At 46.6% G+C, this 144,179-nt stretch overlaps 2 protein-coding genes, 1 long non-coding RNA gene and 1 other non-coding gene across 4 annotated transcripts; all 4 read right to left on the bottom strand.

Moving 5' to 3' along the window:
* Window positions 1–11,224: 11,224 nt before the first annotated feature.
* Window positions 11,225–11,297, bottom strand: Trnas-gcu (transfer RNA serine (anticodon GCU)). The gene has a single exon. It is a non-coding gene; the product is annotated as a tRNA-Ser (tRNA).
* A 19,784-nt stretch (window positions 11,298–31,081) lies between these two features.
* LOC125757341 (uncharacterized) lies at window positions 31,082–79,211 on the bottom strand. Its single transcript, XM_049412827.1, has 7 exons — window positions 78,874–79,211; window positions 78,164–78,842; window positions 77,581–77,680; window positions 76,766–76,950; window positions 75,896–76,135; window positions 31,656–31,919; window positions 31,082–31,171 (listed from the first exon to the last, which is right to left on the bottom strand). Exons 2-7 carry the CDS (start codon window positions 78,743–78,745, stop codon window positions 31,082–31,084), a joined length of 1,461 nt encoding a protein of 486 aa, XP_049268784.1. The 5' UTR covers window positions 78,746–78,842; window positions 78,874–79,211.
* Window positions 79,212–89,782: 10,571 nt separating this feature from the next.
* Window positions 89,783–124,034, bottom strand: LOC119382903 (uncharacterized). The gene is made up of 9 exons (XM_037650811.2): window positions 123,744–124,034; window positions 117,130–117,193; window positions 115,800–115,885; window positions 114,349–114,441; window positions 113,155–113,214; window positions 109,455–109,538; window positions 106,652–106,886; window positions 96,041–96,218; window positions 89,783–91,094 (listed from the first exon to the last, which is right to left on the bottom strand). Coding segments are annotated over exons 1-9 (876 nt in total). The 5' UTR covers window positions 123,819–124,034; the 3' UTR covers window positions 89,783–91,093.
* Window positions 124,035–142,024: 17,990 nt separating this feature from the next.
* LOC125757483 (uncharacterized) lies at window positions 142,025–143,873 on the bottom strand. The gene is made up of 3 exons (XR_007415258.1): window positions 143,705–143,873; window positions 142,425–142,608; window positions 142,025–142,131 (listed from the first exon to the last, which is right to left on the bottom strand). It is a non-coding gene; the product is annotated as an uncharacterized LOC125757483 (long non-coding RNA).
* Between the last annotated feature and the right edge of the window lie 306 nt (window positions 143,874–144,179).

The following is a 144,179-nucleotide window of genomic DNA, read 5'->3' as shown; positions in this document are numbered from 1 at the left end:
CAGCGCACACAGGCTGCCGCGAGCGGGTGTCGGCCCACCCTGACGACAGGCCTTTGTCGGAGCAGTCAGTACTAGAATGTCGCGCTCACAGTAAATTAGAAGACTGCGAACGCCTGACCTCCCCGGCTGTCTCACGTCTCTCTCGAGAGTGCTCGACAGCCGAAGCAAGGTTTGGATGACAGTCGGGTGCATCGACCTTCCCAAGCAGATCGGTGTCGCCACCTGTCAGCGACATCTGGACATTTAAACAGAGTGGTCTTTCGGGTCATCGACCGCCCACTTGCTGCTTGCAGCTGCCGTCGTTGCTCACGCGTAAAGTGACATCGTCGACAATGTTTCTTCGTTGAGAGGGAGAGAGAGAAGGAAAGAAAGGCTGCGTGTACGCATGTGGCTCTGAACAGATATTCTAACACGCGGTTTCCATCCTCCTTCACACTTTACGGTGTTCTTCTCAGAAACTTTTGAACGACCACTTAAAGGAAGGCTGCTTTTGTGAGATCTTAACAGAACTTATATTTGAAATTGGAGAATAGTTCCTGAAGTTAACAGCATTAGAAAGAGGGAGGGGAGAATACGAAACATGCGAGACGTCCACAAAGAAATCTATCGCGCAGCCCGGCTGCCTGTTATGCTTCACCGAGTGCGTAGCGCATTACGCGGAGGCTAATTAATGTCTCTGTCCACGACGCTAACTTCTCAGGACCGAGAGAGCGTCGGCCTTAATGATGGCCATTGGCAGCGTCACAGTTTTGTGTAAGAGCGCCATCAGAGGCAGAACAGGCCATGAACAAATATGCGTGTGACTACAACGTATACCAGCGGGAGGGAGTACTTTGACAGCGTGGCACAAGTCGTTTCTTGTATATTACATTCTGGTCCTTTTACTACACTCTTCCTAGCTCATCCAGGAATGCTTTCAACAAATAAGAGCACAGGCAAAGCGGGGTCATGCGGGCAAAGCGGGGTCATGTATGAATAAAGAATAAAGAATAAAGATGTTTAAGCATGTGCGTAACATTCCGCTGTTGTTCATCTAACGATGCAGAGGCGAAAGAAGCTGTCAAGACACAATGCTATGGTAGCCGTAACAGCAACAGATCACCATTAAGTATAAACACGGTTGTCATCAGCGTTCTAAAGGAAATCCTACACGGCCGTCTACCTTTGCAAATCCTTCATTATTCTGATCTCTTTAAATGCTTGATGCATACTTATTGCTCTCGAAGAAAAAGAAAACTCACAGGGTCCTTTATGCACTCGCCTAAGACAACTGGAACGCGAAAGCCATCTTCTTTTAGGGGCGAAGCTCCTTATGCCGTGGGTCGGTCCATCCTCCGTTAGTAGGTTTGTTTGTAGTAGCCGCCTCTAGTTCGTGAGAAGCGCGCGTTCTGGTATGCAGTAGAAGAAGAAAACGACGTTGACGAGTGAGACTCTCGTGCATGTTCGCCTGTGTGGCATTCTTTCTTCTTTACTGCGCGCGTTCTGGTATGCAATAGAAGAAGAAGACGACGTTGACGAGTGACACTCTCGTGCGTGATCGCCTGTGTGGTGTTCTTTCTTCTTTACTACGTCTCGCGTTTTCAACGACACCCGAAGACAACATTTCAGAAGTAACGCGCCATGATGCTCCCTCTTGGCACGCTTTCTCTTTAGCTCGGAGTCGCCAGATGGAAGACAAGGCTGCGGAACGGAGGGCACGGAAGGCGGCGGTAGCGCGCGCTCGCAGACAGAATCCTGAGGTGAGAGCGCGCTAGGCCGAAGCTGCACGTCGACGCCGCGAAGCAGATTCCGCCGTTCGAGCACGCGAAGCCGAAGCTGCTCGACAAGCTGCACGGCTGCGGCGAGAAGACCCCGCCGTTCGAGCCCGTGAGGCCGAAGCTGCTCGACAAGCTGCACGGCTCAAAGCCACAACGGTGAATATGCTGCCATCGGTTTTGATGGATGCGTCATCATGACCATGCACCTTGCACCCAATTTGTCGAGTGGGAATATGAAGACATTCATTGACACGGCATTGTGTAATTATGACAAGTACAAGAATAGACCATTTGTGTTAGTTGATGACCTTGTGAAGAGGTTTATTGGTCGTTGAAAGACGTAATGGTCGTCAGCGGCAAGCAAGCGAGAAGAAGCGTCCAGAGGCACAGCGGCGATCCGAAACACGAGCCGAGCGAGCCGAGCGTTGGCGATGCTGCTGGATGGAGGCGCATCTTCTTCTTCACAATCGCCCCCGCTGAAAAAGGAGCCATCCTGGCGACCTAAGAAGTTTCAGGTAGAGGCTCATGGTACGGCTTGAGGCGGGAAACATGGACGATGTCACGTCCACGCCGGCGCATGTCATCCGATCGAGAAACTGGCTCGATAAGAAAATTAACTGGAGAGGTTTTCTCCAAGATGGTGTAAGGGCCCTCGTACTTTGGAACGAGCTTCGAAGAGAGTCCCGGAGTCTGGTATGGGACAGAGAGCCATACGAGAGACCCTGGGGCATAGCTAGGGTCTGGAAGTGAAGTGCTGCGGTTTTCTTTCTGTCGCTGCTGCTCTTGCGAGGTAAACGTGCGGGCGAGCTGGCGGCACTCTTCGGCTTGTCGAGCAGCTTCGGAGACAGGTGGACACTCGGAAGCATCAGGACGGTAGGGAAGTAGGGTGTCAATAGTATGTGAAGGCTCGCGTCCGTAAAGGAGAAAGAAAGGCGAAAATCCGGTAGTTGTTTGTATCGCGGTGTTGTATGCGAATGTTACATAAGGGAGAACACGGTCCCAGTTGGTATGGTCAGATGCGACGTACATCGAGAGCATATCACCCAGGGTGCGGTTAAACCGTTCCGTGAGCCCGTTAGTCTGCGTGTGGTATGCTGTGGTTGTCCGATGAATGACGTGGCATTCCGAGAGCAGAGCTTCGACGACCTCGGAGAGAAAAGCGCGGCCTCTGTCACTAAGGAGCTCTCGAGGGGCGCCATGTCGAAGGATAAAGTGACGTAAAATGAAAGAGGCGACATCCCGAGCGGTAGCGCTAGGCAAAGCGGCAGTTTCGGCGTAGCGTGTCAGGTGGTCGACAGCCACGATAATCCACCGGTTGCCATCTGCGGTCATTGGAAGGGGACCGTAGAGGTCAACGCCGACGCGATCAAATGGCTTGGCAGGGCATGGAAGCGGCTGCAATGCGCCGGTCGCACGTAAAGGTGTCGATTTGCGTCGTTGGCAGTCAGGACAGCACTGCACGAATTTCCGCACAAAATTGTACATGCCGCGCCAGTAATAGCGATGGCGAAGGCGCTCGTATGTCTTGAACACCCCGGCATGGCCACATTGCGGATCGTCGTGAAGAGAGGCGCATACTTGTGATCGCAAGCTGCGTGGAATGACCAGTAGCCATCGGCGGCCATCGGCAGCGTAGTTGCGGCGATGAAGCAGTTGATCGCGGATGGTGAAATGGGAAGCTTGACGACGGAGGGATCGAGATACAGGAATGGTGGATGTTCCACATAGATAATCAAGAAGAGAAGCGATCCACGGGTCACGACGTTGTTCGGTGGCAATGGAGTCGAGATCGAGAGATGACAAGGGGTGGACGCATGTGGTTGCGCACGCTGGATCTGGCGGTAAAGGTGAGCGGGAGAGGGCGTCAGCGTCAGAGTGTTTGCGTCCGCAGCGGTATACGACGCGAATGTCGTACTCCTGGATGCGAAGTGCCCATCGCGCTAGGCGGCCAGAAGGGTCCTTCAACGTGGCGAGCCAGCAAAGCGCGTGGTGATCGGTTACTAGATCGAACGGGCGGCCGTATAAGTACGGCCGGAACTTTCCAAGCGCCCACAGCAGAGCCAAACACTCTTTTTCAGTCACGCTGTAATTCGTTTCGGCTTTCGTCAGCGTGCGACTAGCGTAGGCGACGACGTATTCGGAATAGCCGGGCTTTCGTTGAGCGAGGACAGCGCCAAGCCCGACTCCGCTGGCGTCTGTGTGTACTTCGGTAGGAGCCGTCGGATCGAAGTGACGAAGAATAGGTGGGGAAGTGAGCAGGCGGCGCAGTGTAGCGAAGGCTACGTCACATGCAGAGGACCAGGAGGAGAGGTTCACGTCGCCGCGAAGAAGCTGGGTTAACGGTGACATGATGGATGCAAAATTGCGAACAAAGCGCCGGAAATAGGAGCATAGACCTACAAAACTTCGAAGTTCCTTCATGGTCGTGGGCTTAGGGAATTCCGCGACTGCACGAAGTTTTGCAGGGTCAGGTAATACGCCCTGTTTGGACACGATGTGGCCTAAGATGACGAGCTCCCGGGCAGCGAAGCGGCATTTCTTGAGGTTAAGCTGAAGGCCAGCGTTGGTCAGACAAGTCAAAACGTGCCTGAGGCGACGGAGGTGTGTAGGGAAATCATGGGAGAAAACCACGACATCGTCGAGGTAACACATGCACATAGACCACTTTAGACCACGTAGTGTATTATCCATAAGTCGTTCAAACGTAGCAGGCGCGTTACAAAGTCCAAAGGGCATGGTGTGAGAGCGGGCTAGTTGGTATTCCATAATACTAAAACTTTAGCGCAAACCGAGCACGGCGGACAAAGAAACGCGCCTGTCTTCGTCGTTTCTTTGTCCGCCGTGCTCGGTTTGCGCTAAAGTTTTAGTATTACCAAAGGGCATGACGTTAAACTCGTATAGGCCATCAGGTGTAATAAACGCAGTCTTCTGGCGATCGGCTTCAACCATAGGAACTTGCCAATAGCCAGACCGCAAGTCCAGTGACGAGAAGAATTCTGCTCCGTGAAGGGTGTCAATGGCGTCGTCAATGCGCGGCAAAGGATAGACGTCCTTGCGGGTTATCTTATTCAAACGACGGTAGTCCACGCAAAACCGGATAGATCCATCTTTCTTACGCACCAGTACGACAGGAGACGCCCAGGGACTGTGCGATGGTCGAATAACGTCTCTACGAAGCATGTCTTCGACTTGGTTGTTAATGACGCGGCGCTCTTCAGCGGAGACGCGGTATGGTCTTTGACGCAGCGGCTGGTGTAAACCGGTGTCGACGTAATGTTGTACTTGCGACGTGCGGCCCAGTTGAGGTTGCGACACATCGAAAGAATTCTGGAACTCGTGCAGAAGAGCAAGTAGGTCAGCGTGTTCGGCAGGGGTGAGGGTATCGGCGATGGCACTGGAAAATATATCACTGGATGACTCCCCGAGTGCCGACAGGGCATTTGGTGGGTCGCAGCAGTCATCCGGGACGTCAACCAAAGACGAAGAGTCGAGATCTTCCACGCGGCCGAGACATTCGCCTGCAAGCAGCGTGACAGGTGCAGAGAGCGGATTCAAGACGAATATATTGCTGCTGCCGGCGGCGATGTCAATCGTTGCGAAAGGTAGCGGCAGAGCTCTACGACTCGTGAAGACATCGGACGGCGTGAAAAAGACTGTAGCGTCGGTGTGGGCGTTGCAGGAAACAGGGACCAGTGCGAAAGTGCCAGGCGGAATGTCGGTATCGTCACGAACGAGCAGCTTGGGCGGCTGATGAAGAGCCTCAAGTAATGGGGCGTCACACATTGGGGAAAACTCAACTTCGGCGCGTGCGCAGTCGATGACGGCATTATGGCGGGATAGGAAGTCCCACCCGAGGATGACGTCATGCGAACAGGCAGAAAGGACAATGAACTCAACGATGTACAGATTGCCTTCAATGACCACTCTTGCAGTGCAGGCTGCGAGAGGCGTCACTTGCTGCGCGCTTGCGGTGTGGAGCGACAATCCCGAAAGCGGCGTCGTTACCTTTCGTAATACACGGCAGAGATTAGCGGCTATGACAGAAACGGCGGCGCCGGTGTCCACAAGGGCAAAAGTACGAACACCTTCAACAGTTATGGCGACCACGTTAGTTGGGGAGGAGTGAGGGCTTGGACAGTTCGGAGATGGCGCAGTTCTTGCCTCTTGAACTGCGGCGTTTAGTTTTCCTGGTCGGAGGGTCCGGGCCGGCGACGCATGGGGGACGGCGATCGCCGCCGAGGAGATGGTGAGCGCTGCGGCTGGAAGTCAGGGCGGTGAGTAGGGGCATCGCGCGGTGATGGGCCAGGAACGTATTGGAGGAAGGACTGGCTTCCGGCTTGCGACGACCGGGCACGGTCGCCGAAAGTTTGGGGGCGACGGCGGCAATAGCGGGCGACGTGTCCAGGAGTGTAGCAGGCGTAGCAAATCGGTCGATTATCAGGTGTCCTCCATGGATTGGCGATTGTCGGTGCTGCCCAAGTGGAAGGATAGACAGGCGGTTGCGTGGGCTGCGAGTGCGTAGTGTAAGGTGGTTGCGGAAGCCTACGCAGAACGTCAGCATACGTGAGGGGCGCGGCTACAGGCTGCACGGCTTGCGCATAGGCGACAGGAGCGGCCACAGGCCCCGATGCACGCGCGTAGTGAACAGGGCTGGATGGAGGCGGCTCGCGGCGCGCAAGGGGAACAGCGTGGGCAACCTCCTCCGAAATAACAGTGCGGAGCGGGGTGGGCAGACGGGTGGTAGGCTCGTGAGTAAAAGGCATTAATGAAAGTTGGCGGGCAACTTCCTCGCGGACGAAGTCTCGAACCTGCTGAAGCAACGTCGAATGGTCAGGCATGGTGTCGAGACTGCACAGCGACTCGCCACCCCGTGGAGACTGCCGAGTCAGAGCGCGCTGCTTCTTCAACTCGTCGTAGCTCTGACACAAGCTGACGACTTCTGAAACTGTGCCCGGATTCCTAGCCAAGAGCATTTGGAATGCGCCATCGTCAATGCCCTTCAGGATTTGTTTGATCTTGTCAGCTTCGGGCATGGTGTCGTTGACACGTCGACAAAGGTCGACGACGTCCTCAGTATAGCTTGTGAAGCTTTCTCCAGTCTGCTGTGAGCGGACGCGCAAGCGTTGCTCTGCGCGCTGCTTGCGGACAGCTGGTCTACCGAATACTTCAGAGCAGGACGTCTTGAAGACGGTCCATGTGGGGATGTTCTGTTTGTGGTTGTTGTACCACAATTCGGCGACGCCAGTCAGATAAAATATGACGTAGCCTAGCTTGTCGGGGTCATCCCACTTATTATGCGCGCTCACCAGTTCGTAGTGGTCAAGCCAGTCTTCCACGTCGGTCTCATCTGCACCGCTGAAGACCTTTGGGTCCCGGAGCCGAGGAAGCCCGGTGCAGGTGACGGACAGGGACGAAGGCGCCGGTGGGTTTGCGTGGTCAGTCATGATCGGCGGTAGCGTCCGGCTACGCAGCTCCAGGGTGTAGCGACGGGGATGAACAGCACCCTCCACCAAATGTGAAGAGGTTTATTGGTCGTTGAAAGACGTAATGGTCGTCAGCGGCAAGCAAGCGAGAAGAAGCGTCCAGAGGCACAGCGGCGATCCGAAACACGAGCCGAGCGAGCCGAGCGTTGGCGATGCTGCTGGATGGAGGCGCATCTTCTTCTTCACAACCTGAATGTCGATATTACCGAAAAGAACAATGAGTGGTTCATACAACATATGGCAGCCAAATATGCTCTCACGTGCACGTCCTTTGATCATATGAAACCAACGACCATCCGAAGGACGTGTATAGACCTGGTATTTTCTAATTTCCAGTTGCAACCCATACAAGAACCGCTGTCCCTTCACTTCACGGACCATAAAGCCGTGACAATGAAGGGACAACGCAAGCCAAGCATAATCTAATTAAGAAAAATAAAAGTTTGATGTTTGTAATATACACACAGTGTTTCTCACTCTTCATATGACGATTGATGCGGCGTTACACAGAATATTCACGGTTTACCGATGATTCTCTCCGAAGCTTCGCCCCACTCATCATCATTCACCACGTGGATATGCTGTGATTTTTTTCTTCTCAATCGACGTATTAATCCTCATGCGCTATCCTCCGAAAGCTTTTGGCACCTAACGTGGTTTTCAGCTGCCTCCAGGATCGGAGGCACCTCATCTGGTTTCGCACTGCCTCCGTGATTGGCCCACCTTAAACCAAGCTACAATGTCATGTGGCGACGTCATCGTGTAAAGTTACGTCACGTGACATCACTGTGACGTCATGATGAAGTCATATGGTGACGTCATCAAGTGATCATGATTTTTTGCATCACTCGCGTTGACACCGACGGGTCGATCCCCGCCGCGGCAGTTGCATTTCGATCGAGACGAAATGCTAGAGGCCCGTGTGCTACGCGATGTCAGTGCACGTTAAAGAGCACCAGAGGACCAAAATTTCCGGAGCCCTCCGCTACGGCGTGCCTCGTAATCATATCGTGGTTTTGGCACGTAAAACCCCAGATATTAGTAGCTACCTGATAGTCAACTAAATACTAAAAGATGTTGCCTATATACGACTGGCCAACTTAAAAACTTTGCAACTTTCGAGCAAAGCAGCACCTAAACAACATGTATTCTGGCCCAGCATATAGCCGTTAAAACACATTTCGTAAGCAAACACTGCATCTGTTCTTTCTTTCAACTCACAACATCACGTTCAAAGTCTATTTGACGGGCGTCCGTATTCGAGATGCACCATTTACAGGCTTTATGCAAGCTGCAGTTTTGTACACGTATTTATAAAGTGGTGTAGTACTGTGCCTTAGGGCAGGCTTTAGAAAAAAAAGAGAAGGTAAGCTGCTGCAGAAGAGCTCGGCAGACTGGTACCTAGACAGACCCACTACTCTTGCCGAATGCCTCATCAGGGCTAATTTAGATTAGCGGAGGCGTGCTCAAGCGTAACGGCGACACTGGGACAATCAACAAAGAAGGAACTAAGCCGTCGCAGAGAGGCCGCGGTCAGAAACTGTGGTCCAGGAAATAAATTAGTCTGGGAACGGTCCCACATGCATCCGATCCTCATTACAGGTGCATATGCCAACTTTGTTAGGAGGCCGTTCAGTCTCGCCGTTCTATCTCGGGCCTTTTTACGATCGTGGTTGCAAAACGAAGTACGTTGTTTTTTTAACGAGTTTCCAATTCCAGTATACGTACATGGTTTTCGTTCCCGCTTTGCAGTGGTGATTTAAAGCCGGTATTAAATACTGTGACAAACGGAAGGATAAAAGGATAGAGAGGAGCGGCAAGAATTTCAACCGGTTTAGAATTACAGGTGTGATACCCTGCACAGGGGAAAGGGATTGGAGAGATTGAAAGAAGAGAAAAGAAAGAGAGAGGGGGGGGGGGGCACACAGAACGTCAGTCCGGCAGTCTTGTGCGGTATAAGGTATCGCTATCAGTCTACAGCCGCTCGTGCAAGTCCGTTGTCCTTAACAATTTTAACAATGCCTTCGTTGCCTTTATTCTCGATGTCTTTTAAGGATGACATTCGAGGACTGTTGCTAGCGGCATTAGTCTGGAGCTTAGGCGAGCGAGAGCATTGCCAGTGATCGTCTGTGCACAGCGTAGCGAGTCGCAGAAGATGTGTTGCAAGGTCTCCTCGACACCATAGACGCCACAAAGAGCGTCGTCGACCATTCCTATACGAAAGAAAATTACAAAAGAAGAAACAAAGAAACGAGTACTCTCTTTTAAATTGGGACTTATCGCAAACGCGGGCCGCGGTTACCGTATATATGCAAATCTAACGCACCTAGTGAAATTCATCTGAGCCAAAGCTTCAGTGAAGCGGTCAATAAATGTTTCACAAAAAGTGGTGATGCCTACAGTAGTGCTTACGTTCAACCTATTCAATGTGTAATCTCTTGAAACGTTTATCCGCTACGAAGGTCACGCCGTTGTTCTGATGAAATTTTCGTACCTAATCTATATACTACACCAATCACAAATTATGTTTTCATGAAAACACTAATATAGGTTTATGCACAGTTTGAGTTGTCTCGGCGGCAAATGCCTTGCATGGTGCTTGCCGAGTGGAGAATGATAAGCACATTTGTATTCACAAGAAAGCACGACACAGCATGTCTAGCTTTATTTGAGAATTCTATACTTCTTGTGTAACAGTGTCACATGTGCATTCAGCAGGAATGGCGTAGAATAGGCCCTTACCCAATGACACATACCAAATGGCGAATGAAATAAATTGAAGTAAATAAGTGAATTCCTAAATGGACGTACTATTGTTATAGCGAGTCGGTGTGCTTTAGCGATACATGTGAGCCATCGCTATCAGTTCAGTTTTGGAGTAGGGGTTTAATAATGCAAGTTATTTTGCGAGAACCCCCCCTCAAGATGTCTCGCCAGATCCCGATAAATTTCGCAAGGTCTGGCCTGTTTCTCGTTTCGCCTCTTAAAACCTGATTTCGTTGCGCAAAAATTTGTAACTCTAATTGAACGGTCTTGAACTGGACTACATAGCATCTGTCATAAGAAAAAAGTATTAGGGTATATGTAATAGTTTATCAATTCTAATAACAACTAAGCTACAGTTGACATATGTAGCCCCATCTGAGCTTCCTCTACATGAGTGCTGGCTGCTAGCTCTATTCTGCGCATAACAACGCAGTAAAACGACAAACCGTACCAGAAAAGCCTCACACCAACAAATATACGTGATTAATCGAACAACTCTTACTTATTTCATTAAAGCAAACCTCTATATGCCTGCTTTTCCAGGGCTTGTGGTTTCTGCTGTCTGCTTGATAGGTCCCTAACCAGCAGTGTGGAGTTCAGTATTCCGCTACTTCCAGAATCGAACCATTCTACACTCTTAATTGGGTCCCGCTTACAGTGCTAGCTATAGCCATGAAACTACACGAATAAGTCTAGTGTCCTGGCTATAAGTAGCACATTACGCAGGGCATGATTAAAGGGACCGGCAACCAATTTTTATGGTGCCTATTTTCTTTAGCGCAACGGAATGCTTACCGCTGAGAGTGTCTAATCACGGAATGGTAACGTTTAAAACGCCGCGAAACATTTGTAATAAGAATTTTTCGATCTGCGATGACTATGAAGTCGTACACACAAGGGACAATACATGCTGCAAACAGTGAGCGCGAGAGCGGTTCGTGTTCAAGTGCGGTGGTTTGCTGCGCATGCGTGCACTCCGCGCGCATGCGCTGCGGCTCGACATGTTCCACATGGCTACCGCCAAAGCAGCGCCGCTTCTCACCGTGCAACTACTGTTCTTTTTTTTTTCTGGGGTTTAACGTCCCAAAACCACGATATGATTATGAGAGACGCCGTAGTAGAGGGCTCCGGAAATTTCGACCACCTGGTGTTCTTTAACGCGCACGTAAATCTAAGTACACGGGCCTCAAACATTTTCGCCTCCATCGAAAATGCAGCTGCCGCGGCCGGGATTCGATCCCGCGACCTTCGGATCAGCAGTCGAGCGCCATAACCACTAGACCACCGTGGCGGGGTCTTCGTAACAGTAGTTACGAAGTAACTACTGTTACTTCGTAAGCAACACAAAATAGAGCCGGGATATATATAATAGTATACATACCCCAATTTTCAGGACTAATAATGGTGTGCACGACAGCATCAGACTGCGTGACTACGTACAGCAAAGTGATCGACTCCATAATCCAGCTTCAAGGCTCTTCCGCTAGGCTACGCGACATACCGGTTTTGTGTCACCCTTAAACATCATTTGAAAATATAAATCCTACTCATAACGCGAAAAGGATGCTGGAATCTGTATATTTCACAGCCTTTTCACTTCTACCAGGGTTTAAGCAGTGGTCGGTCCCTTTAAGACTTTAAGAGTGTAGTGGCCAGATCAAATAGCCGTTCCGCGACCCGGTAACCCGTTCTCCGGACATGCGACCAGACATTGCGTGACGGTATACACCAGGGCACGCCTGTCTCGCACCCAGGCTGCTGGCGAGCCGAGCGGATACTCTCGCACCCAGACGCCGGGCTGACCGGGGCTGCCAAGGCGCGCTCGGGCTGCACCAAGTAAACAGGGCAAGCTGCAGTTCTGAGGCTTTAAAGTGCGAAAAAGTACCCGTTCACGCCGCTTCAGCGTATAAGAGCTCGTCTGGGCACTACTGCGTCGTCTTTGGATGCCAAAACAAGCTGTGCAACAAGAGGATATTAGCGTTGTCAGCGACGATTACGACGGGCCACGGAAATAGTGCCGGTGCGGTGTTTTCAGCTTCGCCGCGAGTGGATAACTGTGATTCAAGCAAAAAAACTAGGAGCCGAGTGAAAATGCGCGAGTAAGTACACTAACAGCGTGTATTCTGCAGTGTGATGCCCACCTATTTCATTTTGCGAACCTAATTTGCGTGACACGCAGCTGGGTTGAAGGCAGACGTGATCTTTGTGTGGGGGTGCACTTCATACCTTTGAGCGTTTCCTTTGACGAAAATCTAGTGCAAAGTAGTACTTTCAAGCACAAGCAATCAGCATGCTTTGCCACTTTCAACGTAGTATTAAGCTTTACTGTTTTTGATGGCATCCACGCCTTCGAGAATTCGTCTTCAAAAGTTAATAAATGGCACGGTGCTCCTCAACAGCTGGCCAGAATTTCGTGCTTTCATTTCAGTGTTGGATGTCCCCAAATTTATTTGGACACGAGGCATCCAGCTGCATATAATACATATATTGGCACGTAAGTAAACAGTACTCGCGCCAGTGTCCTTTACGTCGCAGGCGTAGCTAACCGGCTTAACTAAGAGTAGCACAGTTTCGCTTGTAAAGCACCATCGTTACAAGAATAAAACAGCGCAGGTAGCTTCCAAAAAGGATCGCTGAACGATACTTCAGGTTATGCTCTCTGATGGCACGCTTTTGTGAGCAAGACGCATTATTGTAAGAGCGCCCGTGAAACAAAAATTACGTTCCGCGAAACTACCCGTAAAGCGTACTCTAATTATTACGCGATGCATGCTGAAATGATGAGCTTTCAGAAACCTTCGTGCACAACTTGTAATATGGGGCAACAAAACATCGTTTCACTCTTTCGCGAGCTGCACTACAATTACGATTCACGCGTACTACAGCGAGAATGGTTTTTTTACAAATGTAACAGAGTACGTATCTGACGAGGTTGCTTCCGCAGCCCACTCAGGACGTACTGTATACATTGTGGACTTGCATGAGGAAGATGTTCTTGATGTTCCAATAAGATCAGCGAAAATGTCCAGGCTAGAAGAGACGCGAAACACGCTCTCCGACTGGCTGAGTTTCGGAAGTTTCACGTTTGCTCTGTGTAGCGTCTGTTGGCGTGGCAGCCCGCGTGTATTGTTTCGTCGCTTGTGCGATAGATGGCGCGACGCGCGATGCAAATATGGCGATGCGCATGGAATTCGCTGTGTTCTGGTCTATAGACAATGGGTTTTCAAACTGGGTTCCGCGGAACCCACTCGTTCCGTGAAGGACATCTTAAGGCTCCGCGAGCGGCCAGAACGAATGCAACGCGCTCCAGTTCTGCCCCCATTAGCAACTAATTTATTTATTCAGACAAGCAAATTTGCATTGTATATAGCATTTAACGAAGCAATCGAACGCCGCATCCGCACATCGGGTGTCTGCGGGTAGCGAGAGACCCACGTGGTAGCAGCACTAAAGACGCGCGCCGCGAAACTTTCACGATTTGCGGACCCGTGGTGATAGAACGTGCGGAGCGCTCGTAATTCATGCTCGTGAGCGTTTAAACTAGTTCAAACGACTTTAACGGGCACCTCGGCGCTTTATTCGTGGCACAGTTCTCATACACGGTGATTTGCCACTGATCTATATGTCGGTTTTGTAATCAAAACGCGCAACGAGCGCTTTGATACGCGTAAGAGGCGGCGCTTCGTGTCGGCTGTGGGCTACACGAGCATTTAAGCTTAGCTTTACGAACGGTGTATCGGTCCAACGATCGTTTAGCTCTGCGACTGGCATGCCTCCTTTTTTTGCTTTGCAAAAATGAAAACAGGCGTCTGTACATCCGGCGCTTCGTTTGCGTCAACACATTGCTTACGCTGCGCGGTTCCTGAAGCATGCAGTGTGTGGTCGGCGGGCGTTTTATTGGACGCGAGGAGCGGCTCAGGGGGGAATCATCGCAAGTCAATGTATTATCGGGAGTTCTACATCAACCGCGATGGCCTTCGGTATTAAAGAAAAGGGAACAGGCCGACGCGGACAGTGTTGATACTGTGGTCCCCCCCCCCCCTCTTTGTTCTCGATTGTCGTCATGCTCAAGAAAAAGTTAGAGGTTCCGCGGCACTTTGGAAAAGCCGTTGGGGTTCCCCAAGGTAAGAAAGTTTGAAAACCCCTAGTATAGACGTTTCTCGCCGTCTACCATACAACGAATTCCGACCCGGGCGCATGGGTGTCATGAGTGGGCATATTCAAATGGACTTCGTTGAATAACCAAATCCCAAGTGAATTTGCGTCAAGAGAAGACGTCGCCAGACAGTGCAAATTCGAAGCCGCCCCCGTGAGCGGGCCCCCCGAATCTTACAGCAGAACGTGATGTTGCCCCCTGCGCGGGCCCCACGGTCCCGGCGCCGGGCAAAGTTCAGTGTAAACACCGTGCGCACCGGCGCGGCAGGAAGAAAGGCTCCTCTCCTACAATTGACCCCGAAGGCATCTCGGGAGAGGGCAGCAAGATTTCGAAGAAGACGACCCAGAGCTGGCGGCAGTCGAACCTTGGCTCGGGCGAAAGGAAGACGCACCGCGACTCCGTCTGGACAGAAGCCACATCGGCTACGCTCCGGTCCCTGGTGTCAAGTCGTTCACCCGGCTACGCTCCGAGTGCTCCTGCAAGTGTCAAGTGCAACCCCGGACGCCAACTGCCACCAACAAAAGTAAATTCGGACATTATTGTTCTTTACGTGCAGCGAAGTTAGTTTGTGATTTGGACTCTTAGTTAGTCATTCGAGATGTAATGTTGATGACAGTACCTTTGTTGTGTATATTCCTTTTCTTGATTGTTCAAAAAGTAAATAGTTGAACTGAAATGTGTGCGTGCGCATCCCTCTGGTTTCCTTCACTTTACTGATGGTGACAACAATTTGGACCATAATACATACACACGCATCGATGTCATCTGCAGCAAGGACTGGCGCAATGCGTTGCACCTATACATCTCACCACTACCGTTCAGCACTACCAAGGCTACGAGGTGTAAGCAAGCTACACGCTTGCACAGCAAAACCTAGTTCCAGATATAATTACCTTACAATTGGCAGAGTTGAGATATTTGCACTTCTTTGGCACGTGTTACGTCACATCGACGCGTGATATGTATATTCTTCTTCGCATTTATGCCGTGTGTCTTTAGTTGCTGTATCAGTAGCCGCTGCTAACTATGGTTACAAATCAACATAGCAGCGCTCATACAGACGCGACCGCCCGCTTGGATCCGAACTTGCGCTTGCTATTCGCCCACTTCGCTGGCAGCAACAAATAAATGGTGAAATGAGCTATCGCTTTGTGCCATCTGACACTGAAGACCAAACATCAGGTACATTTTGTCGTTATTTGCGAGATAACCTGTCAGTTTAGCCGCGCCTGCTAAGCCTAACGCGCCGAGAATTTGACAATGGTTCTTCGAATTAGCGTAATCACGGTTACATTGATGTCGAAACGTCAGCACAGTCACGGCGACAGTCAAGGCAGAGCGCGGACTCTGAGCGCGAGGAGCGTGTTGTCCGAGAAGAGCGGAAGAGGACGACCCGCTAGAAAGCGCACGAGAGGGCGGCCCATTACAGACTTCCAACGCTTCGATACAGTACCACCAATTCCTACCAACTAGCACAAACCAGTATACCCTTCAAAGTCATTGTATTTATTTTCTCAAAAATCAATTACGATTTTTTTAGCGGGCTCAGTGCTTTGTGGCAAGGGAGTGAGCACAATCACAGAAGCAGCACGTCATTGAGTGTACTCTCTGATGTGTGAGACCGCTGTTCTGATAAAAAAATTCGGCAGGCTTGCGCGGAACACGCAGCAGTCACAGCGAAAGCTGGAAGAGCGGCCTTTCTAGATCCCGTTGTAGACTCTCTTGGGGCAACTAATACAAGAACACATGCAGGGTACCCGCTACGCCATATATCATCGTAATTTTTCTGAAGTAGTGAAGCACCCACTATGCCATTTTTCGTCATTCTTCGGAGAGTCGTGGTACCCACTACACATCTGTAAGGCATTATGTGCACTTTGTGCTGTGGCTGATGACGATGAAGAATTATGGCTGAGCCCTATGTAACGGGTTGGAAGCATTCAGCGACCGACTCGTTGCTCAATTGGCATTGTGTGACGCCACGTTGTTATTTTACTCTTCTGCCACACTATATCACATATGTTAACACGATTCAATGCCCGACATGACGCCTGCATAGAGTATTTTTGCGAAGGAGTTACCAGGACCAGCGTGAAACTGTGGTGGAGTAATTTGTTTCTGATTTCATTTCTTTCCTATTTCACGCGACACCGGCGGCGGCAGGCAACTAAGGCGTCAAAATCGGCTGTTGTGATCTCATAACAGCTTTCGCTGTAACAACTTCCGCGCCGACAAGGCTCTCTCCACGCTGGCCTGCGTGACAGGCGCGAAAACGTTCACTTGCGTTAATAGAGTATTTTAGCAAGTTACGGAAGCATGGTACGCAAATACGGAAAGGCAGTACGGTAACGCTCCTTCTTTCCCGCTCGTTGTGTTTAACCCGCTCCCAGTTTCAGTGACAGTGCGCCCCCCGAACGACTGGCTCCTCGTTAATGCGTAGGCTGATGGGCAACAATCAGGCGTGACAATCGCACAGCAAATTTTGAAAAAGCTTTTGTGGTGTTGGGGTGCCTTCACCGGCAAAAGCACAACGAGCGGGAAAGGACGAGCGCTACCGTACGGCCTTACCGTATCAGTGTACCGAATTTCGGTAACTTGCTAAAAGACTCTAATATAAACATCTCTGGTGGCCACTGTTCTTGTTTTTCGCACAATTTCAATATATCTTTGCCTTAGAATTCCTGCCTGAGGTGCGCGCTAATACTGTACTCTGAGATGTGCATAATTGCTCACGTTGTATGACTTCAGTTGTTCCGGATTGCAAAGTTTTCTCGTGAACCATAAAACGATTTAAAAAATTTTGGTTTCCCTCCGGAACGAAATAATAGATAAAGTTTCGGTTACGTTCTCGGTCCGGTCAAAAATATCGTTTTTTTTTTTTCGTTTTTCGTTTTTGGTTTTCGTTCCGTTCCGAGACCCTGGTAAAGATAAGCTAGGTCAGTTGCGTGCCATCGAGACAATCAAACTCACGGTTAGTTACATTGATGGATGCCTAAATCACAAACACCGTGCATTTTTTTTTCAATATGAAATGTTTTACACACTTCATTATAGCGCTCATGTGCTGATAAGATCAGCCACATTGGTGAATCTGGTATTCGTGTGGCAGTGTCGCGAGACTTCAACAAAACGTTAAAAGTATTTTCTTAACGTCTCCATGTCTTTTTTTATCTGCATTATACATGCCCCATGTTGTCATTGAACATCTAACTGAAAAGTAACGCCAATGATGCTTTTTTTTTCGACTGTGTCTCTTTCGTACTAAAGTATATCACTCTGTTCCAGGACGCGCAGCACTGTCCAATTCTTGTCTTTAAAGCATTTTCTGAACTGGGCAGGTCTCTGTGTGTTTAAATCGTATGTCATATCAAGTTGCCTGTCGTACTTTAAAACTGTATTTAACTGATATTTACATTGTTCAACCAGAAAACTATCTGCGCCCGTGAGAGGCAAGCTCTGTCCTATAGAAAGTAATTTCAAAAATCTCGCATGTACTTTTGAAAAATTGTTCTTCGCAGTGGCCCGTCCCCAGGCGAAAGAGCAATCGCACAAGCGCATCGTCGAATACATAATTTGCTAGAACTTTCCGTTGAACGTGATTAGGAGGAATTCGCGTGCTAGCAGTGTTTAACTGAAGAAAACCTTCCATGCGAACGGGCGAGTGATTAGAATGTGCTGCTCTGCGTGCATAATAGCTTGTTTGAGAGCCATTTTGTGTGCTGAATTATATAAGCTTGTGGAAAATAATTTTCTGCATTTTGCGGTTTGAATTTTTCTTTCTGATAACTAGGTTTCAAATGCTGGCCATGCAAACATTTCTGGGGCATTCAGTCACGACTAAGGAAATCCCAAGGCAGTTTTAAATATTAGTTTTGTTTCATTCATTCAGTCATTCATTTTGTATTTAAACGTTTCTTTATCTTTAGAATATAGAAGCGGTGACTGTTGTTAAACTACTACCATGGAAGTTTCTTTAAAATATGGTCTGACAATATCCTTGTGATGTGACAGCCCTCATATACAATATCGTAGTGACATTTCACCACATTGGTGCATCAAAACACTGACAGATGTGAGCCTCGCTACTTACGCCTCGCTACACCAAGAAAACAGAACCATCGCTGTATCCTCTCCGATACTTCAATAGGAATTGCACCTTCGCCTCCATGTTCGCCTCCCGTAACTGTGCTCGGTAGTCCACTGCTTTCGTAAGTAAAATGAATCATTGTATCACCAGGGGTAATGTCACTAATTCTTTCTCTTTGTGCGCGTCGCTTCATTATTCTCATCTATATCAGCTTTCATTGCTTATAAATAAATACATAAGTCTATACAAGCCGAGAGGTTCATTACTCCAGGGCCTGTGACATCATGACAAAGGCGGCGGTGCCGACGGCATTTTTGCGCCTTCAACGTCCGTAGAACTGCTGAAAAAAAATGGCCGCGTATCTGCGTGCTTCGCTGCAAATGTCGTCTAAAGACGATAGAAGAGGCGCTGCGTGAGATATGGACGCCATCTGGCAATACGTCGGGAAACATGAGTGCTGTGTTGCGGGCTGGTAGTCCCGGCGCAGCGGCAGGCGAGGACCGGCGGTGACCAACGCGACCGGTGGGGACGCCGGCAGCCCGAACACGCTGTTTGGCGCGATGCGCCGAAGGAGAAGAAACGTCCGCACTCAACGAGTATTCTCCACAAACTCTCTTGTTTACACGTCGCCTGGGTAAAACAGGAATACAGGAATGCCAGAGCGGCGCCCCCTGTCATTCGTGCAATGCAATACTGAACTGAAACCGAAACACAACATAAGCTTGTGCAGGGGGCACGGAGGAAGACAAGTTTCAGCGCAGTCGCATTTTCAGCGCACCTTAAGAAACTAGGGTTGTAATATGGTAGGGCGACTAGGGCCAGAAGGACCGTCACGACGAAAACCTGCCTCCTCAGTCGTATTCGCCTGGAACGTTGGTGTGGCTTCGCGTTCCCTCCTCCGCTCCGGGCCTTTCCACAAAGCTACCGCCTAAGTACGAAGGCCCCTACCGCGTCCTACGTCAAGCATCCCCAGTTAACTATATTATTGAGCCTGTTCAATCATCTACGGACTGCCGTCGTCGCGGCCGCGAGACTGTTCACGTCGAACGACTGAAGCCGCATTATGACCCACCAGTTGTACCTGTTCCTTAGGTCGCCAGGATGGCTCCTTTTCCGCGGGGGAGTGATTTGTAACATGGTAGGGCGCAGACAAGAACGCCTGCGAAAGAAGAAGACAAAGACGGTTGTTGTTGGCGCTCGCGCTTGCTCGGCTTGGACCGCTGATCGCTTCAGCTGTGGCAATCTTTTAATAAACGCGTTACTGTCTCAACGTTAAACACATACCATCGAGGTCTTTAAAATTGCGTATCTATGTATTTTCTATTAAAGGAACACACCACCTAATACTTACCTAATGATGTTACGCCTCAGATATGCGTAATATTTACTTTTTGATCGACAACGTTCACAAGTATGAACAGCCGTACCAGTTCAAAATGGGTGGGCGGTAAGCAAGTGGTTCAACTTTGGCCGGTGTTCTGAATCGGGTGACGTGCCGACAAACAGAAAGACAGACAGACAGAAAGACAGAGCAAAATTTCTGCGTTTAAGTTCCCCAAGAAAGACTATCGTCTTTAAAAAGAAGTTTAACGCCGGCTGAGTCCTGCGGCCCGAGTCTTCGGGATCGCCATTTTCAAATAAAGCTTTGCGAACAATGAAGGAGCAAAGCATGATTCCTCGAGAGCCGCTCAAAGCAACAGAAGCTTAAAGGACTTTTGCAAGAAGGTTAACGTTCCTGCGAGACGGAAAACCAATTAATCAGTGAATGGCTTCAGGCATAGTGTTTTGCAATGCAAATAGATGTGCTTTCAGACGTGATGGAGGGATTCCTGTCTCTCACGTCTCTTTTATTAACATTCAGACAGCGCCGAGTGGAGCCGTACTGTGCATGAGAGTGCGTTTGCACAGCTGTTGTCGAAAACACTGAACGTGCAGTGAATTCATTCTGGGAAAGTTGCTTACATACTTCTCTATTCAGAAGTCTGCGAAGGCAGACGTTTGGACCACGAAACCATTTGCAGCTAAGAGGATCTAGAAGTCACTGCCTCATTCGCGCCCAAGTTATTTGGACGTAAAAGGCTATCCGCGACTGAATATTCGATAATGAAGTCTTACGAAACGCCAAATCTCTGCAAGTGTCACAGTCGTTCGGATGTTTACGTTTTCAGTCCGAGGTACAGAAAAGTCCGGCCAGTGCCCCAATTGCTGTGCCGGCCGGCTCTTCGAATCAGCTCTGTGCTAAGAGACGACAATCAAAATTTTGAGCCATCAACTAATTGTATAGTACGCACTTTGTTTGACCGTTTTCGCACTGAAGTTCTCTACAACTCTAAGTTGACAATGTGTTTCAGCTAATCTAATGTTTAGACACATTTTTCTCAAGGACGTGCGTAGCTGCGCGTTGTTTTAGGTAGTTGTGTGAGGACGCAATTCCGCAGAATGCTTTTCACGAAGTTGTTCAAAGCAACTGAAGATGTTGAAGGCAAGTACATTGGCACGTTGGGATAAAATTAAAAACCACGGAGTTAGCACTGACGCGTAAGAGTTAATTTGAGCAAGAAGTCCTTGGCGATAAAGTATTATAGACAAAGAATCGCGCTCGACGTACAAAGAAGACAGCACAGTTAATCAGTGAACAAACAGGGGTAGCCGATATCCTAATAGATATTAAGAGAATAAATTGGATCTGAGCAGGTGACGTCATGAGAAGGATGGCTAACAGATGGTCAGTTAGAAGATGGGAATGGATACCAAGAGATTGGAAGTGGGGCCACGGACGACAAAAGGTTAGATATAGTGACGAAATTCAGAAATTTGCAGGCATAAAATGGAATCACCTCGCGCAGGACAGGGTGGGTTGGAGATCGTTCGGAGAGGTCTTCGTCCTGAAGTGGACATAAGACCTGCTGCTGCTGCTGCTGCTGCTGCTGATGATGATGATGATGATTATTATTATGCTTATGATGATGATGATGATGATGGTGGTGGTGGTGTACTAGACCTCGTATCTTTTTGGAAACGCCACTTTAAAAATTTTTTTTGTCACGTGAACGCCGCAAAGACGAAGGGAACGCGCAGTCCGCACGCCTCGAGCCATGCCTGAAATTTCACGTGATATTTTTTGTACGGTTCTGTGCTCAAACAATGACTTCGTTCAAGACCGTCTTCGTATGATACATATAAGACTTTTGCTTTACTAAGCTCGTAAGTTACGCAGGGCCAGCCATGAGTATTAGGGAAGGCTGATAATATAGACCAAAGTAGAGAGCAGGGAGTACTGCTTCACGACAGAGACAACCTAATGAAAGCGACAATGAAGCTTGCTTGCTTCCTTCCTTCCTTCCTTCCTTGTACAGCGGACATTACTTGTATATTCGAACTGTAGTAGAGTAATGATTTAACTGTAGTGTAGTAACGAGTGGCGCTCGCTAACACTCCCAGGATTACGTAAACATAAATACCCAATAAACTGAATGGGAAAGCGACCGCCGCTATAACTCAATCGGTAGAGCATCGGACGCGATATCCGAAGGTTGTAGGTTCGGTACCTACCATCGGCAAGGTGATTTTTTTTACACTTTAATGCCGTCCCATTTACGTCATAGGTACTATACTACAGTTGTCCCGCCATGGTGGTCTATAGTGGTTATGGCGCTCGACTGCTGACCCGAAGTTTGCGGGATTGAATCCCGGCTGCGGCGGCTGCATTCTCGATGGAGGCGAAAATGTTTGAGGCCCGTGTACTTAGATTTAGGTGCACGTTAAAGAACCGCAGGTGGTCGAAATTTCTGGAGCCCTCCACTACGGCGTCTCTCATAATCATATCGTGGTTTTGGGACGTTAAACCCCAGATACTACTACTACTATACTACAGTTAAAACATACGAGTAATGTTCCCAATATCTCACTTAGCTTCATTGCCAATTGATGTCCTTAAGTTGTGTCTAACAAAAGAAACGAGCCCTTGATCAATCACCCATCATTCGTTTACTCCCCAACAGAGAATCTTCACAAAGCAATCTGCCATTTGGACACCCTGCGCAACGCATCTAGCGTCGATTCCTGTCTTTCCGGTGCGTACATTCTGCATTATCCTATTCCTCTGCGCATCATAAGCAGCCCTTTAGCTGTGCTGCTGTCATTCTTAGCTGAAGTGGACCAGACAGAGTGAGTCGGTCAGGAGCTCGGAGGTCGCGTACTCTGCACAACGTTTCTTCTAAGCTGTGCGCACGGGCACTTTGTTATCGTTAACTCCAGCCACTGGAGTAAACGCGTTAGCCACTTGACAGCTGTCTCGACTGCGAAGTCGGCCCTGGAATGAAACAGCGCAGTGCGGTTCTCTCGGTCCGCTACCATCCACTCAATGACACAATTCACAGGCAGTAACGACCGCCACACGTGCCACGCCGCTCCTATTGTAGGTTATAGCGCAACGCTCAAGTGTCCGCATATATGCGCTAAGCAAATGAAGCAAGGCGTCGTTGATTGTAACTATCATCGTTGCTATATAACATAACATAAAGTCGTGTTAGATCTCATTCGAGGATAAAAGGGGTAGATCTTCAAGGTACTTTCGCTTCTGGCACATGAGTGATGGAGGTGGCTCCATAGGCGTGCGCACAATGAAGCTTTAGCGCACAGGGGCGGGCAGGGTAGTGTGGCCGCCCCCTCAAGACATCTAAAGGGGGAGGGCGCCAATTCTGCTCCATACTTTTGCTCAGTCGGACCACGTCATTTTTTATGCGCGGGGTTATGGCTACTCATGTTTTCTGACAATAATGGTGACCGAGAACCCCTGATGTTGCATTCAAAGAACTGTCTACTTTCCACTTTGACCAAAGGCAGGCCTTTACGAGAAGCAGATCATCGCTTCATTTTCATTTTTGCATCCTTTGATGAGCTCGTTTTCTTTCGGGCTCCATCAAAGGGTGGGGGGGGGGGGAGTTGCAATCAAACTTGCCCCCCCCCCCCCTTAATGGAGAACCCTGCGCACGCCTATGGCTAGCGCCTTTGTCAGGATAATAACTCGAGTAACAATTACATTATACCCTTATAAGTTGGTTAAGCAGCAGCCAACAAAATTTCCTGCAGCTGCATGCGTGCGTAAGACAAACATAGACTATTCTGTTCCTTGACCCTTGGCGCTTAAAGCCCAGTTCCGCGTATATTATTCATGATATAGTCATGTACGAAGCTCTGTGTTTTTAACGCGATAGCGTTGGAGAGCTTGTTTCGCAGAAATTCTGGTGTCGGCGTCTTTGTTTGTGAGCGAAACATCATCACCTTGTCAGTGACCGAAAAATCGAGAAAGCTGCAAATGATAATAATATTGGTCCGGGTGAGAATCGAACCCAGGCCGTCTGCGTGGCAAGCATGTGTTCTACCACGCAGCCACACCTCTGCTTGGAATTGCACTGAAAGTAACTTTCATGCTTCATAAACATACGCGTCCTGTATACAGATGTCACAGTACGAGATGCAACATCGCAGTAATTATGCGTGGTACAAGCGTACATTGTCATCGGGCGTCACATCATGTAGCTATCATAACGACTTGGTAGTTTAAAGCCAGCCGCCCATTGCAGAAGGCACACACATTACTGAGCGTATTCCCTTAAACCACGTAGCGGGGGCATCGAAACATCGAAAACGTTTCTCGCGTATCATTGCTTTAAAGCATGCCAGCCATTACATAAGGCACACACCAGTGCGCGCATTGTGTTACACACACGTAGTAGTCGAAGTACGCACTAGGGGCAGGATATCGCTATCGCGGTCAACTCTTAAAGGGGTCATGAACCACTTTTCCAAGTAATGATCTAATGGCCTCAGTATCGGAGTGTACTGCCTCCCGAATCGATTGCCGCAAGAATTTCTCGAATCCGTCAAGAATCAGCGGAGTTACGGGGGTTTGGCGCACGCTCCCAGCGCTTTCTCTCTTTTCTCGTGCCGACGAGCGCACTGGAAGCTAGACAGGGAGGGATGGCATGGGGGAAAGAAGTTACGCCAGCGCGCGTCATGAAACGCGATCGCTCTCCCGCTGTGATTCGCTTGCGCGAGTGCGGCTACCGTGTACTGAGGAGTGCGGCGCCGGCAAGTGGCGGCACCCCGCGGCAAGAAGCGCATCTGATCGGAACGCCGCTCTCGATTTACGTCGGCTATCGGCCAATAAGCATGCTATGTCTCTTGCGACGTACAGCGGACAGACGCCCCGCCCACCGACGAGAGTGAGAACCGGCCTCTGTTTGAAAAGGGGGTGCCTGGGGAAACGGCAACTTCGCGCTCCGCTTGTGGCCATTACGCGGCGCGCACGACTGTAATATTTGGCAGAGCAGTTCATAGCCGTGTCAGCTTTCCGCAGGATGTGTTTTTTCAATCAGCCCGAGGGGTGCTTCATGACCCCTTTAAAGGCGAAGCTTAAGCGTCCCTCAATTTTGTGCTGTAACAACCTGTGAGGTTCACGTCTATTTTCGTAGCTTCAACAGTTGAGGAGGCACAGTCAAATGGAAGGCCTATACTGTCGCAAACAAACAATCAATAAACAAACAGACAAAGGAGCAAACGAACGATTAATTGATTAATTAACAAGATTATTGAAAAGCCTCGGATTAGTATTTTTGGAACATCAGTTACCACATAGCCTCGGAAAATTGCTTGAATTGAATGTTTCCATACGTAGTGGTGTTGTTATCTACACATTCGTTCACTAAATTAGAAGTGCCGTGAAATAACGAAGTACGAATTGAGATTTGTCGTGGATCTCTCATCGTGCGAAACACTGTAACCCAACTGCACGCAGCTGAGTTTCCCACATTTTAGGGTACCTCGTCACCATGGCGACAAGGGACCGGCACGAAGAGGTCCTTACTCGTTTTTCTTACGTAAAGCAGCCCGTTACGCGGACTGCAACCAGATTCTCAGCGAGATACTCGCGGAACAAGTCTGTCACGTTAAGAGATTCTGGCGAGTCTTTCAGTGTCGCAAACGCCAGGCCTTGTTGACAGTGTCCACGTGAAGTTGAACGAAAAACTAGAAAAAGAAGCGTTCTTGCGTTAGCGCGAAGAGAGTGTGTACTTCACGCAGACGTGTTATGAAAGTTCACAGGCACGAACGTGTGATCACTACGCGGTGAACGCAATTTTGTGAGCTGTGGAAAGGAATATTACTTGTGCTCTCTTATGAAAGTTGTCTTATAACTAACTGCATGCTAGAATATGTTACTTCCGTGACCCCCCGAAAAAAAAAGTAGCTTTACAAAAGTCACTTCCGGTCATGTCATTGACGAAAACCACCAGCGTTGCAGAAAACGAGTCTAATTTATGAAAGCGCTGGCTTGCTCGCGGGTCGTTTTTAAAGGAGTTCTATTGCTCCAATTAGGCACGCGCCTGTGGTGTAAAACAAAAAGAAAAAAATCTGCATGGGACGTAGTAATTGGAGCATCGGGTTTCAGTACTAGAGGGCACTTTAGATCCAGCTCGGTACCTTTTCTTTATGTTAATCCGGTACACATATGCGCAGCGATATCATCACTCGCGCTTGGACAGGCCGTTGAAACCTGTAATAACATCTGGAGGCCTAAATAATGGTATGCGCAATATGCGTTACGATGACGTCATTAGGGGTTAGGAAGGCCATTGAATCCACCTATGGTAGCTAAAGAGATCCTATACACATTTAAAATATACGTCAGAGCATTGCTCCGGGGTGATTCCACGAGAGATCGAACATGCCTGTCCGGTCGATATTTTTGTTTTGCCTGGGTGTTTTATGTGTTATGTAGGTCCATTCAAAGTGCACGAAACCGAAAATTTTATTTCCAAGAGACGCTCACAGCGCGCAAAAAAAATATTTCAAGGTGGTGTCGCGGGGCTCCTGTTTTTGCTCACTGCAATGTTTTCGGATTTCACGGCCGAATTTAACGCGAACTATAAATAATGCGTCGAAAAGCTTTTTTTTGCTAGTTTTAATAGGCATTACTGTGAATTACATCCATGCTTTTTTATGCCGGTCTCAAAAGCAAGAAAATGTGAAAAAATGACAAACACGGTGAAATCAAGAAAGTGTGCGAAGTTTGAGGCCCCTTGGCGCCTTTCCTATTTTAAACAGAAATTTCAAAACAGTGTCAAATATAGAAAAGAGGCTTTGCAACATTCACACGGAAGATAATTTTTTTACGGACAGCGCAAAAGAAGAAAAAAAAATAGTTAAAGAAGCCAGTTTTTTCAAAAAAGTTCATTTACAAAAAATAAAATAAAGAGGACTCCGGTATCAATTTTGACGCCAATGTTTAATCGAAGAGCGCTTATGTCAGTGAACACACGGTTGCAATATCATACGTCCTCATTTGCTTTGTTCACGAGCTATAACTGGACAAAATGACCCTTGCTGTGTATGCTTACTTCAGTGCGACTGATGGTTGTTATCAGCATGCACTGTGTATAAATCTACAGTTTTTATTTATTCTGCTGCAGCAAAACCTTGCTCTGGTGGCTTTTCGTCAAGAAAAATGTGTTCTCGGATTTTATTTGAGTCTAGCGTGTGCAAAAGTGGGCTGCCGCCGCCCTCTAAATGGCTAACGTGTAAACAGTTTGCAGCCTACAACCTCGCCTACAAGCATCGGAGGAAAGGTGGGCGCACCTGTTCAAGATATCAATCGCTTCTTTTTCCTGAAGAAATGCTTGGTCTACCTCATCGAGGTTAGATGTAGATAGGCTTTTCTTGAGGCGCGTAAAGCAATGCTAGCAAACGTCGCAGGTGTCGCGAAGATCCTCAGCCTATGTCAGTAGCTTCTGGAGGTAGGCAACAACAAAAAGAGCAAGGAAAAAAATTTGCTCAGCGAAAATGTTTTTCTCGGGAATCTTTTTCTGCACGCGTAAATAATCGGCACAGAATACTCGGACGTAGCCATGGGCCACGCGCATCGCGTGTAGGGAACAGCTAGACCAAGTCGAAACGTTTATACTGAACGGCGCCGCACACATTATCTCACTTCTGCACAGCTGTCATGAATGAGTTTCCAGAACTGCTCACGGTTTCACATTTTATGACCAAGAGTATCTAAGCGATTTAGGCTGTGCTAATTAATCAGTTGGCCACACTCTTTGTCAAAACTAAGGATGTCCGTCTGGGGCCATCAGTGACCTCTGCTGTTCTCGACCTGGGAAAGCACTTTAGCAAAGTGCCAACAAAACATCATCAATTGGGCAGCTTCGGACACTTATGGCTTAATCATGCCGCACAGCACGTTTTCTGGCTGCTGAAACGCTTAGGTAAAGGTCGAGACGATAGAGGAAGACGTTACCTGTGACGCCGAAAACGTGATAGCGGGAAGTGAAATAAACGGCTTCAAAATGATTGAGCTAGCTTTGTACAAATGTTGTTTAGGCACAGTGTGCGTCGAATGGGGAATATGGTTAGAGCGTACAATGCACGTAATGCAAGGAAAGTAAGCAGGCAGTGAGAGAACAACTGCATAACAGCGTGCCTGCTGATTGTGGCATTTAGTGACAGATTAAGCTGGCCTTCGCTGCATACGGATGCTTCATTTGGTGTGCAAGGAGAGTTTTGACAAAGTCACCTAAACCATGTGCTCGCGGTGTCTCGCGTGCTTCTGATGAGCGAATACTGGTGGGGTAAGTGGAGGTTGTCAACTGCCAACTGCGTACGCGTTAGCCCTTTAGAGATCGCCAGCTGCCCACTCACGCACGCGCTGGACAAAAATAAAGTTTGAGAATACATTTTTCTTGACGACAAGACACCAGAGCAAAGTATTACTGCAAGAAAATAATTAAAACTGCAGATTTACGTGCAATGCAAGCGGATGACAAGCATCAATCGCACTCAAGTGAGCACACACCGCAAGGGACATTTTGGCGCGTTAAATTTCGTGAACAAAGCAAATGAGGACATAAATATTAACACGGTGTTTTCACTGACGTAAGCGCTCGTCGATAAAAAATATCGTCAAAATTGAGATCGGACTTTATTATTTTATTTTTTTTAAATTAGCTTTTTTGAAAAATCTCGCTTCTTTTACTATTTTCTAGGAAAATTATCTACCGCATAAATGTTGCAAAGGCTCTTTGCTATACTTGACACTGTTTTGAAGTTACTGTGTGAAATAGGAAAGGTGCCGAGGCGCGTCAAACTTAGCAAACTTTGTTGATTTGGACCATGTTTGCCATTTTTTTCACATTTTTTTTCCTTTTGAGGACGACACAAAATGAGAATGGATGTAATTCATAGTAATGCCTATTAAAACCAGCAAAACATTTTTTCGACAGATAATTTATAGTTAGCGTTAAATTCGGCCGTGAAATCCGAACACGTTGTAGTGAGCAAAAAAAGGAGGCCTGCGCCGCCATCTTCAAATATTTTTTGGTGCGCTGGGAGAGTTTCCTAGAAATAATATTTTCGGTTCCGTGCACTTTTAATGTGCCCACATAATATATAAAAAACCCAGGCAAAACAAAAATATCGATCGGACAGGTATGTTCGATCTCTCGTGGAATCACCGTTCATCTTTTGCATAAGAAGCTGCCATATCGTGCGCATATGAGCTCTAATGAGAAATTAATGGCCCACGTGAACTTGTGCGCCAAGCTTATTGTGCAATATTATGCGCCGCTTTCGTGAAAAAAAATTGGCCGCGTATCTGCGTGCTTCGCTGCAAATGTCGTGTAAAGACGATAGAAGAGGCGCTGCGTGAGATATGAACGCCATCTGGCAATACGTCGAGAAACGTGAATGCTGTGTTGCGGGCTGGTAGTCCCGGCGCAGCAGCAGGCAAGACCGGCGGTGACCAACGCGACTGGCGGGGACGCCAGCCAGCCCGAACACGTGGTTTGGCGCGAAGCGCCGAAGCAGAAGAAACGCCCGCACTCAACGAGTACTCGCCACACACTCTTTTATATTCACGTCGCCTGGGTAAAGCAGGAATGCCAGAGCGGCGCCCCATGGCACTCGTACAGTGCAATACTGAACTGAAACCGAAACACAACAATGAGCTCGCGCAGAGGGCACGGAGGAAGCCAAGTTTCGGCGCAGTCGCATTTTCAGCGCAGCTTAAGAAACTAGGGTCTCTAGAATTATGTATCTATGTATTTTATATTAAAGGAACGCACCACCTAATACTTACCTAGTGATGTTGCGCCTCAGATATGCGTAATGTTTGCTTTTTGATCAACCATGTAGACAAGTATGAACCTAGTGAGCCGTTCACGATGGCTGGCCCTTGTGCAAGTGGTTCAACTTTGGCCGAGTGGCTGAATCGAGGGACGTGCCGACAAACAGAAAGACAGAAAGACAGACCAAAATTTCTGCGTTTAAGTTCCCCAAGAAAGACTATCGTCTTTAAAAAATGCCAGCAGTGCAAATGACCAGGACACAACAATGCGCACATGCAGCGACATTCGTCATCGCTTCTATCGGCGCGTTCCGCATTGTTAAGACATTGTGTTGACCCAGAGCAGGTACACAAATATAGTTAACAACATGTATTTATATGTTCGGAAAACGCCTTAACCAACAGCTTCCTTCAACAATGCCGCTGCTTGTAGGCATTGCCTTACACAGATTAACTACCGTACGCGTGCCTGTAAAGCGTGCACCGCCGCAAGCATCGTCACGTTGTGAGGAAGCCAGCTCAGCCGGACATGCCATAGATTTAGTTAAGGAAAAATATCCTGTTCGCTTGTTGTCGAGGTATTTACGCCTCACGAAATTGGTGGTTCCCTCTTAATTAAGGTACACATACAATTCACAGCACATATTAAATGCGGAGCATTCCTTAGAGAACCTTTGGCACTTTGAGCGTATCTATCTATCTATCTATCTATCTATCTATCTATCTATGGGATGCGGGTCGGTGAAGGACGGATCCCAACATAAAACAAAATGATGTTTATTAACGTAGTAGCAGCAGCAGGGCAAGCATGCCGATGCTGTGCTTCGAAAGGTTAGAGAAACAAACATGCAACCAAGCTTGGTAGCTTGGGTTATATAGCCGGTAGTGGTGACGTAAGCCTCCGACGAAACTGCGTGGCTGTGTTTTTATCGGAAGCGTGGTGTAGCATGCATCCGTGTCACGCCGGCCCAGACAGTGACGAGGCGGAGGCTGCGCCGGTTTGTGCGCACTGTGTCGCCACACCACCCCCCCGCGGAGTGCAGAGCCCTCAGGGTCTGTAGGAATCTAGGAGGCGTACCAGACGTCCAGAGCGTGTCGTGAAAGGAGCGGGCTGCGACGTCGGTGGCTGTGGACGTACGCCAGTTGAAAGAGTAGCGCTGCCAGGTTCGTTCGCCGCGATGTACGCGGGGGCTTGAGTCGGTCCTGTCCTGGTCGGTAACACGGAGTGGCGAACGGGTGCTCAATTTTTTCCTGGGGGTTGGGGCTGAGAGTGGCGTAGAGGACGGATCGAGAAACCGCGTGGATTCTGCGAGCCGTTCGGCTGACGGGCGGGGCTGCGGAGAGACGCTCCGGGAGGGCCGAGTGGGTCCGCGAGAGAGAGGTCGCACCGGGCGCGCTCGTCGACGAAGGCGGGACCGTCGTGGCCACCAGTACCGGGGAGGGTGCCGGCGCAGTCATGGATGACAGGGTGCTGCCGCGAGGGTGCAGTACGACGCTGCCATCGTGCGCCAGCAAAGCCTGTATGCGCTGCTGGGGAGTCACTGCCGGAGTCTGCGGAACCTTGCTCACCACGATCTGCACGCTCTCTGTGACTGGTGCGGGCGCGACGGGCACAGAGGACACCATACTGCCGCCCGTCGAGATGAGGGGCGCCGACAGGGTGCCATGATGATGGTGGTCCGTCCCTGCCACATGTGTAGCCGGTTGTTATCGGCTGGGGAACAGTTCCGACTGGCCATGGTGCGGGTTCGTCTGCTGCTGCGGGTTCGCCTGCTGCCGCGGGTGCCGCCGGCTCGTCTGCCGTCGCGGGCGGTGCCGGGGGCTCGTCCGCCGTCGCGGGCGGTGCCGGGGGCTCGTCCGCCGTCGCGGGCGGTGCCGGGGGCTCGTCCGCCGTCGCGGGCGGTGCCGGGGGCTCGTCCGCCGTCGCGGGCGGTGCCGGGGGCTCGTCCGCCGTCGCGGGCGGTGCCGGGGGCTCGTCCGCCGTCGCGGGCGGTGCCGGGGGCTCGTCCGCCGTCGCGGGCGGTGCCGGGGGCTCGTCTGCCGTCGCGGGCGGTGCCGGGGGCTCGTCTGCCGCGGCGGGTGCGGGAACGGCTGCTGCGGCGGGTGCGGGCACGGTTGCTGCGGCGGGTGCGGGCACGGCTGCTGCGGCGGGTGCGGGCACGGCTGCTGCGGCGGGTGCGGCCACGGCTGCTGCGGCGGGTGCGGGCACGGTTGCTACGGCGGGTGCGGACACGGCTGCTGCGGCGGGTGCGGGCACGGTTGCTGCGGCGGGTGCGGCCACGGCTGCTGCGGCGGGTGCGATGCCGTAAAACTCGAGCACGGCGTCCCGCAGGTCATCGTAAGGGCGAGGGCGCCACGCGAAGTAGGTGAGGCTGCGTTTGAGGTCACGCGGAAGGTGGTACTCTAGTACCTCAAACATGAATGCCTGCAGCCAGATGCCGTTAAGCTCCAACGCCACCGCGAACTCCTCAAACCAGGACTCGAGGTTGTATGTCCGGAACGGTGGCAGAGGCGGGTCGAACTGTGGCTGCCAGGCTTCAGCAGGCTGGAACATGGCCGCGGAGCTCGGTGGCAGTGGTGCAGCGCCGGTTGCGTGTTCGAAGGTCCGGGTCACCAGATGTGGTTGCGGAAGGTTGCGTGTTCAGAAGGTTGCGTGTTCGAATCACGTCCGGGTCACCAGATGTGGGATGCGGGTCGGTGAATGACGGATCCCAACATAAAACAAAATGATGTTTATTAACGTAGTAGCAGCAGCAGGGCAAGCATGCCGATGCTGCGCTTCGAAAGGTTAGAGAAACAAACATGCAACCAAGCTTGGTAGCTTGGGTTATATAGCCGGTAGTGGTGACGTAAGCCTCCGACGAAACTGCGTGGCTGTGTTTTGATCGGAAGCGTGGTGTAGCATGCATCCGTGTCACGCCGGCCCAGACAGTGACGAGGCGGAGGCTGCGCCGGTTTGTGCGCACTGTGTCGCCACATATCTATCTATCTATCTATCTATCTATCTATCTATCTATCTATCTATCTATCTATCTATCTATCTATCTATCTATCTATCTATCTATCTATCTATCTATCTATCTATCTATCTATCTATCTATCTATCTATCTATCTATCTATCTATCTATCTATCTATCTATCTATCTATCTATCTATCTATCTATCTATCTATCTATCTATCTATCTATCTATCTATCAGCCTACGTCTGGGTGCTCTCTGATCGCCTCCTTAAACCATATATGCCCAAACTCAGAAAAAAAATACAAAAAAAATATTTTTCTTCAAAAAAGTGTACTTCTACCCTCAAAAGAAAGCACAAGTTCTTTATGTACTGCCAGGTAAACGCAACACTGGTTTTCAAGCCGTCCTATACATATAGGACCCTGGGCATTAGGGATGCTATATGCGGGTGTGGAAGCCTTGAAACATTTCACGTGCACACCGACATTGCCCTTGTTCCTCGCCATGACATATTTCACACAAAGTACGCATTTGCCCGGAGAAAGCGGTCGGCACATGGCAGCATTAAAAGAAAGCAGTGTCTAGTCTTGCACACGGTGAGAACGAGGCCTGCTTGATGTGCTGTAGGTGGCGCTAGTCATCAGCGAAAGAAATGGCGATGTTAGAGTGCATCAAAGAAGCTTCCTTCGTCAAACCCTTTCCTCCACACACGTGTGGCACATACCCGCTTACCAAGGGCCGCGGTGTACGGGTATGCGCCACAGGTGATTGACAACTTATATGTAACCCAGGAACGGCGAGAATAGACATTGGTAATTTAAATGCGAGAGCGTTCGCAAAAACCGACACCGGCAGGATTGATCCAACGAAATCGAAGAATAAAAATTAAGATCCCAGCAGGAATCGAAACCAAGCATTCTGCGTGGCAGCCAGGTATTCTACCACAGAGCCACGCCAGGTCTATAAACTGGTTTGGAAAAATAGCCTATACAGGCGTAATATCGGTGCAACGCCAATCGTGGTGGTGGTGTTGGCTATCTAATTTTACAAGAAAGCAACGTACATTACATATGTACTCCTACTGTACAGGCGCCATATCAGATTGACGTCTGTGGTTCCAGTGATGGCTCCGATTTTATAATAGTCTAATAAACATTACATTTTTATTCCTATGATTCAACCAGCTATAATGAAGCTTAGAATGACAAAGAGCTGAGCTAGTTGGTAAGTATTCATTCTAAAATATTGAAGCATTGCTTGGCACCGGAGGAATACATTAACGAAAGTTACGATGATATCCCTATGATTGCACCATAAAGTGCACTTAGTTTCGATAATACTGACGCATGTACTCTAACGTGAGGCCTGATCGTTACGTCGCACCATAAGTTACCCTTAAACGCCAGTGTTGTCGATGTGCCTGGTAAGCCCACGATGTCCACACAGCTACTACACTTACAAAAACACGTCGATCCACCTCGTAACGCTTGGCTCAAAGCCTTAAAATACAGCATAGAAGTATTCGCTAACTGCTTCGCATGAAACGGATTCCCACAACGCGTGGGATTTGCCGAATTTTTTTCAGGCTACACTTCAGTGCCTCGTGTTTCTGACTCCTAAGTTTACCAACTCCGAAAGCGCATTATGAACTTGGTTCGTCACTCTATTAGAAATTGTATACCCACACTTTCAATTGACAAGCTTATAGTTGTCGCTTGCAGCCTATCGCATTATAAATGCGAGTCTTGCCTGATATGAAGGCGTGAGCGATACGCACTAGGCAGCACGTGAATAGAGGCAGGTAAAGATTTCCTGCAGCACCCATCCCGCGAAAATTTTGAATTCAATTAGCATTGAATCAATGCAGCGACACACCGTGTCGAATCCATCGAAGCGCGTCATAGTGTAGTATCTGAGGTGCGTCGTAAGGCAAGATGGCTCTCTCACGCTTCCCTCTGGGCCCGCTGTTTTATCCAGGTGCGCTAGCTCGAAGGCTGTACGCAGCGTGTGTCGGAATAGATATTGAGACAAGATTAACTTCCGATATATGACGTGTTTGATTGTAACTAGAGCTGGATAAATTCTGGAGGACGGTTTTCGGTCGTTCAAATGCGGCACCTAGCGGAACCAAGGATACTTGAATAATCATACCTGGAGTTTTACGGACGAAAACCACGATATGATTATGAGACGCGCTGTAGTGGAGGGCTCAGGAAATTTCCACCATGTGGTGTTCTTCAGCGTGCCCTGTCGTCTCACAGTACACGGACCTCTGGTATTTCGCCTCCGGCAAAATGCGTCCGCCGTGGCCGGGATCGAACCCGCGACTTTCTGGTCAGCAGCCGAGCACCGTAACCTCTGTAAAACCGAGGCAGGCTACATTGTTTGAATAGTGGGCCCAAACACAATGACATAAATTGGCACAATAGAGGTTCACTGAAGGGCAGCCCATATACCGCGTCACATTATTAGTGATTCGACTTGCAAAGACGGCTAGTTTTTGAATCCGCTTTCCTCAGCAAGCCAGTACAGTGCTCTGATATTAAGCCACAGGCTAACCACTGACCCAAACTCGCGTGGATCAGCGTAAACATTATAAAGTTTTTATATACGTGAAGGAAAGTTACCACAACGGAGAAAGTCTAGCCGTTTCTTGTATCTTTCTTTTTCTCTCCATTGCAAAGGGCATCATGTCTTGAAGATAATGAATTATAGAATAATGAGCGGTGATTAAACCACACAAGAAAGCCAGCCTACTGAACGAACAGGCATTTTAACAATTCTTTGAAACTTAGCCGTAGCCGTAGCCACCCTAAGGGGTGGCACTTCTCCGGATCTTTAAATAAAGTTCTTCGTACCGTACCGTAGCCGTAGACAGTTATTGTGTCGGGGTGCTTCGCATAGCATAGCGATACAAATGAACAAAATCAGGTTAAGATTGGGAAGCGCGAGTTTTCGTGCGAAAAATTGAAAGGAAATATAGAACAAAGGTGAAGGTTATTATGCTTGAGTAAACCAAGATAAACATCGTCTCAAAATTCGTTTTATAAAACCGGTGATCGCGCAGTTTACGTGCCCTGGCCTGTTCCTTGCCAACTATCCAACTCCAAGTTCAATTTATGTTATGTCTTTACTGTACCACAAAAAAAAAATTGCTGGAAGAAAAGTTTGCAGCGAACGCGCCTTACGCATCATGTGTTACAGCGGCAGCAGCTCTTGCGAATAACAATTTATGCGAAAACGATCGAGACGGACGAAGAATACAGCCGAGAAATTAGCACCAAGAGATTAATATTCCACGAAAAGTTAATTTTAAGGAACGTGCGAACATAACCGTCCAGCAAGGTAGAGCACAAAAAAAAGATTGAAGAAACAAACGTACAAACAGGCAAATATGTTAATGCCTGTATGAAGGGATGTTACCATTACCGTGAGCCCCCTAAATACCCCGACAAAACTAATTACTTTCCTGACAGGCAATAAACGAAAGCTGCTTACAAGACCGCTGCTGAGCTGAAGAAAAAAGAAAGGAAATAAAGGAAACGACATTCAGCAGCAGGAGGAATTGGGTGCGCAAACGTTTCTTGCTTGGACAGGGCACTTAGTGTAGCGGTGCCGTCATTACTGAGAATTGTCACACTATTCCCGTGCTTTTCTTCTAGTCGTATATTTACGGGAGAAGCGGCTTTGCTGGTTTCCATAAGTGCTGTCAGTCCCTTGACCTCGTGTCATTGCGTGGGCCGTCATTATGTTTGAGCCTTTTTTTGGTTTCGCGCACCGAACCTCATGCAAAAGGCTGCTGGCTGAACGCGCTTAAAAAGGCACATGCCATTGCGATGAACACGTCTTTGCCGACGTTCACATCACAGTGACCATTACCAGCTGCACATTGCTTCTGATGCACTGACTTTGTGCTTCTCGAGTTCATAATGCCTAAGAGAACGCTGAGCAACGTCTGCGATATAGAAGACAGCTGTCGCATTTTCGACAGTGCTCTCACGTAACTGAACGCGGCAGCTGTGTCCCCTGTGAAGGGCACGTCGTCTCTCGGCTGTGTTGTTATCTCTCGTGCTCAGACAAGGGCTCATAATTATGGCAAATGACATGTGCTTAATGTTTTTCTATTCCAGAGCGTCAGAGCGCTTTCTTCTTTCATTGGGTTGCTGTAACTCATGTTCGATGTCCCATGGAATGAAACGAAATGAAGCAATGAATATTTCGATGCTGTCGAATGATGTTTTCAGACATGCTGTTTATAGTATCTTGTGCGAGGGCCACGTCAGTTCTCCTCATGGGCGTCGAGGGTGCAAAGGATGCACTTCGGATCACCCCTCCAGGGCACATCAGCACGTTTTCTCAAGCCCCACCAGCACTCCTTTCTTCTCCCCTCCCCTCCCCTCCCCTAGCCGCGATGCAACTCGGGTTTGCAACCCCCAAGACAAAATCTTGTCGACGCCCATGGTTCTTCTTGACACTCAGAGTAAGATGATGTCAAAGGTAAAGTATTTTGCAGCGTGTTAAACAAGTCAATGTTTAAAATTATGCGCTTGCCCAGTTGCAAATCGTTACTTTTTGTGAGTTCCACAAATACTACTCGAATAGTTCAAGGAGGAGAGATATCTTGTTGGAATAGTATGGAAAGTTCGGCTAGTTTCCCCAAACATGATATTTTGCTGGCTTCATGCGTACCCAGCCGTGCAACGTATTGCAGACAGTTGCCTCGCTCGAGCGCTTGCTTACGTAATTGTTTTTAAATCTTGGATGTAGTTCGAAATTACAGTGCATACAGATGAACAAGACGACGCGCACAGCCCTGCAGAATAGTACAGAAGCACGTATCTTGTGAACAGCCAGCTTGTGCTGTGTGGTGTTACCTTCAAATTCTGAATGCGGTGCCACCTTCAATATGGTGGTGCCACATATAAAGATAATACTCTAGTTTACCGTTAAGTGATTCACATTCACCATCACCGCGATGGTTGAAAAAGCAGTTAACCAAAATAAGACAGCTAAAAACATGTGTGAAGGTTTGGCGAAGAGAAAAATAATAAATTTGGTGCTTACATTAATACTTATGCGACGTTCTTAGGCAGTTGCGGTCTTTCCGGCCTTTTATTTGCCTATTTACGGGCAACAATGCTTTATTAATCTTGGTAAGTGATGTCAGTGCCTTGACTCGCAGCGAATACTACAAACGCTCATAATTCATCGCGTTGCCTTGCGAGCTTGCACAACGCTGTCTCTTCCACGCACCTAACTAGAACACTTGCTATTGTGAGTGACAGCTCTACGCTGACGTGTCTACCCAACCGCGAGCTATCAGCGTACCTTCGCTGTCACGCCCTGTTTCTTCTAAGAGAAGCTTCTAGAAGCCATAGTTCAATAAGAAAGAGAGAATTAGAATGTTACTCAGGTTACCATGGTTAGCGTTACAGAAGAAGAGCGGCTGCAAAACTTGCCATGTGGGTTGAAGTAACCATAACGACGTTAATACTCGTCACGTCTTGTTATCCTACGCAAAGAGTGAGGCAATACGAGACATATTTATGACCTGTCCCGGTGGACCTGACGTCTTGCGTGGCACACGTAGGCGGCCCACGATGTTTGCTTTGCCTGCGTCTGTTCTGCGCCAAAAACGTTCCCGCTGTCGCTACAAGATCGCCCACCCACTGTCGATATGGCGTACGTTACTGATGTACGACAGCCCACATGTGAGGAATGTGATCATGTTGCCGTGCACCATTTGTCGTGCGCTGCATACGAGACAGGGCTCATCAAGTGCACTCCCTGCAAACCTCCTCATGACAGCTCATTATTCTTATAGTCATCTCCATCCTGATAACAGTATAACATATGGCAACTGTGCCCTCTGTCTTTCTCCTTACCTTGTTATCACGCTGTTTCCAATGACCCCCATTCCTCAGTGTACAGTTAAAAAGCTGCGTTTTTTTTTTCTCTAGCTAACCTGCCTGCTTCGCTTTATGCTCTCGTCTTTCCCTTTCTCTTTCTTTCTCTTTGTGATGATGATGATGAGGAGGATTTTGTAGGTTACCGGCGGATCTAGCCTTGCGATATTTGCCGGCAGTTACCCCGCCCGGTTTCCTCCTTTCACATTATGTTTAAATAATGTCCTTTTGTTTTTAAAGCTAAGCGCCGGCTGGCTTCCAAGAAGGCGTGCGCAGTGCGACGAAACAATGCACGTGCCGGTGACCTATGAGCTATCCCGCACACGGTGTTGTGCCGGGCCCCCATATAGACTGAACCTGCAACCTTCGAAGGTTGCAAGTTCGGTCCCTGCCGCCGGCACGGACCGAACCTTTACCATGGAGATAAACCAACTAGCGCAGTGTGGCACGCTATTGCAGTTCATTTTTTTGGGTAGAGCGCAAAGGACACAAGACGCAGACGAGTAAACGGGATGTTACCTGACAGTAAGCGTGCGGTTTAAATGCAGTTCACTGACAATTAAGGACGTCGCTTACCTATCTGCTAATCATACTTGACCAACTGTACTTTTATTTGTTATTTTCTTGGCCTCTCTTTCTGTTATTCCCTTTGTTGCTGTGGAATTTTGTCTATTTAATGTACTCTTTCGCGCAATAAACCTCAGTTGTAAGTAGCACCTTGTCCTGTTATTCGTATGAATCCTGTGTTCTTTGCCTTGTACCATATAATGAACTGGCCCAAGCTTTTACCTTAGTAGACACGTTTATTTCGCTCCAGGTATGTTGTGCGCATGCGCAATAATGTTCGCGCTGAGTAACTTTGTGCATGCTACACCGTTCTGCATACATTGGTCTCGACGGGCCAAAGAAGAAACGTCAACAGATATTTTCTTGCACTTTTTGTTCCGAGATGCCCTCAATCTCCATCAGTTTGCCTTAACGAAACGTTACACTTCTTTTTTTGCTACAGCTCCTTTTTTGCGAGCTGCTGCAATTATGGCCAAATTTATTGTACAAATTTGTTTGGTCCTTACGTATGCTCACAGTCCGTAACTGGCGAAAGCAAAAGATGCTTTGTATATTTGTCAATGTTCCAAATAAACTCAAATTCGGCTAACTCAATGTTCTAAGTGTGTGGGCGCTTACGTAAATAAAAAGCGTGGAAACCCCTTCATCGATATCGCTTTAACTCAAGTGGGTGACTACTCGAGCTATGCGATACTAGGCTATCAATTTAGAGAGGAGGTGCATGTTAAAACTTAGCATGTACAAAATACGAAAAGAAAATTTGAAAGTCGCAAAAGAAGTGAAGTCCAGGTCATTTTGCAGAATACTTGCATATTGCGATTCGCAACAGAGGCACGTGTGTCCATATCCTTACGTGCATATTGTACTTCAAGCTATGGTTTTCTGTCACTTTTTTACGTTGTAACCCCACTTCCCCAAAGAGCCGTAAGCTGTGAAGAAATTTCACGGCTTCGACCGCAGCAGTTACACATATAGGCAGCCTGAGTGTTACAAGTGACACGTCCTTTGCGCAATCTGTGCACCTGTACTGTGAGTATTCTTTTAAGCCGACATATTATGCGAACTCTGTTCTTCTACCTTCGATGGTTAAATATTTCAAATTTTGATACTCAATATTTGTTATTATTTTAATTTTGGTCTGTAATCTGTAAATCTGTTTTACCTCTTCTGTGTGTTCTTTTGAGCTCCTATATCATGCCACTGCGTTCTTGCATCTTTCATGTTTTGTTCTGACCCACCTCTGGTACTTCTTGTGTAGGGACAGCGGTATTTATAAATCAGAATAATAATAATAAAATCTTTACTACTGCTTTGAGAGAGAATTTTCTAGGCTTGCGATATTGCACGTACTATCGCGTTTTATTAGCAGTGAATTCGAAGGGGGCACATGACGGTGAATTGCAGTGTTTGCAACGTGTAAATTGCGCAATATTACGATGTCTTTTCTGCCTTTGGGATACTGTGTGACGCATTTACGCATCAATCGTGTGAAAAGGAGAAATCAGCACCATCTGTTGGCGCCGAAATCTTATTTATTAGCGTCAATAACAAAACTAGAGAACAATTTCCACGTAGATAGTTCGCCTGTCACCCATGACGCGAACCTCATTGCAGCAGATGCGACAGAGCTATAAGACCTGTCACAACCCAACGTATTCAGCAGATGGGCTCAGGATACGTAAAACCGAAGAGGTCTAAATAGAAGCATAGAATGCAATGTCCTCGGCAGCTTCTTGTCAAGTAGCGCACTGGTCCCTCCCCCCCCCCCCCCCCAACACCCTCCCTTCCCTTTGTTTCCATGTCAACATCATTTCGCTTGTTCATGTATGCTTTCTTTATATAGGCTCTTGTCTTATCAAACCATGTTGTTGGACTTGTATGTTGATATTGTGCAATAAGGTAACATTGCAAAGATAAAAACGTGACTCAAGGCGAAGAAACAAGGAGAACAGGAAATAGCGTCTCCCGCAACTAGATATATAAACTGGAACGCATAGAATCCAGACAATCGCAACACTCCACTTTGGTGGTAGACGACCTTAACAACAGAATGCGCCGAAATAACCTGATCTTTAAGGGAATCGTTGAGCAAGACTCGGAGACATGGCAGGAAACAGAAGGGCTTGTAAATGAGTTCGTTTCTAAAAACTTAGGGATTGCAGCTGGTGAAATTGAACATGCTCATCGAATAGGACAGGAAAGACCGGGCTATACTCGGCCAATAATTGTGAAATTCCTCAACTTCAAAGAAAAAGCTAACGTACTGAAAAATGCATTCAAATTGAAAAAAGTTAGAATTGTCTCGCGTGTGGATTGAAGAAGACTTTTCGCCGAGAATGCAACTGATTAGGAAGATGCTCCGAGATTTCACTCGTTCCGAACGAAAACCCGGTGAAAAATTCAAACTTCTGTTTGATAAGCTTCTACTCGATAACACGATTTATGCCTTGGATCATACCACAAACGAAGTAACTGTCCTGCCGAAGCGTCAAGACCCCGCGAAAACCCAGTGACGCAAGCGGGAACGCTGTGATACGCATCTGCCCATTCTTGTGTCAAACTTTCGCAGTCTGTTTCGTAAGCAGGATCACCTGTGTTCTTATGCTCGGCAGACATCTAGGCACTGAAACCTGGTTGTCACTCGATATTTCTGATCAAGAATTGTCCCTGTCTCGTGAATTTTTTGTTGTTTAGGAAAGATAGGGTTCAACCGAGAGGGGGCGGTGTGTTGGTCGCGGTAAAAAATAGTCTGGATGCTTGCGTTATTGAAATCAATTCCTGCCTCGAAATTTTATGGATTGCTCTTTGTCTGCCCGCACGTACTACTTGTGTCATTGGGGTCTGCTATCGCCCACCTGATTCGTCTCACGAATTTCCTGATTACTTGAATCCACCTTTTGCATGTCTGTGTGGCGCCCTCTCTCGGGGCACTACGAGAAACAAACCGCACGGCGTCGCGGCGCGCGTCTGCTACCACCGCCATACCCTAGCCATAGAGTGCCACCGCCACCGCTGCTGCATAGCACAAATCGTGACTGCGGCACATGAGCGGAGAGCTTCGCCTCGAGTGTTGTGCAAAGGCATGGAGCCCCCTGGGAGTGTTTACATACCCGGCGGCTACTTTTCGGTGGCCAACGGATGGACGACAAGGCCAGCATCAATGAAAATGCCGAGCAAGAAACAGTTGGATGCCTTTATGGCGGCAAGTGGTTCCCGTTGCTCCCGGCAGACCACTAAATTTAAGGACAAAAATTCCGCGACGAGGGGTACGTGCGCAACCTCATGTTTAATGAGTTGTCTACCACGTCCACGTACGGACTCCTCCTAAACTCATCGGTGTATACGAACAGTGATGGCACGAAATCAGGGTGCGTGGGCGAGTTGGACGGCGAACCTGCAAAATCCGGGAACATCGCACTACGGTGACTGGAAAAAAAACGGCCGCACGTTGTAACTTCGCTAAGATAAGCAAAATGCCGCAAGATTTATAAATCGGTGCGCGGCAGTCATGTCAACATACGCGAATCGTTTTTACTGAACAGCGAATGTGCTTTGACAACAGAAATGAAGCGCTGACCGCCCGTGAACGACAGGCCACGACACTACACCCTTCGGCATTCATTATGTTCTAGAAGCAGTATTTACGGCGACTCCTTTACGCCAAAGTAAACAACAGCGTAGTTACGCTGAGACCGAAGCGATTAAGGCGCACTTAGTCATACTTCGCTGTTGTCGACGTTCTAAACCAAATGCTGAAAACATATCGTACAAAAAAAAAGGCCGTAGCGCGACTTTCGTCGCTACTGAACTGCTGTGTGACGACACGGACACAACGCGGACACATGTTCTTGTCGTACGCCATCTAAGTAACAACATTTCTTGAACGAAGTGATTTTCGCACAGTCTTGCCGAGTCCGAAGGCTGCCGCGGACTGCCGTCTTCATTTTGGCGCTTCACAGCCCTGATCCACGCTTCACGGCGCTGACGATCGCGTTTCACCGATGGGAAGCGGAAAAAATGAATGTTGCTGCCGGGCACGCCTCGGGAAGTGCATCCATAAGCGGCACATGTTGACGGCATCGTGCTAATAGAACCAGATATATCGGTAAATATATTTCAACCACCTGCAAAAGTCAACACTTCTGTCACCGCTAAAGCCGCGGCGGAAAGAGAGGCGGCGGCGTCTGCGACGGCGCCGTACAGACCATTTCCCAGAGTCGCCGCCAGGAAGCGGCGCATGCGCTGTAGAGGCATGCAAAAGGCGGATTGTCCCTGTCTCGTGAATTTTTGTTGTTTAGGAAAGATAGGGTTCAACCGAGAGGGGGCGGTGTGTTGGTCGCGGTAAAAAATAGTCTGGATGCTTGCGTTATTGAAATCAATTCCTGCCTCGAAATTTTATGGATTGCTCTTTGTCTGCCCGCACGTACTACTTGTGTCATTGGGGTCTGCTATCGCCCACCTGATTCGTCTCACGAATTTCCTGATTACTTAAATGAGTCTTTAAGTTTTGTTCAAGACAGGTACCCAACATCGCCAATATTTCTTGCCCGTGATTTCAACTATCCTAATTTTGAATGGCAATCATGCAGACGCCTGGATGGCACAAGAAAACGTGAATGTCAATATTTCCTTGAAGAGCTCTCATCGTTCGATTTGCACCAAATCGTATCTGCTCCCACTCGTAATGATTCTCTTTTAGACCTTATATTAACTACGGAACCAAATAATGTTTCGGTAAATGTTTTGGATGGCATCAGTGACCACAATATCTTGCATTGCGCGTTCGTATGCGCTCTGCAAAAGCGTGAAAACAGAGCGAAGGTTACATTTGATTACAACCGGGCGAATGTAGACGGGCTTATCACTGACCTTTCCGCCTTTTCCATCGACCTTTTGCAATCATTTCACCAACGCGACGTCAATACAAACCGGGCACTCATTCGCGACAAATTGATCACGCTTAAAACATATTCCTAGGATCAAAATAACCACCTGCACGCAAAGCGCTTGGTTTACGACGCATGTGGAACGTACTATCAACAAAAAGAAATGTTTATATTCCAAAGCTAAACTATCTGCATCTGAGGAAAATTGGAGGCTTTATCGCGAGCACGCGCACTTATGCAGAATTGAAATAACAACAGCCAAAGACAAATTTTTCAACTACGACATTTCAAACATGCTTCGTAACGATACAAAAAAGTTCTGGAAAGTTATTAAGCCTAATTACGCAACAAATTCCACGGTGTCGTTGTCCAAGGATGGTAACATTCTTTCTCCAGCACGTGTTGCTGCAGAATTCAACGAGTTTTTTTCGTCTGTTTTTACGGATGAGGCCCCTGTTCCAAGTGACCTTGAGGTCCCCATTTTGCATTCAAGCATGCTCGCCATTACTATCACACCGGAAGGGACACATTCCTGCATAGATCGTCTTCCGGCTAATGCCGCTCCTGGTCCTGATGGCATTTGCCCTAAGCTTCTTAAAATGTCAAAACCTGCAATATGCGACATTTTTGCCGCACTTTTCCAGCAGTCTATCGACACGGAATGCGTCCCAAATGATTGGAAGGAAGCTAGCGTAATTCCTATATTTAAATCTGGTGACCCGTCTAACCCATCGAACTACAGACCAATATCTTTAACTAGTACTTGTTGCAAACTCCTAGAACATATAATTTCATCTGCTCTCATGAAGTTTCTTACAGAACATAACTTCTTCTTCATCAATCAGCACGGTTTTTTGCATGGTTGTTCTTGCGAAGCGCAATTGTTCGAATTATTTAATGACTTGCATCACTCTGTTCACTGCTTGCATCAAATTGATGCTATATTTGTTGATTTCGCGAAGGCCTTTGATAAGGTTCCTCACTTGCGGCTTGTTCATAAACTTACAGGTCTTAACATAAATACAAAGGTTGTTAGGTGGATTACCAACTTCCTAGCCAACCGATGCCAATCCGTATTCGTTAATGACCATTTGTCTCCGTTAATTAACGTCAAATCTGGAGTACCACAGGGTTCCGTGCTCGGGCCTACCTTGTTGTTAGTTTATATTAACGATATTAGTAATGGTATGTATTCCACAGTTAGATTATTTGCGGACGACTGTGTGATTTACAGGCAAATCAGTAACCCTCAGGACACCAGCTTCCTTCAGTCTGACCTTGAAAATCTTAGTAAATGGTGCAACAATTGGCAAATGAAAATTAACGTTAACAAAACAAGAGCTATCACGTTCGGGACAACGGCTAACCTCGTGTTGTACGACTACACGCTGAACAACAAGCCCATAGACTCTGTATCCACAATAAAATACATTGGTGTACATTTGTCATCAGACCTGTCATGGAACACCCATATAGACGCAATTGTCAGTAAAGCATCCACATCACTTGGCTTCATAAGGCGTAATTTGCATCCGGCGAACTCCGAAACTAAACTTCTTGCTTATAAAACCTTAGTACGCTCAAAACTCGAATATGCCTCCTTCGTCTGGAATCCGCATCAGGCCTACCTCAAACAGAAACTGGAGTCGGTACAAAATAAGGCTGCTCGCTTCATCACAAAAAACTATTTACGAACATCAAGCGTAACTGAAATCAAATCTTCACTCAATTTAGCTCCTCTAGAAAATCGCAGGTTGCTGACACTATTGTCTTTCTTTCATAAGCTTCAATTCAATCAGTCATCCCACGATATCTTCAATATCAGGCCAGCTCGTCATATATCTTCGCGACTCGATCACCAACATAAAATTGAACCTATTTTCGCCCGCACAAATTTCTTTCACTTCCCACCTCTCCTCGCCATTCGTGAATGGAATCTTCTTCCTGCTGACATTGTGCGCATTGTGAATCATGGGTCATTTGTAACTAGTCTAAAGTCATTTCGAGGACAAAGTGGAAGCCAATAGAAAAATTCTATCCTCAAATCACTAGTTCTGATTTTCTATGTTCTTTTCTTTTTCTTTTTTTACGGTTCGTTTTATTTATGCTGTTCCGCTTGTCTTGTTTATTTAGTGTTGTTTCTATTAGCTTCATGTGATACTGATGATGTAAACATTACTTTATGATTGTTTTTTACGTATTATAATACTGTCACACGTAGCTGTTTTTACACCATTCGATGTTTACTTATTCATGTACTCTGATTTCATTGTTCAGTGTGTATTTTATTTATTTGCCACATTAACTGTATCCCCCCCCCCCTATGTAATGCCTTCTGGGCCCTTAGGGTTTCTGAATAATAAAGAAAGGTAGGCTTTTATACACTGCAGCGGGATTCGCCTTTGCAATTGCGCCGAATATTCAGATATTACCGCATGTTTACGCTATCAAGCTCTAAAAGCAATCGTGAGTCCGCTCTACACAGGGTCACTGACTTAACACTGATACAGATATCCCGTTTCACATTGATAAAATGGCTCTCCATTAATTCTCGGGCTAAAGTATTGTTGCTTTTTTCGAGTATGCGGATATTGGCAAGATCCGCGTATTCGGAGGAGGAGGAGGAGGAGCAGGAGGAGGAGGAGGAGGTGGTGGTGGTGGAGGAGAGAGAAAAGACGCAACTTCTGCAGCCCTAGTTGAGAGCATGGTTCAGCGCCTGTAGGGGAATGGGGAGAGGGTAACACATATGTGAAGAAGAGAGGAGAAGGAGATGAGAAATGGCGACCTCAACCGAGGACGCGGTAGGGTGCCTTGATGCGCGTTTCGTTGCGCGTTTTGCGCACACATCGAGGCACACTAGGACGCGGCGGACGGCTTCTATGACCAGTTGTCCAGTCCAGTGTCCCCAAGGAAGCGAAGAACTGCCTTGAAGACCTGGGTGTGGCCGTGGGCAGAGAACAGAAGGTCCTTCTGTGTAGCCGCGGGTAGACCCTGGCGACGGAGTGCGGCGAGCAAAGTGGTTCGATGTGCTTGAAACGCTGGGCACGCACACAACAGGTGCTCAATTGTTTCGTCTGCCCCACACGCACTGCACGCAGGTGACGAAGCTCTGCCTAGCCGACGACGTCGTGCCGCAGGCCAGGAGCAGCCGACGCATAGACGCAGTAGAAGGGACCGATCCCTCCTGGAGAGGCCCCTGTCAGGCAGCCGGGTCGCTGGAAAGCTCTCGCCTCTATGGCACATCTTTTCTTTTTTCTCTCTTTAGTACTAATCACTGTGCTTTCAAAGAAGATAAAGTTTATTTATTCGACGGACGCTTGAAGACAAGGGCGAGGTCCACACGAAGTTTCGCTCTGCGGCGTACTTTTCATTGATACCTTGCTGGACGGGTGGCGGCTTGGGCTAGTCGGTATGTCATGATGAGTGCCATAGCGCGAACTCAGGACATTTTGTTGTTGAGATTTTGCCAACTTTTCATTTCCCCAATCTTTGAAAGAGTTACGCAGGCGCTAAACACTGAATTGCCGGGTTTCCTTGCTGGCTCTGTAGTTTTCCCCCGCTCTATATGTAGACACACATGATACGCTATTCAGCGATGTTCTAGTTGCTGACAACTGAAACAAGACACGATGACTGCAGAGAAGGGATTTAGCCTTCGAGTCGCTCTAGGCAAATGTGTAAGGGATCCTGCAAGTTTTTCTTTTTATTATTAATTTTCTTACGATTTAATGTTTTTCATTGGTATGATGTAAAAGGACATGTTGGCGCACAAAATACGACGCCGGCTGCTCCTAAGTTCTTGAAATGATCGAGCATACAACAAAATAAATAAACATGCAAACAGTAGTACATGGAAAATAAACACACGAGCACACATATGTAAAAAGTGATACACACACACGTTTCAAACAACACCATCATAACAAAAGGAAATGTCTGAAAGACAATTCATAAGACATTATCAGAGATTTAAAGTTTTCGTAGTTGGGTACCGTCATATTTTAAAAATGATGCACAATTTGACGGCACGGGCAGTATGTAGGATATGCAGATGTCGCATTGCCTTATCGAAGATGTAGGAGCCCACGACTTTGTCACAAAAAAAAATTCGATCAATTTGGCAACGAGACCAATCTGGAAGATTGGCGAAGCGACGAGGTATTTTGCACTTGCGATGTTCCCTCCCTCTTTCCCTCTCTCTCTCTCTTTCTCACTCTATCCAGGAAGAGACCGAAGGACTGACAGTGATTGAGGCGCAGTTGGAGGCGCGTTTCACGCCCCAGAGACCTTGACTTTGACGTCTGTCCTTCAGAACGCGTCGGAAGCGGCCGTCAAAGGCAAAAGGAGCACTCTCACTTCGTTATGCGCCTGCGGGCGACCATATACACGAGTCTTTCACGAGAAGGTACCGAGAGCTTGCGTGGAGTTAGGCAACGCACCACGTCTGGATGCACTCTGAGCGCTGTATTTAAGTGCTCGCTGTAGAAGGGCCTTTCGGGCTGTAGGCCTAAACATCCTCCGGCTTTGATCCCACCTCCTTCGTTGCCATCTCTGCGATCGCAGAGCGCTCATTGCTCAGGACTTTTGCATTAGAATGTGTACCATAAGAACGTGGGCATGATACGAGGCTTCTTTTTAATGTTTTAGCTTCTAGAGAGCACAGGGAAGTTAAACAGAAGAGAGAAGATCTGGTATGCTATCTTACGCTGAGAAGAGGGGGGGAGAAAAACACACAGAGCTCCAGATGCATTTGCCTGAGGCGAAAGCCATCCAGTGTGGCTATATATATATATATATATATATATATATATATATATATATATATATATATATATATATATATATTTCATTTGCGCGAGCAACGCAAAAACGAAGTGAAAGCTTAGCTCACGCGCCTAGAGCCACGCTTGAGAGGAACGCCACTCTCTATAATATTTTATTTTTTAGTCACGAGAACACCGCCAAGACGATGTGAATGCGCAGCTGATTTGGTCAACGTCTTTGGCAAGGGTCTCTTTTTCCGATTGTGCAACGGGTGACAACGACGACTAAGGTGTCAAAGCCCATCACGTAAAGTGCTTTCACCGAATCGTTGTAGTGCTGATGTGTTCGCGTATCCCGTCTTACATTTTCCAGGTTCACTTGCCTTAGCCTCTCTCTGGTCTTGCGCGGAAATGAATCTTTTTTTTTTTAAATCATTCTTGCTGGCCACATTTATTGCTATACCTAGTATTCGATCTCGGTTTATAGTTATACGCTGTTTCTTGTGGTATTTACACAAAATTCAAAGTAGCAATCTTGCAGAAAGCACCCGGCTCTTCTGGGTAAAACGAACAGTCGACTTTATTCAAGAGAAACTTTAAGCAAATTACAATGAGAGACGATTTTTTATTGTTGGAGTTTGATGAAAGAGAAGTGCACGAAACTTTTGGAAAACCACTCTTGTTAAATACACTGAGTTGCTTTTACTATTACTTATATGCAAAAATAACGCAATAATTGCCACCCACGGCTTCCGTTGCACGAAATAATAAGGATAACGAGATAACGCAATAATTCTCACAATGATTTACATTGCACGAGATGATATATGAATGTATATGTCAACTGTCACCAATGATTTCAGTAAAATATTATTCAGTGCAGTATGCTAACTCTATGTTTTGTTTGCTGATAGTATAGTGTAGCGCGCACTAGTGCACAACTGCGCAGATCCTCGTCCCAAAACCCTTGTTCTCGTCAGAAGCCTCATTCGTCGCACAATTGTGATCAAACATTGAAATCACTTCGGATTACAACAGCCAGTACAATGACCCTCCGCAGTCGCTATCTACTTTATCTGTTTTATGATGACACACAATAGATGGCGCTATTTAATAAAGCTGAGCAAGACGACAGGCTCACTACGTGTTGACACCATGGCGAGTCATCCGTCTGATAAAAAAACACTTTCCTTCACTCTTCGGCATCATAGAGTAGCACATACTGCTGTCTGAATGCAGCTGTTGCGTTTACAGCATAACAGCCTGTGGCGACAGGGGCAGTTTCTCAAGAAGGGCCGCTTAATAAAACATCGCGGCAGACTGGTCTTTCTAAAGCGAAATGGGTACTATATAGTTTGCTTGTGAGTGTGTAATCAAAGTTAAGAGCGTTTAATCAAACCTGCGGGTCTCAGAAAGGAAGGCTTGCGCAAGAAAGACGCAGCACACAAGGGAAAGAGACGACGACACTTGCGGAGACTTGCAACTTGCAAACATGCGCAATCGTTCCTTTTTAAAACAACGCACCAACTAGCCCCTGAACGTGTGCTACTCAAACCTGGTTAATGCAACAGTTCTACTTATGAGAACTTTCTTTGATTTCACCGCGCTCTATATGCTGTAAATATTGTAATTGCACTCAAGGCACATTTATAGTTAATAAGATGTGTGAGACGCGTTCTGAAGGGCACATGTCTAGATCCATTCTAGGGCTGCATAACGGGAAATCGTCGTTTTAAGTCGACTCGTTTACTTTGGACTGCGTTAGGATGTCACGGCTCGAGGCAATAGCCAGCGAGGGTCGTATCGTTACGTCATTTGAGAATCCTCTTTGGGTCGGAGCTTGAAGATCAGAGCCATTGCTAAAAGCGCTTGCCGTTCAAGCGAACTCAGAGCTAATGCTGAGCACTAAGTGTCTGCAATGTCGACAGTCTTTAGGGTGCTCAGTGAAGTGAAATTAATGGGCGAGAGTACTGTTCCATTTCATCAGACTTGCTATTCTTACTTTCCTTCTCTGCTTTCTTCAGCCTGCTAAAAGATACGAAGTAAAATGCTTAAAATGGCAACCAAATCCACTCAGCATAAAACTGTCACTGAAATGAGCAGCCGTGGCAAGTGCAGGTATCCATAGTTACAAACACTGCAATATAAAGACGGACAAGCAAGGACACGACTAGCGCAGTGGACACGCGCCAACTGTCTGGCATTTAGCTCTTGATGATGCCGTGGCTGATGTACATTTGATGAGTTGCATCATGGTGCTCGTTGTCGAATGAGGCTCAAGATGGCATGACGGCACCGGCATACGAATAATTGCTTTTTTAAATACAAGTAAAGTAACAGCGTCCAGACCTCCCATTTTTCATGTGTCCTTTCAAATTAACCAAAACAGAAAATAGAGAGACAAAGAAAGAGACGAAAAAAGAAAACAAGCAATAATATCCATGAAAACACTGGAAGCGTAAGTGAAATTTTGTTGAACGTTGAAGAGAAAAAATACGAGTGGTTCTGCGTACCAAAATCAAAATACGATTATGAGTACGCTGTACTGGGAGAGTCATTAATAATGTCGACCACCTTAGATATTTTAGGGCGCGCGTAATTCAAACCACATCGGCGTATTTGCATTTCGTCTCCGTCGAAATGTGGCCGTCGTGACAAAGAATAGCAGCGAAACATCTTGGGAGTCGAGGTATCACGACAAGCGATGTTGACTCGTACGCCTCTGCTTGGAAAAGTGCCGTGAACCATGCCACGGAGTCACTTCTGAGCCTTTGCTTTTGGACACGCGTGCGAATAGGATTTCTCAAAGTAGGCTGACCTTCTACCTACCACAGCTCCCGGCACGTGGTGAGTGTGTCGCTTATCGCTTACTATGATGAGACTCTCAACAACGTCTCTCAGACTACCGAAAAAGGATCGTGCACGCGCACAACGATGTTTTTCATCCCTTCGGTCCAACACAAGTGCCTTTAGAGGGGGGATAAAAGCCACGAGCTAACCCGTTGTTAAAACCACCCGCCCGTGTCTTGCGTTGATTCCTTTTACCTTACCAGAAGAATGAAATATAAAGAACAGAGAAAAGGAAAGGCATAATCCCGCGAGAAGGTGGTTGGCCCCACGGTTGCCGGGGCAACCGTTCAACCTCATCAACGAGCAAAGCGGGTATCCTGAGCCACGTGTCGTCATACCTTCTTGCCAATTGCCCGATGTCGTCAATATTTCAATAAAGACGTTTGCACCGCCACCACCAAGGCGATTTCGATAGGAGAGGCCATAAATGGAAATCATTCTGAATATAACCTGACCTCCGGTGTTGCAACAAAGAATGTTCGGGTAAAGGAGAAACATATTGGTCGGTGAATTGTGTGATATCCAGTAGGAGTGTTCTATTGGTCTGTGCAAGCGGTAACGATGACAAGTGAAGCTTGTAAAGGAGCGAGGTCGCAAGAAGAGTGAAACCTGGGCTGGCGTCTTAACTCGGTCAAACGTGCAACGTTTCTTGTACTTGCTTTATGCAGATAGACGCCCTCCCATTCGCCGTTCCTGAATGCCATGTAGAATGCCTGGCTTCGATTCCGAGTCGAACCACTGATCTTTATTATTTTCAACCACCGCGATTTCTCCCCCACAACTGCAGCGCCGCCTACACCGACGCCGACACCAGATTTTATGCGGCACGAGCTCTTTCTTGACACCGAAGGCGGAGCGGCAAAGCGGCCAAGAGGGCTTTTCGAGGCGGCGAGTCCGCGTTCAGACCACACGGACCCACCAGCCACCTGGCATTGCGCACGTGGCATTGGCATTGCGTCTCCACCATAGGCGTGCGCACAGCGGGGTGGTGGGGGGGGGCACCCCCCTAATCACCTAAGAGGGGGGGGCGCAATGTCTGCCTCATACATTTTCCCCCCTACTCACCTAAAAGGGGGGGGGGGGGCAAATCTGCCTCGTACATTGACTTCATAGTGGGGGAGGGGGAGCGCTGCGATAAACCTTCGCCCCCCCCCCCACCTTATGAGGAACCCTGCGCACGCCTCTTACCACTAGAGCGCCAACGTTCTCGAGCTGGCTGCGGAAATTCTCGCGCCACTGCCGACCCTCAGCTGCTTCGCGCGCTGGCGCCTGTCAATGATGATAAGTTCGGACGAAGAAGACGATATACTTGGCGTTTCTTTAGTGGCGCATCTTGAACGGCTGACAGCGCGTGAAAAGTCACGTCGCCAACGTGGCTGGTGGGTCCGTCCCGCCTTTGACCAACGAGATACCATGGGCCACGCTGACGTTTTGTTGCCGCGCCTTCAGTCTCGCGACATGGAATACAAAGAGCGAGTGCCTATCATGAACTAATGCGAATTCATTTAGTGTTTTAGTGGTGTGCGCAACTGTAAATGATGAGTTGCAGGTGTTGTTCAAGGTGCCCGCTACATGCGTTTATTCCGCAGCTGTTTGAGGAAGTTCAGCGCAGAATCAGCGCAGAACACGGCCGCTCGCTCGGACATGGTTGACGCAATTTCCATTATCTCAACCGGATGTTTACATCTAAGATACACTAGCGCCACCGTCGCATGGCATTCTGATTGGCTGCGCCAAAGCGGAGAGCTTCGGCGGGCGGAAAAAAATCGGTCCCCGAGCGGTAGGGGCTAGCCGCCTCGTAATCCGCCTGCTTCAGGCGGTTTTCTCCGCTTTCCGCTCGCCCGCTTTTGCCACTTCGGCCGCTCCGCCTTCGGTGTGCACGAGCCTTTAGTTGTTATAAAGATAAATTGAGCGAATCGGCTACAATCGCTTGCCTACTGCTTTTATTATATCATAGTGATATGCAACTTCAAACGCTTCTTTCGTAAATAGCAAAGGTCACTTTGTACTGTCAAAGGTCACTTTGCACAATTTCTTTCGATGATCTGAAGAGTGGTCGCGAAGAAAGAATTACGAAAATAAAAAAAAACTCTTTCACTGGCGACATCATATATCATGAGGGCGCGCTGAAGACAGAGCTACACGAAACCTGCTCATTAGATTTGGAAACCTCGCGCAGAGAACTTTTCCTAAGGGCCCCTTGGATGGGCTTCATCTCAGCTTTCTCGGGGAAACGGGAACTTTAATAATGTGCAGTCATCCATTCCCAAAGTCCTACCCACGCATCAGGGTCTACTGCTCCTATCAGTTCCCACGTAGGATGCCAGCAGAACATGTTTCAGAAGCGTTGCAGCTTAGTCTAGGAAGCAAGGCTAGTAAACTCGGCTCACGAATCTTGCCGCAGGCAAAGGTTGTTACCAATTGTTTGATGCACTAAGGAATTTGGCGTCGGCATATAGGAAGTATATTAGAGTGATGTCCAGGGCCCAAGGGTCATTTCAGAACTAGGAAGAAAATCTTTTATTTTCGTTTACATGTATGCTACAAAATGTCCATTATGTGCAATGGTGTGCTCAGGTAAGGGCTGCAACTTTGCTAGAAACGTGGCTACATCCATCTCGACTCCCGTAGTACACATGCACAGTACAACAGTTGTCTGCACCAGGACATCGTTAAGTTTACTTTACTCAATCTTGTTGATTTTCCTCGTTTGTAGCGTTTATTACAAACAGTTCGTTGCAAATCGTTTGCTACATTCTTATCTCTATTAGTGGTAATTGAAAAGGACTATCAGTATCCACTGAAGGATGGCTAAATCTCCTTCCTCCTTTTTAAATTATTCTTCAGTAATAAAGAAGGATACTTCTACGCGAGAGGTCTTCTGAAGCTATATGTAAAGCCGACATAATTGCTACATAACTAAATGTTTTTTATGGTTATGCCAAGCGGGCTGTAAGTTCAACAAAGGATTAATGCTATACCCAAAGTGGAAGATAAAAGGAAATGGGGTCGACCGTACGCAACATGAGGTTAGATATATTTGAATAAGGTATCGATGTGCTTAAAAAAAAGGCGCAATTAGAATACCTCCGCGACGTTGGCATACTCATAAATTCACCAGTGCTCGTCAGCGACTTGATGACTTCATGGTACACTTAAGGTGGAATCAACTTGCAAGCATAGGCAACTGTAATGTAACTGCGAAAAACACTGATCTTTGCGGTAATGAAAGCGAAAACCATTACCTAACTTTACTGACATCTTACAGAAGTGGGATGCTAACCACCACGGCTGCCTACCGAGGAGCCCGCGTGACGCGAGAGAGTTGGGCCGGAAAGTCAGGCGGTCTCGAGTCACGCAGCATCGCGGGGAAGACCAATCCACTCGGGAGAAAATATTTCATTAGCGGCGTTGCGGCCTCAAAGACCACGCGAAACTAATTACCGGAGTGATGCGGACGGTACTCGAGTGGTCTGCGGATGACACCATCGCGGTCGTGCTAACGAGGAGTGAGTAAGTGAGCTGAAGAAGTGAGTTTACGAGCTAGTACAAGCAGAGTGTATTAACTTGCGAGCATACGAAAACAGCTCGCATTCAGTATCCTGAAGCGCGGACTGTGCGGCGCTAATGGGTCGCCGTAAGTAAGTGCCTTCGCTGGTCTTCTAAGAATTGAGTTTTGTCGATTCTTTATACGTTTATCTGTACGAAACGGCTGTTCTTCGAGTGGTGTAGTGCTCTAAAGAGGACGTGTTTCAGTCCACAACATTCTATCGCGCGTACAACCATCTTACCTTTAACAAAAACAGTAGCTTTAAGGGGAGGCACGTTGGAATAAATAATTACAGCCAACACTTTCAACCGTTATTTTCACACGAGTACCGAGTGACAGTCCCATTTCTCTTTCAAGCACTTCCAGTCGAGCATTTACTTCCGGTTTTCCGAACATTCATAAAAAAGCCTTCTTAAGAAATATAAATCGATGGCTACGGTTGAAGCTAGGAATTTTATGTTTATTGAATGACTGATTTTACTCTTGTACCCTTCACCTCTTTAACTGGCTTGCTTTCCTGATCCTGCACACCCTAACATTACGCTTTTTCAGCCAGCGCCATAGACAAGATTTATATTTCGAAGATTTTATCAGGCTGTTGGTAATAATTGGCGATAGGATGCGCTACGGCATTGGGAATTGACGCTGTCGCTGTTCCCGATATGCTGTGCCAGGCTTCTATAGCTTAGTCTAACATTTTTTTTTTTCAGGTTGTTCTGACACGGCTCCTCCTCACATTCCTTTTACTCGGTCTCCTCTCCGCTTCAGCTCCTTTAACTACTCCACCTGTCTCGATGTTTAAAACATTTGCAGGGTTTATATATTCAAAACAAATAGCGTATAAGTCGCAGTTATTTTACTTATAGTTTTTAATAACGACTAATAATAACAAACGCCGCCAGGGGCTGCTTCGTACTCCCACAAATGGTCAGTGTCCTTTGGAGAAAGCGCAACCGACAGCAGCGTCAATGTGCCGGGAAAAGGAATATTGATTTATCGCAATGCTTCCAAATGAAATTTCAAGAAGCAAAGCATTCTTTTATGGTTGTGTTTCTGTTCCTGGCGCATCAGTTACCCGCACGTTTCTCATATTACATTATTAGCATTCTTTATATTGCCTGGAAGGTTCTGCTGCGCCGTGCTTGAAGTGCACTCATAATGCAACGAAATCACGCGCAACATGCTGTTTTGCGAAAGTTCGTGGCCGTTGCAAACAGAAAAAAAAAAACCCTCCGAAAATTTTCTCTGCCTAAGGTGGTTTTTAACTGCTTCCAGGATCGGAGTCATGGCAAGCTTTCTGTACTTCAGCTTGTTTTGCAATGCCTTCGTGATCGGCCCACCTTTGACAAAGCGACGATGTCAAATGATGACGTCATCACGTGACACCACGTTCTGTGACGTCATAGTGATGTCACAAATTTTGGCGATCTATGACATCATGATGGCGTCATATGATGACGTCATCTCGTGATGATTATTTTTGTATCACTCGTGTTGACGCCGCCGACGACGCCACGGGACGCCGACGCCGACGGTCAATATCGTGTTTGATGAGGCATCTTAGGCTCTCGTTTTAATATTTCTCATCAAAAATCATTTAAAATCATCCAAAACCATCCACAAGAGAAAAAAAGATTCGATGCATATACGTCGAATAAAAACCGCGCCTCGCCATTTTCTTCAACGGGCCATTTCGTGTAGTATCCTCAACAACTTTGTAAAACGCGCACACCGCGCTTGCTCTGCTCGTCAGTTGCGACCCAGATATGTTCACATGGGTTATGCACCACATGTACGGTACATTAAGCGCGTAGTGCGTTAGTGGCGGAACAGCTACGACTTTTTCTTATACACCTTTTCATCTCTGAAGCGAGCTTGAATGTCCCTTGAAGGGTGCTTGGTCAGTGCTTTGCATTTACGTACTTTTTTGTGACTGTAACCGGGACGCCGAAAACCGTGACGCCGAAAGTTCGTAAAGCTTTACTTTCGCAGTGGGTCTCGTATTTCGGTGTAATCGTGTTAGCCGCCCAGAAGTTGTCCTAAGCGCTAAGCTCTAGCGACGTGTAGTGAGACCAGGCAGCGAGAGGTTGCCTCTTTCAGGAGCTTTCTGCCTAAGCGCGTTATGTGGAGACCGTTGCTTATAACATCCAGCAGAGAGGGATCTCGTTCTCTGAAATGCCGCAGGACCCCTGGTGTGCGCACTATGTAAATACGATAGCAGGCATTATTGCGCATAGCGCAATACTTCATATAGCACGGAAAGGCAAGCTCTATACTTCGAAGTAATCCGCTTAACAAAGCTGTTAGAGTAAAGAAAGCTCGAATAACAGCGGATTCCCAGCAGAAACTGGAAACGCACGAGACACATACCTGGGGAGATAGGGTAACCCAATCTTTTTCTTCGGTGGAACATAAGATACATGATGCTCTCGATATTGCAACATTTTAATGTCTGTTCGCATACTGCGAATAGATCGGCTGTCACTAAAGATTGACGGTCCCTAAAGAACTGTATCTGAAAAACTGCATCCCTTTCTATACGTTACATTGTTGTGTCCTAGCAATCATTCTTATTCGTAAAAGCATGAGAGGTCGCTAAAACGTTTGCTGAACTTTGCCTCCAGACATTCAAAAGATGTAAGAAATGAAATAGCTAGTGCATCTGAAGCGCTTATTAGAAGAAGGTTTTTCTCGCGTTGCCACAGCCCTTGTTTCAGAACGCATGAAAAGGATGATTATATTGTCCAGGGTACGTGTGCTTGCACAAAACCTTGAGAGGAGGAATAATAAAATATTTTTGGCGCACCTGAGACAAGCAAGGAAACAAGAGAAGAGAGGATAAGGCGCCCTATCCTGTCTTCTCTTGTATCCTTGGTTGTCTCAGTTGCGCCATAAATATTTTATTAAGCTACGCACCAACTCGCCCAACATCGCACTCTGTTGAGAGGAGGAAGATTAGATTTGTGGGTATGTCTTGCATTCGCCCTCTCTTAATAAATATAGACTAAAGCGCGATAAAGGGAACGGAAGGGAGATCAACCAGACAAACGTGCAGCTTACTACCATACACTGAAGATGAGGAAACGGAGAATAGAGAGAGTAAAGGGGATAGAATGTGATCACTGCAGGCGCACAGAATGACGCGCAGCAAGAGAGCAAGCGGTCATGTGCCGCTTCCTTCTTTGACGTAAGCGACTTCACACCTCTAGCATTCCAGTCGGAGATATTTAACGTAAGTGCGTAAAAGAGCGCGGTGAGCGATCCACGGTGATTACGGAACGAGTTCAAGCACTGAATTACGAGACTTCAACACTTGCAGAGCACTTCATGCTGTCGGAGTCTGCAAGTCACTCAAGGGCATGCGCATGGCGCCCATAAGAAACCGAAACATGGCAACACACTCTGTATGGGCAGCGGATAAAGGGTCAGCGGTGCGTTTAGTGCGGACAATAAGTTACGTAAGGCATACGCTGTCACGCGGAACGAGGCAGACGAGTTGGAACGACAGACAAATACACCAGAGAGGCGTTACGTAAAGCATAAGAACAAGTTCCCGAATTCCTGCATGGGCGCAGTTTATGTAAAGTTCCTTTTCGCTTCAGTCGCTTTCATGTGGGTCAAACAAGGTGCTCCTCAAATCAGATACTTATTGACCATATACCTTAGTTAACCGGTGGAACACCATCTAACCTTTGGTTACCATGTCTCGGTTCTAAATGTGCTGCTAAGTGTGAGGGCAGTGCTGTATTGTTCTGACATATGGATGAAGTTCACTGCACGCTTGTGGTGTGACATATACCGTTATTAGTGGTACCATGTGCGTAATTCAGTGCTAAACTATCTTTCACAGAGAGGAAGTGGCACGCCTGAACAGTTGCCTCTCGGGAGTGCCCGTACGTGCATGCAAGACTGAACAGTTGGCGTCTCCTGCGCTTGAGCACACGCAGATGATGTTTGTGTCATCCTTGTCCCGCCTTAGTGTGACCACGCAAGCTTTCAGGGGATAGTCGGCTATTAGAGTTATTTTGTTCGTTCTTACATGTGCCTGCGTTTCCGCGTACGCCTTTCCGTAGCACGAATATCGACCAACTTTCTCAGCTGTCTGTCAAACTAAAATATTAATCTGTAACGTTCACGAGAACTTCAGAGGGAAAGCTTCGCGTTTGAAGAAAAAGGAGTTGTGGTGAGAGCTTTCCCCTTGTTTTTCTTCATCCTCATCAACTGCGAAGCCTTCTTTGCAAGAAACCTGTACTGCTTCATTTCGCGCCTGTTGCTAAGCTGCAATGCATGAAAGTTTTAAGAACCCCGCCACGGTGGTCTAGCGGTTATGGCGCTCAACTGCTGACCCGAAGGTCGCGGGATCGAATCCCGGCCGCGGTGGCTGCATTTTCGATGAAGGCGAAAATGTTTGAGGGTCGTGTACTTAGTTTTAGGTGCACGTTAAAGAACCCCAGGTGGTCGAAATTTCCGAAGCCCTCCACTACGGCGTCTCTCATAATCATGTCGTGGTATTGAGACGTTAAACCGCAGATATTATTATTATATTATTAAAGTTTTAAGATTTCGTACCTGACAGCTTACGCACTGTTCTCCGTAAAATATGGTACGTTGGGTAAAGCAAACAATGCAGAAGAAAACGGTTTCATTCTTGTCGTATCGAAAATTCACCTTCAATATACAAGTGTCATCGGCTGTGTGCCAACAGGGGGGCTATACTAATAATAAAAAATGCTCTCGGTCTCACAATTTATTCAGCGCCAAGTTTATACACCTTTCGAAGCACGTGCGGCAAGCTTAGATGACGAAAAATAAGAGACGCTGTAGTGAATAGGGACGATTTCATGCTTCGGCCTCATAATTTGATATTCCGTACACTGAACGCGACCGCCTCAGCACGGGTCAGTGAACTGTTTAGCCACGAGCCAAAGGACTCACTTTTGCTACTTTTATGCGCCTGATTTAAAGCAGCTGTTGATGCTTGCGTATTTTTTCTGTTTCGCGAATCGGACATCCATCAGAAATAGAATTACAGGAAAAAAAGCCGAGCGAAACAGGCAAAATTCATGCATTGAAAACCGGTTACCACAAAGAAAAAAAAAAGAGAAGGAAAAAAGCATGCGTGACAGTAATATAGAACAGTGCAAATGGTATGCTAATTTCACAGGTTCTGTTTTTCTCTAAGTAAAATAAGAAAATCAGATTGCTCTTTCTAGAACTAAGTTATCATTGCTTATAACACCATGGTCCAGCTCATTTTCTTAAAACAATCTAACAAAGCTTTTCCTAATGTCGCAGCCAGTGAACGTATTGCAGCGAAGTTCACAGGGGGCGAGGTCAGAAGCCTCCTTATAAGAGCCGAAAATATCAATGAGCTCTAACAAATCGCATACAGGTAACTGAGTGTCCCTTAAAACTTTTAAAACGTGAAATATCATGGGAAGCACTTTATCCAATGGCAGGTCAATGGCTGAGAAAAAGCTGCGCCCCCTCTATCACCGAGAGTGCGATGAGACGGCCGTACGGATCAAAGTAAATGAACCAGACTCGCAAAAAAACAAAAAAAGAAATCTCACAAAACGCAGGCTCAGCTTTCGAATCTTGTGCAATATCAGAGTGCAACAGGGCTGAATCATGTGTGACACTGCTGGCTCACACTGGCTCTTCCTGTAAACATCGTTCTTCAAAAGACGGGGTCTGCGCACCGCTTGCCTCCCATTTCATTTCTCTCACTCGCCACGATATGCAATCTGGCGTTTATATATGGCTGCGGAAAGCTTCAATGGCAAGCTTTTCAAGTAACCTCGTTACATGAAAGCCGCACTCGTCGTGTACGAACGCACCAAAGTGAATGCAATTAACGCTGAATAAAAGAAAGAAAAGTTGTTTCAGTTTGATTTACTAGCCTATTGATAGTCCCGAGGACATTGCAGTCGTGCTATATGTAGACACTAAATGTCGCTGCGATAGTGCTGGAACCCGGCGTTTTTTGCAGCGATTCATTTCGTTCTCAATATTCACGCTCTTTCATTGGCAAAATCGAGCAACGAAGTAGAAGGCTGGCGTAACTCGTAACCCGAGCGCGCCAAAACAAGCGAACTCGGACAAAGGAAACCCGCGGGTAACGGGCGCTTTCCACAACCATCGCTGCGCATCGCAGAGGCGCGCGACGCGCGAGAGCGGTGCATGTGAAACGAAGCCGCGTCCGAGCGTCCTGGTGCCACTCGATCGCCGCGGGCCCCGCCGCTCAGTCGCTCGCATATGAAACAGGCTTTCGCTGTAACAGAAACGGAATGCGACGAAATACAGCTCTTTATTCTTTGTACTGTAAAGCACACAGCGTTTATTAGAGAGTCCACGTGACAGAAAGAACTATAACCTTACAATCGACGTCCTTTTTACGAAACTTACACTTAATGCTTCGGAGGGAATAACGTGTGTCTGCGAAGTGCTCTCGTAATCCTTCTACTTGATAAGCTAGGCGCATCGCGTTCCTGAAAGTGACAGGCCCGGCTCTCTCGCCTATTTATTATTCAGGCGAGTAATTAGGTTTCGGGTGTCCTAGTGAACCCACCCTGGTTCGGATGAGAGAGGCGTCAGTAGGCATTAAATCTGTCTCCCCACAGCACGCTCTTTGGTGACAGTGTGCCTAGCAACCGGGCACTCCTATAAATTCAGCCCTAAACTGACGCACCTCAATTATACGGCGCCACCGATTAGCATCGCCATCTGTCGGAGCTGCCCGCAGCTTAAAAGGCCGCCCGCGGATCGAACATCCACTCGCTTGGATGAACCGCAGACAGCTGTCGCTGTTTGGCGACGAACGAGAGCTTTTTAAACTGTCTCCGTTGATTGAGCGGATTAACCTATGAGATTTCTGTGAAAAAAGATTTCAGCGAGACTTAGACGTTCACAGGAAAAGAAAACGGAGAGTTGAAGTGAATAAGAAAAATTTTGAAACCAAGACAATGCTAGAGCTAGCGTTTTAACAAGGGTACTTCTCGTGAGGGCAGCATCCCCTGCTGATTACCACACCATACTATGGAATATCACGCCATGCCACATGATATCTGGTTGTAAATCGCCATAAAAACACAGCGCTAATTTAAATATGGACAGGGAAACTCCACACGAGGACGGGCGCTGACTGCCAACAAAGCTTTTATAGAAAAGAAAAGAGCGGAGCTTCCTACAGCAACCTTAACCATCTACCCATATGCTTTTATCAGCAGTACCACGTGCAGCTGCAACCATCTTCCTCTCTAACCCTTCCCCACCCACGTCTCCCCCCTTTCATAAGCTATGTATTTGTGCACGCACAATAAAAGCTTTGGAGGCAGTCAGCGTCAGTCCTCGTGAGATGCTTCCCTGTCCATGTTTATATTAGCGCTGTGTTTTTATGATGGATCCGTACCAACGAGCTCGCATCAAAACACTTCGAAGACATCTTGTAAATCACAGCACCACTCGATTTTAAAAACGAGAAAACAGGGAAAACACAAAAGAACAAGAGAGAATAGCGACAATAGAACTAGCAAGCTCGTATTCCTTTTCATTTGTTCAACCTGAACGCCGTTTTTACTACTTTTTTGACTGACTCTTAGAAACATTTCTATTAAAAGTATGGCTACAATGCATTCAAGTTTCATTCTGCGTTGCAGCAATATTTTCCCCCTCTAATCTTAGTGAAATAGTCATGTATGATCTTGACAGTTAAAAGTCTAAACAAAATGACGTTTGTTGTACCTATGGCCACGGGACTAATTTGAGTGTATCTCGCTTACCTGCAACCGTATTAAAGTGGCATAACAGTACAGAAAAAAAAATAGATCTTCCATCCTTAGCCTCCGGCTGTTAGATAGCACTTGTTTGCCTTTATCACGAATCATATCCCACTCTGCCAGCATGTGACGACTTCAAGCGACCAGCTCATTGCATTTCACCCCACAACAATCCAAATGCCGTTTATCCCCCAGCGTGCTTGCGCAAAACTTTTTCAGTGCTCCTCTTCCTAGCATAGAGGCGAAGATTGGAATAACCTACACAACTATCCTCATTCTCACCAGCTGTTTGCACCAGGGTGGAAGCTACGAGGTGTAAACAGACCACGTGCCTGCGCAGAAAAACATAGTTATCTTTGTAGCATTATAGCTGAAGAAGGTTAAGGAAACTGAGTTTGTTTGGCACGTTCTACGTCACAGCAGTACGCGATACGCTAATGAAGATTTGCATGTATGTCATAAGCATTTAAATATTGTATCGATAACAGCCGATAATTGTGATGGCGAACATGGATGCGCCCAAACAGACGCGATCGCCCGCTTCGATCTGAACTCGTGCTTGCTATTTGCCTACTGTCCTGTCAGCAATAAATACGTGGTGGAATCGGCTATCGCTTGGTGTCATCTCACGCTGCGGACAAAGTATCAGGTACGTTTGGCCTTATTAGTGAGATAGCTGTTTGTTCAGCCACGCGTTCTAAGCCTTGTCCCTTAAAACTTGAGAATGATTCTTGGAAACAGTGCAAGACAGACACGAATACATTGCTGTCGAAGCGTCAGGACGCAAATATAACGCAAACACAAGCGTCGGTTTAGAACTTAAAGGGACACTAAAGAGAAATAATGAATTGGTTTAGATTGATAAAGTGTGCTCGGAGAACTCTTGTGTAGTTTATTTCACCACCATAGGTTTATTATTAGCGGAGAAAACCAAGTTCAAGGTTTCCTATTTAAATTTCGCGCCGAACTTTGTAATTCATGACGTAAAACATTTCAAAGAGCATATAACGTATTTTGGCGCCACTGGCTCGACGGAATTTCGACAAACTCGTTTTATCAAGTCTCTGGCCCCCTCAGAGGACAATGTACTTCGATTTAACCGATTAGGAACTACGTAGACCCAAGCAGGCGCCGTCAAAAATGTGTGACGTCACGGCAAATGGTGCGGGAATTCCAAGGTGGCGTCGCCACCTGTATTTTCTTTTTGCGCATTTTCTCGCTTATTAAGCGTCTTCTCGCAGCAAGCGTGGTGTTTTTGGTATCGTGGAAGGCCACTTTACTAATGCGAGAAAAATTGCTTTGCTCTTTAGTGTCCCTTTAAGGGCCGCAGAGCTCACGACGGCCGCTTCGTGATTTCGACGCGCAAGGAACCAGCTTAGACGGTTGCTGCCATGCTGTTTTTAACACGAAAGTGTTTTATGCCGGGGTGCACCAAAACTTTCATGACGCCTTTCCGTCACGGAAATATGTCAGCAAAATGAACGTCATCAGATGGCAAAGAAAAAACTATAAGAAAAACTTCTGTTCACAGGAGTCGAAGCCGTGACCTCTCGGTCCTCTACGATGGCTGGCGGGCGTTTAGCCCACTGAGCTACCTCCAAACCTTCTTCTTCCTTTATTGGAGCTACCGACAAACACATAACGGAGGATACATGAACGCGCCTTTTATCTTTCCCACTTTCCTTTCACAATGCTATAGGCACCCGGCAATGCAGTTTCCGAGATACGATGGTAGCGCCAGAAAACACACCCTAGCAAGTAGACGCTGCAAAATCGAGTGTCTATCCTCCGCATCCTCCATGTTCAGAAACGCTCCTTGACTTGAACGTGACTTCCCACCGCCTCAATGCAGTGCGTTTGAAACGCGTTTGTAGCGTTTGTGCTGCCTTGGCACAGCCTGAAAAGAGCGCGTTCTAAACGCGTTTGTGCTGCATTGAAGGCGGTGGCAACATCCGAACAAACGTAGGAAGCGTTCGTTGAAAGAGGCGCCCAAAAGGGAGACACTTGAGTGGGTCGATGTGTCCAGCGAGCGTTTCATTTTCTTGGTATCCGTGGCGGCTGGTGCCCTCAACACTTAGGCGTTCGATAAGAGCTCCATCGCGCCCTCTGGTCAGTGACGGGTGCCTATTGGATGGATGGATGTTGTGAGCGTTCCCTTTATAACGGGGCGTTGACATGTGTGCCATCGGGCTCGATAAAAAAATTTGCAGTGGCTTAGCTCGGCTATGCCAGGATATACGTAGCGTTAGCAAAGGTTCAGCTGATTATTCTGAGCTTTCCAGATTTCCGCAGCACGTTTAGCTTTCCGCCGCACGTTTAGCGTTCCTCTGTTCATTCTTCTTACGCTGAAGCGCTAATTGCCAGGCAACTACTTCGGGATCCGATGACATAAGCTTCTCGGCTCTTCTGCGCCGTTGAGCAGCATTTGCGCTCTCCTTCTCCATGGCGTTACCCACCTGCAAACGCCAGTCAGAGGCGCTATCAAGCGGCACCAGCGCACTGTCAGACGGCGACTGCACAGCGAAGGCGAATACACCATCTCCCGCTAAAGGGGACCATGAGTAAATGCGAAGCCGGAGCACTTGCACGATCGCGTTCCGTTGGCGTTCGTTGGGCATGCTACCGAGCTCGCGTCGTGGAACGCGAAGAGCGACGCTAAGCGCGTCGTATCTTCCATCTAGCCTGGCCGTTAATTCTCACAGGGCGAGCGGGGAACGCGGTCGACAGGCGGGCGAGAGGGGGCAGCGTAGGAGAGGAGAGAGAAGGGGAGGGGACGCGCATGCGCTCGAGCTCATCGCGGCATTGCGCAGGAGAGAATTTTGGCATGTCTAGCCCGCGTTTCAGAGGAAAAGTGGAAAGGGGGAGGGGAGAGGGGAAGTGGAGAGGGTAATGGGATAGGTGAGGGGAGAGAGAAAGTGGAGAGGGGAGGGGAGAGGGTGAGTGGAGAGAAGAAATGGGAGAGGGTGGATGACAGGGGGAATGGTGAGGGGGAGTGAAGAGGATGTGTGTGGAGAGGGTATGCGCATGCGCAGTAAGGGTGGTCACGCCGCACACCACCACCGGATTGAGCTCCGCCTTAAAGGGGCCCTGCAACACTTTTCGAGCATGCTCAAAAAGCGCTGCCGATCGGTAGTCGAGGCTCCCGAGAACACGCGAGCCAAATATTACAGCGATGCGCACGGCCTGGAATTTACAATAAATTCTCAAAGTCAGCTGAAAATCGCTCCCTCTTCTCTCGACAAATGATGTATTAGTCCGCAAAATATGACGCGATTGTCGGCGGTTCCACCATTGGCTGATGTTATAATCACGATAACACCTTCATTATTACTTTCGTTGTTAATTTTGAGTTCAATAAGTAGATAATATGTATGTTTATATTCTGTTATCGCGTTAAAAACACCGAACAAACATTAATATTAGCACTTCCGGTCTCACCGACAGCTCGTAGTTGCGTGGTTCCGTTTTCTTCGCCATGCGCAGTGCCAAAAACGTGAATATTTCTGTGCTTTTGACCATCGCCGGTTGCCGTTGAGAGTGGCAGCCGTTCGAGTGTTGCCTCGTCAGCTGAGAACTGCATCGTCGGCACGTTCTCACGACCGACCGAGGCGCGGGCGCAGCGTGTCTCCGATAACAATGCTGGCGTCCGGTAATGGCGGCGCTTCGGGGTCGTCTGCCAGTGCCGTCTTACGAGGCGGTGTATCGGAGTATGGGCCGAAACCGATCTCAGCTGCCATTCGTTCCAAACGAGCGCGCAGGTTTGCTTCGATGGTTGGCAGAGCGATGAAAACACAACGGCGTTCGAGGTGCACACCCAACATTACCAAACCGACGCGCAGTTTTCAAGCACGCGCGATACGGCTCCGCTCGACGAGAACGACGCAAGCCGACCGGAAGTGGCGGCACAGACCACGTGGTTGCGCCCAGACGTCAGAGAGAAAAAAATGAAGAAAAAAACTCCGCCGGCGCTCTTGGGCGGAGCCTCGCTCCTCTGCGCTGCCTTCCTCGACTCGCTGCCTCGCTTTCCGCGCGCTCGCGGCGTTGAGTTGAGGGAGAAAGCTGCGGAACGTGATCTCTATAATTTGGTAACACCACTTAGACTTGACGGATTCGAAAATTTTTTGCGGCATATGACTCGTGAAGAGTCATACGTCAATAATGAGACTATTCCAATATAACTAAGAAAGGTGTTGCAGGGCCCCTTTAAGATACTTCGCATCTAATAGCTGCGCGCCGCCATGGCTACGACGTCACCCCTCTCTAATGCACAGAGCAGCAGCGGCGAGTCGCGCGCGCATGCGCAGCACGGCTCATGATGACCCCCGCGAAACCTGCTCTGGCTAGGCAAGTGTAGCTAACGCTACAAAAAAAAAAAAAAAACGCGCCGTTGCTACAACCGTCCCATTCGGCGCGCTTCCAATAGAAGTGTATTTTGGTCAACCCTTGAACACACCGCGAGGTGGTGGCTTTAGCCTAAGCATCGCTCATAGCATCCATCCATATCGAAAAATAGCTCTCCGACGCTCGTCTGGCTGTCACACCGCGTTCCCCGCTCGCCCTGTGAAAAATTAACCGCCAGGCTAGCGTTTCTCTTCGCGTTTCACGACGCTTTGAAGGAGTGCGTATGGAGTATCACTAGGTAGGCAAACTCACTCATGAGTCGACTCACTCAGACTCAGATCAGACTGTGCGTCTGAGTCTTAATATTTTGGTGAGTTCGAGTCCGAGTGAGTTCGGTTGAAGAAAATTTTAGTAAGTCAGAGTCCGAGTGAGTCCACTTGAGGAAAATATTGGTGATCCTGAGTCCAAGTGAGCCCGAAGCGCGAAATATATTTCTTGAGTGAGTCTGAGTGAGCTCCACCTCTGTTGACGACTTATTGTCCTATCTACTCATCTTCAGCCTTACTGTTAATTAGCCTTATATGGGCTTGCGTTTACACTGAAGTCTATTTACATATATCTCAGCAAACGAGCATTCATGCTCTACCTCAATATTTATTGATCAGAGGCGTAAATTAGGAGAAATGGTGCCGTGACACCACCCCCCACCTCCCCGCACACTCTTTCATGAGAAGCCCTTGATAAAAGTATCTCGTGTGAATCGCGTATTTCCTAAAAATGTGCTTACTGGATCGATATATGATAATGATATATGTGATGATAACTCGTATTTGAAGGTACAAGATAAAAACGCGTATCGCAGATCACTGATTATGTGAGATATTGGCGTCAGAGATGATAGACGCTGTGATCGAAAAAGTTAATTTTACGCCGACGGACTCATGAGTCGACTCACTCAGGCTCACTCAGACTCAGGTGAAGCCGTGAGCCTGAGTGTGAGTGAGTCCGGCTGAGTAATATGTTGGTGAATTTGAGTCTTAGTGAGTCCGACTGAGAAAAAATTTACCGCCATATCCACGAAGTGAATGATGTTAGAGGAGCTTGCTCGGAGATGATCGAGTAACCCGCGAATGCTCCGTGCACATTCCTCTACCATCATATATAGACGTGACAACGTTGTTATGCATGCATTACATCCACAATGTTTATTAATTTACGGTTGGATGCACTATATACATTTTGATGAAGTATATATACATTTGGATGAATTAAACATTATATATACGCAAAAGATGTTGTTTTACCAAGTTCAAGAAGGGCGTCCCTCGATGAGTTCGGCGACTGGTTTCTTTTTAAAGATGATTGCTTTAGGATGGATGAACTATATGTATTACATATGCACGAGAGATGTTTTAGGGGCGAAGCTCCTTAAGGCGGCACCCGTTCGTCCCTCGTAATCGTCGTCATCGTAGTAGTCCGTAACAAGTCTTACGCTTTGACCTCCAAGGTGGTGCCGGTGGGAGATTTCTCCTGTGCGTTGTTGAACAATAAAAAATTCGCAGCGTGCGCGTTAACTAAAAGCCGAATTCTTCTGTCTCTCATTCCCCATTAGCAGCCATTGGCATGTTCCAGTAGGAAACGTTAGTAGAAGTAGAAGTGTAAGTGTTAGCTAAAAGCCGACTTCTTCTGTCTCTCATTCCCATTAGCAGCCATTGTTTACCTCCAAGGTAGTGCCTGGTGAGATTTCTCCTGTGCGTGATTAAACAATAAAAATTTTGTTCAAAACGCCGTTGATTGATGAAATAAACCAACGAAAGACGCCAGATGTTTTGTAAAAGCAGAACGAAAGAACGCCAGATGTTTTTCTTAAAGTGTAGTAGTAGTAGCTGTATGTAGCCACCTCGCCCGATCGTCAACGGGCGAGGTGCACCGGCAACGGCGCGAGGACCCTGCCGTACGAGAGTTAAATCACACTAAAAGACATACTATGCGGGCGATACACTCTAGTGAGCTTTCAACTTTTCGTCTTAATGTACATGATAAAGAAATTATTTCTACGAAAAACGCAAGGCACACCTTGAGCAATATATTTGGTTTTGGGACGCTAAATGGAACCATGAGGCGATGCGAAGCCGGAGCACTTGCACGATCGCGTTCCGTTGGCTTTCGTTGGGCATGCTACCGACCTCGCGCTTTGGATGGACACACGAGCCGACGAGCGCGGCGTGGCGAACGAAAGAGCGAAACGAGCAAACGCGTGTAACTCTGCTAGCGTTCGCTGTAGACGCATGCACAGCTGCAAGGCCACAACTAAATTTCGACCTCTGCGTGATTTATTGACTATTTAACAATTGAAGGCAAATTGCATATCTTTCTTTGCAATCAGGCATACAGCATGGAGCTCATGCGCCTTTGAACAATGGGAACACCCTCCCATTCGTTCCCAGCAAACATTAGGTTGCAACTGCTTTGCACTTCACACGAGGGCTTCGAATTACGTCAAACGTCCCTTCCTTCTCCCCGCGTGTGTTCCCCGCTTTCGTATGTAAAAGGGAGACCCGTATAACAAGTCATTCAGTTCATTAAGACTGCCATGAGTAGACCACGAAAATTAAAGACACCAGAAGTACAGCGTCAATACAATGCTTGACAAAAGGAACCAATTCATCTTGCTGAAAATGGTCACGGAACCAATCACGGTCCACCACAGCAACAACGAAGCTATTATCACTACCATTACTCTAAAGTAATAATAAAACATAGCCCCCATAAGCATGTGTGGTGTTTGATATAGCTTCGCTGGACATTCACGTTCGCAGGGCGGGATGGCAGCCAATCTTTTTCCCCACCCTTCAGGTGTGCATAAAGACAACCACTCAAAATATTCTAAAACGAAGATTCATCCATAAAAAAATTGGAAGAAGAAACTCTACAGTGAGCGTAAATTATATCCTGACTTCATTACCATCAAAAATGAATCTGATTGGCATCTGCTTAAGAAGGTGCTATAACTTTCTCAACGTGTACTGTACAAAGTAGAAATAAAATACCAAGGCATTACTTGATGTATTCAAATGCGAAGTCGCCCTCGTGCTACAGTATACAAAACCTTTTTTTTTTGTCTTTAGTTCAAACACGTAGTGGATATTAGTTTTAAGTACTGAAATAAGGACGTATGTTTCTGTCAGACAGGACGTTCAGACTCATGAGAAGTATATTTCTTTTAGAACATCTCATTCATTAGCAAACGTGTTTTAGGCCATCACGGAATGTCCAGCGTGGCTCTGTTCAAGTACTCAAGATTTTAGGGCCGTAGCTCCTCTTAGTCTAACCTTGTCCCTTGTCAGGCGTAACCGCCAGTGGCAGTAGCGCCCGAACAGTATAATAGATGGCTCTGTCTCATAGAAGTACATACAAATTGCAGTTCAGGGACGATATTCTAGATGGCGCTGTACACAATCTGTTTACAGATTGTGTACAGCGCTTTACTGTTTGAAGCGCTTTACTGTTTGAAGCAAGGTCGGGCTGCCTTAGAACGCGTAGTTATAAAGCGAGATTTAGTAACGAAGAAGAACAATGTACATGCTGCGGGGGAACTAAGGAAACGATGGAACATGTACTGATTGAATGTGGCGATATTCACCCAGGTATACGTGTGGGCACGAGTCTACATGAAGCCTTGGGTTTTAGGGACAACAATGGAAAGCTGAACACGTCCGCGATAGAAATAAGTAAGAGACGGTTAGAGTATTGGTGGCAGAAAAGTAGAGATAAAGAACAAAAATAAATAATGGGGGAAAAATAAGGTCATTCTGCCTTAAGAGGCAGAGAGATGGACCGTGAATTTATATTTTTGGTATAATAACATAGACTTAATCAATGTAGATAAGGTATTAGGCCAACATGAAACAAGGAAGTTTTTTTTTTTTTTTTTTTTTTCTTCGAGCCTGGTGGCAGACATGTCACCGCCCCGTTTTAAAGGGGACGCTCATAGCATCCATCCATCCATCCGTCATCACCATTTCTCGTCTCATTTCCTAGATGGCGTTGGTCTCATAGAATTGTTTGCAATATGGCGCTTGTGTGAATCGACACTAGATGGCGCTGGAAGTGCCGCTGCTCTACGTAGCTTACCTAGCTACGTAGCTTATCTAGATACGTAGCTTATATAGATATCACCGGGGCGTATGACAACGTTAATCAGGAAATTTTGTGGGATATATTGAAAGAAGTGGGCATAGGGGACGGCAGTATACAGCTTTTGAGGAAAATATACCGAGAAAATATAGTTTGTATAGAATGGGAAGGAATAAGTAGCAAGGACAGCGTTGAAATTAGCAAGGGGCTGAGACAGGGATGTCCTTTGTCCCCACTGTTATTCATGCTGTACATGGTGAGGATGGAAAAAGCGCTAGAAGGTAGCAACATTGGATTTAATTTGTCACACAAACAGGTCGGCACGATAGTTGAGCAGAAGCTTCCAGGTCTATTTTATGCTGATGATATTGTCTTATTTGCGGACAGTCAAGATGATATACAGCGACTGGCAGATATATGCGGAAGGGAATGTGAGGCTCTAGGACTAGGATTTAGTGCAACAAAATGTGGATTGATGGTATTCAATGATCACGAAGACCATGCGGTTTTAATACAGGGCCAAAAAATACTGAGGGTATGCGAGTACAAGTACCTCGGAGTATGGGTAAATGAGGGGGATAGATATATGGAGGTACAAGAGAAAGCATCGGTAGCAAAGGGAAAGAGGGATGCTGCAATTATGAAGCACAGAGCTTTATGGGGATACAATAGGTACGAGGTGCTTCGAGGGCTGTGGAAGGGTGTGATGGTCCCGGGGCTTACATTTGGGAATTCAGTGCTGTGCGTAAAGCCAGAGGTACAATCAGGAATGGATGTAAATCAAAGGACGGTGGGCCGCCTCGAGTTGGGCGCTCACGGGAAGAGGACAAATGAGGCTGTAAAGGGTGATATGGAATGGACAGGCTTTGAAGTGAGAGAAGCTCAGAGCAAAATGAGATTCGAAGAGAGGCTGAGGAAAACGAAGAAGAGTAGATGGGCAGAGAAGGTTTTCAGGTATTTGTATAGAAAAAGCGTTGACACGCAGTGGAGAAAAAGAACTAAGAGGCTCACCAGTAAAAATATACGGCTAGCAGTGCGGGCGATATGGCAACAAGGAGCATTAAGCGGAAGGTCAGAGAGGCGGAGAGGACTTATTGGATGGCAGCGATGGAAAAGAAGCCGGTTCTGAGTAACTACCAAAAGGGAAAAAACGAAATAAGGAGGGAAAGGGTTTATGATAATTCAAGGGGAAGCGCTTTACTGTTTGAAGCAAGGTCGGGCTGCCTTAGAACGCGTAGTTATAAAGCGAGATTCAGCAACGAAGAAGAACAATGTACATGCTGCGGGGGAACTAAGGAAATGATGGAACATGTACTGATTGAATGTGGCGATATTCACCCAGGTATACGTGTGGGCACGAGTCTACATGAAGCCTTGGATTTTAGGGACAACAATGGAAAGCTGAACACGTCCGCGATAGAAATATGTAAGAGACGGTTAGATTATTGGTGGCAGAAAAGTAGAGGTAAAGTACAAAAATAAATTATGGGGAAAAATAAGGCCATTCTGCCTTAAGAGGCAGAGAGATGGACCGTGAATTTCTCTCTTTTTTGTATAATAACATAGATTTAATCAATGTAGATAAGGTATTAGGCCAACATGAAACAAGGAAGTTTTTAAATGCGAAGCATTTCTTAGCGAACTTCTGCGACTTTGAGCGTATCTATCTATCTATCTATCTATCTATCTATCTATCTATCTATCTATCTATCTATCTATCTATCTATCTATCTATCTATCTATCTATCTATCTATCTATCTATCTATCTATCTATCTATCTATCTATCTATCTATCTATCTAGCCGCCTACGACTTTGTGCTCTCCTGGCCGTTTCGTTAATCGGATGTATACCAAAATTGGTGTGTCATAACATGGCCTTATTACGAACATAAATGATAGGTCATATCATGAAAAACATGATACGCATGTCATGAACAGCATGATTTACATTCCACGGCCTTTGGGCTCCCTGGCCGTTCCGTTAATCGGATGTATACCAAAATTGGTGTGTCATAACATAGCCTTATCACAAACATAAATGACAGGTCATATCATGAAAATCATGACACGCATGTCATGAACAGCATGATTTACATTCCACGGCCTTTGGGCTCTTGCGGCCGTTCCGTTAATTTCATATTTACCAAAATTGGTACGGCGTGACAAGAGTTCATGACGAACATAATCACAGGTCCTACCATGCAAATCATGACGCGCATGTCATGTGCAGCATGATTTACATGACATGGTCTCGGGGCGCTCGCGGCCGTTTAAATGAAGGGATACATGCGAAAACTGGTATGACGAGACATTTCTGTAGGACGAACATAACTGACACGTGGTAACATGAAAACCATGATATGCATGTCATGTATGACATGATTTACATGCCACGCTCATGGCGCACTCGCGGCCGTTTCGCTAGATTGATATACGCCAAAATTGGTATTGTGCGATGTGACTTTATGAAGAACATGAATAACAGGTGGTAGCATGAAAACCATGACATCCATGACATGTATGTCATGATTTACATGCCACGCTAATGGTGCATTTGCGTCCCTTTCGCTTGCGTGATATACACCAAAATTGGCGTTACGCGACACGACTGTATGACGAACGTAAATGAGACGTGGTAACATAAAAATCATGACATGCAAATCATGTGCGACCTGATTTACATGCCACGCTCATGATGCGCTAGCGGCAGTTTCAGTAGATTGATATACACCAAATTTGGTATTGCGCGATATGACTGTATGAAGAACATGAATGACAGTTGGTAAGATGAAAACCATGACATGCATGTCATGTATGTCACGATTTAATTGCCGCGCTCATGATGCATTCGCGGTCGCTTCGCTAGCTCGATGTACACCAAAATTGCTATTGCGCGAAGCGACTGTACGACGACGGTAAATGAGACGTGGTAACATGAAAATCATGACATGCATGACATGCACGACATGATTTACATGGCATGCTCATGACGCACTTATGCCGTTTCGCTTGCTTGACACACCAAAATTGGTATTGCGCGACGCGACTGCATGACGAACGTAAATGAGAGGTGGTAACTTGGAAATCATGACATGCAGCTTATGTATGTCATGATTTACATGCCGCGCTCATTGTGCATTCCCGGCAGTTTCGCTAGCTTGGTATACACCAAAATTGATATTGCGCGACGCCACTGTATGACGAACGTAAATGAAAGGTGGTAACATGATAATCATGACATGCATGAAATGTACGTCATGATTTACATGCCATGCTCATGGCGCACTCGTGGCCGTTTCGCTAGATTGATATGCACCAAAATTGGTATTGCGCGATGTGACAGTATGAAGAACATGAATAACAGGTGGTAACATGAAAACTGTGACATGCATGTCATGTATGTCATGACTTACATGCCACGCTCATGGTGCATTCGCGGACGTTTCGATAGCTTGATATACACCGAAACTGGCATTGCGCGATGTGACTGTATGATGAACATTAGTGACAGGTGGTAACATGAAAAACCGTAATAGTCATGTCGTGTATGGCATGATTTACATGCTCTACTCATGGTGCACTCGCGGCCACTTTGCTCCTTTGATATACACCAAAATTGGTATTGCGCGATGTGACTGTATGACGAACATAAATGAGAGGTCTTAACATGCGAATCATGTTATGCATGTCATGTACGGTATGATTTACATGCCACTGTCATGGTGCGCTTCCGGCCGTTTTGTTAACGTGATATATACCAAAATTGGTATGGCATGACACGAGTGCGTGATGAACATAAACGACAGGTCATGCATTTATATACCAGAATATGCGTTTCATTGGCATGGTGTACACTAGATTGTGCATGCATGCGTGCATGGCAAACATGCGATATATGGTGGACTAGATGCCATGGCATGAATGATTTCATTTGGCTCAAATACAAACAAGGCGATGTATGCAGCTCTTTGCTGGCTGCTTCGCATTACATCGATTCCCACAGTGCGTGGGATCTGCCGAATTTTTTTTCTTTTTTTTTTCATCGAGCCTGGTGGCAGACATGTCACTGCCCCGTTGTAAAGGCATAGCATCCATCCATCCTCTCCGATTAGCTGCTGCGCGGGCTGCGCGGGGATGCGCGGGGAGCGAGCGCCTCTCTCATTCTCCTGGATCGTCGCCGTACGTGTCGGATCGTTGGTGGAGCATGGACGATGCGCGGCGGCGGGCGCTCGCTTGGCGGCAGCCAGGCGGATCCCGAGACGGTGCCCGCCAAGGACGCCGCTGCGAAACGGGCTCAACGAGAAGCGGATCCCGAGACCATGATTGCTTCAGGAGCTTCGCCCAAGCTCGGCATCATCCTCCAACGGTTTCGTCTCCATGGGAAAAAAAGAAAAAGAAAAAAATAAACGGCCTCGTGCTAGGACGCTCCGTTTCAAGGATGCTGTAGCGAGGCCGGCAGTCGGGTGAAGAACAACTTTATTGCCGTTTGGTTAGAGCTATATAAAGAGAAGCGTGACGTAACATGTCACGTGATTACAGGTGTTAGGTGACGGCTGCACACCCAGCCGTGCTACATCTTCCTTCAATTGGGAACAAATTAATTATGCCTTTCCGGCTGCGGGTATCGACAGGGCTGGTGGCGAGTTCTGGTGCTTCGGCGTAGCTCTTGAGGAAAGTGGTCTTCTCTGGGGCCATCGTCGCTGTGCGTCGTCCTCTCCCTCAGGTGTTCTCTAGTGCGCCTGAATTCTCGACCATCTTCTGTTCTTATGATTGCTGACCGGGGCGTGTTTGCTGGCCTTAGAAGTACCGCAGGCGACCACGTTCGCTGGAGGGTATGTGGACACTGGCTGGCCTGGAGAAAGGGGCGGTAGATCGTTTGTTCCACGGTTGTAATACACCTTCTGGCTTTGACGGATCTCCTGGAGCCTGCTGTGAACGGCTTTGCTTGGAACTGCCTCTGGTTCCAGGTGGCTGGTTGGTACAGGCAATAGGGTCCTGGTCTGCCGTCCCATGAGTCTCTGCACAGGGGACCTCAGAACATCATCTCTGGGGATGTTGCGCCATTCTAGCAACGCCATATAAAAATCAACCCTGCTGCGTGAACATTTCTTTAGAAGCTTTTTTGCCTCTTGTACGGCTCTTTCAGTCATACCATTGGAGCGGGGATGATAAGGGCTTGTCGTAATATGGGTAACGCCTAGTTGTTGCAGGAACTCTTTGAAAAGCTGGCTATTGAATTGCGGGCCGTTATCACTGCAGAGCTGCAACGGTAAGCCATGTGTGGCGAACAATTCTGTGCACCATAATGTCAGAGCACTAGCAGTGCTCTGCCGGAGTTCACGGATTTCAAAAAAGAAAGAATAGTAGTCTACCATTATGGCAAATTCCCGGCCCTCATGGAAAAACAGGTCCATGCCAACAAATTCCCAGGGAAGCTTTGGGATGTCGTGGCTATGAAGAGGCATTTTGGCATTCCGCGGTTGATACTTCTGACAGACCCTGCAGTTTTTGCAAAATTGCTCTATCTCGCGCGACATATTTGGCCAGTACATGATGTCTCTAGCCCGCGCCTTCATCTTTTCAACTCCCGGGTGCGCAGCATGTAGCAGCAACATAATTCCGTGTTTCTGTGAAGTTGGTATAACTACCTTGTTGCTGCGAAAAACAAGACCATCCTGTGTGTGCAGTTCCTCTTTGTAGGACCAGTACTGACGAACACTTTCGGGCACCTCTCTCTTTTCAGGCCAGCTTGTTTCGGCGTAACCTCGAAGCTTGACCAGGGCAGGATCGTCATTCGTTGCCGCACGAAGGTCCCTCAGGCGCTGCTGCGAAGCTGAAATGTATTGAAGCACATTCACGTGAAATTGCTCCGTTTCTTCTTGCATGAGCTGTTTGCTGGGAAACCTAGATAAGGCGTCAGCTAGAAAAAGCTCTTTCCCTGGCTTGTAGATCAAGTTAATGGGATATCGCTGCAAAGTCAAACGCATGCGCTGCAGGCGAAGTGGACATTGATGAAGTGGTTTGCTGAATATCGGCACCAACGGGCGGTGATCGGTCTCAACAAGCACAGTTTCTTGGCCGAAGATATAATCATGAAACTTGACGCAACCATGCACAATGGCTAATGTTTCCTTTTCAATTTGAGCATAGCGCTGCTGTGCCTCTGTTAGTGAACGTGACGAGAATGCGACGGGACGGCCGTCTTGAATAAGCACAGCGCCAACGCCCATTTGACTGGCATCAACTGATAGGACGACTGGCTTATTTGCGTCGAAGAAAGCAAGAACTGGTGCATTTGCTAAGCTTTCACGCAACGTTTCATAACCCCGTTGCTGAGCGTCAGTCCAAACCCACGCAATGTCTTTGTGCAACAATGTTCTTAGGGGGGCAGTCACGTCGGACATGTTAGGAATGAAACGTTGTACATGATTCATCATGCCTAAAAAGACTTGGAGTTCCTTACAATTCTTTGGCTCTTCCATTTCCAGTATGTCCTTCACTCGACCTGGGTCCAGGCGGAGGCCTTCAGTGCTAAGAATGTGCCCGAGGTAGCGGACTTCAGGCTGCAAAAAAGTGCATTTCTTTAGATTAAGCTTGAGGTTGTTTTCGCGACAGCGTAATAACAAAAGTGACAGGTTGTGGTCGTGCTCCTCTTTTGTGCGGCCCCAAAGCAGTATGTCGTCCATTATCACGACTACGCACGGCAAGCCTTCCAGAATGCGATGCATAGCTGCTTGAAAGATTTCTGGAGCTGACGCGATGCCGAAGGGCATTCGAAGAAACCGATAGCGCCCATACGGCGTGCTCATCGTGCAGAGTTTTGAGCTTGATTCTGTTAGCTTAATTTGCCAGAAACCTGACGCTGCGTCGAGTGTTGAGAAGTACCTGGCACCAGATATCTGTGAGGCTGCGTCTTCTAGGGTCGGCATTGGGTAACGTTCCCGCAGCAGCACTTTGTTTAGCGCCGTAGGATCCAGGCAAATTCTAACCTTGTCCTTCTTAACGACTGTAACCATATGGCTAGACCACTCGGTTGGCTCCGTTACCTTTGTTATGACGCCTTGGGTTTCCATGCGCTGCAGCTCGGCCTTGACCTTGTCCTGAAGAGCCACGGGGACTCTCCTCGCTGGAACGACGACGCCCACTGCGCCTGGCTTGAGCTTCATGTCGTACTCGAAGTCTTTTAGCTGCCCGAGTCCTTCGAAGACGTCTGCAAAAGGTTGCACTGGCGGGTAGAGTTCTTGCTGTATGTCTCGCATACGGTAGATGAAGCCAAGACTTTCAGCTGCTGCACCACTCAAAGTGGCAGGGACGTCTTCTTCGACAATAAAAAACATTTGTTCTTTGGTTCTGGCATTGGCCGAAAGTGTCAAGTGAACTTGCGCATGCGCGGCTGTTGTGTGCCCAAAAAATGCTGTGAGCTTAACATTGCAAGCTTGCTGACGTTTATCTGGCAGTTTTGCAACATCGCTTCTTGAAATGACACAACAGTTGGCGCCAGTATCTAGCTTGCATGTGATGGGATGGCCCTCAATGTACACAGTTGCGCTCCAGTCATCAGTAGCTATTGCACCGACAGTCAACGTTTGTAAAAAAAAATCTGTGTCTTCTGCTCGTAGCTCTCGCATTTGTTGGCTGACGTTCCGCGGCTACCTGCATACTATAGCGAAATGGTTCAGCCGTCCGCACTTTCGGCAGGTTTTTCCTCTTGCTGGACACATGTCACTGCGATGCATTTGAGCCCCACATTTGTAACAAACATTTTTTTCTCTTGCGACTGCGTTTACAAAGGTGCCTTCACTGGATCCTGTTGCTCCACTTATCTCTCGAAAATGCTCTTTGCCTTGTTCATGCCCACGGCATATGTCGACAGTCTTTTCGTACGTCGGGTTTTCGGCTATCAGCCTTTGCTGCAGGCTCTTATCCGTTGTGCCCAAAATGATTCGGCTGCGCAACATGCGGTCTTCAAGATTCCCAAATTCACAGTTCTTCGCTAACACACGCAGTTCTGTTAGCCACTCGTTAAACGTTTCGCCTGCCTTTTGGTTTCTTGAACCAAATAGAAATTCTTGAAATGTTAAGTTGGTTGCGGGCCTGTAGTGCTCCTTAAATTTCTTAATTAGAACTTTTCTGTCTTCATTTCTGTCTTCCGCCTCCTCGAACTTGAAGGTACTGTGTGCCTTTCGAGCTTCTTCGCCTATGGTGACTAGCAACGTGGCTGCTTGAACATCCTTTGGCTGATCGTTCAATCTTGTAGCGGTGGAAAAGAGCAGAAACTCACTTTTCCAAGTTTTCCAGGCAACCCAAGGGTCCTGTGACATCTCCATGGGCTTCGGGGGCGGTAGTAGTGCGGACGCCATCGACGCATCCGCTGGGTTTCGCTGCCACCATGTAGCGAGGCCGGCAGTCGGGTGAAGAACAACTTTATTGCCGTTTGGTTAGAGCTATATAAAGAGAAGCGTGACGTAACATGTCACGTGATTACAGGTGTTAGGTGACGGCTGCACACCCAGCCGTGCTACAGATGCCGATTCTAAATTTAATAGATGTTCTCGACGCAGCTCCTCGTATGCGCTCAGCGTAAGCTACGAAGCTACGATGCTATCAACCGTCTATCAACCAGACTCTAAATTTAATAGACGTTCTTCTCCAGAATCCGCTCTACAGGTTCAGGAACATTCGCTTCAGCCCACAGACTTTCGAACGTTTCTCGAACGAATGTATGTACATTCGTTCGAGAAATATATATATATATATATATATATATATATATATATATATATATATATATATATATATATATATATATATATATATATATATATATATATATATGCCTGGAATTTATGTGAGATGAGTGTCTGAGTCATGCAGCTACTGTGTTTCTTTATGTTTAGTGTGTTAAAGCAGATAGGTAGACTTAAGTCTTGTGGCAAGAATTATACCTACAGCGAGACAACCAAGAAACTAGAGTTTACTTCCGGTGATTCGTGTGGATCCAGGGCTTATTTCTAAGCTTCGTGTAAGACAAATATATCTTTCCCGCCGGGGGGAAATTCGTCTCCTTCAAGGGACGCCTGTCGTGTTGAGAGCCGCTCCCGCATCATCCCAGCAGTAAGCAGTGTCTGAGCCGGCAGCTCGCAGATCCGAATAACATCGGATTTCCTATGCAACGCTCTGCCATGGGACTATCGAAGGAAGGAGGAGGAGGAGGAGAGGTTGAGGGAAGGAAAAGGCGCAACTTATGCAACCCTAATTGGGAGCACGGCTCAGCGCCTGTAGGGGAAAGGGGGATAAAGATGATAAGAGGGAGGAGAGGAGAGGAGGAGCGCTGTCCATGACCGAGGACGCGGCGGGCGGCTACTATAGCCGGTTGGCCAGTCCAGCGTCCTCAAGGAAGCGAAGGACCACCTTGTAAACCTGGGTGTGGTGCTGTGCAGGGAATAAGAAGTCCCTCCGTGTACTATCGAAAGAACAACGCCGGTAAAGTGGGGACACTTTCGTCCCACTCTCTTGCTCTGCTGTAAGGAGTCTCTCTTCTCGCTCTGGCTTGTTCGCGGTAAGAAAACAGAAGCCGCGAATACTACAGGTTTCTTTTACTTCAGCTGAATCAACTGCAGCGTACAGTACACACTGCGTATCAATAATATATATGCAGGGTGTCCCACCTAACTAGAACCAAATATAAATATTTTTAAGTGGTTAACCGTGAAGAGGGACGAAACTTGTTGGAAAACGATTTACGTCGCATGATACGCCGCTGTCTTCCGAAACAACAAGTGAATCGTCTCAACACTTCCGCGCCACTCACCATGATCACCTTGTTAAGAATCCCCAAAGCCTAATCATAGTTCCCAAAGGGCGATCCTTCGCCAGCCTCTATACGCTCCCGCGCGAACACATGTACGCGAAGCCCTGTATTGCGGATCAGCGCAGTTCAAGCGTTGTTAGATTCGAGGGTAGTGCCACGCAGCCGTCAGAATGTAGTTTACGGATGAAGAGAGCGGACACGATTGGCTGGTTCCCGTGTAAAGGTACAAATAACGTGCGCACTCGAGAACGCAGTCGATGGCGTTATGCCGACCCGCCTGCCGCCTGCCGATAAGCGACTGTTGCTGTGAGGGCGCCGCTTGTATTTTCAGCGCATTCGCAAATGTTGTTCGTAATGCGCTTGCAGCGTTGCCGAAAGCCTCGTAGAGGGCCCAAAAGGGGTCAGCGAGCTCAGCGTGCAGGTAGCTTGTGCTCACATGAAGCATGAAGTGATGCACCGGGCCCCTCTGCATTCCAAACCTCTCATTTCACGAGCATCAACGGCATTTAGGTTGCGCGAGCCGATATGAGGCAGCGCGTTCTAGAATACAATGTTCGACCGTACGGAGCTCGAAAAACGGGGATTCTATGTAAACAAGACAAAGGAATAATGGGAGCGTTGTGCCATAAGGGCGACAATCGTCGTCTTTATATTTTACGTATTTTATTTTTTCTTTATTTTTCCGCGGAGTAGAGATGCCGTGAATTTTAAGATGCCTATTCGAAGGCAGCGTACCTTCACATTTCTTTTAAATGCAGTAAGGTAGCATGTCATTCGCATACACATTTGCGGGAAGGCTGTGGACAAAAGCTGCCCGTGCTAAAGTATGAAAGCAGATTGACAGGTTCTGCACAATGGAACCGGCGACAGCATGCAGTCGTGCGACTGACACTCGTCAACATATATAGGGGCACATATCAGCTAGATCGCAAGAAAAGAAACTTAACAAAGCGCACATTTGAGCTAACTCGCGCTCATCAAAGGGAAACAAAGTTAGGCAGAAGGTCCCCACCTGGGGAATACAAACAGAAAGTAGTGTCCTTGCTTCTCATTGAAGAGACAAAGAAGTAAGCTGAGAGCTCGTGACAAAAGAGCGCTCTCTCTCTGCAAAAACTAGTGCGGCCAAACAGAACATTCACTCTGCGGAAGCGCGCTTTTAATGCATGAAAAAAAAATTCCGCAAGAGTCAAGAATTGCGAAAACATATTAGAGCAGTTTATACGGCAGTTCGTGGTGCGTGGAAGATGCCCTTGACATTAATCTTGTTGCAATTTGCGTTGTAACCTCGTGTATACATGTATTGCGGAGAGTCCACAAGCGAGTGCAAGTGAAGTGCAAGTGAAGTGCAAGTGAAGTGCAAGTGACTGCGCTATATTGCTAACTTTGTGCGTCCTCACACACAATAAGATAGTTTGAACTTGTATCTCAACTAAGTGTTAATGCGCGTCAACCTATTCTTTTTTGTATTCGTCTGTTTGCTACAGCCGGTGAATATTTGTTAACCGACTTTGCCATTGATATTTATATATTTATGCTTTATAATAAAGAAATAATTTCGGGAAAAGATCGAGGCTAGAAGCGAAGATTCGTGAACAAAAAATGTAACCGGCGCCATAGTTTCGACAAGTAGACTTGTTGCCCTGGCAACGACAGGCCTTCTTGCCGAAACGCTGCTGCAAACGACATTCCCTGTACGATGATTTTCTCATTACTGGGGAATCGACATATGGTGATTATGGTATGCTGTTTATTGGGCTTACAGAAGCGATCATATCCTGCAAGAATTTCCCAACCATTGCGATTACGTATATACCTTCCAGGCAGGACGACTAGCCGCTGAGAGTCCGAGCTCACGAATCACGTCACACGCGTTATAACTGTCTCGGTCCATTTCGTCTTGGTACTTATCCGCAGGATCGGCACGCCGGATATAAGTTGCACCGACTGGGTAGATAAATGCAATGCTGTACACAAGAAGCCTGAGGTAATCTTTTCGCCTAGGAAGCACCGCCGATTTGACGTTAGATGTAAACGTGACTTATTTGTTGCATACATCGTACCATCCATCGTACCCGCTGCACGCAATTGTCACCACACCTGTCAGTCGCAGCAGGTCGCACGCCCACGTACCCAAACTACTCACTTCTCTGCCTCGTTCATTCCACGAACTGCCAAAGACTGGAAAGGCTTTCCTGCTGACATTGCCGCCATTACCAGCCCGTCCTTGTTTCAACATGATGTAATTAATCAATATGAAATTAACTAATGTGTAAACAATGTGAAAAATTGTAAACGCAACCCTTATGTGATCAAGACGCGCTCAAGACGCGCTGACGAGCATGGGATCACTACGTCAGGCGAAGGCAGCGCCACTTTAATGCATACTACTAACGTAGGCCTATATGTACATTTTTATGGAGTAATGCTTTTTAATATAAAGAAACGAACAATATTTCAATACTAACAAAAAAAAAAACGTCGACCGTGTACAGCAATCAACCTCCACGTGGCCGGGTACATCGGATCGTTCATGTTTTTGGCGCCAGAGGCGCCACAGGCCATTTTCCGCGACTTTCAATTAAGAAATAAAAACAAATTCACCTCTCACGAAAGAAATAGGGTTTGCTTGAGTCAATGCGACGGACAATCTTTCCATCAGTGGAGTCATCTCATTTCATGTTCTGGGCAGTTGTCGGCCCCTTTAAGGTAGTAAATAAACTGAACTGAACCGAACGGAACTGGACGTGAAATGCACATTACCGGTGTGGGATTGACTGAAAAGTCGCACCAAACAACGAACGTTGAAAAGGAGACATAAAAAACGCTTTATTTACTAAACTGAAGATAGTTGGGCTGGTCGGTAAAGATGCGTATTTAATTACAGCGCGATAGAAACGAAATACTGATTAAGGAATGCACAGCACGATCTCCGAGTACTGGAAAGCCATAGCTAGCTGGGCGAGACGGTACGGATGCATATTTACTCGCAGCTCGAAACACAGGGCATTCTTGAAGTAACTATGCTTGTGGCCACGTATGTTTGTTGCAATGAGAATATTCGGGTACTATTTGTCCTTTGACCTCGCAGCTTCGCAGAGAACCTTGTCGTCAACCAAAACACCCTCATAGTTGGTTCAAACTAGATCACGTATAGGCAGAATTTGAGTGGCGCGGAGTAGATGGCGTTCCGGGCCTTGAACAGCGGAAAACACGTTATTTTCTTACGTGCCGAGTTCGCAAATCTCCGGGATGTTAGCCAAATAACGCGGCGCATTCAAATTCGACATACCAGAGATGAGATGCGCTACGAGGAATTACCAGAGCGCAAATACAGGACCAGATCTGGATTGTGTTTGTAGCGACGTCTGTGAATATTCGGAAATTAGAAAGAACTAATTCCACGCCGTATAATTAGCCGAACGATCATCGTTGTTTTGTAGCCAGTATTAATGAAACGTATTATATGCCTGCAACTCGTATGAAGGGCAACCGGACTGAAATGTACCCATTACGCATCAAAAATGCAGGCTCACCCGCGCGTGTGTGTTCTTGTGCCTTATGACCAACATAAAAGCGGCAATAACACTGTGTCTCGTCCCATTGAACAACGTTGCAACACGCGCGGCGGCTTTGGACAGATGTCGATAGCAACGTAGATAATGAAGGCAGGGAGATTATAAACATCATTGCTAATAGGTATAGCCCAGATTAGACTTTTGATGATTCTTCGTTTGTAGAGCTGCATCGTTGGTACCGGTAACGACGGCCTTGATTGGTGGAGCGAGGCGTTCACTCACAGCACTTGGCCCGCTGGGGTTTCGCGTCACCGGCATCCCTCCCTTATGGGACTCCGTTTCGTCATCGCATTAGGGGCTCCTGTGCCGTGTCACCGATTGCTAGATATACGCTTAAGCAACACAAAAGCAACACTGCCTAATGGTTGCGCGTCCGTCTTCATTCCACTAATGTGGCAATAGTATACAGAATCATTGCAAGAGGCAAACTTTGCTTGCGTGCTTACACAGAAGCCCATGCGTCGTGACGTTGTTTTAACTCTCTTTTCTTCGTGCTAAGCTTTCTCTTCTGTTTCCCCTCTTCCTCTATTTTTGCCTGTCCATTAATGACGCAACAAGTGACTGTCGACGACAGCCCTGACACTTTCTTGATTCTGGGAAGTGTCAAAGCGTTGAGCTAGTGCTCCTCTCTCTCTCTGGAAGTTATTATTTTTTTTTTGTAGGCATGTGGATAAACTATTCTGCTCTGCAGTGAAATGGAAAGTTGGGCTAGTTAGAATACTGACATGCTTTATGCAGCGCTGAAAGACAAAGAAACGGAAAAGCACAGGACGAGCGCTGCTCTTTCTCTTTTCTATTCACATTCCGTTCTTCCTAACGCCTTCCCGGGCGCAGCCAATGGGATGGGGGGAGGCGATAGCATTATTCGGGGTTCTCTAACATACATACATACATACATACATACATACATACATACATACATACATACATACATACATACATACATACATACATACATACATACATACATACATACATACATACATACATACATACATACATACATACATACATACATACATACATACATACATACATACATGTGAAGCTCTTGCGCCGGGAACTCTGAAGCTCGGGAGACGTGAGACATTAAGGCCGCTCCATCTTCGAGGCTTTTCAGCAACTGCAGCTGTATGGCGTCTACAAGCACCAACGAATGGAATGTTGGGAGAAGAGAGAGAGAAAGGAAGGTTAAGTGGAAGGCAGGGAGGTTAGCCAGAAGAAAGTTTTTCGGTTTGCTACCCTGCACTGGGGAAAGGGTAAGGGGGATAGAAAGGTAAGGAAGGAGAATGTTGGACACATTACAGCACTGAGTTACTACTAGGCTTTGGGATTGGAAGCTCGTAGGCTTCTGTAATTTTTTGTTTTCGAAACGCCGGACGCTTGGGCATTCTTGACAAACGCATACCTGCATACCTTATTCCCTATGCCTTCTTCGCGCCACCTACATAAGAGAGGCCCACCAGGACTAGAGAAATGCTAAAATGAACTTTCCCGGCTCTTCTTCTGTTTCTTCTTCGAACAGAATTCATTCACGTTCGTGCAGAAGCGCTATGTGGTATGCAGCTAAGTAAACAGGATTAGAATGATATACAGTAGAAACAACCTGGCGAGATTGCTACTGTTAAAGGAGCAGGGACATAAAATTTCAAGCTCGAGATGTGTCCTTGACTCGGTAGCTTGGTATGCAAAAGCTTTTTGAGCGAAGTATGAATTGCGTCTGTCACGTGGAAGTATAACGTATTTCGAGGGCGAACAGCGTACGAAAGCTCAACGGTGCGTTCAGCACCCTGCGACATCGACAGTACTATGACGTGTTCAGCAGGCAATCAGGCCACGCCCCAGGAAATGACGTTGCGCTAGTAACGATTGTAACAATAACGTCAACGATCTCAGTGTTGTCATCGTGGTGCAGACAGTAGCGATGCCTGGCAGTGGCTTCGCTTCGATTATCTGGGTTGGTTGTCTCATGTCCTGCGTCTTTGCCGCGCCGCTTCGAATGATTTGTCGTGTGCTCATCAGCGTGTGATAATTGGGAGTGACGATCTCAATTGCATTAAGTGCCAGCATGTCGTGAAACAGTTGTACGCGACTTACACCAGTGGCGTTTCAAGTACCGCGAGAAGGAATGTCTTTGTCGCGGATAGCCGCTAAGTTGACTTACAAAAGCTTCCAGGTAAAACTCCACATGCAGTTTGCGTCTCTCCACGTCTCCGCGATCCATTGAACGTTGGCCTTACTAGCACCTCCTTAGGCGCTGGCCTTACACACCCAGAAAATGTGCTGTTCTTTGGAGCTTGATGTTGACATAGACGAAAACGCGCCAGCACGGGCACCTAGCTGGGGACGAGACGCGGAGAGCGTCGACAGCGTAGGCGTGTGTTGAGGTGGGGGGGGGGGGGGGGGTGCGATGATAGGAGGAAGAGCCCGGCTTATTGGAAGAATCGGCAGACGCGAAGGGTGTTCTGAGCAGTGCGGACGTATTTCACCTTTCATAAATCGTCGAATAAATCATTTGTTGTTGTCAGTCACCGGACTGGCGCCTGTCCTGTCCACACCGTTTCTTCCTGTTCTGTGTTCTTGCAAGCCAGCATGGCCCAAGCGTGCTTCTCCAGCTGCCTATTCATTCGCTGATCGGACCGGCGTCGATTTCAGAATCGCTTCTTTGCAGAGGATCGAAGCGAGAATCATTCGCGACGTCGCGAATAGCAGCGATTTCCAATACCTCAGTATGTTCTTCATCACTTGTAGACACTGATGACGGCGACGACGATGATGGTGGTGACGAAAACATGACTACACGTGCGGGCCTAGCAGACGAAATTACAGCTTAAACTCGCGTCACCGTTTTGTGTGGCCACGAGAACAGATGGGGTCCTTTCGGGGCGTGACCGCGGGGGGTGCATTGCAGTGGCGCAAAGCGGTGGCTTTGCATCCGTTTGAACCGCGCTCGTTACTGGTCATACTAATCAATATTACTGATATTTATTCATCCCTCCGTGGCATCATCAGTAGTGAATTTTAATTGGGGGTCGAAAACTAGACGGGGGCGCAAAAACGCTACATGCGTAAAGTTGATGTCACTGCTTTAAGGTGTAGAGCGTTGTCGTTGGTGAAATGCTTCTCAATATTTGTACCCGCATTCACTGAGCTACCTGAGCGCCGTGAAGAGAAGCGCACCAAGCGTCTCGGCACGCTGCATTTCACGGAGCAAACTCATCAGGAAACCATCGACGTTGTGGAAAACCCGCCAAGCGCCGGAGCGTTTGCACGCGTGAAATTCTTAAAAGCGTTTTATTCCGCCTGATCAACGCCTCCTCTGGCCTGATAAGGCATGCGCCTGTGGTGTAGTGTTTCGGGCATCGGGCCTAGGTACCAGCATAGTCTTTAAATATTTTTTTAAGGTATTGAAGCACCCTGGTACTAAGAATCAAAGTTCAAGTCCAGCCGTGGGAGCATCTTCATTTGTGTTTATGTTTAGCCTGCGTATATATGCACCGCACTAGCGTCCCAAAGCAACTGTCATAAAGGATCCAGTTCCACGAAACTACCATAACTCCCCCTTCCCGCACCCCCCCCCCCCCCACACACACCGGCCTTCCTTATCACCGCCAGCCGTGAGCGTGCGTACTATACTGCCACGTGCCTTTCTTTATCACTTTTGGTGTATTCGGTTTTCGGCCACAAAGACTGTCAGCAACGCTCAGCGCAAACCGCGCCTCATTGTTCGAGAACCTTCGCGACCATTGTAGATCGTTTTGTTAAGATTGCGCGCAAGACGCGCACACTCGAGCTTATTCTAGAATTTGCACGACAGCCAGCGATAACGCTGGAATATTCGACGGCACATGTTTAAATGCCGACGCGCTTCATCGCTAGTCAGTTGATCGACGGACGACGCCCTGTTCGCCGCTATCATTGTACAGCGTGTATTGCTGTAGTTCTAGTTCTCATTTTCTGGCCACAAGTTCGGCCAAATAAACCGTTTCATCCTGCAAACGCCGACTGCTGTCTTCGTCGACGTCACGACCACGTGACAATACTTACTTGGAGGCTCACAGAACTGCAAGACTCATACTTAATGCCAGGGTTTTTTTTTCTGCCATTATAGGGCTATCAAATAGGTCATGGTGGCTTCCGCTCGTTGCCATTTATTGTGTAAGATACAAGAATAGTCAGACACTTCCTTGGGAAAAAATTCTTTATTTTTCAACACATCAATGATAATCCAAATACATGTATGAGAGTGCACACTGATGTCTACTCCTTTCGTGTGTAATGCTGAATGCATTCAATTTTCAACTAACGAAATGTTTAACATACTTGACGCGTCTAAAAGTCGCTGTAGGCCTTCCTTGCGTACTAAACACGGTGCAAGCCGCGAGATCCACTAGAACTGAAGAGAGAGAGAGAGAGAGCGGGCGGTAGGGTTGAGACCAGTGCCTCTTCTGCTGCTTCCTTTCGTTCTGTTTTGTATTTGTCCTATGCTACTTAGGATAAACAAAATGTTAATATGCCGCGCCACAGTTCTTGACCTTCTCTCTCTGCATGGATTTTTTTTCTTATGTTTAACAACTTACTCGAGAGTCGAGAGACTCTATTATTTACGAAGACACAAATCTCCGTGGGCAGTCGCTACTGCCCGTCAATAAATAACTATGGTTTGATGGTATTTTCCAAAGTAAGTTAACAACAAACGGAGTTATTTCTTTCCTAACAGTTTCTGATATCACGCTCCACATTCTGCCACTGTGCGCAGTATTCGTGCGGGAATAAATTGAGACAATTTTTCTTTATAATCAGGAACAATAGTGCGACCTCGGGCTTGTTGGTTAAGTATTATCAAACACACAGCGCACGCAACGACTATAACACCGGGTGGTTTCGTGCGTGAAAGGAAACACACTTAAAAGGGAAGCATTACATCGGCCAAACTGGCCGATGTGTCAATGAACGGTTGAGAGAGCATGACAGCAACGTCACGAAAGGCGAGGGAAGCCTTCTTGCTCAATCTTGTCAGGATTGTAAGTGCAAGCCAATATTCAAAGAAGCAGTAAGCATAACAACAAACACGTGTGTGAAATAATAGAAGCAGAAACGATTCAGAGACCACGTGGTAAATGTGATGCTATCTAATAAAGAGCTGCAATTATGGCGATCGGGGTTTCCAAGTTGGTGGGAAGCGTTTATTTGCTTTTGACATACGCCGTGAAGTGGCTCATTCCCTGTATATATGTCCAGAACGTCCCTGTATATAAGCCCAGAACGTCCTTTGCTGTCACATTTACTGAGGGCAAGCGGTGGACGCTTTAGAACTCGTTCTTCAACATGACCTTAGGAGAGCACCTGCCATTATATGTTGTAGCCTTAGCGCGTATGAATACCTAACAAAAGATAGCATTATTCACAGCCTACTGAACCATCTTTCTGACGTATAACGCGGTTACAGTGATGTTATACTGTCAACTGACACTCATTAAGCCATAGGTATGCGAAAAATATTTTATTATAAGTGTGCCGACGCGAAGGTTTACGGTTGGCGCTGATCGTGTACATGTGATGTCGACCCGCCGGGGTGGTCTAGTGGTTATGGGGCTTGACTGCTGAACCGAAGGTCGCGGGATCAATCCCGGCTGCGGCAGGCGCTACTTCGAGGGAGGCGATCGATAAGGCTAGAGGCCTGCGTACTTAGATTTAGGTGCACGTTAAAGAACACCAGATGGCCAACATGTTTCGGAGCCTTCTACTACGTTGTCTCTCATAATCATATTGTCGTTTTTGGACGTAAAACCCCAATTATTATTATGTAGTTGTTATGTGATGGCTTGAGAAGCAATGAAGTGCTGTGCAGTTCCAACGTCACAACCGAGTAGGGGATATTTGCGGGGACACGTATGTCGGCAGAGAATAAAGATGCGTAAAGCACACTCAGTGACACCGCACTACGAAGAGGAAAACTCTAAGTGTTTGCACTCGCTACACAAGTGATGGGTGTACTCGTAAAGCTAAACGTGCCTGCAGCATCAAAATGCAAACGCGCACATGTCGGAAATACAATATAGGTCACGGTCACGCGGTCGATAGTGAATACGCCCATCAAAAGCACAACCATGTCTTCTTACGGCACTGCCACTGGCCACCAGAAGTGCACCACTCAGCTAGAGCAGTTGTCTTCTACAGGCACTTGTTACTGGACACTGATAACCTTGATATAAGTATGCCAACTACGAGGTACACTCATACACGAGACGCGTGGTTTTTTATCTGAAAATACTGTTTCTCGAAAGGCTTCGACGAGGTGCGAGATATTTGTAACCAGGAGGGAAAGAAGCTTAGCACTGTCAAATATGAAGTCACTTTGTCTCTTCATAAGTGGAGCAGGCACACAAACACACGCACGCGAACTCGCGTATCCTGCAAAGAAGAGTCAATCTTCTTTGGTGATCCGTGCGTCAACGCAGGTGTTTTTGGATGTTGAACGCGTCGAGGCAGAAATCACACACTGTGCCCGGCGTCGTCATTGGAAACATTTCTTCTATCTATTTTCTTTCTTTCTCGTCGAAGTTGAGGAGGTCACTCGATAGTTCAAATCTGCAAATAAAAAAAAACAAGCCAGAGAGACAACAGTGAGAGGTTGACAAGGATAAACAAAAAAACAAAAAATTACCAACCTATATCACTGTTTCAAGAATGAACTTTTATTAGACTCACGTGAAAACGTGTAACCACCAACACTGTAAAGTGAATAAATCTAATTTTTATTACTTCCCGCCACGATGATCTAGTGGTTATAATGCTCGACTACTGACCCGAAAGTCACGGCGTCGAATCTCGGCCGCGGGGCGCCGCATTTCGATGGAGGAGAAATGCTAGAGGCCCGTTTACTTAGATTTAGGTGTAAGTTAAAGAACATCAGGCTGTCAAAGTTTGCGAAGCCCTCCACTGCACCGTCTCTCATATTCATGTCGTGGTTTTGACGTAAAACACCAACAATAATATTAATTTTTCTTATTTGTTTTCACCAAGCGCACGCTTTGTGACGTGTCGACCTCAAAGGATATGCTTTGTGCGCGCAAACTGGCAAACGTGTAAACCAACAGATAAACTCGGTTTCAGTAGGAATTGAAATCGTCTAGAAGTACGTGTGTCTTTTCTTTTGTACCATTAACTCGCAATAGACCATAAGGGAAAAAAAGAGTACTTTGACCCTTTTTTCCCCCTTATGTAACTCTCACATATGGTATAACTCTCTTTAAAGAGACACGTTAACTCTCTTTCGGAAGGTCGTGCGTCCCACGACTCTCCAAGATCGAGTTAACGTGTGTCTTTAAAGCGAGTTATACATGTGAGAGTTACATGCGTGGCAAAAAAAAATTGTCAGAAAAGGACTTTTTTTTTTCCTTCTTACAGTGTAATACGTTGAATGGTAACCTACGACTAACCCTGCAGCCGCGCTGAAGTTTCTTTTTTTTTTTTTTTCGTGTCTATAGCTCTCTGTCTCTTCGTATGGATCGATGGATACAACTTTATTGAACGTCCGGCGAGGCTTAAAGCGACCCGTGCTTAGGTCTCCTACGAGGGCACGTCAAGGCCTTGCCCCAACGCCGCTTCACGGGCTTGCTGTACTGCCAACTCTGACTGCTTCCTTTTTATATTTCAGACCATTTGGCTATTCCGATTAAACAGTATGTACTACTAATCGATCAGGCACGCCCATATCGGTGAGAGTGGTAGTTGCCGAGACAGCGTACCGGAACTTGCGCATCATCAGCTTTGACGAAGAAGGTGGCCGCCGTGTTTCGTTTCCCATCTGTCGCAGAGAAACAGCGTGCTTCATGCGTGTTTCTCAGTTTGACAAGATTACGAGGTGCCCGTTTACTTATCGCAAACACCGAAATAAAAAAGAACTATCGATAGCGTCGGAGCACTTATCGGTTTCTTCGGTAGGACACCGGCGTTCTAAGGGACACCGTCGTGAGCAGGAAGTCGTGTTACTGCCTATAAGCTCACGTCTGTCACTCAAGAGGAAGCTACCGGACAGCGAAATTGCATTACGTCGAGTCGTAATCAAGTGCGCCGGACATGCTTGGCTTTGCCGGCAGCAGAAGTAAGTTATACGGGAATTGCGCACACATTGACACACTGCTGTGGATCGCTCTTCATCCCCTACGGGCGGCAGCGGCGGCAATGCCTGACCACACGTCACACGCGAACTCGCTCAATAAGAGCCCACACGTAATATGGAAAGTGGCTCACTGCCAATGCCGAGGCGAAGAAGATTCAATTAAGTGACCGCCTTGTATATCGTATTCCTGCGGCGGGGATGTTTGCCGCAGTGCGCGACGGCTGTACCGAGAAATACTAGTACCGGTTCCGCGCCTGCCACACGAACCGCTAACACCGTCACCGGGCACCTCAAGGTCGCGAGTGCGGATACACAAGAAAGCGAGCTTTCGTTAAATGTTTACGCCATTCGGAACATGCGTTTTTGTTCGGGTAGACTTCGATCTCGTCTTTTTACATCCTGGTCTCCCTGTTCGAGAGAAAACAAACAAACAAACAAACAAACAAACAAACAAGAAATTGACGTCAACAAAGTAATTCAGTTTGGCAAGAAATTTAATGTATAAGAATAACATACAAATTAGCAAAACTTTCCTGCACCACCGAAGTCTCACACGCCTATGAAATAAGTTAAATTAAACTAATCGTCGCTCTTTGGGACTACATAAACAAGCACAGCTGAGAGTCACTGTTATATTATATCAATGATGATTTTGCGTGGTCGTCAAATCATGCCGTTCGCATAACTTGTTTTGTAGGATTCTAGAGAAACACTTAATATCACTCTTGGCGCCAATCTTAGTATCAAACAGCCATTCTTGGAGTCTGGCACAGCGGAACGCAATGTTTTTAAATGCGAAGCATTTCTTAGCGAACCTCGGGCATTTTGGGCGTTTCTATCTACGTATCTGTCTATCTATCTACCTATCTATCTATCTAGCCGCTACGTCTGGGCCCTCTCCTGGTGGTCTCCATAACTTGTAATATACCAATATTGGCATAGCAGGGTATCAGTGTATGACGAACACGATTCACTGGTTATGACATGAATAACGCAAAATACCTGTCGCGTACGTCCTGAAACCCTTTCCCTCAATCACGTGGGGCACATACCCCCATGCCAAAGTTCATGTTATGCGGGTATGTGCCACAGGTGATAGAGTCTCAATCAACGCAGTAACCGCGAACATACACATTGACACGGAAGGAAAGTGATAATAATAGTTATTGTTGGGGCTTTACGTTTCAGAACCACCATATGATTATGAGAGACGCCATACTGAAAGGCTCCGGAAATTTTGACCATCTGGTATTCCTTGACCTGCACTCACATCTCACAGTACACGGGCCTCTAGCATTTCGACTCCATAGAAATGCGACTGCCACCGCCGGGATCGAACCCGCGACCTTCTGATCAGCAGCCGAGCACCATAACCACTACACCACAGCGGCCGAGGAAAGGAAAGTTAGGGAGCTGAAGACCCTTGGAACACCCTTGGAAGGCGCTGGGCTACCATCCACTCGTCCACGTGGTCCACAACTTCGACCACGTGGATTACGCGAAAATCGGGGTGAATGCTTCCTACAATAACTCTGCCGAGAGGACCATGTCCCTCATGATTACCGGTGATATCAGCTTTGATTTATCAAAACCAAACAACGCCATGGCTCTTAGACGGCATGAAAGACGGCTTGGATGTGGACAGGGCATCAAAAGACCTCGGTGTCACATAAAAGTCATCGTAAAGTTCTTCGTAAAATCCATCCGCGGTTTCCACCAGCTCTACTATACCTCGCACTTCACTGCACTTGGACCGCTCGTAGCCGCGATCACGAACGGATCCGATAACAAGTCCTGTCCAGCTGCTTGTGCTCACTGATCACGGTGGACCTTATTCAAGAACTGCCAAGAACCCTTTCCCCACATGCACACGGGTTCGTGAAACGTGCGTGCGTTCTGTGTCATAATGGATAAGTATAAGCATAAAAACTGTAGCTCAACTCTAACAGCTGCAACTGGGACTGTAACGTACGTGCAGTGCGCCTGCGCGTGCCACTCGGCTGTGTATATATCTAGGGATACTTTTCTGAGTAAAGCTTAGTTGCGAGTAGCGCCTGCACTGTGCATCTGTGTTCCTTCGTTGTCCTGTTCGAATTCGCGCTATCCAGCATTGAAGAATATAAGCACTACATATCAGCTTACTGCGTTTGGTGTTGGTAACACTTATGTTGCTGTTGGCATCGTTAAGCAACTGTAAACAACTGGTTATATGATACATGGGCGACTCTTCAAAATATGTGTGTGCGTATACCATTTGCACATTTCTCTAGCGTCATTCCGTAACGTTTCGCTCAATGTGAAAAGTGCGACACAGTCACCTTCCTGCGCATGCCTCGCATAACAACGATTCCTACGGTACGTGGGATCTGCTGATTTTTTAATGTGTTTTTTTTATTTGTTGGGGTTTTAACCTCCCAAAACAACGATATGATTATGAGGGACGCCGCAGTGGAGGGCTCCGGAAATTTCGACCACCTGGGGTTCCTTAACGTGCACCTAAATCTAAGTACACGCGCCTCACGCATTTTCGATGGAGGCGAAAATTCGATGGATTCGAGATCGTAAAGTTCGCGATGCTCCGGGTAGCAACGGAGTGGGCAAGAAGAAGCCCGTATACAGTTATTTTTTAACAGCGTAACTGTTTAAGCTCGACGTTGGGCCCTATTATAGTGTGCGCAGGAAATTGTCATCATCATGAGCGGCCTCTGCCTTCGAACATGCTTCGAACGCACTGCTGCGCCTAGCGCGTGCAACGCAATAACTCTGCCGGGGGGTGGGAAAGGCAAGTGAGGGGAATGTGGAGTGATGCGAAGATGAGGAGGAAGGGAGAGAGAGAGAGAGAGGGTAGAGAGAGAGAGAGAGAAATGTAATGCGGAAAGGCAGGGAGGTTAACCAGAAAGCAAATCTGGTTTGCTACCCTGCACTGGGGAAAAGGTAAGGGGAGACAGCAAAGTAAGAAAGAGAAGAATGGCATAGGGAGGGAGGGAGGCACAAACACACACACACAGGAGTGTCACAATCGTTCAACGAAGCGGGTCGCTCGCAGCAACATCATCAGCGCCTTCGCTGCTTTCTGGCTTGAAACTCGATCTTTCCGACATTCCCAAGATTGACTGCTCAGAAAGCGGCTGGTCGTCGAGGCGAGCAAACACTGCTGAGAGGGACTGCCTCTCAGAGCTGAAGTTTAGCATAGCCTGGTATAGAATAGCATAGTATAGCAAGAAGTGGGAAAGGAAAATGAGCGTGAGGAGGAGGGAAAGCAAGAGGGGAACGCCACCAACTCCATTGTTTCCTCAGTCTTCGCACAGCTAGCGCGTAGCTGCCCCAAATTTTTCTTCTTCTTTTTTTTTGCACTTCTAGGAAAGCAGGCTCTAACTTGCGCGTAGCGTGGCTGTCATCGGAAGTTGCTTACCAAATAGAGAATGTCTCTGGCACCTCGGCCTCTGCAGCGGATTGCTGCAGCGACGCCTCAGCCGTGGAGAGGTGCAGAGCGCTTGACGTGTCGTCGACGCCATAGACGCACTCCACGGGATTTTCCGGACTCAGAGAGCTTTCCCGTGCTGGGTTGCTTGCGTCCTCTGTAGTCTTGCCTGGAATTAGATACGAGGGAGTGAAATGGAATTATTGACACAGACACTTGACATAAAAGAACTGAAAATTGAGCGAGTTCGTATGTTTCCATGACCGCATTTAAGTGAAAAGATAGAAGACAGCACAAGAAGGTAAGACATTTTAGATAAAATAGAGTGCTCAAACAGGTGGAACGAACAAATATGACACAACAGAAACGCTGAGTCGTCTTTGAGTTGTCTTAGCGCTTGTGTTGTGTCACCTTTCTTCGTTGCCGTCCGTTTGCGCGCTCTATTTTTCCTATAACGGATTACAAATTCACCGAACTTTCGAGCTTGCTAAGGCAAGGCAGACAGAACGAGCACTACTTTTGAACCAATGTTTATTCTAAAAAACCGAGATACTTAGAGATTTCGACGCAAAGAAGACAAAAGAGAGAGACCATGGCGCATGCGTATTCCCCTAAACTACAAGAAAACTTTTGTATGTCCCTGCATTGATGTAAAAGCAGAAACGAACAAATTTGGTGAGCGCGCATAAAAAACTAGCTCTACTTGGCCGAAGCCAAGGCGGTGTTCTTTGATCTGACACTTAGCGAACGTGACCAATATGCTGTATATCGCAGCGCAAGCTATCTGTCGAAATATTCTAACTCGTTGGTCAGTACGTTTGCTGACACAATTTGACACATTTGTAAAAAGTCTTAGTCTGCCACGTTGCCCGAACACTGCACAGATCGGCACCGTAGGCGCACGTTTGTGTTTTCGCGAGCTTTTGACATGAAAAGTGTTTATCCTTGACTGAAGTTCAACAGATAAAGCGATCAATTACGACGATGTGTAGCAACTTTCAAGAAGTGGAGGCGAAAGGGGGAAAAGGCGAACATTCTAGACAAAGCATACTGCTGTCGCAATCATAAGAGAAACTAACGGTAATATATACGCGCTCCGAGAAATATACGCTAAGACAAGCAGCGAGAACGGGCAAAGTATACACGCTTCAGTGAGAGCGAAGTAAGCTGGATCGTTTTCTATGGCTGACGGGCCACTGAAATTATAGGGTTTGAACATAGCATCTTACGAAAGCTCGCCATGGCGCAAAGTTGTGATGAATGTGCTCGCTGCACAGAAGTTGGTGACTTTCTCAGAGGAAAAAAAGAAAAGAGTGCGAAGAACCAAGGAACCGCTGCTACTTTTTGCCTCAACAAAATCGTGCACTTTTATAGACGCTATCCTTTCAAGGAAATATTCTCTTCTTTTGTAGCTTGCGCGGAAGGACGCGCAGAAATGAGCTTTTCTACCTCGAAGCTTATGTGCTGCGACAAGACATCTAATTCATGGTTTGTCGTTAGGCGTGCCTCCTAACAAGACATTTAAAAAATCTAGAATTTTTTTTTTCCTGTAAGTTTGTGGACACGCCGCGGATGTTTAAGGGGCTACTGGTACGTTTGTAAACTCTTCCGAGGCTTTGCACAGGTTGTGGATAACGCACACTTGTGTACGTGCTCTCGTTTGTCATTGCTTATACTGTTCTGCTTGCGCGCTGATATTTATTAGTAATATCAGTGTGGTGATCAGTAGTGGCGATTAATAATATCTAACTTTCTTTGGGGTGAGGTTGGCGGGGGAGCAAGCTATGCTGGGATTTGTTACAGGGATAACAGGCACTGGGTCGCTCCTTCCTTTTTTTTCTTCCTTTTATGTTTAACGCTATCTTAAATTTTGTAAATAATCTATGACGAGCTCACTTACGCGTGTTATCGGAGCTTACGAAATATTGTCGTGTCTAAGTCACCTAACTGCTCTGTTAATGAAACGGCATGCCAAGCCGCTAAGACTGTTTCGCGCTTTTTCCCACTGAATGCATTTTAAGAGGGTTGCCACTCGAATGATTTATATAAAAGCTATAGAAAACCCGCCAATCGCAAGTCTGGGATAGAAGTTCGAGCCGAGCCGCTTCGTCTTACAATCTCAAAGCCAGCGAGAACAAAAAAATAATAATAATAAAACGAACTTATGCTCATCTGGCTCAGGAAGCTCTTGCATTTTTTTTTGTCATGTTTGATTGTGCGATCAAGGAGGCGCGCTGTACATACGTCCCTTTCTGAACGATTACTTTCATTGTTCACATAAATATCTTCCTCATGCAGGAAAGCTATCTGCCTTGCTTAGCGGGCTTTTAAAAGTCAGCGTCGCCAAAAAAGATCAGCGTCACCGATCAGTTATTGCCAGGTGAGCGATATTTCCACGTTTAATAATAGCTAGATACCCTTATTATAGTCCGACATTATTCGTTCATTTCTAAGTTATTTCAGTTTGATTAGTTTTTTTCGCTGACATCCTTAATATCATTGAACATAAAGCTGTCATCAGCATTAAAACAAGTAGATTCAAAACTGCTTTAAGCGCTTTGACCTTTTAACCACAACTGTTTACGTGGGTCTACAGGTATGATACTGTTTATAAAGAGCACACTCTTACGCGTGCTCGCGAATCTTGTCTCTCTTTATCTCTCGCCTGATGTCTTTACCTCCTTTCTCTAGCTCAGGGCAGATAAAGGAATGTGCGCCTGGTTAATCTCCCTGTCGTTCCTTTCTTTTTCTATCTTTCTCTGTCCGCATATGATGCTTATGCGCGTATGAATTAAGGACCTTAAGAGACAATAAGAGAGCACGCGGGTCAAGGAACAGATGGGCGTCAAGGACATCTTAGTCGAAATCAAGAAGGAAGGAGAAGGAGAGAAAGGAAAGGCAGGGATGTTAACCATTCTAGAAGGACCGGTATGCTACCCTACACTGGGGGAAGGGATGGGGGAGATATAAAGATAGAGAGCGAGAGAAAGAGAGCACGCACGCACAATGAGTCACATACATCTCACAGTCATGCTAACGTCGTTAGTCTATAACCGATGGTGCAGGTCTGATGCCTTCAAGAAGTTGAGCACTGCCTTCGTCGCCTTCACCCGCGATGACCTCTCAGGACGACATTCCAGAATGGTTTCTGCCGTCATCGGTCTGGGATCTATGCGAGCAAGAGCGACTGCGAGGGATTTTCTCTGCGCATTGTAGCGAGGACAGTCGCAGAAGATGTGTTGAAGTGTCTCCTCGCTACCAAAGTTGTCACAAAACGGGTTGTCAGCCATTTGGATTCGAAAGGAGAATGACCTTGTGAAAGCCACTCTTAGCCATAAACGGCAAAGCAGAGTGGCATCACTTCGGCGTAGTCCCGTAGGTGTCTGAAGACGCAAATTGGTCGGGCAGTGGCGGTGGTGGTTGTGCAGTCTGCTTGCTGTATTACAAGTGGAGGAAGTCATTTCTTGTGCAGCCACTCGAAGTTGGCTAGCAGCATCGGTCCTTGATAGGGGTATTGTCTCGATCCTGTCACCTTGAAGAGCTGATCGAGCAGCATTGTCGGCGTGTTCATTGCCTGTCAGGCCGCAGTGACTTGGCAGCCACTGAAGTGTCACGTGGTGTCCTTTCTCTAACGAAGTATGGATGAGATATCTGACCTCGAAGATCAACTGCTCGTACGGTCCGTGTCGCAGGGCTGATAGCAACGATTGCAAGGCTGCCTTCGAATCGCAGAAGATTGACCATCGTTGAGGCTGTTCGCGGTTGACTACACAAAGTGCAGGGCGAAGAGCGGCAAGTTCTGCTGCTGTCGATGTCGTTGGGTGGTCTGTCTTGAAACTGACGCTGATAGCTTTCGATGGGACGACCACTGCTCCGGACGAACACTGGAGGGTAGTTGACCCATCGGTATAAACGTGAACATTATCAGCGTACTTCTCGTGTAGAAGAATCAGAGATAGCTGTTTCAGCACTGGAGATGAGAGCTCAGATTTTTTTCTGATTCCCGGTACATTGAGGTGCACTTCAAGTCCAATGAAGCACCAAGGAGGTATCGCTGGCTTAGATGCGGGGCTGAAGCCTTACGGAAGGTGGGCAGAATGGTTCGCAATCGTTGCACAATACGATGCCTGTGGTCTTTCTGAAGGCAATGTTACAAGGTGGTGGCAATGGGCCCGGGAAAAATGCCTGATATGAGCTCTCAGGGCTTCTACCGCAATATGCGTTTGCATAGGTTGGTCCCGTGCGATGGAAATGGCTGCTTGAGTCGACGCGCATTTTGGCAAGCCGAGGCAAACTCTGAGAGCCTGAGCTTGTACAGCCTGCAAAGTGCGAATATTTGTCTTGCGTGTATTAGTCAGTACAGGCAGACTATATCTCAAAAAACCGAGAAACAGTGATCTGTACAGTTCCAGCATTGCGTCTACCGACATCCCCCAGGTTTTTCCACCGAGGAACTTGAACAGCTGGGAGATTGCTGTCAGGCACTGTTTTATGTAAGACACATGCGGGCTCCAACGAATTTCTCTATCTATGATTATGCCCAGAAATTTGTGGTTTCGGGCATAAGCAATGGTCCGTCCTTCGATAGAAATGGCATAGCGCGTGATTGCTTTACGTGTGAAGGCCACTAATGCACATTTTTCCGGGGATATTTTAAGGCCTTGCTTCCCGAGATAGCTGGCTGTCAAACTTGCAGCTTTTTGAAGCCTCGCTCGTATCTAGAGACGTGTGACGGCTGATGTCCAGACACATATGTCGTCTGCGTATATAGATGTCTCGATCGTGCATGGCAGGGATTCGGTAAGGTCAATGAGAGCGAGATTGAAAAGAGTAGGATTTAGTACTCCACCCTGAGGAACGCCCCTGCAGGTATAGCGTCGTGTGGTTGGGTCGTCGTCGGTTGACACAAAGAAAGATCTTGCTGTCAGTATTGTGCCAGAGCACCTGACCGAACGGGGAGACGTCAACACCTGCTACCTAAAGGGCTGCCCGACAGACTAAGGGGACGTCAACACCTGCTACCTAAAGGGCTGCCCGACAGGCTAAGGGGACGTCAACACCTGCTACCTAAAGGGCTGCCCGACAGACTAAAGGGACGTCAACACCTGCTACCTAAAAGGCTGCCCGACAGACTAAGAGGACGTCAACACCTGCTACCTAAAGGGCTGCCCGACAGACTAACAGTGCGTCAACACCTGCGGCCTAAAGGAGGGTCACATTACAATGGACTGGGACCTTATTTAAGACCGGCCTGGTCCGTTGTTAGAGAGACGCCCCAGCCGACTTGGTCGTGCTGGCAGGCTCTGTCCTGCTATAACCTGATATAACCTGTTATTACCTGCTATACCTGCTATAAACTTGTTTACTGTTTCATAAACGTCTGGCCCCCTTGCTCTGCTCCTCGGCGATAAGTCCGATCTTCGGCTACATCGGCTCGCCAGCCTCCCGGCTTTCATCGACACGAAAACCCCATTCCTAACATCAGGTAGCTAGCAATCCAACAAAAAACTCGACCACCCAGGTTAACCATCTCAAGGGCGTCGAGAATGGCATCGTGTAGTACGTTATCGTATGCGCCTTTTACATCTAGGACAAGGCTGCAGACAAGCGCTTGCGTGATTTCTGCTGTTGTACATACGTTACGAGATCAATGACATTATCGATAGATGAGCGATCACGTCGAAAGCCAGCCATGGAGTTTGGATAAACCTTGTAATGTTCGAGGTACCACTCGAGGCGGCTCATCCGTTCTTTATTCTTTATTCTTTATTCATCAGATACCCCGCAGCGCCCGAAGGCGTTATAGCAGGGGGGTTACATCAATAAATGCGTTACAATTTCGTTCGCACACAAATACAACTTTGTTCATACATAAATAAGTGAAATACATCTTCGTTCACACACATAATACAAATTTGTTCCCACATAAATACATCATCGTTCAGGTTATAGCACGAGTTTACAGCATTGAATAAAATACATCTTCATTCCCACTACGTACTTGTTTTTCAGTTAGCCTATTCCAATTTTTAATTGTTGTAGGAAAAAATGAATTGGCATACATGTTCGTTTTAGCTGAGTATTCCAGAATTTTACAACTATGATCAAAGCGTTTTGAAATGTAATGAGGTTTGTGTAGGTAAATTTCTCTGTTAATTCCAGTTTTATTATAGTAAATCATATAAAGAAATTTTAATCTCTGTTTATGGCGGCGGTCAGAAAGACACTCCCATCCTAGTTCAGCCTTCATTGCAGTGCAGCTCTCTCTCCTTCCGTACCGTCCCAAGACGAACCTGGCCGCACGACTTTGTATTTGCTCAAGAGCCGCAATGAAGGTTACCTCGGCGGGGTCCCACACGACACAACCGTATTCTAAGATAGGTCTGATACAAGTAGTGTACGCCACACGTTTTAAATTCACATGCGAACATCGCAGGTTTCTTTGAATAAAGTTTAATGCTTTACCAGCTTTGGCTATGAGAGTGTCCACCTGCGGCCTCCATGAACATTCAGATGATAGTAGCACACCTAGGTACTTATATGTGCTATCTTGTTTTAACTGTACATTGTTCAGGTGGTACCGTGACTGAAATGGTTTTATCCTTTCAGTAAATGAAATATGTACACACTTTGTTATGTTCAAATTCATTTTCCATTTGGTACACCAGCTATGAATGAGTGATAAATCTTTCTGAAGCTGTAATGCATCATTGTGATCGGAAATTTTTTTGTACACAACACAGTCATCCGCAAACAACCGTATAGAAGATGAAATTCCTGCAGAGATATCATTAACATAAATTAAAAACAATAGCGGACCCAGAACGGAGCCCTGTGGTACCCCTGAGGTAACATCTGCGTATTCGGAGCATTTTCCATTCAGTACTACGGTTTGTCTTCTTTGAGAAAGGTAGCATTCAATCCATTTAAAAACAGTCTTATCAATGTTCAGGGTGGTAAGTTTAAACAGTAAGAGTGAATGTGACACCGTGTCAAAGGCTTTCCGAAAATCCAGGAACACACCGTCAACCTGTCCTACAGTATCTACGCCCGATATTACATCGTGATAAAATTCTACCAATTGTGTTGTGCAAGACAGCCCTCTGCGAAATCCATGCTGTTCGTCGATTAGAACCTTATGCTTGTTTAAATGATTTATTATTTCTTTATATAAAATATGTTCAAGTATTTTACATGGTATAGACGTAAGCGATATTGGTCTATAGTTACCAACGTCTTTTTTGGAACCACCTTTATGTATTGGTACCACGTGCGCAATTTTCCATTATCTTTCCCACGCAGCTGGCCAGTGTGATAGGGCGGTATGAGACAAGTTGAAATAGTCATGGGCAGTGCATGTAGAGCGAAGACACGATAACCGCTTGTCGCTAAGTGTAACAGAGTGGGTTTCAAAAGAAGGCAAGCGCTCGAACGGGAGGCAGAAAGTTAGGCGGGCGGATGAAATCAAGAAGTTTGCGTGGACAGCGTCGCCACAGCAAGTGCAGGGCCGGGTTGATTGGTGAAACGCGGGAGAGGCCTTTGCCCTGCAGTGGGCGCAGTCAAGCTGATGATGATTATGATTATGTATGATGCTGAACGAACGCGACAAGATGCCGTGTTTGAGTATGAGGCTTTTAGGTTCGAGTCTTAGCCCGCACGCTGTCGATACTCACAACCCTGCTTGCACTCTTCACACAAATGGTGCTTTCGTCGCCAGCTCGTCAGCCGCTATTTACGCGGAGGGAGCCTTCCCTGAGGGTAGTGTCGCAGCATTTTCGCACAACAGCGCGTTACTCTCTCGCCAAACTCTGACGCCGCCCAGGGCACGTACGCCGTAAGGGTAGAAACGTTTACCCAATGTTGTTTCCCTTTTTCGGAGATGACCCCGAGGGTGAAAACAGCATCCAAAGTAGAGAGAAACTCATCGGGGAGCAAGCCACACCCCCGGAGAAGACATGTCGGTTGCGCGAGAAGCGCGTCTAACGAGCTTTGCAGGAGAGCCCAACGTACTCCTCCGACACTTATAGCGTTTCCCCACAGCGCACAAGTGGACGCCTAATGAGCTGGCTGCCCAGTACAAAATTTAGCGGCCGTCAGCGGCGCTGTTTCGCACAGTGGTGACTCCTGGGGATGTAGTGGGGTTGCTCTGTAAGTGGTGGGTCTCATGAAGAACTAACGTTGCCTCCCGCATCTGGAATAGCAGATATTAAGGGATGGAATGTGCATGTTGTTCGTGCGGCGTTACAAGAACTTTGTTCGGGCATGTTTACGTAGGATCTTTAGCGGTGTACATCGCTGCCGGCTGATGACTATCCCGGGCAAACCTCGCTGTAGTTATTAATAAAAATTTTCTTTCTATCTATCTATCTATCTATCTATCTATCTATCTATCTATCTATCTATCTATCTATCTATCTATCTATCTATCTATCTATCTATCTATCTATCTATCTATCTATCTATCTATCTATCTATCTATCTATCTATCTATAACATCGCTGCTTGTACCAGAACTTTTGCGCTTGTATTGGTGGGCTTGCTTCGCGTATTTAACGTGCGCAGTGTGCAGTGTTGCACACTTGTGGGCCCGCATTCGATGAAGTCCGGCCACAACTGTTGTAGAGCCAAGGCTATCCAATAAGACGATAATTTCTAGGAATCCACGCCCTGGGACCGTGGCCACAAGATACTTATGGCACGGTTAATAAGTGCGGTGCAGAGCAATCATCATTTTCGATGTACAGCGTTGCCCGCATGGTGTCTTGTCAGGCCTATGCATTGTGCACGGTCGTATTAGTAGCGTCAGCACCCGCTTTCTAGTTCTGGGATAAAACGAGATAATTTACTCCTGCGCAATATACCGTCTACCATGTAAAGAATGGATGCGCGAACTAGCAGTACGGTTATAATAGATAACTCAGGGAGTTCATAAGCGCACTTTTATTGCAATAGCAATTATACGGACACTCGGCGGGTTGTTTCCGTCGCCGCCAAGTTCCGTATAAAGTCCAAATCTATAACATCGTCATAGTGCTTTCTTAGCGCAAAACGAGAACACAACACAGACGACGGCACAAAGCGCTTTGTCTTGTCGTCTATGTTGTGTTGTCGTTTTGCGCTAAAAAGGACTGTGGATACACACCAAATAGCCTGCCTGCACATTGTGTCGACAACATCGCCCCGCGCATAACATCTTCTATGCGCTAGTAAAAGCGCGTGGTAGCTGAGGACGAGCGTGGCTTACACAGAGATGAAACGAGCCGGCCTTCTCCGCCGCACGAAGGGTACATGCGATAATATCGCCTTGCGTGCGAGGTCTAGCGTCGATGACTCCACAAAGAGACAGGAAACGCTTCGACCGCCGAAAGACGGGCGAAGAAGCGTGAAGGGCGCCGATGGTGGAGAGGAGAATGCTGCGTCGCTCGAGCAGCAACTCTGAACTCTTATCACAAGGGCACCGTCGCTAGCGCTGGCGCGCGCGCTACCTCGATGGAAGTCAGTAAACGGATCGTATACGTGCTGCGCTCTCACCGCTTACTGTCGGAAACCACTTCCCTCCCTGGAGCAGCCGCATTCGCTTAAATTAGCGTTTTATAGAGTTACGCAATATCGGATCCAAAAGAGTTGGCTCCTAGCCTTACTTCGTCACGACATTCCAATTTGTTACTATACTGTATTCATTGCTTCGCCATTGCGGCGAAAGTGTGATTATTTATTTTTATTTTAACACGAAAGTGTCTTATGCCGGGGTCCATCACGGCTCTGCTGACGTATTTCCGTCACGGATATGAAGTTGTAAAATATAAACTAACAGATGTCACAGAAAAAACAACAACAAGAAAACGTTCTGTTGCCTGGAGTCGTACCTACGAACCCTCGTTCCGCAGCGCGAAACCACTCGGCCACAGAGCGTACGTTCTCCAGCTTAATAACGGCGAGCTATTTATATACACCATTTACCGTTGGCAGTACTCAGAGCTCGGTGGCTTCAGCATGTTCTTGTTATCACTAGCAAGATGGCGCGAAGGGTGCGGGGCGCGCTTTAAAGGTCGTCGCCCCGCGCGTTGCGATGCGAGCGCGCCTACACAGGGGGTGTCTCCCGTGCGCGCGCTTATCTCGTGACGGGGGTGGTTTCTGCGTCTTGTGCTTTCACCGAAAGTTTCAGTTGACGTTACAGGGAGCACGAAGGTCACTTCGCTCGCTGCAGCGGCTCCGTTTCCGAAAGGAGCATGCTGGTCACACGCAAAGAAGTAACAGTTGTGACAGTTGTTAGCTCGCGCTTGTCCTGTGTATGTTGTTTGTATGCTGCTTAGAGGGCGCTGCGTATGCTGCTTTAGAGGGCGCTGCAACTTTCGAGCTGCTTGCTGTTACTTCGCGTGAAACTACAATTTATTGCTATAGCATTCATTCCTTCGTCCTTGTGGCGCAACAATGCACAATAAACGCTCAACTACCCCTGTGAAGACGCGTTTCACTTTCGTGTTATACCGATCCCTATGAAAGGGGGATCAGCCATAATTTTTTTACATGAACGTGTGCGCACTCCCACGAGCTATATACTTGTTTGACGCAACAATCCAGTAAAATAAACGTCCACATTACCCGTCGCGGTGGTGGTCACTGTGGCCGCAGGGGCGGTGAGGGCCACAAAACTGCAGGGTGAGACGCGTGATCCGTTCTGCGGGAAAGCCGCCTTGCGCGAGATCCGGCGGCTGGGCCACGACGCTATTCGGCTGAAGGTGCAGCGGCTGCTGCTGTGGCTGCTGGCACTAGTGTAGCGCGGAACGGCAGCCATTGCCGAGGTACTGTGATGTCGTCTTGGTGCCGCGTTCTTCGGCTTATTCATGCAAAAAGGAATAGAGGAAACATCAGCGGGATAATCACATTGATTGCTTTGACCAAAAGGAAGCAGATCTACACAAGAGGTGCTGCGTGGACGGGCCCACGTCTTCCCTCAATACTATCAACAAGCCTTAATGTACCACCACGGTACAATTTTTTCCGACCACTTCCTTAGGTTGCAACATGGGCGTTAAAACAAATCCCGGGAGCGTTAACCTGCGCCACCACTCACGGAACAGCCTGTGTACCGCAGGCGTGGTGTCGTGATAGCCCCTGTACACGAATGGTTCCGTATTCATCGAAAACCATGGTGTAGCTACAAGTGCGCAACCATCGGCTCATTTCGCAGGTCGACCTACTGCTTTTATGCCCGTCATGGTGGTCTGGTGGCTATGGTGCTCGAATCCTGGCCGCGACGGCCGCATTTTCGGTGGAGGTGGAAATGGTAGAGGCCCGTGTACTGAGATTTTGGTGCACGTTAAAGAACACCAGATGGTCAAAATTTCCGGAGCCCTTCACTACGGCGTCTCTCATAATCAAATCATGGTTTTGGGACGTTCAATCCCAGCAATTATTAAAAATTATTATTATTTACTACTGTTTTATGGCCGACGGTGATTCAATGTATTCTTTTTAACCAGTCGTATTGTGTATACAAAATAATGACGAAAGGTTGCGACGTTAATATGCTAAGAGTCTTTACGTGTGCGGAGGGAGCCGTCAAAATGCACCTTGCCCTTAGCAAGTGTGCCGCTGCAGAACACTGCTGAATGTGCGCTCACCTTTATGAAAAGTTGCGGATATTTGAAAAAGGTGTCACGTGAAATACGTCCAAACTCGCAGCACATGAGCAAAAATCCTTCACTGATGCCAAGGCTTCTAGCAAAAACACACCGCAATGGCGCAGTCGCTATTGCGTTGCGCTGCGGAGCACGAGGTCGCGGGTTCGATGCCCCTCTGTGATGGTTAGGGAATCGAACCCTGGACCTCGTGCTCCGCAGAGCAACACCATAGCGATTAAGCCATCGCAGTGGGTTCGATTGATGGGCTCGGCGAAGCGCGTTTGAATTCACGCGGATCAAGAAACGTCGTCCGCCGAACTTCGGGTGCCCGTTAAGAATGTCAGGCTCGCTTTATCTAAAAATTGTCCTCAGTTTTCATCCTATGTGCCCTTCTTCGTTGTACGTCATAGCGCCGGGTATTCGATATCGCCAGTATCGGTCGCTTTTTGCGTGGGGTGATAAGGCATGTGTAGAACAAAATTGAACGCGATGGCTTGTTTTGATTACGTAGACGTTATTATGTCGCTGTATCAGACGTTACGAGGCTTTGGTTTTTATGTATTCGTCTTATGGTGCTGTGTTCTTGTGAACTGGGGAACCGCTCCCGATACAGTAGCGCAGTACCTATGGCATGGCGCTGTTCAGCTCGAGATTACAAGCTCGTTTTGGAGCAAAATGAAAAAAAAAAAGAAAAAAAAAGAAAAAAAAAGAGAAAGAAACGTGCACTTAGCTTTAGGCTCTGGTTTAGATCACTCCGAGTAGCGGCAGTTCAAAATTAACCTAGGGTACCTGCCATTACGGCGGAAATCATGATCAGACAAATATTTAATTTCATTTAGTTTTGCGTGCATGTACATACGTGCGTGCGTGTGTGTGCGCGTGGCGAAGGGCGCTCACGGAATTACAGCCCTTGTGTCTTAGTCCTCTGTCTCTTCAACACTTTCACTGCTGTTTTTTTTTTTTTTTTTTTGGCACAGCGCCACATTCCCTGCCAGTTCTTTCTTTTTTTGCATGCTATGTGGAATTTGCGTGCTACCAATGCAGTAGGATGCTCATCAGGACATGCAAACATCTTTATTGGAGATTATCTCATCAAATCAAAAGTAGCACTCACAAATAACGATTACAAGAAAATTACAAGCACTGAACTGATAAACAAAATCATATAATTGTCCATTAATTCATAGTGACTGAGCCACTAATTATCCATTTTAGTCGGAATCGGAATTCATCCAGAACTTTCGAATTTCTTCGTCTGTCAAACAGCGCGCGCACGTGGCACGCTGACTCGTCATGGCAACGCTGCTGAGACGCTGGCAAAGACACGCAAAGCGACGCTGATGTGGAAGCATGCGCTCTAATTGTTGTCAAAAATTTCCCTACAAGTTTTATTTGTTTATATCTTCTCTCGATAGACGGCGGGACAGGCCCGCGTCATTTTTTTTTTACAAGAACTGGCTTGCGAGTGACAGGGAGTGATTAAAGAGGCAAAACGAGTATACTCGGGATTGGCAGGGCTTGGGCGTCTGTCGTCGCCAAAGTTATCTCGTGATTGGCAGTGAAAGGGTAAAAGAAGTGAATCGAAACTGACTAATTGGTTGAGTAAAGTACATAAGTGGTACGGCCACAGCTGTAAAACATCAGCCCGCAGAATTAGGGTTGTTCAGACACACAATTCTGATTGTTCAACATATCCTATCTGTTAAAAATTGAATAATTCTATAGGGGTTTCGTGAATCTTCATTTTCCTTTATTGAGTTTAATTAATCCCGGCAACTTACCGACGGGCGGCTTCCCTGGCCCAAGGTTCTTCTTTCAATCGCGTACATTTGGTACTGGGAGAGGACGCACAATATGCAGTAGACCTGCAAGAAAACACGGCCGTGTCATGTATTATGTCAACACGTCCGTAAACTGAACAAGTCCACATTGCAGTGCGCTCATTTACATACGACCACTAGTAACGGTCGTTTTAGGTATACAAAGGGCTTAAAGAATAACTTTGCTTCATGTTTTACTTTTAACTACGTGCTATACTATTACTACATGTAATGAACGCTTGAAGTTACACATACACAAGAAAGAAACACGACAAGGTGTTTCTTGTGTATGTGCAATATTTTGCACTAGTTGCCTGCAGGAATAATGTCAGACACACTAGCCCAACAAACAGTTCTTCCTAAATATTTGTAACGTTACTTAAGAAAGGTCCTACTGTTTTAAGTCTGTCGCGATACGCGTAGTCTGAATATGATAGTTAATTGTTATAACCAATTATTAGATCGATAAGGCGTATCTCGATGCGAGATTATTCAAGGGCGACTGACTTTTCTACCATCCATGGTTGGCGATAAAGACACTACCACATTGCAGCCTCGGCCTAAAGCGAACTTGATTTCTCAACGAACGTGATGGCAGACAGATTGAAGCTTGCGCAAACGTTAGGAAAATATGTTCCGACCATTTGCGATGAGAAATTACATTATTCAATACAGAACTCCCAGGAATCAGCTTTGCAATATATGAATGTTGGTATGGCTATTTTGAATACTATCGTAGCCATAGGCGTGCGTGTGGTGCTCCATTATTGCGGTGAAGCGGGCGAGGATCTACCGCAGTGCTCCCTCCCCCCCACCCCCCAACCTCTTTTCAGTGACGCGCTTACGATCAGTACGCTGTGCAAAAACGAGACATTACGGGCAGGGGGGGCACCTCCCTACCCTCCAACCCCCCCCCCCCCTTTCATGACCCCCCATCCGACCCCCCCCCCCCCCTTTCATGGGCACGCCGATGATTGTGGCGCAGATAAACATGGAGAGAAGAAACGCAAATGTTATTTGCACTGCAATATTATTCAGACATCTCGAAAAGCAATTTCAGCAACTTATTCAGAGTTAATTTTGCAGTAATGTGCAGTACGTACGTAAACAACGTTTTCGAAGAAATTTTACGCGTACAGCGCAGTCACGCAAAGACAACGAAATCCCAGTAATGTGCAGTTCCTTTGATCTGAAACTCCACAAAACAATCTACGTACGAAACGATTCCAGTACGCGCGGCCTTTCAGTTGACCGCGGAATCTTTAATTGATTTCCATTATTTTTTTTTCCTTTCTCGTTTTACTTCTTCGAGCGAAGAGGCAAATAAATGAAAATGGAGGAAGATAAAACGCAACCAGGTTGTTCTTCAAATGGGATCTGACCTGATGAGATTGGTGCGCCTACAGAAAGCTGCAACCGTATAGTGGAACCATTCAGACAAATTGACGCTAAATGAAGCACACCAGACAAGAATACTCCGAAAATTGTACGTGCGATACCCACAGAAAAAAAGTTTGAGAGCACTCAGAAGTCCAGGTGATATTCTCTAGTCCCTTCGTTTATGTGTGTGCAAAGCAGTTACCATTCACACTGCAAAAAAAAAAATCAGAAATAATGATAAGGACCAACTCTATAAGAAACGTCTCTGAAGCTTTTTGAATAGGCTATGAACAAACTCCGCTTTCAGCTATCAAGGTATATTGGATGACTTCTAACAAGCACCGGATTACGCGCCAGAGATCAAAGGGTAATATTTTATGCAGGGGTTGAAGTGACAAGTCTAATTTGTTTTCACTCCCAATCAAAATTTCGAACCGAGCTCTGAACAGCCACGTACTTTGAACGAATCCGCAAATTTGAATCGCGCGATTGGAGGAACTGAAATCCCAGCTAGCGGCACGTGAAAGAAATAGCATGGGGAAATATAAATGAAGCCCTTCAACGCCCCCACTCATCAGCTCATCGGTACCTTATCCAAAAAAATAATAAAACGTAATCCTACTCCTTTGTTGTGAAATCTAAATTGGATGAATTCGTAGAGGTCCTTACATCGTATTCGATGAGCATACGCCAAAGGCCCTTCTCTCCGAAGCGATACGGGCATTCTTTAAGGGATTCGGAACGAAAACGAAGCATATATTAAATCTGTGCCGGTCTTCGTGGAATTGCTTTCCTATTGTACGCTTGTGAACGTCCCTTCGTGCTTCTATGGCTCTGATTCTGAACAAAATCGTAAAAGTCTAAGTTGACAGTTTGGAAGAGAGCATCGGAGCAAAATCGAGACAGCATCGGCAAAGTGGCAGCAGCGATCACAGTCGTCGCCAATCTGATCATCGGTGAAATACGTCGTTGTTTATCAATCGAACATCCCAGAGTTATCGCTCCTGCTCGAGTTATCTTAGAACAAATTCGCCTCGTGCGCGCATTCTTATCAGAACAGTTTAAAACAATCGTGAAGGTTTGAAATATTCCGGCGCGGCCTGCGCCGAGCGGTGGTAACACGTGCAACAATATTTGTGAGTGGAGCGCGGTCGAATGAAAATTAAGAAACAAGCTCACGTGTTAACATACCCTCGAATAGATTATTTCGGTACTTTTCACACTGGGCGTTTGTGTCGCTCAAGTTAGAAGACCTTCCTTGCGGTCCGATTTTGTCGATCCGTACCATTGCGATCATCAGACTACTCGTTTTTTGAGGACATGAAAGTCGGAATGTTGAACAAATTGGCCGCTCTGTTGACTGTGACGCTGAGTACCCGGAAGGCGGAAACGTATTCGTACGTGAGTTTTTTTTCACTTAGTTTGTTTTCCGTGTGGCGTTCCTGTGGCTCCTCCGACTGCACCGGTTTCGATTTTCTGACTAGGCAGCAGCTTACAGCAGTACTCCTACGGAACCTTTGGTGCCTCTTGTACTTGGTCTGCGCGTACTAGTACAATGCGACACCACCCTTTTACTGATGGCAGCAGCTTCACGTTTGACTAATCACAAGAAAAAATGCAGCATAAGCTATACCGCGGAACATACGTTTACTGTTTGTTGATCTTCCGCTTTTCTTCAATAATTCTTCACGTTTTAAATTTTAGTTAGCTGGTGCCTACTTTCTTGGCGTAAATTAAGCTGCGAGTGAGCAATTATTGTTAATTCTGCCTGTTTCTAACTCACCCAACCTTAATCTTGTTACAGCATGCTAAAACTAAGAAGGTTACCTTAATTCGCTGTCCCTCATGTATCACACTAATGAAGGTGACTGCATCAAGGGCTCGTTTCTTTCTTAGACGCAACCTAATGCAATCACAGAGGCAATCATAGTACGCACACATGATGCAATCACAGAGATTCGTTTCCCAAACCAACTCTCTCGTAGAACAAATGTGCAGATTAACCTAAAAAGAAAGAAAGCACATTGCGGCATTCTAAACAGAATATAAGGGACTCCCGCTCGTTTCTTCAGGTTTAGGATAAAATTCCTCCATTTGGTATATGTGGCTTTCAAGTTTTCTGCTGTGTTTCCAATGTTCTACGAGAGCACCTGGTCACCTGCTATCACGATCCCGTTCTCCTAAACAAAATTAACTTGTTACTAATCAAGCCAGCGTTAATGCGCATCGGTTCGATCCCAGTCATTGCAAGTCCTTGCAAAAGCATATGATGACGACTTACGTTGATGGAACACAATGTGTAGTCCACAATGTACATGACGATCACAAAAGCGTTGACTCTCTGCAAAAGAGATTGGAATTTGTGAATCAATGCACAGGAGAAAAGACCACGAGAGCACACTGCACCGCCACTACGTATGTACTTCTGTCTGTGCACAGCAAAATCCGAAAACAATTTAATAATTCAAAATAAAGTACGTTGACGTAACAAGGAAAGAAAAGCGTAGTAGCTACCAGAAAGGGATTAGCAAGTTTTAGTAGGCGTCCGCAACTGCGTTACGTAAGTAAGTAAGGCGCGTATCGCCTAGTGCGCATGAGCAGAAGTTCTGCATGTGCTCTCTGTGTCAAGTTTGGTGTGTAATACTGCGTGCGTAGCATGGGACTGTTGACGGACCCAACGCCGTTACAGACGCGGTACCAGCAGCTCGTCAATGCCATCTGCCCTTGGATGAACAGGCATGTTTACTGTGTACACCTCTGCATCTCGAAGTGCGCTGCAAGTTCCGGATACATCGAAGCCACTCCTTGCGAGACTTCATTAGCATCATGGGTTGAGGTCTACTTCTTCTAAGACAGTCGAAGTCGAAGCGTACTCTTTGGCAGTTCACAGTTTGAAATCTTCTGGGTACGCGCGGTGAACGCTGCTATGCATGCGGGCGTATCAGTGGTCCTCTCTTTCCTTCTTTATTTCTCTATTCTTTTTCTCTCTTTCCCCCTCCCCATTGTAGGGTAGCAAACCGGGTGCAACGTGGTTAACCTTCCTGCCTTTCATTTGCTGTTCTCTCTCTCTCTCTCTCTCCATCTCTAGCAAAATTTCCAGTGCAAGTTTTGTCGATAAGATTCGTTTCACAAACCAACTCTTTCGTAGAACAAATGTGCAGATGAATCTAAGAAAAAAGAAAGCACATTGCGGCATTCTAAACGAAGTATAAGGGTCTCCCGTTCGTTTCTTCAGGTTTAGGATAAAACGCCTCGATTTGGTATATGTAGCTTTCAAGTTTTCTGCTGTGTTTACAATGTTCAACGAGAGCACCTGTTCACCTGCTGTCACGATCCCGTTCTCCTAAACAAAATTAACTTGTTACTAATCAACCCAGCATTAGTGCGCATCGATTCGATCCCGCTGTACGGGGAGGAAGCTATGTAGCAAAATACAGAATATTAGGAAGTTACGCAAGAGGGGACGCGTACTTACAAGGTCTTTGATGAAATACAGCGACAATGCGACGTCCAACATTGTTGTCAGGGGCACAATTGTTAACCAAGGAAGCAGCAAGAGGCGGTTATCCTGCAACAATGATTGGAATAATGCGGCTTTTATGGTCGTGAAGTTGGGGGTAGCAGGGTCAGTTATACATAGATATCAGTATCGAGAACATCCATTGGGTCTGCCGTATAGCGATGCTACGTACTATTGTGCATAGCGTCGCGTTATGCCTTGTACTGTTGCTAAGTTATGCAATGTACAGTTGCTATGTACTGTAGTACTTTACTACGCATTGTAACATGCTCTTTACTATTGTACTGACACCAACTTCACTGCTGTCTGCCTGGGCGACCGGAGCTTTGTCAAGCCGAAGAACTTTCGGCTCTCTCTCCATTTCACCCTTTTTCACCTTGTGTATGTAACAGTGAAAATCAAACGTTTTGCAGCGTTAGCTACACTGGCCTAGCCGAGCCAGTTTCGCGTGGCTCCTCGAGAGCCGTGCTGCGCATGCGCGAGGATAAGTGATATCACACAGCTGGTGCATCAGAGCCGGCACCTCCCGCTCACTCCGCCGCTGCCGCGCGCGACTCGCTGCCGCCGGTCTGTGCTTTCCAGAGGAGTGACGTCGTAGCCGATCGAGGCAGACGTACTGGCGCCAGTGCGCGCGCAGCTATTCGCCTTCGCTGTGCAGTCGCTGTCTGACAATGCGCTGGAGCCGCTTGATAGCGCCTCTGACTGGCGTTTGCCAGTGTGGTTTAGCCATGGAGAAGGAGAGCGCAAATACTGCTCAACGGCGCAGAAGAGTGGAGAAGCTTAACTCATCGGATCCCGAAGTAGTTGCCTGGCAAAATAAATATACACCATGTGTGTGTCATTGCAGTAGCAGTAAGCATGATAATCAAGCTAATCCTAGACAATAAAAAAAGCTGAGAACAATCAGCTCAACCTTTGCTAACGCTACGTTATCCTGGCATAGCCGAGGTAAGCCACTGCAACATTGATTGATTGATTGATTGATTGATTGATTGATTGATTGATTGATTGATTGATTGATTGATTGATTGATTGATTGATTGATTGATTGATTGATTGATTGATTGATTGAACATGAGGGCACTTCCGGAAAATATGAACCAGGTGTGTTCTTTTAATTTAGGCTGGGCGATTTTGTTTTCTGTAGCCCAACATGAGGCGTTATTCGAAGCCTATAACCTGCTCTTAATTATTCGCTTACTATTAAGCATCTTTTTTGGGAACGCATCTATGATAACCCAGGAGCTCCGACTAAAGACGTCCGACAAAATACCTGTGTTGTTTTTCTTCGCCAAACTGCACCTTTGAACTTTCAAACTATTTAGTTGAAAAAGTTATTTCAGTGAACTAGTGCTCAACCATTGAACTAAGGACGCAAGAGTGCTGGCATCTGCTGCATGACTTACGAAAACCAAGGCCAGGAGAAGCACCACTGAAACTACGACGCAGAGTCCGGAAAAACTCAAGAGCACAAGGATCAGTGAGAAGCCCACTGGAAAGAAAAAAAATTAAAATAAATGAAAGCTTAAACTAGTCACGGCTATTATTAGCACATACACACAAACAAAAAAAAAACTGCTACGTCACTTGTTTCCGGCGTGTGCAAAAGTTTTACGAACGCTTATCACGTAAAGAAGGAGAAGTGAAAGAAGGAAAGGCCGTGAGGTCAGAATGCGTATACACCGGCTGGCTACTCACAGCCCTGGAAAGGGAGCAAAACGTGATATTTGTGAAGAAGGTGTAAAGAACGGAGAATAAATCACACACGTAAACGCCATGCAACGTGATTTAACTGTCACAGTCTGTGGCACAATCTGCAAATCTTTTCAGTATTCCAGCGATGCGTTGAAGCCGTAAACGGACAGTAAAGTGAAACAATGAATCGGGTTAGGCTGATAAAGCATACTTCGAAACTACACTGTCGTTAATCTCACAATCGTACGTTTATTCATAGCGAAAAAGATCAAGGTCAAAGTTTCAATTTTAAATTTCGCGCCGAGATATCCCCGCGTGACCGCACGAATTTCAATGCAAGGTTTTTTTTCTCATTTTGGTGACATAGGCTCAACGCAATTTCCTGAAATTTGGTGTGTCGAGGTTCTGGCCCCCTCAGTGAGCAAGGCACTTCATTTGTACCGATCAGAACGTAAGCTCTAGTAGACGCCTTCACAATCTATGACGTCACGGCGATTGGTTCGGGAATGTGTAGCTGGCGTCGCCTCCCGCGTTTTCTCTTGGCGCGCTTTCTCGCTTAGCAAGTGTCTTCTCACGGCAAGCGTGGTGATATTGGTATTGTGAAAGAGGCATTTACTAATACGAGAAACATTTTTTCGCCTTAGTGTTTCTTTAAAAATCTCAAACGTGCCTAAACCAGTTCTCGAGGACGCTCTCTTTTCTGTCACTTTTTATTAAATAACCGAAGAAAAATGTCTGAAAAGTTTCCACAAAAACGTTTCTCAGTCGCCAACCTGTTCTGCTTCATGGCACGTTGGCTTTTTCTTTTTACCTACCTATATCAGCTGTTTTCTGATTGCGATCTTTCACTGCATCTTTCCTTTCAACAATATACCCTTCTTTTCTTTCACACCTGGACAACTACCACGCTGTGCGCCACACACGAAGCTTCTTCGCCTTCGTGCATACTGCAATTCGAACTTCATTGCTCGTCAATGTGAGCGCATACAATAACTTTCCTCTTTCTTTCCAACCTAAACGAAAAACAGTTGTCTCTCTTACCCGGCGAGTGGAACATGGAACTGACGTGGGATCCTCCTGTAGCGACCAGCATTGTGTAGAATATCTGGAATGGTAAACGTAAGTATTATATAACCACTGTTAGCACAACGCCTGATTATGGAACCCGTGGGATTTGGTGGAAGCTGAAAAGCTCCCCCATTATGTATAGTAGGTTCGCTTCAATTCTCATGAATAGGAAGAGAACACAAACTTGCTGTCTTTCCATCCCCAATCCTCTTCCCTACGCAGAGTAGCAAGTCAGCGATTTATATACGCCGGCTAAATTATCTGCCTTTCAATAAAGAGTTCTCTTTCCCGCTCCCATGAGAACAAAAATTAAAACGACGAAGGAACATTTGCGCGAATGAACAAATTAGTCAGGCACCTTTCACTAGCGAAAGGCCGAACAATAGGAATCCAGAATAGCGTAAGTGCACCTCAGTAGCTCCAATCATGCTCTCACTTGTGTTTCAGAGCTCTGGGAACTCACTTAGTGCGTATTTGTCTTTGTTAACCAAGCTCAGCCTTTCGTGCTAATGCGAGATTGAAAACTAGAACCAAGAGTTCGTAGAACCGACCTAGAACCAAAAAGAAGAATCAATAGTACGATAAAGGCGAGTGACATCATCCTTTCATCTCCATTGTTCAAACTCACACTAGCTAAGAACAAACGAGCTGAGTTGAATACTATTATTTGCTCTAAGCCACTCTAAGCGGTATAGCTAATTCTAACTCATAACAAAGGCAACTCTTTTTAAAGCGAATCTGTATACGGTAGGGTTCCATTTCAAGGGAGGGGGTGTCCAATGTTAGTGTGTATGATCGTATATTTGCGTGTGTGTATATATATATATATATATATATATATATATATATATATATATATATATATATATATATATATATATATATATATATATATATATATATATATATATATATATATATATATATATATATATATGCATACGAACTGTAAAAAGTTTCGTGGGGCGTTTGAACTCTCCCAACCTACCCTCTGGCTACTCCTAATCACTCGACTCCTAACAACAACAACAACGACGACGCCGACTACGATGACAGCAACATAACAACAACAACAACAACAACAACAAGGAATGCCGCCGGAGTGACGTTCTCTGTTCAGCGATTTTTCCTCACACCAGTGCTAGTCAGTCAACTATACTCAAGAATGGGGGGCTGTAGATTTAAGCTTGGCCAGGAATTTGCCTAAGGTTGTAACCAAACCAATCAGTGTATATCACAGTAACTAGAAAGTTATCGGTAAACCTAAAGTTACCTTTACCAAATGACGGAAATTACGTGTACCATCATCTAACAAAACGCGAAGTAGTTAGGGTTCAACTTCATTTAGACTCTTTAAAAATCACCGCTAACAAATAGATAGAGATAGACAGGGAGAAAGAAGAAAAAGGTCCGTGAAACAACACCGTTTCGGGACAAGTTCAAGAGCGGTTACCTTAAACCTAATGTTAGTTTGATAATTAACTTCAAATCCGAGAACTGACCACGTTCATTTCACTTACATCAACGTGGCCGTGACCTGAAATTATTGCTAAAATTTTCCAAAAGAAACGTTCTTGTTAGATAATGTTTTATTGTGCCTCCTCATGTAATCGCTATTCATTTTCTTGTCTAATCTACCGCAGGCAGTATAGAATCACGCTATCTGCAATTCGTGACTCATTTAGAATTCTGCTTAGAAGGGCCAGAAAATAACGCCTGGTTAACCATGTTAGCGTTCTCCGAACAGCAAACATATTCGGGTACTTAAACCTCCTACAGCGAGAGAGAACCAGAGAAGGAGAGAGAGAGAGAGAAATGTGGAGATAACAATGTACTAAAAAGACATGCTCGAAGTGTGTTTGTGAGTGTGGAAAATTGGATGGCTCACTATGGAATGTCCACGTGCGAAGCTCCATGGCTTGTTAAGTGCCTGAAAGCGAGAAGCCGTTTGCGTTGAATGAGTCCGCCAAAGCTCGAAGCCTAATCTCGAAAGCAATTATACTGCAAACTTTGAGCACTAGTCGGTGACGGCGAAGCCTCTCGGTGGCTGCACTCAGAAGGTCCACGATGTCACAGGGTTTTCGATGGAGGCGAAAATGTTTGACGCCCGTGTACTTAGATTTGGGTGCACGTTAAACAACCCCAGGTGGTCGAAATTTTCGTAGCCCTCCACTACAGTGTCCCGCATAATCATGTCGTGGTTTCGGGACGTTAAACCCCAGATATTATTATTATTATTACTATGACAAAGGAAGACGATCACTGGCGTAAACATCATCACCCCCCCCCCCCCTCCTGGCACTTCAGGTCTCAAACAACTCAAACTTAAGACTTCTATAGTTTCAGCCAAAGTAGTCTCAAACTACTCAGTAGCTTGAGACCAATGCGAAAACAGTTATGCCATTTCCAAGTGATAAAAGTTCAGGGATTCCTGTCTACTCATACCGAACAATGCCCTAGTGAGTGTTTTTGTTTTTTTACTGTTACTCCGTTCTGTTGGCATGCGAGATAATTCAAAACTTATTAGGCGCTCAGTGGTTCTTCAGGCTTTTGAGCTTTTGTTTACTTTTACCAAGCTCAATGAAGTCACAAAGTTTTTTTTTTTTGTTTTGAGGGGTGACGTGGAGGTGCGTGCTCGAGACCAATGTACAGAACACAAACACGGCAACACACACACACGCAGTGTTTTAGGGCTTTCCCGACAGAGCCCAAAAAACCCACCTTTTCTAAACAGCATCAATTTACCCGAGAATATTTGTTATGACAGACACTAGTTTCTACTTTTCTGCCGCAGTGCGCGGGTAATATGATAATATGCTTGCCCTCAGCCTTACTTGTAAGCCTTTCATATAGCGAAGTTAGGTTTATTCGTTTGTGCAATTAAACGCGATGCGTCTGTGTGTAATAACGTAGCTTTCTGGGCGAGCTGATTCGTTCATTTCGGAAGAAGAAACCAGCGAAAGAAACGAAGACAGCGAAGAGGAATAACTAAACAAGATAAGCGCTGGTCCTGTCTGGTTGTTCTTCTTCTTCGCTGTCTTCATTTTATTTTTCGCTGGTTTCCTCTTCCGAATATCTGTGTATAATTCTGATTTTTGTGTACATGCTCCACATGCCTCTGACATGCCCCCGTGCATGCCTCTGACCGCTCCTCAAGTCGCATCATTTTTAAGACGTAGTCGTTCTAGGCCGCTTCCACCCACATTTTGTAAAAGGGTGTGTTGTGCGTTGCCGTTTCCTGACCAAAATACACCGGGGAAATTGCGAAACAAGTGTTCGGTTAAAAGCGGCCCACCCACTACAAAGGGTTCAGTAATTAATCATGATCATCAGCAGTAGCGTCAACAAAGTTTGCAGCTACGTAGGCGCGCGTATTTTCTTACATACACGTAGTGGATACTTCGCTTCTTCGCAAAGTGGTGAATTATGGCGTAGTGACTAGTGAGTACTTCACAACCATACCGGCAGTAGGCGCCCTTGGAGAGTTTACAACGGCCAATGTCATGCGGGCGTTTCTTTCCTTTTTTTTTTTCATTGTTTCGGCGTTCTGGATGTGTAAATTATAGAGTATTGGCTGTCAATGAGTGTGGTAAGTGAAGTGCTTTGTATCCCCGACTGCACGAAAGGCCTAGCGAGCGGGGGCTGCGGAGCGAGGCCGCCGAGTTGCAGCAACTGCCAGGCCCAAACTACGCGCACAGCGATTCTTCAGTATACCGCCTGTTGCAGCGGTGGCGCAATGCTAGGGTGTAGCATTCGTTTGCGAGATCGACTACAGAGCGGTAAGCAGGGTTGGTGCGGCAGAAGATCCTCCCCGTGGGGAATATTTGTTTGCTTTTAAGGAACGTTTGATAGCATGACGTTTGACAACAACTACTAAATGAGGACGTTGACTCGAAGAAGATGAGATCCCGACAATGGAGTAGCCACGACGGCATCGCGACGGTAACATGACCACGGATGCAAGACGTCGGTTCTATGATTGCAGTTAGGTAAGACCAGATGATGACAATGGAATGACGGCTACGAGCTTATGATGGCCTGATAAACCTAAAATTACAGCTCAGCGAATACGGCAAAGTGAAGAAGGCAAAATTATCAGGGGAGCTTGACAATATTATCACTGCGGAATAGAGATTATGAAATGAAGGCACCCAGACACGTCAAACCTGTGAAGGTAGGCCACCCGATGAGTGCTTCACATTTATAACATAGGTTTAAAATACTGGGGAATAATTGAGGTAGTTTGACCCCTGATGCCTAATAATGTTTAATTTGTCTTTTCACTGCAATTTTTTTTAAAGCTTGCCAGTGGGGAAGACAAAGTTATTCCTAACATAACACGCTACGAAACTTCACATGCAGGCAGGAGCATTATACCAACATAACAATAAGATGGACAGAGGACAGCTCATTATATATACACGACACATGGGCATATAAATGTCCAAGTCCACAGGATACAAAAGCGCAAGAACGCACAAATGTTCCAAGGACACATCTCACCGTCCACATACTTCGACCGAACATGACCTTAATCTCGAAACGGAGTTTCAAAATCCATCTATTGGACTTTTCTGTCGCATGACATCTAGGCAAAACACTGTTTACGAAAAACGCATTGCGGTGGTGGGTCGGCGAATAAATGTATATATCATTGGCCAATGCAAAGAGCGCCACGATTTATGTTGGCGTTCCGTTCCTCATCAAATAACACTGGATCGACGTGACAAAATGTTTTGTTTACAGCGTATGTCGTGTCAGAGTCCACGAAAACATAAGGTAGCCTTCTTCAGTGTGAATAGGAAATGCCAAAAACACTACCACACTGGAACACCAAGAACACGTGGACAGGACGGGCGCTCTCTTGGAGAGTAGCTCTGGGCAAGTAGCTTTCTTTCAATGCATTCGCAGCGTTTCATTATTAGCACATATATTATTATTATTTTCTAAGGGCTTCTGCCATCGCCATAGTTTTAGTGCAGCATGACGGTAGTCATAATCAATGGACAGATAATCGAACTTTATTTCCAGGACCGGACTGTTTACGCCCCGAGGTGGGTTATTAACCTCAGTCCAAGTATCCGAGAGCTTGAGCCGATAGCCTTCGCCAGCGGTAACTGGTGCTCACGATTGGGGCTTGTCAGCTCAATCATTCATTTAATAATATAGGAGCGTGAAAATTGTATTTTATATGTTATGAAGTAGCACGCAAGGTAACAAAAATGACAGAAAGAGGACGGGACAAACGCCGGCCTTTGAAGAGAAATTTTTTTTTATTCGGAAAGAACAGACACACAAACTCTGAAAAAAAAAAAACACGGAGCAATCGATAAAAGTAATTTTCCTCATCCGATTGAGACTGAGATGAAGTCTGACTGAAAGGTGAGCACGTGTCCGCTGCTCTTTCACCAATCCTTGTTACTCTGCGTCAAGTTTCGAGGTTATTTGTATCGCACGAGAAACAAGCTTGCATTTTGAACGGTGCATGCGTGGGGCTTTAAAAGGCATTTATTTAACTGCCCCAGGAACCAGGGTTGCCGTTGGTGGCTGTTCTGCGCCAAATTGGCGACTTTAAGACCCAATCCGGGAAGAAAATTTAAGGTTGTCTACATTCTGGCTACTTTGTACATCTATTTCAGCAAATTTATTAGCCAATTTTCATGCTATTTTCATACTAAATAATAAGCAAGCCTAAAGACTACTCATTGTTTTCAAGCTAAATAAATTAACAGCGAAATGATTAATTTACTTGCAACTTGCATGTGACTTGAAGACCAAGAAAGAAGGAGAAATATTGTGCTCTTATTCCCGTGTCCGTGCTTATTCGGAATGATATTATTTATTGTTAAAGAATAGAAACTCTAGTAATAATACACCTTCTGTTCTTTGTGGCTAAAAATATGGCGATGAAATTGAGTGGAATGGTTATTTTGGCTACATTTAGCTTGAGTTGCGGCTGCTTTTTTAAATTTACCCAACGACAACCCCGCCAGGAACACAACTTAAAGTGTCGGTGTCAGCACGCGTGTTGAGAAAGATCGGTAGACAATTTGGTCGCTTGAGTTTTATCGAACAACGACAATGTTGATGATAAAAAACGAATAGTTTAAATTAGCGATCAGTCAGCCATCTTTAGCCAACATTGGGAATTAATTGCCAACACTAGTCAAGATAATCGATCCAAAGGTTGTGTGTTCTGATCCCACCGACGGAAAGATTGGTTTTTCGTCCGCTTTAATTAATTTCAGTTTATGTCATTATTATTACACCACTGTTAAAGACAGCAGCTGATGGCCCTTGTGCTTTTCCTGCCCTAATTGTCGATTGGACTATTAGGTTTGGTCTAACAAAGGAACGAGCCCCTCGAAAAAAGTCCCCTTCTTTGGTTCATTGCTAAAAGGTGGTCGTATGGCACAATTAAATGTGCGCATTGAAGTCACGGAGCTCTGTTGTGATGTACTGCCTTCAGTGTCGGTACATATTTTCGGTCGGAAGTTGGACGCCGCCATAGCCTGTGACAGAATGTGGGAGCTTGTTTTCAAGAAAACAAATAAATCTAGAAGAGATGTCATGAGACTCCGACTCACAAGAGTGTAGATTCCGCAGGCGAAGCTTCCTTTCCGCACCGACAGCCAGCAGCAGCAGGAGCGCAGCAGTGCCATGACTCGCGTAAAATAGAGAAGGGCGACACGGATCTCGCAGGACAACTCCGTACTCGCAGCATGACGCGCCGTCGGGCTCGCACACCAAACGCACGCGTCCAACCGTCCGCTCACTCACTGCGAGTGCGAGGAGCCGCGAGAGTGCACGACCGAGTCGTCGGAGCCCTGACGCCACTCTGCGCAGATCCGGACACTTGGAGAAAGAGAGGAGTAGGAGAGGATGAGGAGAGAGAGAGAGAGAGACACTAAGAAAGACCGAAGGCTTTCCGCTTAGTCGAATCGTCGCTTACCGGTGGCGCCACGCCACTCGCCTGCGTTCTTACTCTCCCTTCTTCTTACCCTATCTGTATGTTTTTGTTGTTGTTTTTTTTCGTATTTCGCTTAAGCCCTGGAAATGCATCGAAGTTCAGTATTCCAGCTAGCCAAGCAAACTGCTTTAAAGGCCAACTCCGGCGATTTTTCGAGGTCCATGGATCTCAATAAAATTCGCTGGGTACGTTCCTTTTCACGTTCCCGTTATATATGCCAAATTACAAGCTGGAGACATACGCAGATTCATTGCAAATGAATTTTATTGATTGCCCCGACTCTCCCCACCTCGCTTCCCAAAATTATTGGCAACACTGGGTGTGTGACGTCTTTTTTGTTAAGCGGAAGTGACGGAACCGAGGGGCCCCTAGAGCGTCTGCTATCCGCAAGGCAACAATCGCGAGTGTTTGGCGAGCGCTTCGTTGGCTGGGCGTGTGAATTTCAGTTCCTTGTGGTAATGCGTGCGATGGGTGGCAAGTGGTGTCGCGTTGTGGGCTGCACACAATTCCCCGTTGGCAGTCACGAAACACTCGTACCTAACGATTACCCTGCGTCTCTATATTAGAGTGTTTTAGCTAGCAATGCCGGTTTACCGCACGGAAAGTACGGTAATACCGTACCGGCTAAAGAATGCACATGCGTGAACACCACGGAAACACTTCCCGTAGCATATACAGGGTGCGCCGTGACTGGTCCTATATCGGTATACGGTGAGCTTCGCATCATGCGAAACAACGTAACCTAATGGTGCGAAAGGTGGCTCATACTTGGCTTATGTTAAGTTCCTTCGGCCGTACCAACGCGACGTTGAACGCCGCTATTGCCAAACTTATGCACTCTTCCCATAGCAATATTAAGAAGCTTTAGTTAGTCCGCGAACTTCTCAGCGATAGCATTTTACCCGATCACGGCCCCACAAACTTGAGCTCCCTGGACAGGTGGTGCCATCTGGCGGTGGAATGTGCAACCAGGCAAGCAAAGAGCTAAACAGGTGTGTTCCACTTCATCAAAGAGGAATGGCCATTACAGTTGGCCTCCAAATGCGTCGGAATCGCAGCTGTCATCTTCCGACAGCTCAGCTTGTGCACGTGACACGGTCAGTCACACACAAGATTTCCGACGGAGTCACCTTTCAAATGAGCGTCTGCTCTTCGCCGCTTTCGCAGCTTTCATACTACGCGCTGGCGGGACCGGCATGCCTTGCATGATTTCCGGTTTTGTAACCACTTATACGTCACGCGAAGACAGTATGCTCGGTTGGGTTTCGGTTTCGGTGTTGCGCTTTTTTGCTTATTTAAAATTATTCTCCAATTTGCCGAGTGTTTCTGCTATCGGACCCGTGACAGGAGCGTCTCAGGAATATAAAAGCACCATTACTTTGACATGGCCAAAAAATCGCCGGAGTTGGCCTTTAAGTACTGCGCCTTCCCGCCAACCTCTTCACACCACCAGCGCCCCTTTAACTAACTTTCTTTCTTTCTTTCTTTCTTTCTTTCTTTCTTTCTTTCTTTCTTTCTTTCTTTCTTTCTTTCTTTCTTTCTTTCTTTCTTTCTTTCTTTCTTTCTTTCTTCGTCTCGTTCATTCCATCTCTCCAGCCTCAAAGACGGCTGGAGTATCGCTCACTATTGTGTGGTTCGCTCTCTTTGACGAAAGCTGTTCGCTTTACATTTCTATATTCGCTGTCCTTGCAATAACAAGATAAGGCGCGCAGCTGACGTACAGCTTAACACAAACGTGCCATAAGGCAAGCTTCCGACTTGAATGTGCTGTTTAAGTTCCAAAAACGGTTCGTATTGCGACACGGTAATGTTGAGATGTGCAGAATAATTGTTACGCCTTGGGTTTACTTACTATACCCAAGGCGAGGAGAAAAAAAACGCGGGACGTTAGGCAGATTTTATTTATTTATTTATTTATTTATTTATTTATTTATTTATTTATTTATTATTTATTTATTATTTGTAAAATGAGTGAAACGCCTATGCATGTTCGTGTATGCGTTTTATAGGCGCGCCCATATATAGACATACAAAATGTAAAAAAAAACTTAGTAAGGGGGGGGGTGTGAACCCTCTAAACCACCTCCAATCTACGCCACAGTTTCTTTATATGTATGGGAGTCGAAGATGCCGTCTAAAGTTTCTCATTTTCTAGCGGCTATTTATAGACTGTACCCACACTGGCGTGCCTGAATGGGGCTGGGAGGGGCTTCAACTCCCCCCCGAAAGGCTTCCATGCATATATATATATATATATATATATATATATATATATATATATATATATATATATATATATATATATATATATATATATACGCGTGTGTGTGTGTGTGTGTGTGTGTGTGTGTGTGTGTGTGTGTGTGTGTGTGTGTGTGTGTGTGTGTGTGTGTGTGTGTGTGTGTGTGTGTGTGTGTGTGTGTGTGTGTGTGTGCAAACCGACGCACCAATCTACATAAAGCGATTGGAACACCGGCCCCTCCCCCTCCAAAAAAATTTTTTTTGGCTACGTTCCTGAATTTACCTGCGTTCTCGATTCGGTTAAAAAATACAATAATTTAGCATTTCGCTTTTATAGCTTCCTGCTTCAAGCGTTACTTGGCACGTGCGCTCTGTTTCCCTTTTTGTTCACGTCTTTCAGAATCCCAACTTTTCCCTTGCGGTGTTAGCAATTTTGTGTTACCAATTTCAAGAAACGGCCTCGAGAATGTGCCGTAGTCTCTGCGGGCTTTGGTTCCACCGTCGTGGACCGGAATTTGAAAAGGCGAAGCTAGACACTTCCTTATGAAAAGGGCAGTGAACATAGAAATGTAGAAACGCACACACACACACGCACACACACACACACACACACATGAACTCTCATGTTCTAGCTCTTCTCTGGCTGTTACCCGCTGAAAGTGTAATGATTTACATATCAAAGGGACCGGGTTTGATGTCGAGCTTGCCGAGTGGTGCCTGTTTTTCTGCCCGGATTGCAAGCTATTCATTGAGATCGAAAAGAAGACAGGATCGTTCGGAGGCATTCATGTGCAAAACCTGCGTATGCATCCCAATACGTATCACATTTGTAGTCACCGTACTGTGTTCTAATACTTGCTGAACCTGGACGCCAATGAATGAATGAATGAATGAATGAATGAATGAATGAATGAATGAATGAATGAATGAATGAATGAATGAATGAATGAATGTGCACCTTTCTTGAAAGACAATGACAACTCTTGGCCGTTGTTGGGCGCCAGAGGGTCGTGATAAAATTGTTCGTCTACTAAAAGTCTTCCTGTTTGCTTATACGTGTCAATGCCTGCAGTTAAAACTCACTTCTTTATCTGTGCCAGCTCCTACACTCCAAAGATTTGAAGGCAGTTCCACGCCTGTGCAATCTGAGTGAACAGCGTAGCAGGCTAGCAAGCGTCACCACCTCGAGAACGCAGATTTTCTTTTTTTTTATCATAGTCTTTTTTTTATTTCATGCTGTTTTTTTTCTCTGTCTACATGTTCTTCGTGCTTGTTTGTTTCATATTTATTTAATTATTTCTTTATTTATCTCTCTCTCTCTCTCTCTCTCTCTCTCTCTCTCTATATATATATATATATATATATATATATATATATATATATATATGCTCCGCTGTTAAGGGGACACTAAAGAGAAACAATGAATTGCTTTAGATCGATAAATTGTGCTCTGAGAGCTCTAATGTCATTAATTTCGCCATGACAGGTTTATTAATATAGGAGAAAATAAAGTTCAAAGTTACATATAAATTCCGCGCGGCAATCTCCGCGCGTGACGTCACGGATTTCAAAGTGTATTTATCGTGTGCTGGCGCCATTGGCTGAACAAAATATCCCCAAACTTCGTATTTTAAGTCTATGGCCCCCTAAGAGGACAATGTGCTCCATTTTTACCGATTAGGAACTACGTAGACCCTAGTAGGCGCCGTCAAAACATGTGACGTCACGGCGAATGGTGCGGAAACTTCAAGGTGGCGTCGCCGCCCATATTTTGTTTTTGCACGTTTTCTCGCTTACCAAGCGTCTTCTCGCAGCAAGCGTGGTGTTTTTGGTATCGTGAAAAAGTACTAATATGAGAAAAATCGTTTTGCTCTTTAGTGTCCCTTTAAAAAAGAATAGTCATCGGAACTAATTTTTGTCAGTCCTGACTTGCCACGCATATGACTCTCTTTAAAGAGACACGTGAACTCTCTTTGGAGATCATTATACTCTCGTCGGACAGTCGCGTGGCCCAAGAGGGAGTTAACGGGTCTGTTTAGAGTCATATGCGTGGCAAGTCAGGACTAACAAATAAAAGGCTCAAATGACTTCTCTGTATTTTTTTCTTTTTTTCATGAAAGGTACATTCGTCTTCGACAGGCTAAAATGCGTAAAGTTAAAGACGTGGTCATTGATGAACCCATTAGAAACTCTATTTAAACAAAACCTGATGAAGCGCCCCGTTGGGAGAAGCCGTATCAAAACGTACAAGTGTGTTTTGAAGGTGAGAGCTCTGCCGACGCTGAGCCGCAACAACTACACTAAGTTTGTACCAGGCTTTAAGATCAGTGTTGTAGGCGTTACTGAAGAAATAACTATATACGTTACTCGTTACAATATAAAAAAAGGAACGCGTTACCGCCCTACGTTACTGAAAAAAAAGTGTAACACGTTGCCGTCACCGTTACCGAAAAAAAAGTAATGGACGTCACCTTTGCCGTTACTCCGCACTAATAAATTTTAATCAATGTGTCTTTGATGCAGGAGTCCACAATATAAATTTCTTAAATATAAAATTTATGTTTCACGTAAAACGTCTAACCCAAACAACGACTGTACCCAAAATGCTGATTTAAAGAGAATTATTTGTACAAATGAGACCTTAGCAATCAGTGGCTTAAAGGGGCACTGACACAAACTTTCGCGGCCTAGGTAGCCTGCGGGATCGATTGCTGTGAACATGCGTATATCATCTGCAAAATATCAACGGCGAATATAGCTTGGAAGGTATTATAAATGATTTTTGAAATTTGGGTGAGCGCTCGACATCCTCGCTCTATTGACACTCTCAAAGGGGACCCTGGGGACCGCCTGCTTCCGTCACGTGACTACGCTGCAACAAGTTATGATGACGCCATAGCCACCATGTTTTCTTGCCGCGTTGGCTCCAACCCTAGCTCCAGCAGCCTACTTCTCGGCGGCTGCTCGCGAACCGTGCGGAAGTGCGTCACAGTTCTGTGTGCTGACGTGTCGAGCGCTGCACCCGCTAGGTGGTGTTAGTTGCTCCCGGAGGCGTGTCGTTTTTGAAACTGAAACTGACACTGGTCGGTAATGAGGAGCCTGTAATTAATTATATCTCACGCGCTGCAGCAAACGGTGTGCCGTGTTATGACTAGCAGACCCCCAGCAACACATTGCAGCGAAAAAAAAAAAACGCGAGGCCAAAATCTTTGTGCCAATACCCCTGTAATGTTGGCTGTAGAGTTACATGTGATGGCTTCCGGCTCTGGCACATGTTGAAGCCATTTTCTCAATGTGACATTATACACAATATGGGATTCAATCACCAGCGCTATCCGCAAAGAAAGCATCACTGAACACTCAAGAACTTTACAGTAATTCTGACGGCGTGCAAAATATATGCGCAAATTTTGTAGTAGTAAAGAAATGCTTTAATGGCCTAGTCACAGCAAAAAATATCTGTGCATAAACATTTTTTTCTTCACTACCTGTATAATGACCGCAGAAATTGCCAGCGTTTATGTGAGGGTGTTCAAGATCAGCCTCGCTCGCTCAGGAGTTCAATAATAGAAACTAGCTGCAGTTGCAGATAGAGAGAAGCAAAATTTACTTTCAAAACAAAGTTGAGAAGCCTTATCAACTTTGTAGCAACTATTATGTAGCAACCATAATAAAATGCCGGATATTTAGAACTTTTTAAGAACGTAGTTTCCTTCGCTCTACAAGTTTCAAACAATGTTAATTTACTCTTTGTTGCGCATACATTATATACACAATACGTCTCTTTTTTTAACTGATTTTTTTTTGTTTTACAGTGTCGTGAACTTTCGAGAACGACAGGTAATGAAATAAGTCCCTCCATATTGAATATGTTCGATATTTTTTTCCTCGTAAATTATACAGTTAGAATGAAAACTAAGTTCCTTTTCGGGATACTGGGTGGTATGTGCATAAAATATAACATACTCAGTCAAATCTAAGATATTCATTTTCGGATCCGTGACGATCTCGTCGAATCATCCGTTTGCGATAGCCATGGTTAGGAGACTAACTGCGGTTTGTGTGCCGGGTAGATCTGTAACCGTGGTTAGCCGAAACCTTAGTTAGCTTATCCGCGGTGAAGGCTGGTCGTGTGACAGCTAGAGGTGTGCACGGGCTCCGGGTAGCCCGAAAGCCCGAGCCCGACCCGGCCCGCGGGCCGGGCTCGGGCGGGCCGACGTATTTTCACCTCGGGCCCGGGCCGGGCTCGGGCTACTTGGAGTTTTATCGGGCCGGGCACGGGCCCGGCGCAAAGCCCGACTCAAGCCCGAAATATAGAGAATGAGCGGGAATTCCAGCAGCGCCTTTTCCGCGACCGCCCTTTGTCGCTTATCCTCTCCATTGCAGTGTGGAGCGACAGTGGTGAGAATGTAGCAGTTACAAAAGATGAGCTCTCCGATTATCCCTCTATGGAATCGCCCTCCTGTCCATCTGAAGTTTTAGTCTTCTGGAAAAACAAGCAGCAGAGATATCCCAAGCTTGCCAGGCTGGCAAAAAATATATTAGCAATTCCGGCAACGAGTGCAAGCAGAGAACGTAACTTCAGTTCGGCGGGCTACATAATGCAAAAGCTCCGTACTTCGTTGAAGCCGGAATCGTTGGACTGCTTGCTGTTTTCGCACGACAATTTGTAATCTGTGTAATAGAGGCTGTTCGTCGTGTGTCGTTTGATAATATTTGATATGCTCAATAAAATGCCAAATTACCGGAAAACGATGTTTTGTTTTCGCAGCGAACCTTCAAAAAGTCGGGCCGGGCCGGGCCGGGCCCGGGATTGTATTTTCGTACGTCGGGCCGGGCCGGGCGGGCTTACAGCCCTTTGCCGTCGGGCTCGGGCGGGCCTTCGACAAAGTCAGCGGGCCCGGGCCGGGCTCGGGCTCGGAAATACGGCCCGTGCGCAGCTCTAGTGACAGCATTGTTAATGGGCTTTGGTTGAAACAGAGGGATGTCTAACAAGATAGTATGTAAAAAGAGTTTTTTTTTTTTTGCGTTACAAGACAAAATTCGACGTTTCGTGTCCCACTCGCATTCTTTTTCAGGGTTTTCTTCCTGCCGTGGGGTCACGTCTTTTCTCCGTGATGTGCAGCATTCCGTTGAGGCAGGCTCTCGATCGGCAGCGCACCTGTAGACCGGTTGACGTTACGGGCTGTCGCCTGGATGGACTAGGATTCCACAAAAAGCAGCTTAGAGTAACTGGCTCTAAGTCGACGACACGGGAGTTGACAAATTCGATGCGGTGGTCCTTCACCACGCTGTTCTCACCGAGTGTACTCATCTGTCACTCGAACCGGCGGCTCGGGGAAGTTCTTTGTTTCCCCCACGGTACGAAGAGTCACGATCAGCACATGGTATGGAGTAAACAAGCCCTTGCGCTTTCTCTTCGGGCGGTCTGTCTTTTGGACACGAAAAGGCGTAGGTGCCAGCAATCCAACCAGCTGCTACAGTCCACTTCCACGAAAAGCATGTCCGTACAGTTTCTCATGGCGGATTCCGCGGCTTTCTTCAAGCTCTGTGTGGCAATGGCCCAACACAGGAAGAGACCTTTCCACAGGGAGTCGGCGCGTCTTAAGAAATTGGTCCCCGCAATTTTCACAAACAAAAGCGATTCCGCCCACGGTTTCTTTCAGTGCCTGGCAGGCCGACAACAGTCCGACGCTACGACAAAAGAGTTTGTCGGAGCGAGCTCTGGGAAAATGGCAAATGTTCTTATTGGATGTGGAGATATCCACCCAGGTGTACGTTTGGGTACGAGCCTACATGAAGCCTTGGGTTTTAGAGACGACAATGGAAAGCTGAACACACCCGTGATTGAAATAAGTAAGAGACGATTAGAGTATTTGTGGCAGCAACTTAGAGAGAAAGGACAGAAATCAATATTGGAAAAAAAACAATATGGACATTCTGCCTTAAAGGGCAGAGAACTGGGTCGATAATTTACGTTTTTTTTTTCCTGTAGTAAGATAGATTTAATTGAAGTAGAGACACTAGGCCAACACTACGAAAAAGAAGAGTAAAGGCAATTTTTTTGTCGAGCCTGGCAGCATACTTGTCACCACCCCGTTATAAAGGGGACGCTCATAGCATCCATCTATCCATCCTTCCACCTACAGGATGAAAAAGTAAAGAGTAACGCGACACCGCACGTTACCAAAAATGTTACTAAGTTACCGAAAAAAAGTAACCCGTTGCCGGTAACGCCGTTACTTGTAACCCCCAACACTGCTTAGAATAATGACACGCAACAGTGTTGAGTCGTGCGTAACGTCAAGACCTCTGCGGAGCTTTCTGAGCAGGCGATCTCGCTTGCAGAAACGTCCTCGTGGCGTTGTTGCCATGCGCGTTCGTTTACGCCTGTTTTTGTTGTTGTTTGCGGATTTTGCAACCATGGTTTGAAAGGCTATCAACCACGTGTCTGAGCACGTGCCGGACTTTTTCAATTGAGCCCATTAAAAAATCTATTCCTACAAAAGAAATGCAGACAGACTATTTTAAAGACTGAAACGTCCCGTCCGAAAACGACGAGGCATTTGGATCATCGTGCTTCATTTCGTGCTTGTCGAGCCTCCTCTGGCGTTGCGTACTCACTCGAACTCCGCTTTTTTTTTAAGGGCGAAGCTCCTTAAGGCGGCACCCGTTCGTCCCTCATAGTCGTAGTAGTGCGTAACCTGTCGTAACGCTAGTACCAGCTCTTGACCTCCAAGGTGGTGCCGGTGGGAGATTTTTCCTGTGCGTTGTTGAACAATAAAAAATTCGCAGCGTGCGCGTTAACTAAAAGCCGAATTCTTCTGTCTCTCATTGCCCATTAGCAGCCATTGGCATGTTCCAGTAGGAAACGTTAGTAGAAGTAGAAGTGTAAGTGTTAGCTTAAAAGCCCACTTCTTCTGTGTCTCATTCCCATTAGCAGCCATTGTTTACCTCCAAGGTAGTGCCTGGGGAGATTTCTCCTGTGCGTGAATAAACAATAAAAATTTTGTTCAAAACGCCGTTGATTGATGAAATAAACCAACGAAAGACGCCAGATGTTTTCTAAAAGCAAAACGAAAGAACGCCAGATGTTTCTAAAGCAAAACAAAAAGACGCCAGCTGCTTAACGAAAGACGCCAGATGTTTTCTAAAGCAATGGTTTTCTAAACAATGAAAATTCACAGCGTACATGTAAACTTAAAGTGAGCTGCAAGTCGTCATAACTCATCGAACCTTTAGTATAAACGCGCCCGATCTCACGTCGGTGATGATATACTGGGCAGAATTCACGGAAGATTCACGGTTTACCGATGAACCTCCGCAGCTTTGCCCACTCATCATCATTCACTCCGTGGATATGCTGTGATTTTTTTTTTTTTTTAGTCACGCGAACACCGCAAAGACGAAATGAACGCGCAGCTCGCGTGCCTCGAGCCACGCTTGGGAGGAACTCCACTTTCTATATTTCGTTAATTCTCGCGAACGCCGCAAAGACGAAATGAACGCGCAGCTCGCGCGCCTCGAGCCACGCTTGGGAGGAACGCCACTTTCTATATTTCGTTTAATCCCGCTAACGCGGCAAAGACGAAGTGAACGCTCAGCTCGCGCAGTCACGTGATAAGTTTTGCTTCATTTCTTTCACTCCTGCTTTTCGTTCAAAATGACGTTCGAATGAGGCATATGAGGCGTTGGCCTAATAACCTGCTTGCCACACATTGCCCCTTCAAGAGCCCCTAAATAACATCTTAGAATGCAAAGGATGTGCGCGTCATTCTCTCCTGGCGTTTCCCGTCTTTTCGGCAAAGTTCGGGACGCCAGCAGTCTGTTCACGTGGCGTCATGAACAAATAAGCTCTCGATCGGTCCATATACGAGGGATATCAGTTGTGACCTGTCTACCACACTAATTTGCCGTGCAGTCGCGCGCCCGTTCTGCCTTGTCTCGCATGACTATCGTGCGTGGCTATCGTGACTATCATGCGCGAACAACTGATTTCATTTCGTTTTGTGCGTCGTCGACTGCGCAGGAGGGGATAACAGCATGTAGATTAAAAACAGCAATCCTGATAGGCTGAATGCTCATTGCCGACACATTGTCCACGTGTTTTATGAAGAAATAAGTGGCGAGGAAGAGATAGCGCCTGGTGGTAGGGTAGTGAATGCGAAAAGGAAACCACTCTATCGTCTTTGAAGTCCGAGTGGTTTAGGGACCCTTTAAATATATTAACTGGCTAATCTTATTTCATTACCGAGCAGGCCCGTGGCCGGAAATTTTTTACGGAAGCGGGGGGGGGGGGGGGGGGGCACTTGCTGAAAGCCTTGACTATTTGAGAAAAACACCTATTTTCATTATTTATTTTTGCTAAAAACACCTACTTCACCAAAACTTCGGGGGGGGGGGGGGGGCGCCTAGATCCCCCCCCCCCCCTGGCTACGGTCCTGTTACCGAGATAGGCCAGGGACATATGAATGAATAAGTACGAATGAGCATACGTGCATCATTCAGGACACGTTGAAATTTCTAACGGTCTTCCTAAATCGGCCTTGGCACCGTAAATGCCCTTGAAACCGCCGCTTGTTTACGCAATATCGCCAGGAAAAAAACTTGGCCGCGTGGTATTGAATAAGGAGTTATGTCGACGGGGAGAACCCTTTGTGCTTGCTCGAAGAAATATTGCTCGTGGTAGGAGCGCCAGCACGGCCACCGCACACAGCGTGGGCTTGGTAAGCGTTGTTCCGGAGGCGCTCTTGAACATCGCCATGGTGCTTGTTTGCGGTAGGGGCAAGCACAGTTATGCGCCCCCGTATATCAGCCGCATGGGTAAAAATATAAATCGAAATATGGGGCAGGGAACAAATATTGAACTTGTGCGGGGAAGGTCACAGTCTTTGAGGGTGCTTCGCAACGCAAATACTTCGCCCTTAGGTCAACATTCTCAGCTTCGGTGGAAACAACGCAGAGTGATTGAGTCTCCGTATGAATTTTCACGCAACAGTGTTGGCGCACCAGGAGCAACAAGTTCTACGTCAGAAATGAGGGAGGCGTTTGAAACCTATAGTGTTGCACACGTTCCTCTAAAACTGGAACGAAAGTTCGTTCCTTCCCAATAATGGACCGAGTTCCCGTTACAAGTTGCTTCAATGCGAAAGGAACGCGTTCCAGTTTTCGAAAATTGGAACGTGTCGCTACTTTAACGTTACACTTCATTATTAAAATTTGAATAAAGCTTCGAACAATCCTGAGGCGAAATAAAGCGAGCATGTAAAACTCATATCGAACTATAGGCTACATATTTTACGAATTCTGAAGTTGCTGGTAGCAGATTATCTGGAGATAGAAAGAACGCGAGGAAACGCACCTAGACCTTTATTTTCTTTCTTTTCTTTTTCTTTCATTTTTTTTTTCAGGGAGCACCGGACCCATACGCTCCAGCAATGTCTAACTGCAACATTGCTGCTGGTCTATTGCAAGTGCAACACATCTAGCACTTTCGACTTCAGATGTGCAGTCAGCATACTGTGCTTCAGACGTATACATATAGGACGTTACCCACTTGCGCGAATATAACTAAATTTGCACAAAAAACCGAATCGAAATAAGCAGTACACAGACGTTCATTGAATGCTGGTTTGATATCACCGTATTATTTGCAGAGAGGAAGGAAGCAAGGAAACAGAAAGACAGGAGGCAGGGAGGTTACCTAGAAAAGCTTCCCGTTGGCTACTGGGGGAATGGGGAAGGGAATAGAGAGATGAGAGATGAGAGAGAGAGAGAGAGAAAGAGCGAGAGGAGGGAAGAGAAGAAAAAAAGGGGGAGGGGGCAGGAAAATGTCTAGAATACATATTCGCAACTTAGAAAAGACCTTTGTTTGAACTCAGCAAGAGTTGCATCTCGATATTGATCTCCGACAGGCGAACCATTTTATTTTCGTGAGCAGTTCGTAGGCAACGTTCAAGAGCTGTTCCACCTTGAGAGTACTGCCGTGTTGTACTTGAGGAATAGTTGTTCAATCCCTCGAAGTTCATCAGCGAGAGCGGATGGTGATCTGGTACAAGTGGGTGTTGCGACAGCTCATCCGGTGCATCGGCTAGAAAGGTTTGGTGCCCGAACGACAAGAAATCTTCAGGTGCGGACGAGGGGGCAACATCTCCGTTGGCTAGCTTGACCACGACCGCCAGCTCTGTCTTGCTGCTAATGGTCGCCCGGTCTGGCATATAAATGTCTAAGATCCATGGTACCTTAAACATTGGGAGGTATCACTCCCTCAACTGGTGACTGCGAGGTAGTCCCCAAGTTCTTTGTACCTCATGCAATTGCCCATCCACCCTGCATATTGTGCGGCATACGTGTATGCGTATGTTCGATGGCGTGGGTTAGGGATGGAGAGGTTAGTGTTCGACAGTCCCTTTATTATCCAAGTGCACGTTGGCAAGGCCAAGGAGGTAGAAGGTTGCACTTTTCAGGCAGATCTCGTCCGGTTGGGTTGCGCTTTCCGGTTCCTGTTTTCCAACCGCTCATTCTCGCTCACTCGCAAACAAGAAAAAACCTACACAAACCGCATTTGTTCCCCTCTCCTTAGTAAGGAGAAAAGGACTTGGAAAACGTTGACTTGGACGACACTCGCTTTCGGCAACGCCGCCAGCGTTCCCTGTTACTGCGGCCGGCAGCCACCGCATATGCCCGCTTAGGACAGTTTCCGCTTGTGCTTCTTCGCGGCCACATAGCCTGGACATCGGCGCCCTACGGGATGGCCATCCTCTTTGATGTGCCGCCGCGGCGGCTCGCTTCTCCGAAACGCGGTCTCCACGTAATGTTTCAGGAAATTCCGCAACAGCTTTCAATTTACAGGACCTCACTCACTGCGAATACTCCGTGGGTCGTTTACAGAAGGAACGCTATTCCCTCTACCGTTCCGGCACAGACGTAATGCGTTACCGTTACAGTTCCACCGATCCTTAACGGAACGGTGGCGTTCTTTTGTTCCTCCGAAGAGGAACTAGTTCCAGGAACGCCGTTCCACACAACATTGCCTACAAACAAGTTGCTGAGTGCATAAGCAAATGACTCATTGGTGCGTGGTATCAAACAGGATACGTGATTTTTCCGGAAATTTGGTACAGTTGTTTGCGGTTACGGGGCTCACGCGCTTTTTTCATTCATCATCGAGTGTCCCTTATTCTTACTCCTTGTTTGACGGTAGTTTACACTCTGGTAGCAACTATTTTCTGCCTTGACAGTGGTCTTCGAAGGCTGCTTCACCCCAGTTGTCTGTGGTCATTTTGCCGTGTACTAAACGTAGCTAAAGACACACGCGGTTTGTTTTTGTTTTGTTTTGTTTTTTTTAACTTCACATCAGTCCCAACGAGCCCGAGAGGCGTCGGCGAACTCGTTCAAATATCCAGGACATCCGTAGAGCGTATATAGTCTAGCTTACAGCGTATTGCATAGACCACATATAGGGCTCGCGTTCGGCTGCCCACGACGGTAGAGTTGTTTTAACTTTGACTGAACTTTTTCTTATTTTTCAAAGGTTACAGTAAGTATTCTGCAATTTTCTTGGCTTCAATGTCTTTTATTGTCATAGAGGAGTTACTAACAAAAAAAAAATCGGCAGATCCCACGCACTGTGGGAATCGATGTAATGCGAAGCAGCCAGCAAAGAGCTGCATACGTCGCCTTGTTTGTCTTTGAGCCAAATGAAATCATTCATGCCATGGCATCTAGTCCACCATATATCGCATCTTTGCCATGCACGCATGCATGCACAATCTAGTGTACACCATGCCAATGAAACGCATATTCTGGTATATAAATGCATGACCTGTCGTTTATGCTCATCACGCACTCGTGTCATGCCATACCAATTTTGGTATATATCACGTTAACAAAACGGCCGGAAGCGCACCATGACAGTGGCACGTAAATCATACCGTACATGATATGCGTAACATGATTCGCATGTTAAGACCTCTCATTTATGTTCGTCATACAGTCACATCGCGCAGTACCAATTTTGGTGTATATCAAAGGAGCAAAGTGGCCGCGAGTGCACCATGAGTAGAGCATGTAAATCATGCCATACATGACATGAATATTATGGTTTTTCATGTTACCACCTGTCACTAATGTTCATCATACTGTCACATCGCGCAATACCAGTTTTGGTGTATATCAAGCTATCGAAACGGCCGCGAATGCACCATGAGCGTGGCATGTAAGTCACTACATACATGGCATACATGTCATAGTTTTCATGTTACCACCTGTTATTCATGTTCTTCATACAGTCACATCGCGCAATACCAATTTTGGTGCATATAAATCTAGCGAAACGGCCACGGGTGCGCCATGAGCATGGCATGTAAATCATGACATACATAACCTGCATGTCATGATTTCCATGTTACCACCTCTCATTTACGTTCATCATGCAGTCGCGTCGCGCAATACCAATTTTGGTGTGTCAAGCAAGCGAAATGGCACGAGTGCATCATGAGCATGACATGTAAATCATGTCGTGCATGTCATGCATGTCATGATGTTCATGTTACCAAGTCTCATTTACCGTCGTCGTACAGTCGCTTCGCGCAATAGCAATTTTGGTGTACATCGAGCTAGCGAAGCGGCCGCGTATGTATCATGAGCGTGGCAATTAAATCATGACATACATGACATGCACATCATGGTTTTCATCTTACCAACTGTCATTCATGTTCTTCATACAGTCACATCACGCAATACCGAATTTTGGTGTATATCAATCTACTGGAACTGCCGCTAGCGCATCATGAGCGTGGCATGTAAATCAGGTCGTACATGACTTGCATGCCATGATTTTCATGTTACCACGTCTCACTTACGTTCGTCATACAGTCGTGTCGCGTAACACCAATTTTGGTGTATATCACGCAAGCGAAACGGACGCGAATGCACCACGAGCGTGGCATGTAAATCATGACATACATGTCATGGATGTCATGGTTTTCGTGCTACCACCTGTTATTCATGTTCTTCATAAAGTCACATCGCACAATAACAATTTTGGTGTATATCAATGTAGCGAAACGGCCGCGAGTGCGCCATGAGCGTGGCATGTAAATCATGTCATACATGACATGCATATCACGATTTTCATGTTACCACGTGTCAGTTATGTTCGTCATACAGAAATGTCTCGTCATGCCAGTTTTCGTATGTATCCCTTCATTTAAACGCCCGCGAGCGCCCCGAGACCATGTCATGTAAATCATGCTGCACATGACATGCGCATCACGATTTGCATGTTAGGACCTGTCATTATGTTCGTCATGAACTCTTGTCACGCCGTACCAATTTTGGTATTTATGAAATTAACGGAACGGCCACAAGAGCCCAAAGGCCGTGGAATGTAAATCATGCTGTTCATGACATGCGTGTCATGATTTTCATGATATGACCTGTCATTTATGCTTGCGATAAGGCCTTGTTATGACACACCAATTTTGGTATACATCCGATTAACGGAACGGCCAGGGAGCCCAAAGGCCGTGGAATGTAAATCATGCTGTTCATGACATGCGTTTCATGTTTTTCATGATATGACCTGTCATTTATGTTCGTAATAAGGCCATGTTATGACACACCAATTTTAGTATACATCCGATTAACGAAACGGACGGGAGAGCACAAAGTCGTAGGCGGCTAGATAGATAGATAGATAGATAGATAGATAGATAGATAGATAGATAGATAGATAGATAGATAGATAGATAGATAGATAGATAGATAGATAGATAGATAGATAGATAGATAGATAGATAGATAGATAGATAGATAGATAGATAGATAGATAGATAGATAGATAGATAGATAGATAGATAGATAGATAGATAGATAGATAGATAGATAGATAGATAGATAGATAGATAGATAGATAGATAGATAGATAGATAGATAGATAGATAGATAGATAGATAGATAGATAGATAGATACGCTCAAAGTCGCAGAAGTTCGCTAAGAAATGCTTCGCATTTAAAAAAGTGATCCCCTCAGTTCCCCCGATTCTTTCTCGTTGTCTTTTGTGTTTCCAATGAAGTGCATTGCTGTGCTAATTAATACATGATTATTTACTAGAATCACTGCAAAACGCGAAGTACGACGGACGACTTCAAGTATGCCCTCTGGCTTCTCGCCTTAGGCCAAGCTCCCTCCACCCCTTTCTCCTCGCCCCCTTTAGCCCTCCACCCCTCCCCTTCTTACAAAAACTTCTAATCTATTCATACCTTCCTTCAGGGCTTACAGTTTTTCATTATGGCCGACGCTAACTGAATATTTGATGTTCCTGTAGGTTTCGGAATCAAAAAGTAATATTGGACTGGTAGGGATGTGAATGAAAAAGTTCGTCTGAAATTTATTTTCGGTCGTTCGAACTCATTTGCAAACAGGAATCGGCGCTTACAAAAAGGTAATATTTCTGCTTCTACAGACAGACGCTCGTAGAAGACTTACCCTCACATCACATGCGACTTGGACGCTAAGCTTGGTTCATAAATTTTCAGTTGCATTAAAAGTGCCCGAATGTGACAGTTCTCTTGAAGGCACTTGCGTTATTGTCGAAAGTTGAGCAACTCCTAAATTCCGAATGCACCAATTTCAAACCCACGTAGATCGCCTAATCTCACATCGTTTTTTATGTGAAGGAGCTTCGATGTTCAATATTGTTTTCCGAGTACGACAAGTTGTCTCACTAAACGCTCGCTAAATGCACTCACGTATAATTGAAGAAACGTTCGGTTGTTAAAAAGAAGTACGTCAGTTTTTACAGAAATATTTCTATAGTACTTCTGTAAACATTGGCGTACTCTTTTTTTTATAGAAACAATGGTGTAGTGGTATTCGTTTTCTTTTTTCTTTGTTTCTTACTATTTTGGACAATTTTCCTTCCTCCTGTGCTGTTCAGTTTTGCAATAGCCGTTTCGATATTACTTCTGGTATTAACGCGGAAACCTAGCTTCATGAGTTTTGTTGATCTAGAAACGCTTTAAGCACTGCACTCTAAGAAAAAAAAGAGTATGCGTGACTCTTTTCGGAGAGTTCTGACTTGCCACGTATACGACTCTCTTTAAATAGTCACGGTGACTCTCTTGGTGGGTCAGGGTCAGCTCGCTCTAGGAGAGTCCCCTGATCCTCTAGGAAGAGTGCAAAGACTCTCATCGGGAGGATCACGGTACCACTTATAGGGAGTCAGACGACTCTTGCCGGTAACGCTCCTAGGGGGGTCAAGGGACCCACACCAAAGCATCAAGCGACTCCACAAGTATTTTAAGCTACTCATTTGATCCTTGCTCTACTTTTGCGCGACTACTGTTTAAAATAGTGGAGTATTCATTTTAAGCAAGTCCAATAATACTTGCCGTTCTGCCCAGCGACTGTAAAAAAAGAATAGTTCAGTTTTAGCATTATTTTAATAAAACTCGTCAAAACAACACATATTTTCCAGCAAAGTTATATAGAAAGCGCGAAAAGATGGTCTGTGATTTCCAATTAAGAAGTTTGGGTATTCTTCATTTACATGCTTCTATGAGTAGAGCCAACTAAAATGTGTGACTGGTGTGCATAGTGCCATATAGTGCAAAATTAACTGCAGAAATAGGCATCATGTTTCAATCTTTATTCCTCATGATTAAGAATAAATAAAAAAATGGTGACGGCTGGAGGCATCAGACTTGTGGCTTGCTAGGTTGTCGCTCCTGTTCAGCGTGAGCACCGTGAAAAACGGTATCTGAAAAGCAGAACGTGATATTATGATGAGAAAATGAAATTGCAGTAAAGGTTAGCGAAACCTACAAAATAAGTGGTTCACATAGACACAATGAAAGCTCACAACAAAACAACAAATGCAAACACGCATGGTAAGGAGCCAAGTTTTTTGCCGTTATCGTGTAAAACACAACTTGCAAATAGTACCTTTTGTAACACGTCACTTTGCGACAAACTTGTAGCACAAGATGATGTGAGCCTCTTTTAAACAACAAACGAAATTGGTTTAGGCTCCTTTGCGTGGGTGCCACTCACCTCTTTTCCGACGTCGTCTTGTCCAACCAAAAGAAATGTAGGACCGACTGCCTTGTTGACACGGCGAACGCCGCTGTTGATTTTCCCATCGCGAGCGGTGAGGCGCCAGACCAACGGGGCACCTTCGTTTCCCCGAGTGTGGCTGTCAACTGGAGTGAAGAGGCGGCAGAAGTGATCCGGGATTCTGGGAATAACCAAAACACACACATTATTTGTATTTAAAATCACCCTTTGTTCAACACACCGTTATTGTACACACCTCTGCCACGAGTGTTTCGTTCAAATTTCGCAACGAAAACAAATTTTCACGTAAAAGGCAGCGGGAACCTCGTGTCGCAATACGCACTGGCTATACACGAATGAAAGCACTTATTTTCTGAGAAATCGCTTCAAAATTTGGTTTCAGAATAAACACGGTTTTGCGCCGGCTTATCCCGACACCCAAGCACATCCTCCGGCAGTCAGGGGCACGCCGTGAGCGGTTACTGACCGCATGTTTTACAAACGTAACCCATACTCAGATAAACACATGCGAGTACGCGGGCCCGAACGACACCCAGCGCGTGCGGACGCCGTCTACGTCGAGATCAGACATGTCACATGCTAGAATTAGCACACATAACTCCCACAATCACGTACACTCACTTGATTCTGTTATAGCGTCATCGCAGATGTTGGCAAACCATGAAAATAGCGAACAGTAACGAAGGAAAAAAAGTGCACGGCGGCGGGCGCAACGGGCGCCGTCGAAAGTCTCTAGCATTTTCAAAAGCCTTACCGGCGAGGCGTGTTCAACTTGAATGACTACCGAGTACGTTCTGCAAGCCACCGTACTATATCTGCACCTCAAACTACCGTCTTTAAGCCAACAAAAACCATTATATATAGCGCGTGTGAGCGTTCTGTACACAGGCTTTCTTTTTTTTCACGTTCCCACGCGAAGAAGCACGCTGTACACACAAGGTCGATGGAAATGTTATTATGAAGTAGACTAAAGTGCATCTCAAAACGACATCTTGCAACTTCAGTAGTGCTGACACAACGTGCGATCAGCAAGAAATGATCCTCGATAATTGTTTGCATCGCTCACTTTATGGGAGCTTGAACAGCAACGCGCATAACGGTGGCAACTCGTTAACTGACAGCTTTAGTTGGGCATCCGCAACAGCCCCGCGGACACAGGCTGCTGTTGGAAATGGCTGGCAGATAACTTCCGCAGAGCTGCTGCAGACGCCCAGCTAAAGCTGTATAATTAGTGCCTACGAAAGCAGTACACTCACCGTTAACTGGCGCCCGTTGTCCGTATCCGCACCTCCATGAATATTCCGCCCTCCAAGCGTCACTTCGTGCACGGAGCCGACCACCGAAGACGCGCATGAACATGAAACTGATGAAACTTCAAGACACGCAAGCCGGACTGTCAACGCAACCACGCAAGGCATTCCAATAGACGAGGACACTGAGACTGAGCGGACTGAGTGAGACCAGTGAGACGACTGAGAGAGAAGCCAGAAGCGGCGCGCCACCCCGGCGCCAACCCCGTCTCCGTCGGCGAGCAACGCGCCACAACGGCGCCAAAGGGCAAGCGCGCGATATGTATGGCGTATCGGCGGCTCTTTCATGACGGAAGCCATTCGAAACGCGCTTCAGGAGCGTCCAGTGACTCCTTGCAAAATGTTAACTCTTTTTCTCTGCCTGTACCTTCCAAAAGGGGTCACATGGACGCCCGAAGAGGGTCACGGTTCTATGACCCTC

Source organism: Rhipicephalus sanguineus, chromosome 2, assembly GCF_013339695.2.
Source record: "Rhipicephalus sanguineus isolate Rsan-2018 chromosome 2, BIME_Rsan_1.4, whole genome shotgun sequence".
In the NCBI taxonomy this organism is placed as follows: Eukaryota; Metazoa; Arthropoda; class Arachnida; order Ixodida; family Ixodidae; genus Rhipicephalus; species Rhipicephalus sanguineus.
Note: the sequence above shows the minus strand (reverse complement) of the source record. Positions and strands in the feature narration are given on the sequence as shown.

Coding starts and splice junctions, on each gene's coding strand:
- LOC125757341 (XM_049412827.1), bottom strand. CDS start 78,745: ATGCGAGAGCTACGAGCAGAAGACACAGATTTTTTTTTACAAACGTTG. Junction 76,951..77,580: donor AATGGAAGAGCCAAAGAATT/GTAAGGAACTCC, acceptor AATACATTTCAG/CTTCGCAGCAGCGCCTGAGG. Junction 76,136..76,765: donor TTGTTTTTCGCAGCAACAAG/GTAGTTATACCA, acceptor TCCCCTGTGCAG/AGACTCATGGGACGGCAGAC.
- LOC119382903 (XM_037650811.2), bottom strand. CDS start 123,818: ATGGCACTGCTGCGCTCCTGCTGCTGCTGGCTGTCGGTGCGGAAAGGA. Junction 117,194..123,743: donor CCTGCGGAATCTACACTCTT/GTGAGTCGGAGT, acceptor TTACCATTCCAG/ATATTCTACACAATGCTGGT. Junction 109,539..113,154: donor ACACATTGTGTTCCATCAAC/GTAAGTCGTCAT, acceptor GTTTTCTTGCAG/GTCTACTGCATATTGTGCGT.